The following is a 121,896-nucleotide window of genomic DNA, read 5'->3' as shown; positions in this document are numbered from 1 at the left end:
ATTTGTCGAGACATCCGGAATAGGGACGAGGTATGCTCGTAATCACGATCGTCATCAGAGTCTGGACAATACCCAAGTTTAAATATTGCCAATTTTTGGTACCGATCTAGCGCAGCCATAAAATAATCCGGCCTTTTCCGGCGACGATTGATGTCGCAGATAAGTTGCAGATGTCCTCTCCCATACCAGAGGTGCGACATCAATGTCTAACCTTAGATCGAACGGAGATTCACTGTCTGGTACCCAAAATGATAAATTCTCACTCACACCAACCTTCTCTCCAGTAAATCGACGGAAAATACCATCGCTAGAAGCTTGGTCGACGGGGAAAAGCTCATAGGACGATTTAGGGATTTCACCATGAAAAGAGCCACAGATCGGGCAGCGAGGAGAAGAATCCCGACTTAGGGAAGGGGTGCCGTGAGCTCGGGGGAGGAAGTGTCGTCGATCGGTGGACCGATGACATCGATCTAAGGTGACCGAAGCACATATCGAGAGAGAAAATGAGCGGAAATTAGAATTTCTCAAATCGGGGAGAGAGAAAGTTAATTGGGAAGATAAGGTGGAGGGGTAGGGGTGGGGGTGGGTATTTTTATCAGTGTATATTTAGATTAAAATAATTTTAGATTAAAATTTTTTTTGATTATGTTTAAAGTGTAAAATAATTTACCAAATATAATAAATGACATGGTATGCGGGATGTACCGAAACGGCAACGTAGATATGTAATGTGGAACAGATGAAGTATATACAATTAAGTGGGCCCACAAAAACATTAAGGCCGTGTTTTTTCTTTCTTTTTTCTTTTTGTTTTTCTTATACACAATTTTTTAAAGAAATTAATACTATATTACACATGATCATGATTTTTATATTACCTATACATTTTTATATACTTCACATATTCATTATTTTTATATTATCTATACAATTTTTTTTTATACTTTACATATTCATTATTTTTAGATTCCGTACATAATTTTTATATATCACATTAAAAAGTATTCTTCCAAAATATTTGACAAAACAAATACACCCCAAAAAAAAAACAAAAGAGAGGAGAAAAATTTATTAATGCTGTAAATATTAATATAGGAATAACAAATAGGAATGCTAATTATCTCTACTGTTAATCGCTATTATATATGTATTAATATAATACGCAATCGATATTTGTTATATATATATTGGTGTAATATATATTTATATATTGCATGTATGAAAATATGTATGCAGGTATATATATATTTATATAGAAGCAGACATTAGAGAGGAATCTTTAGAAAGGAAGGTGTAGTGCCTTTGCTTTATTATTGTTGTTTCTTACAAAATACAATACACACATCTATTTATAATATTATTAGTTGACCTAAGCCGACTTAAGTATATGGTTAAAAACACCATTCTATTCTCCAATTAGAATTGAATACGCAGTCAACATGCATGCATCCACGTTGTCATCTTGTGTATTACAATACTCTCTCTTGGATGCTTTTATATAAATAATGTGTCTCGTTAAAACTTTACTATGAAAAAAAAACACTATGGGAAAAAATCACAGAGAAGGAAAAAGAGTACATCATTTTTGTATTAATTTACTCCCCCTGATTTGAACTTTATTTAAGATCTTTAAGCTGACGCATTCCAATTCTTTTCACTAATCTGTTGAATGTTGTTGTCGGTAGGGCCTTGGTTAATAAATCTGAAAAATTTTTAGATAGTCGGATTTGTTGCACATCGATTTCACCATTCTTTTGCAGGTCATGAGTAAACAAAAATTTTGGTGAAATATATTTTATTCTATCTCCTTTAATATATCCACTATTTAACTGAGCAATGCAGGTTGCGTTGTCTTCATATAGGATTGTTGGGGATTTTTATTTTCAGACATTAATCCACAATTCTTTCGAATATGATAGGTCATTGACCTCAGCCAAATACATTCTCGGCTCGCTTCATGAATAGCCAATTGACATGGTATCGGGTGACCCGAACCCGAATATGGGCTGACCAATCGCGACCCGTACCCGATCAAAGACATTACTTTGTTTAGAGGTTGTGAGCAGTTGATTTTTAGATTAGATGTATGGCTCAGATTAGATTAGGCCTTCTTAGCATATATTTCTTATATTCAACTTGTAAAACATTCATTCCATACATTTTTAGAAAAAGTAAGTACCACTTTGAAGAAGTTTCCTTCTTTTCGGAGAGATTCCAACCATCCATTTGAGTGATTCCAATCAACCGAGAGGGTTAATTTTTGAGCCTTCGGAATGCAGCTTACGTGGGAGATGGAAGAAGCATTCACAAGCCTCAAACAGTTTGTGTGGATTCATGTAGGTGTTATCTCGAGAGGAGTATTCGTCGATTGATTCCAGATTATCCGCCGGTTCGTTTATTCGATTTCGTAGTTGATTCTTCTCTTGAATTGAGATTAGATATCATGGATTTGATCCTATCCATATCACCAATACTTCGGCATGATTTGATGATGTGAAAATTATTGTCTATTTTGTGGATCTCCAAGAAATCACAGTATCGCCATAGGTAATATATAGCCGATTTGCGATTTTGCTTTGTGCGGGTCAGACAAATACCCAGCATCGGCATAGCCTAATAACCCATGTCGAGAATCATTCCGGTAAAATAGGCCAAATTCACTTGTCCTTTGAAGATATCGCAAACATGCTTAACCTTATTCCATTATCGTTTTGTAGGAGATGAACTGAATATGACTAATAAATTTACTGCGAATGCAATATCTGGCCTACTACTATTTGCTAGACACATGAGTGCACCTATTGCACTGAGATATGGTACTTCAGGACCAAGTATCTCTTCATCATCTTCTTTTGGTCTAAATAGATCCTTGTTAGGATCAAGTGACCTGACGATCATTGGGGTACTCAATGAATGTGCTTTATCCATATAAAATCGTTTCAATACCTTCTGGGTATAGGCGGTTTGGTGGATGAATATTCCATTATCCACATACTCAATTTGCAGATCAAGGCAAAACTTTGTCTTTCCAAAGTCTTTGATCTCAAATTCCCTTTTCAGATATTCTACGGCTGATTGGAGCTCTTCAGGAGTTCCGATAATATTGAGATCGTCGACATATATTGCAATGATCACAAATTTTGACTTATTTTTCTTTATGAAAACACATGGCACATTAGGTCGTTAGTGTAACCTTATTTGGTTAAACACTCAGTGAGACGGTTATACTACATGCGTCCAGACTGTTTAAGTCCATACAAAGACTTTTGTACTTTGATGGAATAACATTATCTGAGATTTGATTTGCATGCTTCAGGCATGTCATATCCTTCAGGGATTTTTATGTAAATCTCATTCTTCAGTGAGCCATATAAGTAAGCAGTGACTACGTCCATGAGGCGCATGTCAAGTTTTTCATGCACTGCTAGGTTTACGAGATATCTAAATGTGATACCATCCATAACTGGGGAATATATCTCATCATAATTAATCACAGGTCTTTGTGAGAATCCTTGGGCTACAAGTCTCGTTTTGTATCTGACAATTTCATGTCTTTATTTCTTTTGCTCACAAATATCCTTTTGCACCCAACTGGCTTAACACATTATGGTGTTTGAATTATAGGTCCAAAGACATTTCTTTTGGCCAGTGAGTCTAGTTCAGAATGGATCACATCTTTCCATTTTGACCAATTGTTTCTTTTCCGACACTCATTAACTAATGTTGGTTCGGGATCCTCGTCATTTTTCATTATATCAAGTGCCACGTTATATGAAAATGCATTATCGATGACTATTTCATTGCGATTCCAACTTTTATTTGTATCGATGAAGTTAATTGAATTCTCGATAACTTTATTTTCTTTTGAAGTAGGTTCTTCAGGAGCATTCTCTTCAAGGATTTGTTCATTGTCACTACAAATTGTTTGAGGGATTGAATAATTAATAAATACTTGTTTCTTTCGGGGATTCTTATCCTTGGAACCTACAGGTCTACCACGCTTCAGACGCGTAGAGGATTTATTGGTACTTTTCATTTGTCCTTCTGGGATATTTAATTTTTCCGGAGCATTTGCTACAGAAATATATGACCTGGTAACTTTGCTAGAGTCATTAATTGTATTCGGTAACTGATTGGCAGTTTGTTGCAAATGTACAATTTGTTGTACATCTAACTCACACTGTTGTGAATGAGGATCCAGGAAATTCATAGGTATTTTCCAAGAAATTTTATTTTTCAATTGATTTTGTTCTCCCCCTAATGTCAAAATTTTTTTTCGTCAAAATAACAATCTGCGAATCGAGTAGTAAACAGATCGCCCGTCACCGGTTCAAGGTATTTAATTATCGAAGGTGATTCGTATCCAACATAAATTCCCAAACGACGTTGGGGGCCCATTTTTGTACGTTGAGGTGGTGCAATCTGTATGTAAACCGCGCATGAGAAAATCCTCAAATGAGAAATATTGAGCTCTTTTCAAAACACTAATTGTGTTGGGTAGTATTTCTGATAACTTGTCGGTCTAATTTGCACAAGTTTTGCTGCATATAATATTGCATGTCCCCAGACAGAGACGGTGAGTTTGGATTTCATCAATAATGATCTAGAAATTAATTGCAGTATTTTGATAAATGATTCTGCCAGACCATTTTAGGTGTGAATATGAGGAAGAGGATCTTTCAACAGTTATTCCCAAAGTCATGCAATAATCGTCAAATACTTGTGATGAATATTCACTAAAATTATTGAGATGATTTTTCTTTATTGGATAATCAGAAAATTGTACTCGCAATTTAATTATTTGTACAAGTAACCTTGCAAACGCAATATTACGCGTAGATAGCAAGCATACGTGTGACCATCTCGTTGATGCATTAATGAGCACCATGAAATATTTAAATGGCCTACATGGTGGATCTACAAGTCCACATATATTACCCTGAATTCTTTCTAGAAGTGATGTTGATTCAGTCCCAACTTTGATTGGTGACGGTCTGATTATCAATTTGCCTTGTGAGCATGCAACACACGCGAATTCATTCGAATTCAAGATCTTTCGATCTGTCAATGAATGAAAAATGGAGTTTTCGATTATTTGCCTCATTATGGTATTTCCAGGATGCCCGAGCCGATTATACCAAATCAAAAATTCATTTGATTACGTAGACTTCAGGTCTACTGCATATGTTTCAATTGTACTTATTTTGGCATAATACAAGCCAGAGGACAATGTGGGCAGTTTCGCAATTGCACATTTATTTATATTGATGATTTTTGTAATCACCAAATATTTATTATTTGTCTCGTCCATTGTTTCGATATGATATCCGTTTCTACGAATATCAGTGAAACTCAGCAAATTTTTTCGAGCTTTACTCGAGAACAGTGCATTTTGTATTTCAAGTTTGATTCTTTCAGAGAAACAAATAAGGGCCCTTCCAGAGCTTTCAATTGTCGGACTATCATTTATTGTGTTGACTTTTGATTTTCCTAACTTCATATGGGAGAAATACTTTTTGTATTTCAATATCGTGTGCGTGGTCGTACTATCGATTAGGCAAATATTGTCCTTTTTATAATATGTATTGTGACATGTGGCATTCATATTCTTTTCAGAATAAAACAAACAAAAAGACAATATATTAATATAGTCGATGAAATACAAAATGATACAAAAAGAGGGGCATTACATAAAGTAGAGCGGGTACAAAAAGTAATAAAACAGTAAAGTACATAGTCACTTGGCACCTTCAGGGTGCTCAAGGAAGTCTGCTGTATCATGATGCATAAGGTCACTGTTTAGGATATCATCATATATGTCATCATTATTCTGTTCAGCAAGGTTTATATCAGCGGATGTGTTCTTCAGGACATCATCATATGCATCATCATTATTCTGCTCAGAAAGATTTACGTCAGCGGACATATTTTTCCCTTTCAGCAAAGCCTGGTACAAATCAGCCAAATGCTTAGGCGTTCTGCAAACGCGCGACCAGTGTCCCTTTGTGCCGTACTTGTGACACTTATAGTCATGATTTCTTTTCTGCTCGTCATTCTGCCACTTCAGGGGCTTGTACGGTTTTTTTCCATTATTTCGACGAGGTTGGGGACGGTCGCATTTTTGGCCTATGTCATATCTCCGGCCTTTGTTGTTTCCACGACCTGGATATGCAGACTGTATCGCATTCGCTTCAGGGAATCAGTTAGAACCTGTTGGCCTGGATGCATGATTTTTCAACAAGAGTTGGTTGTTTTGTTCTGCCAACAAAAGACAAGCAATAAGATCTGAATATGTTCTAAAGCCCCTCTCTCGATATTGCTGTTGTAAAAGCAGGTTTGAGGCGTGGAATGTGGAGAATATTTTTTCCATCATGTCACTGTCATTAATATTCTCGCCGCATATCTTCAACTGTGAAGTGATTCTGAACAAGGGCGGAATTATATTCAGTGACTGATTTGAAGTCTTGCAACCTCAAATTGTGCCATTCGTTGTGGGCTTTCGGCAGTACGATCAACTTTAGGTTATCGTATCTTTCTTTTAGTTTATTCCACAAGTCAAGAGGATTCTCGACTGTGAGATATTCCATTTTCAGTCCTTCATCGATATGATGTCGGAGGAATATCATTGCTTTTGCTCGGCTTTGATTTGTGGCATTATTGCCTCTCGCAATCGTTTTACCCAAACCCATCGATTTCAAATGTATTTCAACATCCATGGCCCACGACAAATAGTTTTTTTCAGAAATGACAAGTGAAACGAATTCCTATTTTGCAATGTTAGTAGACATAATAATATTGAAATATACCTACCGTGTCGGAAAAACAAATCGTACTGATAACGTATTATAAATATTAATATAGAAATAACAAATAGGAATATTAATTATCCCTACCGTTAATCGCTATTATATATGTATTAATATAATACGTAATAGATATTTGTTATATATATATTGAGGTAATATATATTTATATATTGCATGTTGTACGCAGGTATATATATATATATATATATTTACATAGAAGCAGATATTACGGATGAATCTTTAGAGAGGAAGGTATAGCGCATTTGCTTTATTATTGTTGCTTTTTACAAAATACAATACACACCTCTATTTATAATATCATTAGTCGACCTAAGCCGACTTAAGTATATGATTGAAAATGCACCATTCGATTCTCCAATTAAAATTGAATGCACAGTCATACATCCACGTTGTCATCTTGTGTATTACAACAATTACGCCATATTAATATATTAGGAGTAAGTAAGTGAGTTATTATTTTATTATATATTTTTTAAGTTGGGGACTCCACATAATTATTTAAAAAAATAAAAATAAAAATTCATATGAAATTTCAGGTCGCTGAATATATATATATATACGATTTTCATATAATTTAAAATAGTTGGTAATTATTTATTATTTTTTTAACCTAAACTCATATTACCTATATATTTTATTTATATATAGAAGGAAAATTCAAACACTCTTTCTACTTCAATTATATATGTTGAATTATAGATTCAGTATATGTTACGCTGTTCACTAAGTTAATTTATTTATGTTAAATACTCAGTTTGTCCGGAGTCTCTTTTTTAATTATCCGTTTAATTTTTTTTTATTATTTGTTTAATTTATGTATAATTTATTTATAATAAATAATTTCATTTATTTAGAATTTTATTACTTATATTTTAATAATTAACAATTAATTTATTATTTTTATTATTTTACATCACTAATTTTCTTTATTAACTTTTTAAATAAATTTTTCGTAGTATCTTACTTCACTTTTTACTTATCTACTTTTTATATATTAAATCATTAGTTTTTAAATTTTTGTCCACAAAAGATGACATAAAAATTTGGATCGAATGGATAATATTTGTATTGAATTATTATTATTATTATTATTATATGAACCAATCCAGTTTCAGCACGGAATCTTCCTGCATATACTCTTCATGCAGATTTGCTTCCAACTAATTTTTATTTTTTTTTTCCTTTTTCTATTGCGGAGGCTTAGGTTATTTATTTATTTTTGTGTGTCCTTTTAAGTTATTTAACAGTACAATTTTTTATTTTTAATAAAAAAAATATATCAGTTTTATATAGAATATCACAAGATCAGAAAAAGAAAAAAAAAAAAAAAAAAAAAAAAAAAAAAAAGAGAAAATTAGCAACTGAATAGAAATTTTCTCATAAAAATTACACACTTTGTAATATTGTTTTTTGTCAGTGCCAAACTTTTTGTAATATTTTTAAAATAGAAGACAATTAAATATATTAAAGCTCTACTACATATCATCACTCAAATAAAAATTAAATATATATTTTTATTTCTTATTACATCATTTAATTTTTAAATTATCATATTTAATATTATCCACGGGTCAAACATTGCTTGATTTTTGGAAGAGAGGAAGTAGTAGTTTATTTTTAAAAAAAATGCTCTCTTCATCGTGAGTCAATGTATTTATTTTGATCGATTTATCAATATATTGTTTTCTTTTATTATAATTATAATTTTCACATATAATTTTCTTTAAAGAAACTTTACAATTTATATATTTGTTATCGCTGAAGTTCCTTAATGACAATACAACGAATTGAGGCGAGTCAAAATCGACGAGAATTGGTTCCCCTATCTACTTAAGAAAGTATCTGAACTTGGTCTCGCAACGAAAGTTAACGGTTGTAATTTTACGGGAAATTAAATTACTAAATTCAAATCAGAAGAAAGCAGTAGAAACAAAAAAGAATTAAATTATGAAAGGAATAATTGGAGAAATAACATGAATTTAGGGAAAAAAAAAAAAAAAAAAAAAAACAAGAAAGCAAAATAGAAAAAGCTGGATAGTGTGTATTATTTTTGGATAGATCGCTCTTCTCAAATCTTGGCTCCCCTTTAATAGCATTTTGATGAATCTTGTCCATAATATTCTCAATTCTGCTTTTTACTGGTTCTACTATTATGTCAATTATTCAAATTAAGCTTGTCCTTGTCTACACACAAATTTGGACTGAAATGATGCTGTTTGGGTCGGTCATGAACTCCTCTGAACTCAGTTGCTAATTACCTTCAAATATTTGAGAGTAACAATTTTATTACAAAATATCATAGTAACAATTTAATTAAACTCTTTTTTTTTTTTCTAGAGGTAAAATTATATTTTAAATTAAAAATAAAAAACTACGAAATACAAACAAAAAAGTTTAAACAACGGACGTGTTTTGGAAAGTTCCATAATATTACAAAAATTAAATAAAAAATAAATAGTATGTTATGTAAATAATTATTGTATGTCATATTTTGTAAATTAAATAAGTTACTAGTTTAATACTTGAACGAAAATTCTATATAATGAAGAACAATGTGGAAGCAGAGAAGTCACGAGAAGATTATTTCAGCCATGGCACCTTACGGCACGCCGGAAAATTCTCAAACGGCCGTCGTAATGGTGCCTCTGCCGGCGCAGGGCCACCTGAACCAGCTGCTCCACCTCTCCCGCCTCCTCGCCGCCGCGAATCTCTCCGTGTACTACATCGGCGCCGCCACCCACGTCCGCCAGGCCCGTCTCCGGGTACACGGCTGGAACGACTCAGGCACCGCCGCCGCCGCCGCCAGAATTCATTTCCAGGAATTCGAAACGGCGCCGTTCCAGACCCCGCCGCCGAACCCAAATTCATCGAACAAATTTCCGGACCAGCTGATTCCGGCGATCACGGCGGCGATGAGTCTCCGTGACCCCATCACCGCCTTCGTCGGCCGTCTGTCGGCGGACTTCCGCCGCGTGGTGGTCATCTTCGACTCCCTGATGTCGTACGTGGTCCAGGACCTCGACTCAGTGTCTAACGCCGAGGCGTACTGCTTCCGCAGCGTGTCGGCTTTCACCGCCTACGCCATCTACTGGGAGCGCCGCGGGATGCCGGCGGTGGCTCCGGGAGCAGAGATCCTGAGAGAAATACCCGGATCAGACGGGTGCTTTAGTCCCGAGTTTCTAGAATATACAAAGCACCAACAAGGGGCCAAAAAAATCTTCTGCGCAGATATTTACAATTCCTGCAATGAAATCGAAGGATTCTTCCTCGACTTACTCGAAAAGGAAAAGTCAACGGGGGCTGACAAAGTGTGGCCGCTAGGGCCATTCAACCCTGTGAGTAAATTAGAGCCGGCCGGTTCGGCGTGCTTGGAATGGCTGGACCGGCAGGAACCCGATTCGGTTATTTTTGTGTCGTTCGGGTCGACGACTTCCATGTCCGATGAGCAGATTCGAGAAATCGCCGCCGGCTTGGAAAGAAGCCGCCAGAAGTTTCTGTGGGTGCTTCGCGATGCTGATAAAGGCGACATTTTTACAGGCGATGTCAGGAAACCCGACTTGCCTCAAGGGTAATTTAATTACAAATATTATTGATATGTTTTATAACAAAATTCAATAATTGGCTTGTCTTCAAAAAAGCTGGGGTGTGTTGTTTTTTTTTTTTCACTCTGAAAAAAAATAAAAAATTATATGGATATTTATTATTTTTATATTATTTATATAATTTTTTTATATTATATAATAAAAAAATATCTTTTTAAACTATTTTACAAAACAAATGTACTATCGTATTACTTTTATTGATTTTGGACTAACAAAAGAAAAATAAATTAAATTTTAAGATATCTTTAAGCTAGCAAACACTTGTACATGACTAAAATAACGTGTTTACTTGTGCTATGTGATTATAATATATATCAGTATTATTTTCATAGGTTATATAATAATATTCCTAAAATAGTTTAATATTTATTTTAATTAATTATTGTATATAAATATTAGTTTTTATTAAGATTTTTTTTTAATTATATGATAAAATTAATATGAAATTATCAATTAATTAAAAAAGAATTGTCTTTTAATAATAATATTAATTTGTAAATTTTTTTTTATGTAATCTTATATGAACATGGAAACTAAAGAAGTTGATAGAAAAACAGTGTAAATCTTTTTGATTATTTGTTCAAATATTAACAATAAAATTGTGAATGAATAAATTTTTTATTATAATAAATTATAAATGAGTTTAGGAGAACTAAAATGAAAATTCTGATATAATTTTAGTGAATCGAAAGAGTATTATTAAATCTCACTTACAAGAGGATTAATAATTCTTATTTATACTATTATTATGCTAGATTTTATTTCATTCTACTATAATAACATAGAGTAATTATACGGTAGATAAAATAATGTTATCCATTCAAAGTAAATATATCCGTATTGTATGAATCATTATTTTGGTTTTGCTATGATTATTATTTTTAATAATTTCCAACATATAATTAATTTGAATAGGTTCGAAGAACGAACAAAGAAGCAAGGAATGATAGTTCGAGATTGGGCTCCTCAATTAAAAATATTGGGGCATCTGTCGACGGGTGGATTCATGAGTCATTGCGGCTGGAATTCGAGCATAGAGAGCATAAGCATGGGGGTGCCAATTGTGGCGTGGCCAATGCACTCGGACCAACCAAGGAATGCAGTGTTGTTGACAAAGGTGTTGAGAGTTGGGCTTGAGGTCCGAGATTGGTCAAGTCGGGACGATATTGTTGGGTCGGATACTGTGGAGAATGTTGTAATGAAATTGATGGCTTGCGAAGAAGGGAATAAGATTAGGAAAAGGGCTCGGGAATTGGGGATTAAGGTGAGAGAATCGACCATTGTAGGAGGAACTAGCCGCACCAAAATGGATGCATTTATTGCTCATATTACTCGATGAGATGAAATATTCATTTGGGCAGTGTCGAAAACAATCAATAAACCGAGTGATTGAAAAGAAAGGAAATTGATTCACAATAAACCATGTAGGATTCATGAAGCAAAAACACAAAATTGAGAAAAAAACAAACATGAATTTGATAGAATGAAATCTATGTGCTTGAAAATCAAATATTATAAAAAATTTTATTTCCTATATCTGTAAAGGGAATTTATAAAACAATTTATATAAGTTTAAGAGAAATCAAGAAGTTCCTAATCTATCCATAACTCATTAACAAAAGAGGTCCAATTAATAATAAATAATAATAATAAATTGATCATTATGAATTCAATATTATTAACAATAAATAATTGCAAATGTGTCGAGATGTCAAAAGTGATGAATTTCTTAGAGGTGTGGGTTTTTCAACAACATGCTAAAAGAATATCCATTTAAAACTCTTCATATACAAATAGAGTGATCAAGTGTTTATGCCATTATGAAAACACCATTAATCAAGACATCGTGTAAGTTTTTATTATAACTCAATCTGTCAAGTATGAACATACTTACAGGGAAAGATGAAAATTTCATACTAGTTGAAGTATGCAAAATGACAAAACCCCTTTTACATTTATTTTTGGCATATAAACAAGTCTTCATATATGTTGTTGCACATGCTAATCGACACCATTTCAGAAAACTTGCACACAAACAGTAGATAGACCGTGTACCTACTTTGAAGGTCTTACGGCATACTAATCCAATCTAAACCGTCCAAAGAAAATAGAATCACACAGTTGATATCCAATAGCCTAAAAAATAGAATCAAAGTTAGTTACAAAGTGAGGATCACTGAGATGGTGACACCAATCCACCTCATAGCCGTTGCATGCAATCCATAGACATTCCCTTACGTCTGTCTTGACACAAGCCTGAGGATACACTATAGGTTTGTTCGTTTGAAGAATTTTACCAAAATTCTACTATTCATCCAAAATTTTTCCCCCAAAAACATCAAATCAAACACCTATTTTTTATTTTTTATATTATATTAAAAATCAATTTTACATTCAAAACATCACATCAACACCTATTTATATCACATCATACAACTATTCAAATTCAAAATTTTTACTATTCAAATCCCAACTCAAAATCCAAACCCCCAAACAAACACACCCTATATTGATCTTCATCATTTGTCAACACCCAACCTCATCTACCCTCGTTGCAACTCCTCAAACCCCTCTCCACCTTATACCCCAAATATTCCCCAATCCTTGCAACCACCTCTTCGATCTATGTTGTCGCCATTGTGAATCTCATCTCCTTCCGTACTCTACTGCCACCATTGAAAATTTCCAAAAAATTTAAATCTGCGGACATCGAAATTATGTCGAAAGTCGTCACTTTGGGGACATAATTATTAAATCTTCAATTCTGATACTACCAGAAATTTGTTAATTAGCCTTGAAAATTATTTTAAAATCAATTCCGAGACGATAAAAATACATATAGAGTAATAAATATTGTTGCAATATAAAAATAATTAAAATAATAAATTTAATAAGTAACTAAATTAAATTTTTAAATGAAATAAATAAAAATAAATTATAAAAATATTGATATATTATATAATAAAACAATGAGTAAAATATATTTATGATTTCTTTTATTTACTAATGTGTAATTTTAGTCCCTCTATTTTTAAGATGACATTTTTTTATCACTTATTGTTAAATTAGTTCAATTTTAATTCTTAATCATAATTTTAATAAGAACTAAATTTTGACAAAAAACGTAGTTCACTCTACAATAATTTAAATTAAATACTATGAATACATAACAAATATTATAAAATTTAAAATATAAATATACAAAATAATATTATGTTATTATTATTTTATAGTATTAATAATTATTTATTTTTATTAATATCCATATGATTTTTATTTTTATAAAAATTTAATAATATATAAAATTTTAATTATAAATATATTATTACTATAAAAAAATATTAATTTTAATCCACTACACACCCGCCACAGGGCGCAGCTGCAGGAGGTTTTTCCATCTTTTTTTCCCAATTCCTTTTATTCCTTCTTATTTTTCCCTCAAATTCAAAATAATTTTTTCTCCCAAAAAAAACTCTTTTATCTTCCTCAATTTCTTCTTCTATCCCTAATTCTTTTTTTTCCTCCTTCTCCTCCTCCACCATCATCTTCTCTGGTGGCGTCACCATCGGTGGAGTCAGAGGGGCCTATGGCGTCCTCCCTTTCATTCTTCTTCTCCGGCGAAGATGGCAAATCCGGCGGCGGAAACAACAACGGCGGCGGTGGAAACGGCATCTTTCCCTCCTCCTTCTTCTCTGGCGGTGATGGCAGTGGCAATGACAGAGCCGGCGGTGGCAACAGCGTCTTCTCCTCATCCTCCTTCTCCGACGGCAACGGTGGCGATGGCAATGACGTCTTCACCACTTCCTCATTCTTCTCTGGTGGCGACGACAGCGGAGGGAACAACGGAATCAACGGTTGTAGGAAAAACTTTATCAGTGAATCTGAGATATGACGAAAATCAAATCAGCAAATCCAATAACGAGATTGAATATCATATTTAAATAAATTTGAACCTTGCGTAGCACATGATTTCCTTGAAGAGAATTCGGCCCTTCATCGATCGCATCTCAGAATAGAACAAATTATTAACAGAATAATATATTCCGCAAATCAAACTAGGTTTGGAAAGAAAAAAAAAATTGCATAGAATTTGGGAAGAAATTTTTTTCAGAGATTGTTTTGAGAATTGATTTTCATATATGAAAATGGAGGAAGAAAATTATTTTCATATTTCACATTTTTTGGGATTTAATTACGTGAAAAGAAAGATACAAGCCCATCACTTAGCGCCCACGCTGCATTAAGTTGCAACCGTAATTATTTATCTGATTATTTGAATTTTGCCAATCAAAATAAATCAATCAAATAAATATAAAATTAAAAATAATTAGATTTTAAACACTTGGGCTTGGCCCATGAGCTCTCACGGCCCAAGGCACAAAACTTGACATTTAGTATTGTCAAACCCAAGCCCAAATAAGGCTAGGCTCAATCCAATAATGCCCAATCTAATCCAATTTTTTGTTTTTACTCTTGATAGGGTGCAATATGATATAAGGAATGCTGATATTGTATAATTTTTTTATGTGGGACACAACCGCTCTTTTCTCTTACTTCTTTCTCTTTCACTTACATCAATAATATCCCAAATGAAAGAGGAAAACGATGACTCGATGAAAGAAAAATGAATTTCTCTTAGGATAAGTAAGTTTTCTTTTGAACTTTCTTTTAGCAGTTCGTAGTCTCTAATCGTTGTACAGTAGACATGTCCTTGAATTGTTCAATTTTCTAGTAAGTCGGCTACGTACCAGCTGAATCCATGTGCCTAGTTGGTTCTAATTGTTTAGTCTGTTTTGACCATGGAAATCGGTCTTTGTTCTACAAGAGTTTCTAAAGAATTGAGCATGAACAGTTCTTTTTTTAAGCGGACTCACTTCTCTCTCTCATAAGTGATCTTTCTAGGTTTCCGAGTAATACGATACTCACTTAGTGATCATTAAAGCAATTATTTGTTATCCTCCATACTCTGTCACATATTGTTCAAAGGAATGGGTCGAGGCTATTAGCCCCCACGGTGACACACATAAGTCTTATAGACAGGTTGTCCCATTGAACCTAGTTTTGGGATCTCCAATCTTTCTAGGTTGACTTTTTCTTTATTAAAAGTTTTCTCAACAGGCTTAAGTCTCAATCCTCTAGTCGGTTTATACACTGCATTACGATTTAACCCTTTGATTAGCGGATTTGCTAGGTTATCATTTGATGCAACATGATCTATCACAATAACCTTAGTTGTGATAAGTTGTCTTATGGAATTGTGTCGACGGCGAATGTATCGATTCTTTCTATCGTACATTGTACTTTTTGCTTTGCCAATAGCAGATTTACTATCGCAATAGAGGATTATGGCAGAGACAAGTTTGTTCCATTCCGGAATGCCCTCAAATAAAAGACGAATTCATTATGTATATTCTCCAACTTTATCCAAAATAGTGAACTCAAATTCCTTTGTGGATTTGACAATATTTGTTTGTTTTGAGAGTTTGCAAGAGATTGCTGCACCACCTAGTGTAAACACATATCCATTAGTTGATCTCGAATTAAAAGTATCAGATATCCAGTTTACGTCTGAATAGCCTTCTACAACTGGATGTCTGCTATAGTGCAGTCCGTAATCTCGAGTGTACCGTAAGTACCTAAGTACGCGAATGATGGCTTTCCAATGCTCGTGACTAGGATTACTCGTATATGTACTCAACTTGCTTATAGGATAAACTATGTAGGGTCTGGTACAACTCATCAGGTACATCAAGCTTCCAATATCTGGGCGTATTCGATTTGTGATACACCTTCTACACGATTTTTGGATAAATGGATACTTGTGTCCAATGGGGTTCTCGCTATTCTTGTATCATCCTTGCTGAATTTTTTGAGAATTTTGTCAAAATAATGAGTTTGACTCAAAATTAGATCATTTTTGGTTCGTTTGATCTTAATTCTTAAGATCATATCAGCGAGACCAATATCCTTCATGTCAAATTTAGAATTTAACATGTCTTTGGTGGATTTAACGATGTTATCGTTGCTACCAACAATAAGTGTATCATCAACATAAAGGCATATGATCACATAACCTGACTTAGTGGTTTTTACGTATATACGTTTATCACATTAATTGATTCTGAAACTACTGTTCATCTTGGTATGATCAAATTTCTCATCACATTTTTCTTTGGAGCTTGTTTAAGTCCGTACAGTGATTTCACAAGTCTACAGACCTTCTTTTCTTTTCCTGGAACTGTAAAGCCTTCCGGTTGTTCCATGTAGATCTTTTCATCAAGATCTCAATTTAAGAAGGTCATTTTCACATCCATTTGATGTACCTCAAAATTCCGCAGAGTGGCTATCGCAAGGATCGTTCTAATGGATGTTATTCTCGTGACAGGAGAATATTTGTCAAAGTAATCTAGGCCTTCTCGTTTCTTGTAGTCTTTGATTACAAATCTAGTATTGTATTTGTCTATTGTGTCATCTGGTTTTAATTCTCTCTTGAATATCCATTTTGATCCAAAAGATTTCGAACTAGGTGGGAGATCCATCAGTTTCCAAGTGTGATTCTGAAGAATAGAGCCAATTTCATTTTTTAAGACTTCATTTCAGAGATGCGCTTCAGGAGATCTCACCGCCTCAGCATATGTTTGAGGCTCGTTTTCAAGGAGATAAGTAAAATATTCATTTCTATATGAATTTTCAACTCGTACTCGTTTGCTTTTTTTGAGTTCAGGTTCCTGACTTGGTTCAAATTTAGATTCATACATTTTCATTCGACCTTTGTTCACAGTTTCTGGTTGTCGGTTGGCCGAACTAGATGCAGCGCCTACTTTGGCAGGGAACACATTTTCAAATAATGATGCATTTTTGTATTCTATTATCGTATTCTTTGGGATATCCAAAAAAATTTAATCGAATACCAAGAATCGATAGGCAGTATTTTTACGTGCATATCCTATGAAAATGTAGTCCACTGTCTTGGGACTGATTCTCACACGTTTGGAAGGTGACAATACTACCTTAGGTAGACAACCCCACATTCGAAGGTGTTTGTAAGATGGTTTTCGACCTTTCCAAAGCTCATAAGGGGTTTTCTCTATATTTTTCTAAGGTATTAAGTTAAGCAGATAATTACTGCTTAAAATTGTCTCTCCCCACATGTTTTGGGGTAGTCCACAACTTAACATCGCATTCATCATTTTTTTTAATGTGCGATTTTGTGTTCAACAACATTGTTTGATTGAGGTAAGGTGGGGTTACTTCGTGAATTATTCAATTTTCTTCGCGAATTATTCAATTTTGTTTACAAAATTCAACGATCGGAGTTTTATATTCTCCACCTCTATCACTTCGAATTTTTTTAATTCGTTTGTTAAGTTGATTTTCTATTTCATTTTTGTACAAAATGAATTTATTTAATGCCTCATCCTTGATTTTAAGTAAATACACATAACAATACTTTATACAATCGTCAATCAAAGTAATAAAATATTTATTACCACTATATGTTTGCAAATTTCAAATCGCATACGTCACTGTGAATTACTTCGAGTGTTTCAGTTTCATGGTGAATTATTTGGAAAGACGATCGAGTTTGTTTTGCTTCAACACAAATTTCACATTTATGTTTATTTAATTCAAATTTTGGAATGTGGTTCAAGTTAATTAATCGACGTATAGAACCATAATTAACATAACCCAATCGACTATGCCATAAGTAGAAGACTCAACAATACAAGCAACAGACTTATTATTATTATTATTATTATTATTATTATTATTATTATTATTATTATTATTATTATTATTATTATTTTCAATCATTGTCATAATACAACATTTCAATAAATCACCCTCTACATATCCCTTGCCCACATACACTCTTGATTTATACAAAACAAAATTATCACCATTCATGTTAATATTAAAGCCGCGTTTAATCAGGAGCATCCCTGAGACCAGGTTCTTTGTCATCGCTAGCATGTGCAGAACGTTGGTCAGTATCACAAATCTTCCAGACGTCATCTTCGGAAGCACCTTTCCTCTCCCCTTGACTTCAACATGAGTAATATTCCTCATGTACATTGTTTCTCATTCGACACGCTCGAACGAGGAGAACTGATTTCTATTCATACAGATATGGCGTGTTGTTCCCGTGTCGAGACACCACTATTCTTTGTTTGATCTTACCAAGTTTTCCTCAGAGACAATACATGTGAGGTCGAGTGGCTCTTCATCTTTAGTAACGACGTGTGCCTGGGTCATCTCTCTCTTTCTTTTCGGTGCCTTACAGTCTATCGAATGGTGTCCGAGCTTCCCACAATTGAAGCAAGTGTCTTTGAAGGTACTTTTTGCTTTTTCAACATTGTCAGATAGCTTCAGCTTCTGCTTTCCCTTGTTTGCAAGCTTTCTGTTCTTTCAAGACTACTCATTGTTACTCGGAGCAGTCTTGAAACGAGATCATAGGCCTTTGTGCTCAACTACATTCGCTTTACTGCCGAGCATCAGATGTCTCCTGCTTGCCAGATTTGATATATGCTCATCTTCAATTTGGAGATGATTGATTAGTCTCGCAATGTCCATTGTTTTCGTTTGTGTTTAAGCTAAATCTAAAAATCACCCTAGCTAGGCGGAAATTTTTCAATTATTGTCGCCACATGGAAGACTTCACTCAACTTCATCCCCCCAGCCTGGATTTTATGCATAATAAGCTGAAACGCATCAAGGTGATTCATAACGCTTTTCCGTCCACCATTTTGGAATCCAAAAACCGACCTACTATGAGTTTCTTGGCACCGACATCCTCAGTTATGTATTTATTCTCCAACGTACTCCATAACTATTTAGCCGTTAGCGCATGCCAGTAGACACCGTACAGGGAGTTGCTCAAGCCGTTCAGTACATAATTTTTGTACACAAAATCTGAGGGTTTATAGGCTTTCAGAACTTGTGCTTTCTATTCTTCCGAGGATTCTTCAGGCACAACATATGCATCATCCAAAAACCATTTTGTCAGGTTCAACGTGGTCAGATAAAACAACATCTTTTCCTGTCATGTTTTAAAATTTTGCTTGTTAAATTTCTCTTTTGTTTTGGTTGCCGCAGCAACAGGCTGCCTAAAGGTTGCAAAAATAGGTTGCATTACGTGGTCCGCAATAGCAACAGGTTGTATACCCTTCAAATCGTCTAGTTGTTGTCCAGCAGACGCAACGAGACCTTGCGCAAGTCCTGCAACCATATAGTGCAAAGAAGGCATAACAACAACAGTCTATCTCACACGGGTATTAATAGGAACCCATTTTTTCCTCCCAGCAACAGGTTGGTTGGAGGTTGCAGCAACAGACTGCGCTCCTTCCATCGCAGCCTTGAAGGTGTGATTGTACACTGCCTGCGCAGTCTTTTCAGTAGCAGCCCTCTTAGATGCCTCACTGTTTGGGCGGTGCGGCAAAGGTCGTGGAACAGAGAAAACAAGAATGTGAGACTCACTGGAGTTAGCGTCCCCGTTCTCCTCACCATCTGCCCCAATCTGAATATCATCATTTAGATTTCTATCGCCTCCATCGCGCACAACATCAATCATTCCTTCATCATCAGGTAGGTTCTGGGCAGCCGCGATTTGATTGTTGATCTGAGGAATTTCGTCAGCCATCTCATATTTTACTATAGGAATTCGCTTCAGGATTGTAGGATAACCTTTATTAGCGAATCCAAGATGTGACGAAAATCAAATCAATAAATCAAATAACAAAATTGAATATCAGGTTTAAATAAATCCAAGTCTCGTGTAGCGCGTGATTTTCTTGAAGCGAATTCAATCCTTCACCGATCGTCTCTCAAGATAGGACGAATTATTAACGGAATAACATATTTCACAAATCGAACTAGGTTTGGAAGGATTTTTCTTTTTTTTTTTTTTTTGCAGAGAATTTAGGAAAGAAAAATTTTCAGAGATAGTTTTGAGAATTGATTTTCGTATCTAAAAAGGGAGGAGGAAAATTATTTTTATATTTCACGTTTTTTGGGATTTAATTACGTGAAGAGGAAGATACAACCCCATCACTTCGCACCTATGTTGCATTTAGTTGCAATCGTAATTGTTTATCTGATTACTTGAATTTTTTTGTCAAAATAAATCAATCAAGATAATATAAAATGAAAAAATAACTGGATTTTAGACACTTGGGCTTGACCCACAAGCTCTCACGGCGCCAAGGCCCGAGGCCCAAATCTTGACATTTAATATTGTCAAATCCAAGCTCAAATAAGGCTAGGCCCAATCCCATCAAATAACTCAAATAAAAGAATTAATAAACATTTCTATTTCTTATTCATCACGTAATTCTCAAATTATCACATTTAATACTATCTACCTTATTGAGAGTGAATTGTATTTATTTTTGAGTTTTGGTTGATGTTGCTTGCAGATGACCTGATCAACGAACAAACATTGATGGACAGACGCGACCCAATTTATATCTAGCCTAATCAAACAAGAAGATGACCCAAACTTTATCAATCGAATGAAAACACAGAAAGAAGTAATCGAGATTGATAGAGTTATTGATCCCCATGTGAGGGAAACGAACTTCCGTTGTAACAAATTTTTGTGGAGGTGAGAAGAGATAGTGGTGCAAAAAAATTTCATTCTTGATTGAATTTGTTAGATGATTGTATATGTGAGTGAAAAAATATAATAGGCGGGTGGAGCATTCTGGTTATGTTGATTAAGAAAAAAAAAAGATTATTGAACATTGAGAGATTGAGGATAGGAGATAGCTTTTGGGTTGGGAGAAACAATCAAGAAATGTGTATGTTGATTTTGAGGTGTGTAAGTCGATTGTATCCAAATATCCTTGAGCTTCAATGATGGAACCTCTCAGATGTAGCCAAACTGGGTTATTAATTATTATATTTTTTTCAATTTTTGTCGTCATCAGTTTGCGCGTAGTCCTATCATACAACAAACAACCAGCCTCTCTCGTAGAAATTTACATTTTATGATCTTGGAGTTGTTCAATTAATGTTATGAGGATTTAATCGAAATTTGGAGCCAACATCTCGTGTTGAATTCAAATATTGCTTGGTTTTTTAAACGGAGGAATTACTAGTTTATTTTTAAAAATATTCTCTTAATTGTGAGTCGATGTATTTATTTATTATTTTATTTTATTTTGATCTATTTATCAATATGTTTGTTTTCTTTTATAATAATTATTTTTTACACATTTTTTTAAAGAAACTTTACAATTTATATTACATAATATCATTGTAACTATTTCATTAAATTACCTTTTTCTTGAGGTAGAATTATCTTAACTTAAAAATAAAATATAAAAAAGTTGAAACCATTTTGTAGTTTTGGAAAGTTCCATATAGTACAAAACTTAAATAATAAAAAAAAAAAAAAGAAAAAGACTTATGGGATGTAAATAATTGTTGTATGTCATTTTTTGTAAATATAATAAGTAACTAACTTAATATTTTGAACTAAAATTCTATATAAGAAAGAAGAATGGGAAGCAGAAAAGTCACGAGAAGATTATTTCAGCCATGGCGCCTTACGGCACGACGGAAAATTCTCAAACCGCCGTCGTAATGGTGCCTCTGCCGGCGCAGGGCCACCTAAACCAGCTCCTCCACCTCTCCCGCCTCCTCGCCGCCGCGAATCTCTCCGTGTACTACATCGGCGACACCACCCACGTCCGCCAGGCCCGTCTCCGGGTACACGGCTGGAACGACTCAGGCGCAGCCGCCAGAATTCATTTCCAGGAATTCGAACCGGCGCCGTTCCAGACCCCGCCGCCGAACCCAAATTCATCGAACAAATTTCCGGACCAGCTGATTCCGGCGATCACGGCGGCGATGAGTCTCCGTGACCCCATCACCGCCTTCGTCGGCCGTCTGTCGGCGGACTTCCGCCGCGTGGTGGTCATCTTCGACTCCCTGATGTCGTACGTGGTCCAGGACCTCGACTCAGTGTCTAACGCCGAGGCGTACTGCTTCCGCAGCGTGTCGGCGTTCACCGCCTATGCCATCTACTGGGAGCGCCGCGGGATGCCGGCGGTGGCTCCGGGAGCAGAGATCCTGAGAGAAGTCCCCGGATCAGACGGGTGCTTTAGTCCCGAGTTTCTAGAATATTCAAAGCACCAACAAGCGGCGAAGAAAATCTTCTGCGCAGATATTTACAATTCCTGCAATGAAATCGAGGGATTCTTCCTCGACTTACTCGAAAAGGAAAAGTCAACAGGGGCTGGGAAAGTGTGGGCACTAGGGCCATTCCACCCTGTGAGTAAATTAGAGCCGGCCGGTTCGGCGTGCTTGGAATGGCTGGACCGGCAGGAACCCGATTCGGTTATTTTTGTGTCGTTCGGGTCGACGACTTCCATGTCCGATGAGCAGATTCGAGAAATCGCCGCCGGCTTGGAAAGAAGCCGCCAGAAGTTTCTGTGGGTGCTTCGCGATGCTGATAAAGGCGACATTTTTACAGGCGATATCAGGAAACTTGATTTGCCTCAAGGGTAATTTAATTACAAATATTATTGATTTTCACTTTAATAATTAATAACTAAATTAATGTTTTTATTTATTATTATTCAACATACTCCATGATACCAGGGGTTTTATAACAAAATTCAATAATTGGCTTGTGCTTCTAAAAAACTATCTTATTGCTATTTATTGATTTTGAACTCAAGAAAAATAAATTAAATTTTAAGATATTTTGTAGGCTAGCAAACACTTGTACTTGGTTAAAAGGTTTTGTTTATTTATATGAGATTATATTATATAATATTATTTTAATAAATTATATAATAAGTTTATAAAATAATTTAATATTTATTTTAGTTAATTATTTTATATGAATATTAAATTTTATTAAGATATTTTTCATTATATGATAAAATTAGTTATTAATAAAAAAAATAAAATAATTTTTTAATATTAATATTATTTTCGTATTTCTTCTGTTCAAAAACTTTATATGTAGTTTTATATGATGACAGAAACTAAAATGTTGATAAAACAAATATGTTAATTTTTTATTATTTGTTAAAATATAAATAATAAATTTATGAGTGAATAAAATATTTTATTATAAACAAATTATGAATGAATTTAGCTGATAATTAGAATGAAAATTTGATATTATTTTGGTGGATCAAAAGAATATTATTTAATCCAACCGTACAAGAGGATTAATAATTCTTAATTATACTATATTTTATTTTATTATAATAATATAGAGTTAATATAGAGTAAATATAAGTAAGATAAAATAATATTATCCATCCAAAATAAATGTACCAGTATTGTACGAGGGTTGTATGAATTATTATATTCCTTTAGTTATGATTATTATCTTTAATAATTTCCAATATAAGATTAATTTGAATAGGTTTGAAGGACGAACGAAGAAGCAAGGTATAATACTTCGAGATTGGGCTCCTCAATTAGAAATATTGGGACATCCGTCGACGGGTGGATTCATGAGTCATTGCGGCTGGAATTCGAGCATAGAGAGCATAAGCATGGGGGTGCCAATTGCGGCATGGCCAATGCACTCGGACCAACCAAGAAATGCGGTGTTGTTGACGAAGCTGTTGAGAGTTGGGCTTGAGGTTCGAGATTGGGAAAGTCGGGACGAGATTGTGAGGTCGAATGTTGTGGAGAATGTTGTAATGAAATTGATGGCTTGGGAAGAAGGAAATGAGATTAGAAAAAGGGCTCGGGAATTGGGGATTAGGGTGAGAGAATCGGCCATTGTAGGAGGAACTAGCCGCACCAAAATGGAAGCATTTATTGCTCATATTACCCGATGAGATGAGATAAAATATTCACTTTGGCAGTGCCAATAATGTTGGGGACTTCCGTATGTTACAAAAATAATTAATGACGCATATTCCTAAAAATTGAAGCTTTTAGGTGAAACAGTCATTCCGATTATCTAGCAAATAATAATCAATAACCTGAGTGATTGAAAAGAAAAAAAAAATTGATTCACAATAAACCATGTAGGGTTCATGAATCAAAAACACAAAATTGAAAGAACAAATATGAATTTGATAGAATGAAATCTATGTACCTGAAAATAAAAAATTATAAAAAATTGGATAAATCGAATAGCATACACCTGTATTTTCATAAATTTGCATAAACTCTCCTATGTTAGATTAACCCCCAAAAAGCTCCGTATTATAAATTAACAGAGTTTAAAATAAAAATAAATTGAGAATGACTGTTTTACCCCTGGATAATATAGGGTTTTATTTTTACATTTTAATGGTCTTAACTCCGAAATTAAAATCTACCCCCGCACTCTCACTTGATCGATTAGGGCTTAGGAAGGATCGATTTTTTTCTTGAACGTTCGATTTATTCTCCATTCATCACGAAGGTAGCAATTTCGGAGCATTCTCGGAATCCTCCAGTGACGACATTCATTCTTGTTTGGCGACAAGTAATTCTTCGGCAGGTAAGAACAAATTCAGCTTCTTTTCGATGATTTCTTGTTCATCATGATTGAGGGTTCTCGTTTTCATTTCTATTTGGGAACTTGTACTAAATGATTTCAATATAACAACTTTTTAGTCACTGTATTGATATGGAGTATTGAAATTTTAATAATCCCTTGTCGCGACATGTTTTGTTTTTTGGGACCTATTAGTGTTTCTTGGGTTATGCATCTACAGTTTAAAATTAACATTTGTGTGGTTTAGTAGGCCATATGGGTTATGGTTGTTATGTGTTATTTTTTTTTCGGTGTTGCATTGAATGTTGTTGTCTTTATTCGTAGATGTAGTGTTTAGCTATTACCTTGATGATTTTTTTTGTTTTTAAAATGGTTGTGGGTCATGCAGGTATCAAATGACGGATTCTATGGATGTCGATTTATGGGTGGATGACTATTTAATTTGGTGTCCATTTGGTAAGTACATGGAAGGTATGAAGGTTAAGTTTGAAAATATTGATAAAGATACATTTGATTATTGGACATTAGTTGATATGCATGTTAAAACTGGTGGAGTGGGAAGTAATTTAGCATTTTATTCATCTCTGCCGGGTAAAACTTTTGAAAAGTAGCATGTTGTACATCAAATGTAGATATTCTTAACCTTTTGTGGGCATATAAGAATGAATTGGTGGTAAAAATTTTTGCAGAGGAGTTAAGGTTTATGAGTTTGGACAATGTTGGCAAGGAAATTAGTAAGTTCAATGAGGTTTTACTTCTCCCATCGAAAGACACAGAGGTTGTTGATGAGGGTAATGATGCATGAGGGGGTAATATAGAGAGAGATGAGATGCATCACTCTAATGAAGAGACACAATGACATCAGGTGGAAAATGACAAGGTCAGAGATGCTGTGTGGGAGAATTGGGAACGTGTAACAATATTGGATAACTATAGGGATAATAGAAAAGATGTCAATGACGAGATGGTTGAGGGAGTATTAGAGAGTGATGTCGTTCGTGGTGCTGAAGGGGTTATGGAGGGAGTTGAGGCTTGTGGAGTTGATGAACAAAGGGTTTATGATGATAATGCTTCACCAGAAAATGATATAGAAAATGATGGTGGTGTTGAGGGAGTGGCTTCTGTGTTGAGTAGTGGGGGTGCCTCTTATGTTGATACTGAAAAATCAAGTGCCGAATGGGGTGGTTTTGACTCGGATGATCCATCTTAGATGTACGATGGGTTTGATGGTCCATCGGATGATGATATTTTTATTGAAAGCCCGACAATGAGCGGGAGCAAATGAAAGAATTGTTGAAGGAGTTGTGATCATTAAGGAAGGAGAAACGAAAAAATAGACAGGACAATGTGAATAATGATAGAGTAGGAATAAAAGATAGGAATGTTGATTTGTACAGTGATGTGATTTAGAATAAGAGAATGATCTGGATGCATATTTGGTGTGTGATGAAGAAGCATAAGGGCCTTGTTATACCGAACGGTATGAAAACATGGATATAGGTACAAAAGATCTCGAGGTGGGCATTAAATTTTCAAATAGGGAGAAATTCAAGAAAGCTTTAAAGGAGTGGACTGATAGAAAAATGGTGGGACTTAAAGTATCCCGAGAAGGAAAAGTATGTTGTGGCAGCAACTTGCAAAAAAAGATGCGAATGGTTTATACGGGCTTTATCAATCATGCGATGGACCACATTTCAGATAAAAACACTTAAGAGCAAGGACACATGTGCACACATGACGACGAACTCACAAGCTAACTTTCATGAAGTATTTTAATATATTTTATAGTAATTATTTTTTAATCATGAATGCATATGATTTTGTTATAGTTCTAGCCTACTAGATATGCAGGGCTTCCATTCTTTGCTCCATAATGTCAATTTTATTTGAACTTTTTTTGTTTTTTTCGTAAGCCATCGAATCAGATCATAATCCCCAGATAGAGATATTTAACCAAATCATGCACCTGTTGTTTTGTTAATTTTGTTAATTTTTATTCCATCAGGTACCTGGGAAAAAAGATTAAGAATTATGTGAAAGACAATCCGGGAGTCTTTGGAGTCTTTGCGAAGGAAAATAAGAAGAGATGTTGAGGTTAATGTAAGCACACACAAGGTGTACCGAGCAAAACAACATGCTATAGAGCTGTTAAAAGGCGATATCAAATAGTAGTATAACAGGTTGTATGATTACTGTGTAAGAGTCTGCAAACACAATCCTGAAAGTTCGGTTATTTTGAAAGTTGATCAAGAACTAACTCTACCGGTGCTTCAAAGGATGTAAGTGTTTAAAACCACTATCGGATGGATTTCAGGAGAAATGTAGGCCAATTATTGGACTTGATGGTGTTTTTTTGAAGGGATTGCACAAGGGTCAGCTCCTGAAAGCGATCGAGATGGATGAGAATAACAATATTTACCCAATTGCTATGGCGCTTGTGGAGATCGAAAAATTTGATAGCTGGGATTGGTTCTTAAACTTGTTGTTTAGGGACATTAGAGATGCACAAGATGGCTGGTGGTCTTTCCTTTCCGATAAGAAAGGTTTTATTGACGTTGTTGCTAAGCATGCACCGAATGCCGAGCACCGGTTTTGTTTGCGTCATATGTAAAATAACTTTAAAACAAAGTTTTAGAGTTTGGAGTTGAAATAGTTGTTCTGGAAGGCTGCCTCAACCTACAACAAGAATGAACACAAGCATACAATGGAGAAAATCCTTAATTGTGATCCGAAGGTCAATGAATCAAAAAATGCCTTTGAGTGGTTGGCGGATATACCCAAGCATCAATGGGCTAGGTCCTACTTTCCTGCGAGGACTAAATGTGATGCATTTATTAATAACATCAGCGAGTCTTTTAACCATTATGTTATGCATGCTCAGGATTTTCCAATCATCGAGATGTTTGAATAGATAAGAAGAAAATGCATGACACAAATTCAGATTGAAAAGAAAAGAATTAGAAAGTTTGAAAGTCGTATCTGCTCAAATATTTTGAAGAAAATTGAGGCTCAGAGGAAAGAAAGCAGAAATATTTTCCCCAGTTGGGCAGAAGACGACAAGTTCGAAATAATACATTAGCAGGCTAATCATATAGTTAATTTGAATACCAGAAGCTGCACATGTGGGATTTTGCAGATGGTTGGATACCTTTGTTGTCATGCAATGCAGTTCTGGATATGGATAGGCAAGATCCGTTGGAGTTTTTAGATCGTACTTCAATAAGCAATTGTACAACAATCTATACAACCATATGGTCAGTCATGTACCAAGTATGCATGACTTTGAGAAGTCCCCATTTGGTATTTTTGATCCCTCCTGTTGTAAAAAAAAGAGCTAGAAGGCCCAAAAAAATATGTAGGCCTGATGCAAATGATACAAAAGATTCAAGTAAACAAAATCGCTTGTTTCCAGTAGAAACAAACTGTGTTTCCGCGAGCTCGCAGAAACAGAAACAACTTTTTTTTTTATTCTTTTATTTTAATCATTGCCTATTAAATTTGAACCAAAATGTATACAATGCATACATAATTTTGAACCAAAACATGTAGAATGCAATATAATTCATTTAAACAATATAAACACATAACATCACCACACATTTAAACAATATGGATACATAATTCAACAACATGAAAATTAATTAACCATAAACACAACACATATATGGATACATAATATAAATACATAACATATTGTCACCGAAGAGCGTCTACTTAGTCATAATTGCAACAACAATAACACAAAAATATAATATGAGCATCTACTTAGCCATTGCCATAATGGCAACAACAATAACACAAAGACACGTAATCCTATTGACAATTCTTTTTACACATCTGGTGTTCGATTCTATCGCTTTGCCAATTTTCTCTATTTCAAGTATCACCGTGGTATAGTGCATTTCATTGGCTTTGGAATCGGTTTTCAAAATTTCTTCATCTTCTTCATCAAAGGTACCAAACCTATATTTTGAGCAATTCTTTTCTTGTGCATTCAAAGGTTCTAACCAACAAAAAAAATCACATTGTCGATTTCTGCAATTACAAAACAACTTATCTTCGGTGTCTTCCGTAGGGCCAACAACTCCAATGGCAGCATATTTTCCATATTTACACATTGGATTTTTGTATCGCAAATCCAATAATTATGCTATCAAATTCTTCTTACTATTTGATGAAGCCGTCGATATTATCACCACCTATTCTTCACGAGCAAGGTCAATCGGTTCATTTAAAAAGAAAACAATTAACATTTACAAGAAACTCAACTAAATCAAGACATAAATATGTTGCACACGAAACTACACCAACAAACTACTGTTGTTGTATCAACTAATATTGTGAAAACAACAAATCAAAATTCCTACACTACAACACTAAACCAAACCAACAATTTCACTGCCGTTGTGTCAACTAATAATGTGAAACCAAAATTCAATACAAAATAACATACTTTTTTAACCTAAAAACATCCAGCTACATTATCCGCTTATTGTGAAAAATGATTAATCAATTAAAAATAACATCGATAATTTAACCATACACAACATTCTTACCACTCTTACAAAAAATAAAAACGTAAACACTTTGAAAATCAATTAAACATTTCTTACCACCCACTCAAAAATTCATTCATCATTTCGTCGAAAAAACCCCAATAGACACTTTGGAAATTGATTACTCAAACACTCACATCCCAGAAAAAGCTTTCAAGTGAAAATTCTTACCGGGATGGATGAGGAATTTCTAGAATCGTTCGTACATCCACAAATTTCTCTCCTTTCGTGTCTCTCTTCGACTTGGCTGTGAGAAAGTGAGAAATTGAAGATTATTCTAAATTTATTTCACGCAAAGGGCATAAAAGTATTTACATATAGTAATTGGGAGTTTTATTGAATTATAAACGCACAAACAACGCGTATGATCAACGTCAGTTAATTTCAAACGGAATGGGGAAATAGTGCATATTGTTATTATATAATGGTAAATCGCGTAATAAGCTAAACATAGGGTACTTCATACAAATATCCTATAACACAGAAGTGTGTATTGAAGTTTACCCTAAACAAATTTATTTTCTATATCTAAAGAGGGAATTTATAAAACAATTTATATAAGTTTAAGAGAAATAAAAAAAGTCCCCAATCTACCCATAACTCATTAATAAAAGAAGCTCAATTAACAATGAATAATTGTAAATTGACAATTATGTATTCAATATTATATCAACAATGAATAATGCATAGGTGTCGAGATATCAAAAGTGATGAAGTTCTTGGAGGCATGGGTTTTTCAACAACATGCTATAACAATATCCATTAAAAATTCTTCATATACGAAGAGTGATTAAGTGATCAAGTGTTCATGTTATTATGAAAGCACCATTAAGAAATAAAGACATTGGGTAAGATTTTATTTTAACTTAGTCTGTCAAGTATAAGCATACTTATAGGGAAGATGAAAGTTCCATACAGAATAAAAGGAGAAGTGCATATGCGACCAATTGACATGTGTTACACTACTGGAAAAGTTCCAAAAAGGATTTGTAATTAAAGTAGTTTGAATAACCACATAAGTCTAAACATCTGGCTTGTAAAATAAGGGCAAACCAAATTTTTACAAAATCTTATAAATACACAGATACAATATCGGGCAATCATGAATACTAGTATCCTCATGATGTTATATAAAATTCAGGAGGATCCTGAATTTATTTCAACAATTCGATCAATTTAATTGTTAATCGAACGGTGATTTTAATTGGGGTGTTTTAGGTATTTAAAAAAATAATTCAATGATATTTCATTAAAAAGAAATCATTTATTTTAACTAATTTCTGTATATTCAGAAAGTCAATCTTAATTAAAAATAGAAACGTTTACAAATTCAATGATCTTTCATCTCTTTGCCTCTGTTGACCATGCATTTCGCGACTACCGACGACAACATCTTTAGCCGTGCCCGCCGCCGTCAAACACGCTAACCGCCTCTGCCCTCGATTCCTCTTATATTTACACCTCCGTAGTTGACAACCACCGCGGCCGATATCTCTGGCTGTGCCCGATGCCATCAAACTGGCTAGTTGTCTCTGCCTTCGATTCCCCATTCTATTTACATCTTTGCAGTTGACAACCATCGCCAACAACATCTCTGGCCACGCTAGCCTCCGTCAAGCATGTTTATCGCCTCCGCTCTCGATTGCTGCCGTTTGAAGTAGGGGGAGGACGGAGGTAGAGTTGGTTGACGATGAACAAATTTGATGGTGATTGTGCGTAAATGTGGATTCTTGATTAGTCTCTTTTAGAAAAAAAAATATTCACACAGTTATTTCTAAAAACCTTTTTGTTGGTCTTCGGACATGTACAATCTATATTCAGGACACATATTTTTTAACTCAAGATAAATTGGGGATACTAAACCTTATTATGCACACTTTCATTTCATGTTATGGTTCCTATTTATGATTTATATTGCATAGTTAAAATATACTTATCAGGTTTAAATAATGGACTATATTAAATATATTTTTCACCATTATGCTTATAAGTATAATATATAACTTTAATAGACATGATATATACATTCATATATAAATTATGTAAGTTGCATATAAAGATGTTGCACATATAGTTATGATATATTTTATTTTATGATTTTTATTTATGATTTATATATTATATAGTTATGATATATTGTTCAGGTTTAAACGATGAACTATGTTAAATATATTTTTCACCATTATGTTTATACGTATGACAAAATGACAATATCCTCTGAACATGTTCGTTTATTATTGAGGTTAACTTCACTACCCATTTTTTTACCCATTTTATTGCAGCAATAGTAAATGTATTGCACATTATGATGATCACTTTTTGCCTTTTTTTGTATTTTTTCGCATGACAAATCTTCGTCTATTCGTGTATCTACAATATGACTTGCACACATTGTTGGAGCTTTAAAAAGATGTATTAGTCCAATAATCGTCACATGAAGAATCAAATGATATACACCGTTGTAAAATATGTTGTTTATTTGAATGTAATATGTTGTTTATTTGAATGTAATATGGTTTACGGAATATAGCACGAACATTGAGTAACTAAATTACTTGTCTTCCTTTTTTTTTACGAAATTATTAATTATATGAATCAAATTACATATCTTCCAATGTCTGCAATCTCATCCGTTTATTATAATTTTCATCGAACGACAATGATTTTTTCAAAATGGTCCTGAATATTGAATTTAGGAACATACCCAGATTGGACAATCACTTGCAAATATCAGCAAAACATATCATATTATTCTTAAGGTGAATCAAATGGTCAAACATACCTAAATGAAATCTAATTTTCTATTCAGTAGTACAATACAATTTAGGAATAATAATAATCATCATCATTATCTTGTAAGATTTTCAAAGTCCTGGAGATCATATGCTGATGTATAATTAGGTTCTGCATTTGCTGAGCTTAATCTCAGCCATAAATCCTTTATCAACAATTTTAAAATTAAAAATTATGATTAAAATTAATGGTTTTGATTGGATTCAATTGTGCTGAATTTATTGATTCAGCATAGAATCCGTATTGTTTTCAAAGTGGCTAGAATCATTCTGACTTTTAATTAACTAACCATAATAAAAAGGGGCATCAGGTAATAAAGAAAAAATCACACACGAAGAGAAAATTATGATTAAATGAAATGACTGTGCAAAATCAACAGCCACAAAAAAATAGCATATAACAACACAAAAAGAAAACAATATAAACAACATACAATTGTCCAAATGCACTATTGGTAAACATTCTAGGAGTCCTACCAAAGCCCCTTGAAGGAGCAAAAATTACAAGACATAACATTATCCTAATAAATGAAAATGATAAACGTTGGTAATATAAAACATGATATTATACGAAGTATGAGAAATTATGTCATTGTCACGTAAAAGTTTTTATAATGATAATTGATTAATAAAAATAAAATATTTTACATATTTTGACAATGTGGAATTTAAAATATTTGTAAAATATTTTGATTATATTTTACATATTACTTTCGGGGTGGTTACCCTGCTGATGCACAATACGTCAGTAAGATGTTGATTTATTTTTCACTTTGGATTGCAATAAAATTAGATTGCATGGTCTTTTTTTAATAAGATTAATTTAGTCAATTTGTATGTTCTAACTTATTAGAGTACGACCTAGTAATTTGCTTATTTTAGTTGTTATATTTGTTAATGTTTTGAGTAATATTTTGTTAATATACTTTTTTTTATTATTGTTTTTTATATATTATGAGGATGAGTTGATTAATTTGGTGGATATTGTTTATTCATTCATTTTATTTTGCTAATTTAATTTTTGAGACATCTAAGTAAAATAATTATTTGTACTGGAGTTACCGTATTTAACACTTTTTTGTTAACATATTAGTTATGTTACAGAGGACAAATACTTACACTATAATGAATAAAATTTACTACACAATAAGCACAACGGAGAATTAACATATTATTGTCCCGTAAGGGATGGCTTGATGGTGTAGGGGTTGGATTCAAATCCTCAGCGCCTCAGATCACACTTTTGGGTAGCGGCTGTGGGTTCTCACGTCATACATAAAAAAAAAAAAAAAAAAATTAAACATATTATTACATTTAAAATAACACATTTATATTTTTAACACATATTTACATTATAAAAAGTAAATGCTTACACTATAATGACATATTTCAAAATTAGTATGCTATTACATTTAAAATAATACATTTGTAGTTTAGCACATATTTATATTTATATTTATATAGTAAATACTTACACTATAATAAACACATTTCATCATACATCAAACAAATTGTTAAATTAGCGCATTGTTACATTTAAACTAGCACATTTATACTTTAGCACATATTTCTATTGAAATAACAAATACTTACACTATAATGAACATTTTTCACCACAAAGCAAGCACATTGCATAATTAGCTTGTAATTATAATAAAATAGCATATAAATAGCAAATAATTACAATATAATGAGCATATTTCAGTCCATTACAAAATTATCATATTATTACATTTAAAATAACACATTATTAGTTAGCATATATTCACATTATAAAAAGCCAATGCATATATTGTGAAAAACACATTTTTATTTATTCGTTTCTTTCATTTTGCCAATTTAATTTTTTACATATTTAATTAAAATAATCGAATGAGAATAAAAAGAAGAAAGAGAAATTAAAGGGCAGAATGAATTTATATTTTTTATTAGAAAATAAAATATAAATTATACCTTCATTATTAGGTTGTGTTTAGTACAGATAAATGAGGTCAGGGAAATGGAAATGGCCTCATTTCTATTGTTTGTTTGAGTCAGAGAAATGAAACTTAAAAAATAAATCATTTTCATTTCTCTATTTTTATTTATCTCTCAAATGCACGGAAATAGAGAGAAATGACGTTGCAGTATATTTTTTTATTTTTTTTTATCTTTTTTGTATTATTTAATTTTTTTAATTTTTTAAAAATTATATTATTTTAATTTTACAAAAATCAAATTTGATTTATTGTTAAAGTATTTAATTTTTACGATCTTTTAAGAAATTGTATTAAATATAATCTTAAAAAATATCGTGTATAATTTATAATTTTTTTTAAAAAAATAACCAAAAATATTTTTCATGAATTCTCATTCGTTAATTTTTTTTTATTTGGTTAATCATTTATTCTTGTTTGCTCCATTCATATAGCTGCTTCTTTTTTTTTTTTTTTTTTTATTTTTCAACTGAATTCTCTATTTGACCAAACAAGATAATTGATTCTTCTGCTCTATTCAATTTTTTTTTCTCCAATTTCATTCTCTACTCTCATTTCTCTGCAATTCCATTATCTGTACCAAACGCCTCCTTAGTTCCACCTTTTGGATTAATGGACAATCCAACCGATTAGGACGCATGCTAACAGAAGCCATTACTTCAGTTATAATTTTTGATATATTTATTTAATTTTAATTTTACTCAAATAATAAAATTATTATTCTAAAATATAAAAAGTCATGACATATATAAATTTTTTTGAATTTGAAACCCCATTTAATATAAATGAATTTAGGGTTTTGGATTTTAAATAAAATAAACTATTTTTTTTTAGTCATGTAATTGATTTTTTTTTTTTTTATTTTAGTAGTGTAATTGGAGCCTATATTAGAATGATTCCATAACTTTTTTTTTTCTTTGCACATGCAAGTTTTTTTGGGAGAAAATTATGTTGGGAGAAAATTATGAATTGTATATTAAACATTGAGGGTACACAAAATAGATGGTACAAGTAGACTTGGACTTAAAATTAAAATAAAAGATAAATAATACAAAAAAAAATATCTATAGCTGACACTTCTTTAAACTCAAGATGGGACGATAAAACCAATTTGAGTTTGCTTAAAAGAACAATCAGAAAAGATTATGAAGAAGATATTTGGTGAGATATCTGTTGTCTGATCTGCGGAGGAAACCAGAACAATATGGACAATACTATGGATGACATGATGGCGAATAAATTAGCAGTCAAACTCAATATACTTAATGCACTCATGAAAAGTATCATTATGTGCTATCTTCATATCACTCTAACTATCGCAGTGAAGAGCAGTAGAAGATGAATAAAGTACACCAAAATCAGTGAGTAATCGATGTAGCCATTCGAATGTAGAGTCAACAAAAACACGATATTTTGACTTAACACTTAATCAAGAAACTAGAGTTTGCTTCTTGCTACGCCAAGAGATTAGAGAATAACCAAGAAAGAAGCATAAACTAGTAGTCAAAAGATGATTGGTAAGGTCACCACCCAATCAGCATCAGAGTAACCGCTAAGTGTCAAAGAGAAACGGGATGAGAAGTCTAAACCATGTAGAATAGTACATTTCACATAATAAAGAATGTGCAAGACGGATGAGTTGTGAGATGTCCTCGGAGCAGTCATGAACTATCTCACTATATGAATTGCATGAGCAATGTAAGGCCGAATGATAGTCAAATAGATCAAACTCCTAATAAGTTAACGATATTGAGTAAAATCGTCAAGAAGAGAGCAATCTTAAGAAGTGAGTCGAACGTCATAGGCAAGTGGTGTGGAGACTATCTGACATAAATGAGATCAACCCGAAAGATAAGATTAGAGGTATATTTAGTCTGAGATAGATAGAAACTATCGGGACAATCAGAGACCTCAAGTCCCAAAACATAACAAATGAGACCTAAGCTCTTAATCTCAAACTGCTGACTGAGATATGCCTGTAGATAAAAAAATGCCATACACATCAACCCCCGTCATGATCATATTATCAATATAAATTAAGATGATAATTATCCCTAAGGAAGAAATACGAAGAAATAAACAAAATCGTAACCATACGTAGTAAAATCAAACTCCAATAGTGCAGACGTAAATATGGCATACTAGGCCCGAGGGGTCTGCTTCAACCCATATAAAGTGCAATGTAAACGACAAACCTTCCCAAAAAATAGAAAACCTAGAGAAGGAATCATGTAAACTTCCTTGGAAATAGCACTATGTAAGAATGCATTATTGATATCTAATTGAAGAAGAGACGAACAACTAACAACAACAACTGCAAGGAGACAACGAACAATAGTGAAACGAGCAACTAAAGCAAAAGTTTCTTCGACTTCATATTCATGGGAATAACCCTTAGCCACTGGATGAGCCTTGTAGAGCTCAATAGAATTATCGGAATTAGTTTTGATTTTGAAAATTTACTTGCACCCAATGAGTGTCTTGCCAGAAGAAAAATTCACCAAGTCCCAAGCGTGAGTCTTTTCCAAAGTCTACAGTTCTCAGTCATATTTTATTGCTACAATGGATCACCACTTGCCTTACGAAATGATCTAGGCTCATGGTGAGATAAAATGACAGTAACAATAATAATCAATAAGGTGAAATGAAGGTCTACTTACTTAGGTTGACGACATCGATCATGGAGAAACTCAAAATGAGGCATCGGCTGAGAAGAAGTAGATGGTTCAAATCCTAGAGATGGTGACAAGGCAAATTAATCAATAAATTGAGACATAGATGACGTAGGAGTGGCAACAAAGAGGCCAGGGGGAGAAAGATGAAAAAAAAACGGAGAAGATAAATTAAACAGTATTATCAAGCCATGTTAACACACATTTTACTTTCGATTAAGATAAAAAAAAATTAAAATTAAATTATGGAATTGAACTTTTCAGTAAAAAAATCAATATATAATAGCTTTAGGAACTTGTTAATATTATAATTATTATATAGTCTTAATTTAATTTTGATATTATTTAAAATTAATGTTAATAATATATTAGGAACCTGTTAATATTGACGTAAATTCATAAGATAATCAAATTCAAGAAGTTGATGGGCTATATATATGAATGGTATATGATAGGTTATGAAAGTATATTCCAAAACTATAAAAAAATATGCGAAAAAAGTCTGAATTTAGTGTTTTGAAGAGGGTATTAACAAATAAAAAATATGCGTACATGGCATGTGATAAATTATAAATACTCTCTACACAAAATATTTTTAAAAGAGTAGGATGTCCCGTCAATCTCAATGTCATAAAGAAAGAAGATGAATCATTGATTATTTTGAAAACAGTTACAACACACAATCATGATTTTGATCCAAATATGTCAATTTTAATGTCCGCTCATAGGAAAATTAGTGTACACACCGAGAAACAATTGAAGGCTAATGATATTGCGGGTATAAGGTCAAGTAAAAACATTCGATTGTGTGAAGTTCAAGATGGTGACCCTGAAAATATTGAATGTTTTCTAAACAATTGTAGAAATTTTATAGGGGTATTTACCATTTATATCCTCATATTTGAACCCTTTTTTTATTATTATTATGTCCCCCTAATATTAATTTCGTAAAAAATATCCCTAACTTTTACTAATCGACGCCAAATCTAATCTAGTGGCCAATTAGAAAATTGTTAATTATTATTTACGAGTGTTTTTTTTTCTCTCTTCATTAATGTTTTCTCCTTTTTTTATTATTATTATTATTATTATTATTATTATTATATTTAAGTTTATTATTATTATTATTATTATTATTAACTTTGTATGTTAAATAAAAAGTTATTATTTTATTTGTCCGATTAAATTAGTCCAATTTCTATTTTGCACTCAATTTAAAAAATTTTAGTTTATATAACTAATTAGTTTGATTAATTTGTATAATATTTATAATAATATATTATTTTAAATGTTCTTTATTTGATGAAAAATATTGAAATAAAAATTAAAATATTTTTTATTCTAATTTTTAATATTCTATATTTTATTTATTGAAATTATTTTATTTTAAAAAATTATTATATTGATTATAAATTCAAGATATGCAATTTGATGGGAACGAATGTGTAGTCCAATAGCGAAACTCTCATGCTATTTTACCATACCGAGATATTGTATCAATAGTTTGATAAACTAAATTTATGGATGAAATAAATAGCGAATTATTGAAATAGCACATATCTTACTAAAAAAATTACCGAAAATATCAAATTTGTACGACATCAATATATTTTTTATATATACCAAAAAATTCGGTATGGTATACATTATGATCCAGTATTGTTGGTATACCGCATCAAGCCATCTCTAATCGATTGCACGTATAGTATCAAAATATAATATTTTACCCCAAAATATCGAAATTAAATATAATTTTATAATTTTAAGATTGTATTAAAATTAATTATTTTAGTATCAATATACAAAATTATATATATACCGATATTTCGAATACTAAAATATAAAAAATGTATATGATATTTTCGATATATAATATAAAAAATGCTAAAAAGTATATACAGTTATTGTACCAACAAAATTGGATATGGTATCACACAATATAAAAATTTACAATATCAATCATTTTGAACAAGTTGATATTTTCACTATTACTTACTATAGTGATAAATAATTTTTTTTTTTGTTTAAAACATAGAAATTAAATTCAAGAATTAAATTTCAATATTAACTAATTTTTAATCATAAAATATTAAATCAAACAACAATTTTTTTTATATTATATAAAAGTTAATTTAAAATTTTAAACATCACATAAACACTTATTTATATAATATTTAATATTTATTATTTAAAATTTAACCCCCAAATTCTAAATTTACAATCAAATAAAATAATAAAAGTTAGGAGTATAGCGATTTAATAAGATATTGTTAAATTCTTAATTTTAATTATTATTTGTTAATTATTACTTATATTAAGAAATGCTACTAATTTTACGGAACGAGCTAAAAAAAGATGAACCATCTTTGTGAGTCAAAATAAATACTCCATCGATTCCGTCCGTCTCACATATTTTGTCTTTATTTTTTTTAAAATATAGTTATACACTTTAATTAAATTTTAAAATTTATAATTTATTTTTTTTATTTTAATTAAACAATTTAAAAATCTCAAATTTAATTTATAATTATTTTTATTAAATCAGAATTATTTTTACTAATACACTTTTTAATTTCTTACCACAAATACATAAACTTAAACTAAAGGCAATCATTTAAGTGAGGTAGATGGAGTATTATTTAAATTATTTTAAAAATTAATGATTTAATAACATGGAAGAAAAAAATTGTAAGTGAATTTATTTAATATAAATATAAAACTAAATGATTTTCAAAAAAATTTAAAAAAAAAAAGAAAAAGAGAGAGATAGAGAGAAAACCCATTAAGGGTGTGTTTGTTTGGATGATTGAATTGGATTTACATTATTCATCTAATTTTTTTCCCCAAAAATATCAAATTAAACATTTATTTTTCATTTTTTATATTATATTAAAAATCAATTTTACATTCAAAACATCACATCAACGCGCTATGTTTATATTACATTATATAACTATTCAAATTCAAAATTTTTTCTTTTAAATGACAGTTCAAAATCCAAATCCTCAAACAAGCACACCCTAATTTCATTGATGCGAATGCAATTACGTAATCAAAGTATTCTAGAACTTTGGCCAGACAGTCGAATTGGAAATACTATTAAAATTCTGACCAACAAGAATGGCCACTACTTTGTATTTTTATGGGCAGACAATTCTAGTAAAGCACCACGGAAGAGACGGACAAACCTACGCCAATGATCTGTCACGATGCAAGATTTTTCTTGCGCTTGAAAACCAAGTTTTGGAACTTTTCAGAAACACTTTTACCTAATGGATTCACAGCTAAATCTTTCCCCACTCTTTATAAAAAGCTTCAACGCACTGTTTCTTCACTATTCATTGCCCATATCCATTTCCATATTCATATCCATATTACTTCTTCCATGGACCCGAAATCAAAATCGAAATCGAAACCGAAACCGAAACCGAGAACAATCGTGGTGATGGTGCCACTGGTGGCGCAAGGGCATCTCAACCAGCTACTTCACCTTGCCCGCCGCATCGCCGCCCACGACATCCCAGTGCACTACGCCAGCACCGCCACCCATGTCCGACAGGCGAAGAATCGTGTCCACTGTTGGGACCCTGCAGCGTCGGCGAACTTATATTTCCACGACGTTCGATCCCCAGGCATCAGCAACATCCAACCTGACCCGAATTCCGGCAACAAATTCCCATCTCAGTTGATTCCGTTGTTCAAGTCCGCCATTAAGGATCTCCGCGAGCCCGTCTATGAGCTGGTGCAAGCGCTTTCGGAGGGAGCAGAACGCACGGTGGTTGTTTACGACTCGATGATGGCGTACACCGTGCAGGATGTTGCTGCTCTGCCTAATGTAGAGGCATATTGCTTCCAGAGTATATCGGCATTTTCGTTGTATGCGTTTTACTGGGAAGTCACCGGAAAACCGGATGTACCTGAAGAAGCAGCCGCGATCAAGTTGACGCCGTCGTCGGAAGGCGCTTTTGTACCTGAGTTTGCAGAGATATCAAGTTTGCTCATAGCAACACCAAAATTCCAAGCTGGAGAGATTTATAATACATCAAGAGTGATAGAAGGAACGTACCTCGACTTGCTGCATAAAGGAAAGATAACCGGAGCCGACAAACAGTGGGCTATGGGACCATTCCATCCCCTGCTATTGAAACAGAATACAGACAGCAAGAGTAATAACAAATGCTTACAGTGGCTGGACGAGCAAGGGGCCGACTCTGTCATCTACGTCTCGTTTGGAAGCACGGTCTCTTTATCAAACACGGAAATCGCAGAGCTGGCCGAAGGGCTGGCGAGGAGCGAACAGAAGTTCCTATGGGTGTTGAGGGATGCAGATAAAGCGGACATTTATGATGGGGAGGTCAGAAGAGTCCAACTGCCGGAAGGATTCGAGGAGAGGGTGGCTGGGAGAGGGTTTATCGTCCGAGATTGGGCGCCGCAGTTGGAAATCCTTGGACACGAATCAACAGGAGGATTTATGAGCCACTGCGGATGGAATTCGTGTATAGAGAGCATCAGTATGGGCGTGCCGATAGCAGCTTGGCCTATGCACTCTGACCAGCCAAGAAATTCAGTCCTCATAACTGAAGTGCTCAAGATAGGCCTGGAGGTGAGAGGTTGGGACCGTCGAGAAGAAGTGGTGTCGTCTGAGATGGTGGAACAGACGGTTAGAAGATTGATGGCATCGAAAGAAGGAGACATGCTCAGACAGAGAGCAGCAGACATCGGAAAAGCTGTGAGGAAATCGGTTATGGAAGATGGCGTCGGGCGCAAGGAGTTAGCTTCATTCATACAGCATATCACTCGATAGCTTTCAACCCTCAAAAACTGAATAAGAAGAGGAATTACCGAATTATTTTTGCGCTGTAGCAAACGAATCGATTGAAGAAGAAGAAGAAGATTAGGAATTTAGGTCAGGATTGATTGTATTCTAAATGATTCAGCAGCAAAGCTTGATTCAGAAAGTAATTGTAAGTGTGAAGTAACTTTGGTTGAAAGATATTTCAATTAGATATCAATAATGTATTTCTACATGGTGATTTGTGTGAGAGTGAGACTATCTACATGACACTCCCCTCCATCTACATGACACTCCCCTCCCTCAGGGTTATTTTGAGATGTTTAAAAAATAAGGTGTTCCTTCTAAAAAAAATAAAAAGAGTCCTTTTATAGGAATGAGAAGTTAAAATCAGTTCTACATATTTATTTTGAAACACCCCAGAGTAGAAATTGTCTCGAAATAAGTTTCGAAAAGTATTTCGAGAGTATGAATTGTCTCGAAACAAGTCTCAAAATATATTTCGAAATTTGAATTTTCTTTAAATAAATTGCAAAAATATCTCGGGAGTATAAATTGTCTAAAAAACAAGTCACGAAAGTAATCCGAGAATATATGTTATCTCGAAATGAGTTGCTAAATATGTTCCGAGAGTATAGATTGTCTCGAAATTAGTCATACAATATATTTCGAGATTTGAATTGTCTCAAAACTAAATTGTGAAAAATATTTTGAGTATAAATTGTCTTGGAAAGAGTCACAAAAATATTTCGAGAGAATCCATTGTCTCAAAACAAGTTGTAAAATATATTCCGAGAGTAAATATTATCTCGAAATAAATTACAACACATATTTCTATATTTTGAATTCTCTTGAAATAAATTGAGAAAAATAGTCCGAAAGTAAAATTTTTTTCTAAATATATTATAAAAAAATAATTTAGTTTGTATGCCTTGCGTACTGAATCTTGTTTAATCAAAATTTTGACCCTACTTTTTTTTAATTTTTCAATTTACTTGTTGTGGCGCCGATTTCAACATCTCAATATTATTATTATTATTATTATTACTATTATTATTATTATTATTATTATTATTTTGTTCCGAAAGTGGCATCAATTATTATTATTATTATTATTATTATTATTATTATTATTATTATTATCTGATTAAAATCACGACTAATTCCACGTCATTTTATTAAATAGTTGTGACTTTGGTGTGATTTTTTTGGCATTAATTTCTTTTATTTGTGTAGCATTAATTTTAATTTGTATACATATAGTATAAATTTAATTATAGATATTGTTTTATATTATATTCTAAATATAAAAATAGATCATATATATAATATTTTGAATACACTAATTTGTATTAAAATATACTCCTATGTTCATTAGTAATTTTAAAAGAAGGTAAATAAATTATATTCTATTTGATTTGTCAATATGATAAAATTTGATAAATCAAATCTAATTTAAATTTATAGAACTTAAATATATATTATTTATATTTCTATTGAAGTCAATTAAAATATAAATATTTTAATAATAAATTTTTTTTGGAAGACTAAATACTATGTATTTTTAAAATTAAATCTATCTTTCAATAAATAAAATTAAAATTACAATAGATAAATATTTTATCCAAATACAAAAAATAGAATATTGTTAAGAGGGATTTCTTCCACTCAATTATTTTTCACACTCCCATTATTTTCACCCACATTCACATTAACTCACCCCACTTGTAACACTTCCAGTTGGCACATACTGGAAATGCTACCGCCACCTTGCATCATGAGGTCGTCACCTCTTACTTCGGGCTCCACAATACAGTGTTAAGGCTAAAATTAACCATAAAAGCGCATTATTATATAACAAAATTTGATTTATGAATATTTACAAAACACACTCCTAAACAAGAGGTTTTTCCGGTTAAAAATTTATATATAATACAATAGATGTAAGTTCACTCACTCAGCCCGTCTTTCTATATCCCGAGACGTCCCCTGTCTCGGATGTGCTATGCATACCTGAAACAAATATTTTTCTTAAAAGCAGTCTAGAATTAAATCCATTTTAAGAACTAACGTGAAATATGTCATTTCATATCTTTTTAAAATAAAGTCTAATTCTCGTTAATTATAAAATACGTGTCATGTCATGCCAATAGTGAAATGATGCAATACAGATATCAAACTCGACAACAATGCACATCCACATATATACATATATACATCCGCCGAAGTGAGCAGCCGGAATAACCTCGGCTCTATAATCATAAGCTCACTACATATGTCTAAGTGAGCAGCCGGAATACTCTCGGCCCCGTAATAACAAGCTCACTAAACCATCATCAATAAATAGCCGGAAAATCCTCGGCTCAAGGAAGGACCTGATAAACCCATAATAATATAACGGTCATCCGGTCACTTCCATATACCCACCATACGACTCTCACAATCAATACATTGCCGAATGTTGTCGTCATTAACCACAAGACGCCCCATAGTCTGTGATAGCGAAGATAGGACCCCCACTGACTAGCTATATCCCGTGTAATGTAGTAGAATCCGTGCAACCTTAAATCACCCAAGGGAAACCCGGAAACTCTACTCCTCCTCGCGCGCCCTGACGGGATCACGTTTGGAGTTTGACATATGATCCTAAACTACCGGTAGACCTCACTAGTGATCAGTCCAATGAGTGGAACAACACCGAACACGAATAATTAGACCAAATACGTCTCAACTACAATGGGTCTAATCCCTGAATGACCATGCGACTAAGTCACCCAGTTGTCCGACTACTATCGTCCACTATAGCCAAAGTGTTACGGTACATCGGGGTTGAATATCCTAACCCCAGATGATGCCCTCGCCTAGCACTACCGCACACGGCGACTAGACGATAGATCCATAAAACATATCCGGTAAACCGTGCAATATGTGTGCAACATACCAAATTAGTGAATTTACCGAAAAGGGTTAGTGAGACAACTCACCTATTCTCCTTTTAATAAATTCACCAACGCAACATATCAAATATCATAAACCGTGAAGTCTCCCACATGCATACGCAAACATATATATATAAATATATACATGCACTGACAAAATGATTCACATAATATCACATTAACATATTACTCAAAATCACATACAACATGCATACCTAATTTCTTAAAATTAGATTTAATTCCTTACTGTTTACCTCTTATCGACACTCCCTATCTTTCGCAATTTCACCCAAATCTCTTCCAACGTACACCTGCTCCATTATTTACTCAAATCAGCTGACCTATATGATTATACATAGGAGCTACCTGCTTATTCAAAAGCTAATTTTTATAATTAGCTCGTTGGGTTTCAAACTTTTATATTTAGTAGACTATGATATTCTAGCTATAAAACTCTTATACCTCATAATATTTATATCACCCAATTATTAAATAAAAATACTTAAAAATATGAATAAACAGGCAGGTGCACAGTACACTGCCGTTTTCGATTCGGCTCGGATCGATACGAAATTTTCAGAATATAATGCTAGGACTACGAATAGGCTATTAGCTAAAGAAATTCGTCGATTAAATATCCAAATAGCCAGTTATGAATTTTTGAAGAATTTCTAATTTAATATTCCAAATATCGAAATTCATATTAAAATTCATAATTAAATTTTGCATATAACAAAGAATATAATACCGAAGTCGGAGTCGAAATCGAAAGACTAAATCTTTTTCTTTCTTGTTTCTTGTTTCTTTCTTTCTTCCTCCTCTGCTTTCGGTTCTTGTGTTGCCTTCCAACATGGGTTTGCTTGCTTGCTTTTATATATATATATATATAATTATATTATTATATATATTATAATATATTAATATTTTTATTAATGTTACTATTATTATTATTAACATTATTATTATTATCATCCTTATCTTTATATGTTCTTATATATATTATATATTATATTTTATATTCATCATTATTGATATTTATCTGTTTAACAGTCTTTTTAATCATAACTAATATATAAAATAGGAATAAAATTTATTCTAAAATATTAATTTTTTGATCTCAAAATATTATAAAAATATTTATTTGCTATAATAATATTATTTTATACACTCCGAAATCGGGGCATTACACCACTTATTTCACACACCCATTTATTTTACATGTAAGTTATTTTTCAATCTCATTAAAAGTTATTTCTCAACCTCATTAAACTATTACTTTGCTCTGGCCAAACAATTCCCACGGACCACTTTGTTCTTGCCGCCGTTGGATCCACCGCCGCGGCCATGGATCTTGGTAATAAATATTTTTTTTTTCCACGCTCATACGACACTGCCAGACAATTCTGCTGCAGCCACCGGACCTCTCTGTTGCTGCTGCGTCTTCGGATCCACCACCATCACCATCGAAATTTCTAGTATTGAATTTCTGGTCTTTTTTATATTCGATAATTTTTTATCTTTTTCTTTGTCTAACATCCTCTATTTCCATCTATCTTTTTTCATTATGCTGCTGATTTTGCAATATAACAAAAACATGAAGAAAAGAATATAATAATATAAATATTTTGCAAGATTTATATATAATTTTACTTTTTAAAATTATATTGTTGGGGATTTCATTTTTATTTATATGTTGCAGAATTTTTTTATTTAATTTGTATATATGCAAGTTTTTTTGTTTTTTCAATGTAGCGAGATTTATCTATATGTTGCAGAATATATATATGTATACTTGCTATTGGAATATTGGAATATGTTTCTAGGATTTTATTTTTTTTTTATTTTAAGAAAAATAAATTTAATAGAGAAATAGGAACGACAACCAAAGCTCCTGCATAGAAGGCTGGTGCTAGGTGCATTGAGCTCGTGCCTTTTGCGAAGAAGAAATAGAAGAGCCATTACAAGAAGCAACTGATCCGGTATGCCGATCAACTCTTTACTACTATATATTATTATTGGAAAACTTGGAGAGAGATAAATATATATATATATAATAGTTTCGACAAAATATGATTGTGTTGTTAGCATATTTTTTTGGAGTAAAAACTTCTCTTCAGGACTATAATCTTTGACTTATTAGATCAATGCCACTTGTTTTTTTTTTTTTTTTGAAAAAAAAGGTTAAGGTTATATGCTTAAAATAATTTATATGTCAAATGTATAATGTATATTTACTAAGTGTTGTTATTATAGTTATTACGTACAATTGATTTGAATACATCAATATATGAAGTAAGTGTCAATTGTAATTGATAATAGGAATTGCATTTAAGTTGAATAATTTCTGAGCTTGAAATTCACCAAAATTTATTGGTGCAAGCCAAATGACATGTATGCATCCAAATCTATTGTTGAAATTGAGGTAATTTATTCACTTTGTAATATTTTATACTGTATATATTTTTAATTTTTTATAATATTTTCTTCTATATATATAGGAAATTCTTATTAAGTCCACGCTCAAGATATCCAAAATAATTTTGTTCCAGCATCTCCAAAGAATCTTGTTGATCCATAATTGCATATGGGGGATTGATTTAGTCGTCAAGTCGAGCGTTCGAGTTAGGATCACGTGGAAAGTCAGCTAGAGTGATGTTTCATGGTTCTTGTTGTTTATGTGAAGTGCAGTATGAACATTTGAGATTGTAATTTTATTTTATGATATTGATATGCACTCATTTTGGTGGAAATGTAACGATGAATGAATTAACAAAGATAATTAATTTATTTTGGCATTAGATTGTATACATTTTTAATTTTGTATAGTTCTATACTTATTTGAAATTATTGCTACGGTTGTTCGATATAAGTTATAGTTTAGGATATTGTTTTAATTATTTTGTGATATAATATAATATACGGTCTCGATTATTGTCATAATTATTTAAGAAAAAATATCATCTCATTATGATTGTTCAAGACAACATATAGATTCGATTTGGAGATAAAATGTAGTCTCGGATATTGTCATGATTTTTCGCGACAATACAATCTCAAAAATTGTCATGTCCGTTTAATATAACATATTTTCAGAAATTATCACGGCAATTTGAGACAAAGTAGTCGCAAAATTTTTCACGGCCGTTCGAGACAAGATATAGTCTCGAAAATTATCACAACAATTGGATACAAAACATAGTCTTAGAAATTGTCACGATTGTTCGAGATAAAATATAATCTCAATGACGCTTGTGAGTATTTTCGAGACAATCTGTTGTCACGACATTTTTTCGGTCAATTTTGGCGAGATAATTTATCTCGCAATTCCGTGACTTCCCAGATTGTCACAATGAAATGGCCACGGCAAAGGTTTCGAGACAATTACCGTGAGTATTTAATTAATTGTCTCATATCTATCTAAATTTCGAGACAATTTTTCTGAGACAATTCTACATATTTCTGATAGTGAGAGGATGAATACCGAGCTATGGCGCCAACTTGTGCATAATTATTTGGATACTTGGTATATTTAGAGACCTAGAGTTTAATCATAATAACGTCATTGATATTTTTTATCATAATCTTCAAATTTTCACTAATCCTATTTTCCACGAGCAAACGAAGCATATTGAAATTGATTGTCCTATGGTAAGAGATTATATTGCAAAAGAGATAGTCACTACCAAAAATTTTTTCTTCTGAAAAATAATGTGCATATTTACTAATAGTTTAGACAGTAAGTCTATAACCCACTTATGGATTATTTGATCACTTCTAGTCTCTTGCATATTACTCTTTTCATTGAGGTTACTAGTTTGAAGTTGTGACATTTGTTCCAAAAGTACAAGTATTATGAAAGGCACTAGTAGTATTTATTTTGACTGCCAAAACTTGATATGGTTGTATTGGTTCAATTGGTTGCTTCTATTTGTTTGATTGCTTTTACCATGGTTGGTTTACTTTGTGTTCCTTATAACACTGTGTTTCCATGTGTTGAATCATGTAATGCTTTATTGCTATTTGTTTGATTAGAGTATAAATTTGTTTCAATTCTAATGAAATTGTGATTTTAGTATGTTAGTGTCTTGATTTTTAACACCAATGAAGGTACCAATGTAAAGGAAAGAGTTGTGCTACTATCTTAAAAGGTCAACTCAAGTGCATTGTATTATATTAAGATAAATTATGTGATATATACTTATGTTGTGTTGATGTGGGATATATATTGAGATTAATTGGGGCATGCGTTACATGGATTATTCTTATATGCTGTCAATTATGTATTATATTATATTAACATAAATTGTGTGATATTTGTTTATATTGTATTAACAATGATATATGTTGAGATTAACTGTTGCATGCATTGTGTAGATTATTGTCATATTTTATCGGTTCATAGACTATACATATATATATTATAAAAAAAGATTATGTTTTATGTACCTAATTGCCATGTAATATGTGTTGTTCGTGTATATATAATATTTTGTAGGTATATTAAAATGATGAGAATTTATTTATTATGTTTAATAAAAAAAATTCATATTTTTAAATAACAATATACTCCATCTGTTCGAGTCATATGTAACTATTTTGTTATTTTTCTTTGTCCAATTCTAATGTATCTATTTTTTTATAGCCTCCTAAGCTTTATATAATACTTCTTCCGTCCATTTTCTATTGTCCTAAAGTATATTTACACAGTTTTTTAGGTGATTGTCTTTTCGTTATGAATGGACAAATTTGTCCTTAAGTGTATGATAGAGATTAAAAGTAATAAATGAATGAAGGGTAAAAATATAAAATTTGTGTTTAAAAAATAAAATAGGACAATAGTTGTTGCACGTCCCAAATAAGAAAGTAGGACATTAGTTTGTGGACGGAAGGAGTATTACAAATAATGTCACTAAAAGTAAATAAATTTAAGGGTAATATTATCGTTTTATTTTTCTATATTACTATTACCTATAAAATGTAATATACTAAATATTTATATAAAAACAAAAAAAAAAAAAAACAACAAATGAATACATATGACCTAGACGAAGGAAGTATTATTTTTTATAAAATGGTTTTTTAAAAATTATATATACATACAAAAATTTATTTACTTATTTATTTATTTTTGTTCAGGAAGACAACATATGTGATGATAGGATAATTCGATTGGAACATTTTATTGGAAAATTTATTAGCGAAATTTGAGATATAACAAAATCTGAAAACACCAATCATATAGGATGCGAAATCAAAATTAAGTCTCACATGGCACGCGATTTCTTTGAAGCGAATTCGGCACTTCACCGATCGCCTCCCAGAATAGAACGAATTGTTAACGGAATAACATATTCCGCAAACCAAACTAGAAGGCCTTTTGGAAGAAAAATTTGCAGAGAATTTTCCTAAGGAATTTGAAGAGAGATTTTTCAAAGCGTTTTTTAGAATTGATTTTTTTTTTCCGTATTGAAAAAATTAAGAGGAAATATATAATATATTATATTTTTCATTAGATTATTTTGTATTTAATCACGTAAAGAGAAAAAACTGTCAAGTTCTGCACGTTGCATTCAGTTGCAACAAATTACTTTATCTGATTATTTAATTTTTTTCAAGTTAAAATAAATTAATCAGATAAAATATAGGACAAATCCATTTATTCGTCTTTCACATTTTTAATTAAATACCCAATAATTCCCCTCATGAAAGAGAAAAATAACAATTCACGAAAGAAAGATGAATTCTGCATAGGATAAGTAGGTTTTCTTTTTAACTTTCCTTTGAGCAGTACATAGTCTTTACTAATTGTCCAGTGGATACGTTGTCCTTGAAGTGTTCAATTTTCTAGTAAGTGGACTACATACCGACACAGAATTCATGTGCCTAGTTTGGTTCTCATTATTTGGTCTTTTTTGGCCATAAAACCCGTCCTAGTTCTGCGAGAGTTTCTAAAGAATTGGGCTGAGCAGTTCTCCTTTTAGGTGATATTTCTAAGTTTGGAGTGATACAACACTCATTTAATGATCATTAAAGCAATTATTTGCTATCCTCCCTACTTTGTCATTGTTAATTGATAGGAATGAGTTGAGACTATTAGCTTGCACAATGACACACATAAGTCTTCTAGGTAGGTTGTATCATTGAACTGGGATCTTCAATTTTTGTAGGTTGGGTTTCCTTTTATAAAATTTTTTCTTCAGCAGGCTTAAACCCCATTCCTCTAGTTAATTTATAAATTGCATCTCGATTTAATTATTTGGTTAGCATATCCGTTAGGTTATCCTTGATGCAATATGGTCTATCGCAAGAACCTTAGTTGTGATAAGTTCTCTTATGAAATTATGTCGACTACATTGGCTTTGCTGCCGAACATCAGATGTCCCATGCTTGCCAGGTTCGATCTATGCTCCTCTGCATTTTGGAGACGATTGATCAATCTCGCCATGTTCATTTCATTATGTTTGTGTTTCAAGTAAATCTTGAAATCACCCTAGCTAGGTAGAAAATCTTCAATTATCGTCGCCACTTGGAAGACTTCACTAAGCTCCATCCCATGGGTCTGTATTTCATGTAGAATCAGTTGAAACGCATCTAGTTGTTTCAGGACACTTTTTTCATCCACCACCTTGAAATTCAGAAACCATCCCACAATAAATTCCTTGGCACCAGCATCCTCGGTTATGTACTTTTTTTCCAACATCTCCCACAGCTGCTTAATTGTTTGCACATGTCAGTATACACCATACAAGGACTCGCTCAAGCCGTTAAATATATAATTTTGCACATAAAATTTGAGCGTTTCCAAGCTTTCAGAATTTGCGCTTTATGTTCTTCCAGAGGATTCTTCAGGCATAGCAGGTGCATTCAATCTTTCAGATTCAATGTTGTCAGATAAAACACCATCTTTTGCTACTATGTTTTAAAATTCTGCGTTGAATTTTTCTGGATTCTTGGTTGCTGCAACAACATGTTGCACTACATAGTCCGTAACAACAACATGTTGTATACCCTCTAAGTCATCTAGTTGTTGTCCGACAAACGCAATGGACCCTGCGTAAGTTATACAATCATATGTTGTGGACGATGCAGAACAACAACAGACTGTCTCACTCGGGTATCAATAAGATCTTGTTTTTTCCCAGCAACAAGCTGGTTGGAGGTCGCAGCAATAGGCTGCGGTACCTCCATTGCGGCCTTGAAGGCTTGTTCATGCACTGCCTTCGTAGCCTTTCTGCAGCAACCCTCTTGGCTGCCTCACCGGTTGGGCAGGGTGGCTAAGATCGTGGGACAAAGAAAACAGGAGTGTGAGAATCACTGGAATTAACCTCCTCATTCTCCTCCCCATCTGCAATCTAAATATCATCATTCAGATTTCTGTCGCCTCCATCATGCACAGCGTCGAGAAGGGGGACTTTTTTTTTTTTTTGCCATCTTATATTTCACAAAATCACTTCAAGATTGTTGGAAAATTTATTAACGAAATTTAAGATGTGAAAAATTCAAAAACACAAATCGTATAGGATGCGAAATCAAATCCGAGTCTCGCGTGGCACGCGATTTCCTTGAAGCAATTTCGGCCCTCCACCGATCACCTCCCAGGATAAAACAAATTGTTAATAAAATAACAAATTCCGCAAACCGATTAGAAGGTCCTTTTGGAAGGAAAATTTGTAGAGAATTTTTCTGAGAAATTTGAAGAGAAATTTTTCAAGGAGTTTTGATAATTGATTTTTTTTCCGTATTGAAAAAATGCAAAAATATAAAATATATATTATATTTCTCATTAGATTATTTTGTATTTAATCACATGAAGAGAAAAAATTGTTCACTTCCGTACGTTGCATTCAGTTGCAACAAATTACTTTATCTGATTATTTAAGTTTTTCAAAGTCAAAATAAATTAATCAGATAAATGTTGAACAAATCTATTTATTCGTCTTTTATCTTTTTAATTAAATACCCAACACACTTCTCCAATCAATATCAAAAATTTTAATTAGACTTAAAATTATTGATATTTAGGGAGTGTTTGGCAAATAGCTTTTTGAAGAGCTTTTAGTTGTTTGACCAATTAAAAAGCTAATTTAGGTGTTTGGTAAATTAGCTTTTTGGAATAGCTTTTTGGACCCAAAAAGCTAATTTCTGAAAAGCTAACTTACCCAGCGTTTTGAAATAGTTTTTTCTGAAAAAAAAATTTTATTCCTTATATGCCCTTAAAAATTTATTATGCATTTTACACAAATAAATATATTTTGATTATATTAGAATATTTTATTATAATATAGTTTTAATTTTATAAATTTAAAATAATTAATTTCTATATAAAAATTATTTTAATTGTAAAATATATAAATTTATTAAAATCAACATAAAATAGAAAATATAAATATAAGTAATTTATTTTTATATTAAAATCACATTATATAAATTTTATACTAAAAATAAATTAAATAAATTAAATTTATTGAAAATTATAAATATAATGAACTAACGATAACTAACATAATAAATATATACACGAAAAATTTATTATTTTATATTTTACATCATTTTCAATAGAAAAAACTATTTATATATTTTAATAAAAATATATTATTTTTTTAAATCTAACTGTAATAAAAATAAATACTTTTATAACACTTTTACAATTTTCAATAACTAATAACAAAAAATTTTAAACATTCTAAATTCAAAAGAACATAATTGAATATATTAGAAACAAAAATAAAATAGAAATGTCATCAATTGTCATTTTACGTATAAACAGCTAATATCAAACAGTTGTTTTACCAAACATTTTAATACAAACAGATAATCGAATCAGCTAGTCAAACCAGCTAATTCAATCAGCTAGTCAAACCAGCTAATTAATTGAATCAGCTAACAGCTATCAGCTAATTGTCAAACACACGCCCTTAGAATTTTTGAATTTGTTTATTGGGCTTAGCCCAACTAAAAGGTATACCCAAATTGAAAGCCAACTTTTTATTAATTTATATTTCCTCGTGTAAAATAAACATATTTGTCTTGTACATGAATTCTAATGCAGTGTATACTTTTGATTTCTTATAATAAAAATTTGAAAAATAGTTAAAGAATAATGAAAAGTAGTATTATTTTTACTAAAAAGAAATACATCTATTTTTTATTATAAACAAAAAAAAAAAAAGAGCGATTTTTTGTTTCTGATGACAGAAAGAGCATCGTTAATATGTCATATTATGCAAATTTCCATTTATTTTTCGTGATGTTGTAATAATAATAATAATAATAATAAGATAGACGGGTATCATGCATCTTGTGTGAATGATGAGCCACAACAAGGAACCTTAACTTCCACGCTTTGTAAGAATTAATAATTTCACTTATTTTATCATCATCATTAGTATTATTTGAATGATTGTTTTTTTTTTTTTTTTTCCTCAATTTCTCAAAAGCACAAAATAAAAAGAACTTTTTATCGCAAAAAATAAAAAAATAAAAAATTGTACACTCGCTTATGAAAAAATAAAACATTGCAAGAAACTCTTTCTGCTTCATTCTTATATACAGTTTATGTAAATACGGATACAATTATTATTCATAATCCATAAATCCAGGTTATAAGACTTAGTATATGTTAGTATAATGAGTAAAATCATTCAATCTAATTTATTTATTTAGAACATTAATTTAAAAAAAAAAAAACTGTTTTTCATTCTTAATTTTAATTAGAACACTTCGATTGGGAACTTTTCAAATTCTTAACCTTAATTGTTATTCTAATAAAATAAGTAAATTTAAATTCATATATTTAACAAAAATAATAATAATCAATATAAAATGCGTGAAGGACAAAAGTATGAGTGGATAGTGAGTCCAACCCATTCAATAAAGATGAAATAATTAAAAATTAAATTCAGCATGCATATGCTGTAAATATTTTAATAATAATTTATTCATTTTTTATTTGGTTAATATAATTCATGACGCAAAGGACAAAACTAATGTTCAGTTTTTTTTTTTTTATCCCCCTCTCTCTCTCTACTTTCACTTAATTCCAAATGAGAGAGTGAGAGAGATGTCATCCCACATGTCACACTATTGTTGCCAAGGTGTGCTTTTTTTTTCTTTTTTTTTTTTTTTGACAGAATTTGAAAAATTTTACTATGAATTTAGTACAGTATTAAAATAATATATGATAATTCAAATATATATATATTTTTTAAAAAAAGATATAATTTAAATAGTAAAAAAAATTGAGTTTTAAGTGTAAATAAACACATAGTTAATTGTGTATTAGTAATTTTCTAGTATGCTAGGGATAGTATTTATTTAATATAGAAAATTACATAAATTTTTTGAAAAAATTACATTTAGGTGAAGTAAATTTTTAAAATTTTCTATAAAAGATGGTATAATTCTATTGAGAAATATAAATAAATTTCTTTTTATTGAAATGTGTAATGTATAAAATAAATGTCAAAATTTTTGATTGAGCAAATTAATGTTGAAATTTTCATCACTCCATAATATGCAATCAAAAGAAAATAAATCACTCAATATCACTTTTTTTATTGGCCTAATTTATTCAAACGTATTCGAAGAGTAACTGCTGTGAATTTTTACATAAAAAATACATAAAATCATAAAAAATATACCATAGTTGTTTTATATTTAGATTAATTAAACACAACTTAACCTAACATAAATGACCTAAAAATCAAAGCATATTGCGATATCTAATCATTATTATTATTACTTAATAAAATACCTCATTCAAATTGATACCAAATCTATATTTTACTTGCATATTTTGGAATTTTTTTTCATTATCTATCAATAATAACTTAGTGTTTTTTTAAGTAACGACCATAATTTAAATAAAAAATTTAGAAGAAGATGATTGTGCTGTGGGATATCTTAAACCAAATTGAGGGGGGTAAATTTATAGAAAGACTTCACCCCCAATTTATAATCAAAATCAATATGGGATGGATGCATCTAACAAATGTTGACTATTCAACAAATCTCCATCTTGGCAACATCCAAATCTCATCTAAAGTAACTTACTCAAAACTCTTCTGTCAAAAAGTTTGGTAGGGCTTTCAAATGCGCTTTTTAGCGTTAACTTCAAGATTTTAACAAATTTATCAAGTTCAACCAATGTTCGAAGTTGATACACGTTACTTCTATTGTCAACATATCTGCATGATTCTCAGTGGTCTTAACCTTTTGCACCGCGACTATACCTTTTTCAATAATTTCCTGCATAAAATGGTACTGAACATCAATATGTTTTGTTTTGGGATGATATACCTAGTTCTTTGCTAGGTGAATAGCACTTTGGCTGTCACAAAATACTGTAATGTGTTTTTGACAGACTCTAAAGTCATCCAGTAATTCTTGTAACCAAATTGCCTCCTTAACAACCTCAGTTATAGCCATGCATTATGCCTCTATTGTTGACAGAGCAACGATAGACTATAAGATCGACTTTCAACTTACTAGTGCGTTTTCAAGAGTAAACACATAACCAGTAGTTGATCGTTGTTTATCTAAATCTTTTGCATAGTCTGAATCGCAGTACCCAACTATATGTTGATCAATATCGTTATTTATTTGAAACATTAATCCAAAATCTAAGGTTTTCAAGATATACCTTAGAATTTATTTTATGGCTTGTCATTGTTCTTTGCCCGGTTCATGCATATACCTGCTCACGATCCCAACTGCATATGAAATGTCAGGTCTCGTACACACCATCGCATACATCAAGCTACCAGCCCCATGTGAATAAAGAACCTTTGATATGTAATCACATTCCTCTCTCGTTTTCGGATACTGTGAAGCGCTAATTTTGAAATGAGAAGCAAGTGGTGTACTCACAGGTTTGGTTTTTTCAGTCATGCCAAATCGTTATAGTACTCTCTTCAAATATTGCTTTTGGGTCAAGCACAATGTGTCTTTCTTTCTATCTCTTGTTATTTCTATGCCGAGAATCTTCTTCGCTTCACCGAGATCTTTCATTTCAAACTTCTTGTTAAGCTTCGACTTCAACCTGTTTATCTCTCCTCTATCTTTCGAAACAATTAGCATGTCATCTATATAGAGAAGAAGATAAATAAACGATCCATCAGATAGCTTACAGAAATACACACAGTGATCGAAACTGCTCTTGGTGTACTTCTGGCTAGTCATGGATTGATCAAATCGTCTGTACCACTGCCTTGGAGATTGTTTCAATCCATACAACGATTTGCTTAACTTGCATACTCAATCTTCTTTCCCAACAACTTTAAATACTTCGGGTTGAATCATACATCCATTTGAACTAGTTCAAAATAGTAGTACGCTATCAAGGCCAATAAAATACGAATAGATGAATGTTTTACAACATGAGAAAATACATCATTGTAATCAATTCCCTCCTTTTGAGCATAGTCTTTAGCTACCAATCTTGTCTTGTAGCGGACGTCATTACAATTGAGAAATCCTTATTTCTTAACATAAATCCATTTGCAACCAATTGACTTCTTTTCCTTTGGTAGATCAGCTAGCTTCCATATATGATTTGCTTAAATGGAATGCATTTCCTCGTCGATGGCTTTTTTCCATGTTTCTTTGTCAAAACAATGCATTGAATCAAGAAACATTTTTGGTATACCTTCTTCAATAATAAGAAGTGCATAGGCCACCAAACTTTGGAATCGAGCAGGTTTCTGAACTTCTCTTCTTGGCCTTCTAACTGCAATTGGTAAATCTTGTTGTTGTTGAGGTTCTTGGGTTAAATCCTCTATTTCTCTGAACTCTTCTTCGGTACAAGAATCATCATCGTCATTTGGTTGATCATCTATAAGTTTGATCGTAGATACCTAGAACTTCACCTCTTTGAAAGAACACTCCACCTCTTTTTCGGTATTCTCTATCTGCTGCTTGGTTACTTTCTTTAGCTTTTCTGATTCGTTTAAAATAACATCCCTGCTAAAGATTTTTTTTTTTTTTCATTTTTGGGCACCATAAGCGATATCATTTTACGTCAGATGATATCCCTATAAAGATAGCTTTTCTAGCCATCGGATCCAACTTTGATTTTTTTTACGTGATAATATGCAATAGATCTAAATACACATAAAGAATCATAATTATTAGCAGATTTTCCAAACCATACCTCTAAAGGTGTCTTTCCCTTAAGCGCACCTGATGGAAGTCGATTGATCAAATGGCTTGCATATGTGACCGCTACAGTCCATAATTAATTGCCCTAATTAGCATTGGACATCATACACCGAACTTTCTCTAGCAAGGTCCGGTTCATACGCTCGGCCATCCCATTTTGTTGTGGCGTGTCCCGTACTGTAAAATGTCGGAAGGTGTCTTCATTTTTGCGAATATCGAAAAAAATGGTCATTTCAATATTATGTACCATTGTCAGATTGAAGAACTTTAATTTTCTTTTTGGTCTGGTTCTCCATCTTTTCTTCCAATCGAGGAATTTGCCGAAAGCTTCGTCTTTAATTCACATGCGATATACCCATATTTTCCTGGATAAATTATCAACAAACGTTATAAAATAATGGTTTCCTCCCAAAGAAGTTGTCTTGGTTGGTCCCCGCACATTTGAGTGAATGTAATCCATAATGTCTTTAGTGTTATGGATTGTTGTTCCAAATTTCACTCGTGTTTGCTTTCTCATAACACAATGCTCACAAAAATCAAGTTTGCATGTCTTTGCACCTTTTAATAATCTTTACTTTGCTAAAGTTTGTAAGGATTTTTCCCCAGCATGCCCAAGTCTCATGTGTCGGAGCTTGGTCATCTCATTTTCTTTATTTGATTTTGATACCACTGCTGCTACGCCAGCCACTATGTTTCCTTGAAAATTATACAAGTTATTTTTTCTTATATCTTTCATGAGAACAAGTGCTCTTGAGATCACTTCCAGAATTCCATTATGAATGCTGATATAATTGCGGTTAGATTCTAAAACTCCAAGTGATAAAAAATTTTTTACGAATTTTGGTATGTACCGAACTTATGTAAGCACTTTAATTGTTCCATTGTGGTTCTTCAAATAGATTGAACCAACTTCAGTTATCTGGAAAGGTTGGTTGTCAACTAGGTAGACAACTCGACTGTCCATGTTTTCAAAATTGATAAACCACTCCTTCCTGAAACACATGTGAAATGAGCATCATGAGTCCAACAACCAGTCATCACTGCAAATCACCAATGAGGTACAGGCTAATGAATAATCTGATTCATTATTATCAGCAAAACATTCTTCAGCTACTGCTTTCCTCTTTTTCTTTTGTAATTTAGGACAATATTTCTTCTAGTGTCATTTCTCGTGGCAAAAGACACATTTATCTTTTGTTATTCTGCCTCTTGACTGGGATCTGTTTTTTCTCGCCAACTTATGACTCCTGACATAATGGGCTTCACCAATCGAACTCCTGTGTTCTAACTTATCTTTCTTCCTAATTTCGTTAGAATACGAAAAAGTAGTAATTTCCTAAAGAAAATTGTTTCTTTTCCGATCAGCATGCTAACAATTATATGTTCATATTCATCAGGAAGTGAAGCTAGCAAAATCAATGCCTTATCAATATCATTTATCTTCTCATCCAGATTCAACAAATCAATAACTAGATAATCAAATCTAGTTATGTGTTCGTTCATGGTGGTACCTGGCAAATATTGGAAGCGATACAAGTTCATCTTCATGTAGAGCTTGTTTTTTGTGCTCTTTTTACGGTTTTTCCTCCATTTTCTTCCATAATTTTGCGCCATCGTCTCTCTCATAAATGGATACTTATGTTCCTTGTAGAGACATAGTCGGATTATACAACACGCTAGGCGGTTGATCATCGTCCAGTCTTTATCATCAACCTCATCCGGTTTGTTCTATGTGAATGCTTCATCCAACTCTTGTTGAAACAAGATGTTCAACACCTCGCATTGCCACATACCAAAATTATTAGTACCTTCAAGTTTTTCGACGTCAAATTTGGCATTTGTGACCATCGTTCTTGATGGCGACGTCATCAACGACTTCGAACCTGAAGTTGATGTTTCACCGAACTTTTCCGTCATTCCTACTCCATAGTTTGATTAAAAAAAAATACACAATAAACAAAGACAGCTTAACCGAGATGCTTTTATGATGTGAAAGATCAGATTAACTGCAACCACATAGCATACGAAGCAACCAAGACTCTGATACCAATTGTTGCGAAAAAAACACGTTAGCCCCACACGAGTGGCGAAATATCATACCCAACCTAATACCAAAGAAAATTGTCAGGTAATTGGAAGAGACATGAGGCTCACTTAAAATCCAATTTTCTTAGACACATTATAGTCTTTCTGACACAATTTCTCCAGCAAAATTAAAGTACTTTAAATAACTGCAAAATAAAATAAAACACCATAGCAAAAATAAAGAACACCAAATTTAACTAAGTTCGGTAAAATTATGCCTAATTCCTTGGACCTCAACCAAAATAATATTATAAAAAAGAGATAAAAAATACAACGCAATTAAAAAAAAAAAAATTGTATTGTAAGATACCTCAAACCAATTCCAGGAGGGTGAATTTATAGAAAGAATCCACCCATAATTTATAATCAAAACCTATGTGGGATAGATGGAGCCGACAAATGTTGACTATTCAATAGTATCCAACAACACAATTCCATTTTCAATTTTATTAGTTTTTTCTTTATTTTCTTATATTTTATTTCCTTTGTTATTTTTTTTGGCAAGTTTATTCGTTTTATATTGAATTCTGCATGTATTTTACAATATATTCTTTTTCAAATTTAATGAAGTTTTAATTTTAAGCTTTTTTTTTCCTTTTTGTTTCTTTTAGAATTTTTTCTATTAGTTCATTTTTCGACATTTTTCGACAGACACGAAACATTCACACAGAGACATTACGAAGTACCTTATAAGACTTTGATCTATTTTTCACTTATTTTTCTAGATTGTTATGAAATTAAATATATTTGAATTTTAAAATGCAATAAACTATTAGAAAAAACCGTAACATCTGTGATTTGAAAATTTTATACTATTCTCTATCTTTATTTACAAATTCCATAAAAGTTCCTCATATTTTAAAAAAATATTACATAAAATATCTTTTTAGAGGTTTTTGTTTAATATTTTTAAATTATGAAAAATTTATGTAATTTTTAGAAAATTATGTGTAATATTTTATAAAACATGAGGAACCCGTGTAATTTCTAATTAATGAGATGGATTGTGCAAACTTTTCAAACTACAAATCAGTTATAAATAATTTTTCCAAAATATTATAACAAATATTTGTTTTCTTTGATGAAATATTACATATATACATTTTATTCCTTCCCTTCCACACTAATATGTTTGTTTAATCATTTGAGACAAATAATCTCAAGACCATAAAATCATACCGATCATCTTAAAACTATTTTATTTTTTTTATTAAACAAATATTCATTTTTACATTTAAATTAAAATATATTTTATGTGACAAAAAAACCATTATATTTTACCATCATTTTCTTTTCTCAATATCATGTGCAAAAAAAAAAAAATAGAAAATCTTTTTTTTTTTTTTACGTTGAATGTAGTAATTTATAAAAAATTCATAAAATTCGAAAATAAAGAATCTTTTTATCTAAACAAAGCATATTTACTACCAGTCTACCACAATCATGCTATCACAAATTACATATAATCTCATTACTCACTTTCCATTGCACATCGAATACATACATATATATATATATGCTATATATATATACACACACCACCATAAGTTAGTGCACTCAAATCATCAGCACTCAAAACCCCACTTCATCTTCTACTTCAAAATTCCCACTTTCCAATATATATGTCCCAATAAAACAGCAGTAGTGGTAGAGGAGTTTAAGAGATGTCTGCAGTGAGACAATACTCAGATCAAATGATGATTCCGATTCCCAATTCAATAATTCTGCCAAGAAGCAGCAGCTGCAATAGCACCACTAAAATCATTCCGCCCAACTACGCCAGCTCTACGGCGTCGTTTCGTTCCCCTCAAGATCAATATCCGCCGGAGGACGACCACTTCCGCCGCCGCCGCCGCTCCATCGTCCCCAGCAGCGCCGCCAAAGATCGGATTAACGGTACATTCTCCAATTTCCTTCGATCGATCCTCTCCATCTTCACTTTTCCTTCCATTCTCCCCGCCTGCCGGTGGCTCGGCATTAATCCGGCGACGGCGCAGCTTTCTATCGGCGGCGGCGGCCGCTCCCTCGGCCGGAAAGTCACCGGCACTTTGTTCGGCCACCGCCGCGGCCATGTTAGCTTCGCCGTGCAGGATGACCCGAGATCCCCGCCGGTTTTCGTGATCGAGCTGGCGGTGTCGACGGCGGCGCTGGTGAAGGAGATGTCGTCCGGGCTGGTGAGGATAGCCCTGGAGTGCGAAAAGCCGGCGCCGCCGGGTCGCGGCGGAAGGGCGGCGGCGGCGGCGGTGAGGTTGTTCGGGGAGCCGGTTTGGTCGATGTACTGCAACGGCAGGAAGTGCGGGTACGCGCTGGCGAGAGCGTGCACCGGATCGGACTGGCACGTGCTGAGCACGTGCCAGAGCGTGTCCGTCGGGGCGGGGGTGATTCCGGTGGTGGACGACGGAGGGAAGGGCGGCGCGTGGGAGGGTGAGTTGCTTTATATGAGGGCCCGATTCGAGCGAGTCGTGGGGAATCGTGACTCGGAAGCTTTCTATATGCTCAACCCGGACGGCAATGGCGGACCCGACCTCAGTATTTTCTTGCTTAGAATTTAATTAATATATTTTTATTTTTTATTTTTTATTTTTATTAAAGGTAGAAAAGTGAATATTTTATTATGTTGCTTTTGGTTTTATATTTGTTGATTAAGCTTAGTGGCTTGTGAATGATCGATCATTTCAACTTTTGTATTTTTTTTGGTAGATGGTTAATGCAATTTGAATTTTTCGTTTTAAAGTTAGACTAAAATTAGATTACAAGAGTTTGAATAGCTGAATTTACATGATCACAAGTTTGAAATCGTATCAATGTCTTCTCATTTAAATTTGTCACCTCTCACAATACTCATTGGAAGAATAAAAGCAAACAACCAAAAAGCTTCTAACATGTTCAACCTTCCAAATTTGCTTCTATCATAATAACCATTCTCACTGTTCTATCTCTCAAATCCAATGGGATAACATCTTACAATTTGATCTAAAAGAGTTTGAAATTATTGTCACGTTTTTAAATAAATAAGCATATTTGAGTTTATATTTTTATTTAAAGAAGATTAGGAGGCATATAAAGGTTTTTAATTCCATATCCGTCCATTACTAAATTTTTTATTTAATTTTTGCAAGCGGGTTAAAATAAATTAGTATTTTATAAATATATAATATAATAAAATAATATAATATTCATTTTACTTTTGAAAAGTAAAAAATAAAAATATTTTGATATTTAGTTAAAAATTATTTTTTCAAAAAAGAAAAATTAAAAAAATTTCGTTTGAACAAACTAAAATGACAAATAAAAAATTTACCATGGATGAAATATATATACATAAACTCATGGTTATGAGTTTACTTCTACTACTAAATCATCTTGCAAAAGGATTCTTTTACATTTTTGAATGGATGATATAAAACAAATGCGGATACAAGATTTATTATTGAAATATACTCCTTCTATTTTAACTCAATATCCGTTTTTATTTCTTATAATGAATTTAAAAAAATAATATTTTATTGATCAGTAAAAGTATTTAAAATAATTTTTGATATTTTTTATATTGCAAATATAAAAGAAATGAATAGTTTTTTAAAATTTCTGAGTATTTTGAATTTTTTATATTAATTATTTTATTATAATAAAGAAATTGAGTCTTATGAGTAAGATCTAGACAAAAATAATAATTTTAATTGAGACGAGAAAATATGTCTAAAATTATAGACTTTCGTATACATAACAATTTTATAATTTGGGCATTATTTAATTTTCATAAAACACTACATTAAATACTATTTATTATACTTTTGTTTTAATTCCAAAAGTCCTAGGTGTGTGTTTGTTTATAGGATGATGGGTTTGAGTTTTACTATTTTAATTTTATTTTTTTATAAAATAATATCAAATTATACATCGATTTTTTATTTATGATATTAAATTAAAATTTAATTTTACATTAATTAAAAAAACATGGATCAACTATTTCGATTTAGAATTTTAGTATTTAGAACTCGAATTTAAGAAGCAAAACCCTACAGACAAACGAAGCCATAATCTTAGTTGGTGGGCACATTAAATTAAGACATTGGAAAAAGTGTCACGTATGAGACGACTAATTAATTGGACTGATCATTTCAATCATTAATATTCTTAACAACAAGTGAACAAAATTGACTAAGCAACATAATAATAATAATAATAATAATAATAATAATAATAATAATAATAATGTAAAATTGCTTATAATTTTCACGTGATTTTAAAATTCAGCTTAAAATCTCCTTATACTTTAAAAATTGCATGGTACCCTCTTATATTTTAAAAAAACGTTGAATGAAACCCCACCACCATGAAACCTCTCGTGTGATAAGAAGATGATTTCCTATTTATATGTTTTACATGGCATGAGGATTTTATACAATATTTTTTAAAATATAAGTGAGAACCATGCAATTTTTTAAAATAAAATGGGAATTTATACTGAGTTTCGAAACCAAAAAGTGGTTTCATACAATATTTTTTAAAGTATAAGGAGATGTCATGCAATTTTTAAAGTAGATGGAGAATTTACGCTGAGTTTCGAAACCACAAAGGAGTTATGAGCAATTTTGCCTAATAATAATAATAATAATAAGTAATATTGAGATGGGATATACTAAAATAATTGTACAATAATTGGGTGTAAGTGTGACAGACTTGTATTTATGTATGCAAATAATTTAGACTACTACAAAAATGTTAATTAATTAATTTTAGAGACAGAGAAGAGAAGACATGTATACGTGTGTGTGTTGGGCATGCATGTGTGTGTTGGTGATCAGATATTTTTGGATATTTTCAACACATCTTTTACTCCGAGTCATTATCTCTTGCAAATGACAGACAGATCGATCCATACCTATTATTAATTAAAATATAATATGTAAGATTAGTTACTAATTAATATATAATATTAGACAAACGCGGATCTAGAAATTTCTTTTACGGATGCCACAATAAATAAATTGTTAAAATAATAATATTAATATTAATAAAATTAAATTATTATTGATAATATATCAATTCAATACTTCCACTATCTCAAAAGAAACGTCTTAGGGTGTGTTTATATGGGGTTTTGGATTTTGAGTTGAGATTTGAATAGTAAAAATTTTGAATTTGAATAGTTGTATGATGTGATATAAATAAGTGTTGATGTGATGTTTTGAATGTAAAATGATTTTTAGTATAATATAAAAAATGAAAAATAAGTGTTTGATTTGATGTTTTTTTGGGAAAAAAATTGAATGAATAGTATAAATCCAATCCAATTCCCCAAACAAACACGTGAATTAAGAAATAATAGTCCTTACTTTTTGAAGGATTTAAAAATTATGTTAGAGTAATAATTAGAGATAGTTTGGAAAAGTAAGAATAATTTTATTATACAGTGAGGACCACAGTTACTAAATAAAGAAATAAGACAATTATTTTGAGACGGACGAAAATGAAAAAACAAGACAACTCTTTTGGAACGGAGGGATATTATTTTTGTATTTTTATTTTTGAAAATATAAATTGATCATTTTAATATTTTAAATTTCAAATAATCCACCTAAATTTTGAATTAGGATGCAATTCTAACGGTGTGTTTCTTTTTTATGAGTTTGGAAAAAATTTGGTTTGAATTTGGTATGAAAATAATGTTTGATGGGATGTTTTGTGAGAGGAAAAAAATATATTTTTTTTGAGAAACAAAAAGTCCAAATAGTAAAATTCAGGGGAACTATGGTAAAGAAACGAACCCTAAATTTTAAGTGAGACATTATAAATTTTTTTAATAATAGCACAATTATTAAATTATAAAATAAATATTTTATTTAATAAAATTACTGGTGGCACGTGTCACCACTAGTTTACGTATAAATCCGCACATGTGATAAGGATGTGTTTGTTTGGGAGTTTGGATTTTGAGTTAAAATTTGAATAATAAAAATTTTATATTTGAATAGTTGTATGATGTGATATAAATAGGTGTTGATGTGATGTTTTGAATATAAAATTGATTTTTAGTATAATATAAAAAATAAAAAATAATTGTTTAATTTGATTTTTTTTTAGGAAAAAATAGACTGAATAGTGTATTTAAAATCCAATCGCCAAACAAACACATCCTTACACAATGCATGTTAGTGTGTTAAATACAAAAAGGGTTTCAAATGGTAAACATGCACTACAAAAAAAATATCAATTTTGTAACAAGATTTTTTCGTTGTTAAATTAATTTTTTCCGTTACTAATGATATTAGAGACGGAATTAAAGATGAAATTACGTTAGCTATATGAACTTTATGACGAAATTTCGTTACAAATATACTATTTTTATTTTTATTTTTGTAGCGATGTTGGAAGCTTAGATCGGGTATATATATGATTAAGATATTTATTTATTATTATAAATAGTTAATATATTTATATGTATGTGTGTGTGACAGGTAATTAATCCCATCCTTATTGTTTAACATTTGATTTATTTAATTGTCTTAAAAATATCTAAAATACTTATATTAGTATTTTAGTAGTGGTAAGATATTTACAAGACGTGGCTCAATCGAGTTCAATAACTAACTAGGTTTACTATATTATATTAGACAATGCAACTTTAGGTGTACCTGGATTTTCTTGTCGGACACCAATAAACATTTTAATAATATGAATTATTCATGATATGGTAAAATAATAATAATAATAAAATAAAAATAAAAAATTAAGCTTTTTTTTTATATATAATATTTGTTTTTTATATAAATATATTCAATATATAGTTGAATACATATTTTTATGATTAACTCTATTTTATTCATCGATTAAGTTTCAAGATATGCACTACTTGATTTTATATACTTTATCAATTCGATTCTACGGGTTTCATTTATCTTTTGTGCTATTATATTTAATATTAATTTTTTTTTTGTTTGTATAATTTTTTTTTATATAAATATCACTACAATAGTATTATAAGACACCATGTACTACGTTTTTATATAATAATTAATATTCAAATATCAACACGCAAAAAATAAATGAGACATATTTAATACTATAATTCAAAGAATTTTAATTCAAGATGGCAGCATGTTGACAATTCGTGAAATATATATATTGACAATATATTAAATATAAATTAATAATACTACAATATTTATGTTAATAATATAAAATAAATGTAATGTATGAATTAATAAAATATGTCGATAGTTTACATATTAAATACCACCATTTAACCTAATAAAAATGTATATTCATACAAGTATATATAAATTGTAAACATAAAATTTTAGAAAATATTTAAAACTGCAACAATTTATTATAAAACATATTTGAATATGTAATATGTAATTAATTTGAAGGCAATTTTAAAATGTCAGTGTTGTCTAAATAAAAAAATGACCTAGTCTAGTCAATAGCTGAGGGAGAAGAGGTTGAAGGGTGGTGTACCCTCCAACTAATTTAATTTTTTTTCATAATATATATATATGATTTTAAAATTTTGAGTAACCTATTACTTTAATAAAAAAATTATTATTATAAATGCATTTAAATATATTATTTAACTTTGATCAAAATATTTAAAATATATATATTTTAAAAAAATTATATCAAAATATTATTTAAATTATAATTTAAATAAACAAATCAATCTCAAATAAAAATCAAACAAACATTCAACTCAGGACGCCATTGGCGGTCGACGTTCTTCATCCAACATCTTCCGGTGAATTATTGTTACATTTTTGCTTTTAGGTGCGTTTGCACTGCGGCATAGTTTATATATATATTATTCATTAGTTTTATATCGCAATCTACTATTCAAAACTTTAGGTACAATTTTCAACTTTCAAGGTTTGAAATATATATCTACATATTTTTTAAAATATCCAAATGGCGGATTTGAATAACAAACCGGTTGTTCAAATAGGAGATTTAGAATTTGCTAAAACTGAAACAAAATTAGAACTTTTAAAGATTTAAATTTTGATTTATATGTGAATTTAACAAGGTTGAAAATTGTGCACGTTTAAATTAATTTATTGCTTCTTATACATTATGAATAAGGAAAAAAAACCACTATTAAAGTATGCAAGAGTTGAACACGAAGAATCAAATATTTATGAATCAAAAGAGATGGAGGAGACGAGTCATGATTCTATAATGCGTGACCCGGGATTACGTCTTCAAATGTGGGAGTATCCAATTGCAAAGCAAGATTAAATAAGAAGAGCTTATATCAATCTTGGACCTTATCAGCCTTTGTTGGATTATCATCGCACCGGTCCAGAAGGACATCGTCGTAGTTTTCAAAGAGTATGGTTTAAGAATTTTCCTTGGCTTGAATACTCTCCATCAAAGGATGTTGCTTATTGTCTTCCTTGCTATCTTTTCTCTAAGAAACCATTTGGAAGGGTCGGATCAGATACATTTACAGTAAAGGGATTTAGAAATTGAAAAAATATGAATTCAGGTAAAGATTGTCCTTTCTTAATTCATAATGGTAGATCTTCTACTTTAACTCACAAGTTTTTTATTAGATGCTATGATGATTTGAAAATTCAGCTATGTCATTTACAGCAATTGATTGGGAAACAGAATTCTGAATAAGTCGAGAAAAATAGATTGCAGTTGAGAACTTTAATTGAAGTTGTTAGATGGTTTACACTTCAAGGTTGTGCATTCTGGGGTCATAATGAAAGGTTAGATTCAAGAAATCGAAGAAATTTTCTTGAAATGCTTTAACTATTATCATCTTTTAACAACGATGTTAAGGATGTTGTTTTAGATAATGCCCCTCAAAATGCTAAACATCCATATTCCGATATTCAGAAAGAAACTTTGCATATTTTTTCTATGAATGTGCAAAAACATATATGTGATGAAATTGGTGAATCAAAATTTTGTTTGATTGTTGATGGGGCTTGGGAAGAATCTAAAAGTAAACAAATGACTGTTGTTGTTAAGTTTGTTGATCAAAATGAATGTCAAAGAGAGATTTTTGAAATTGATACATGTCAAAGATACATCAGTATTGACTTTGAAACAAAAAATATCATTTTCATTATCTCATTATAATCTAAACATTCAAGATATTTGTGGTCAATGATATGATGGAGCTAGCAATATGCGTGCGGAGTTGAATGGTTTACAAGCTTTATTTTTTAAGGAATGTTCTTATGTATATATATTACATGCATTGTTTAGCACATCAATTGCAATTGGCTCTTGTTGCAGCATCTAAAGATGCCACTAAAGTGCACAATTTTTTCAAGAAGTTGAGTTTTATTATTAACATAGTTGGTTCTTCTTGCAAGCGTAATGATCAATTGCAAGCTGCTAAAATTACCGAAATTTCATACTTATTTGAAGTTGGGGAGCTTGAAACTGGAAGGGGTGCGAATCAAATTGAAACTCTACGGAGAGCATGTGACACGAGATAGAGTTCACATTTTAAATCAATTTGTAGTTTGATGATATTATTTGGTCCAACAAAAAGTATTGTAAGACATCGTTGTTGAAGGATCCACATCTTCTAAAAAATGTGATGTTACTTTTGCACTTCAACAATTGGTGCCATTTGATTTCGTTATTGTTATACATTTGATGAAAGAATTGATGGGAATTACTAAGAATTTTTGTCAAGCATTACAGAAAAAATCTCATGATATCATAAATGCATTAAGTTTGGTTTCTACTACAAAGGTTTTGATACAGAAATGAGAAATGAGAGAAGATTTTGAATGATTATGTGAAAATTATGACATTATGGTTCCAAATGTGAGTTCATCTTATTCTGATTTGATTCGATCTCATCATAAAAAGGACAGTATAACTGTGGAATATCATTATAGAGTTGATGTGTTTGTTGCTACTACTGATCATCAATTGCAAGAGTTGGAATCTAGATTTAATAAGCAGGTGACCGAGCTCTTAGCTCTTAGTGTCGCTTTTGATCCTAAGGATTTTTATAAGTTTTTTGATATTAGAGCCATATGTGAGCTAGTGGAAAGGCTTTATTCTTGTGATTTTACCGAACAAGAAAAAATTCACTTGAAACTTCAATTGCAACATTATAAGTTTGATGTGCCCCAACATTCGAAATTGAAGGATCTTTCTACAATTGTTGAATTATGTAGAGGACTAAGAGAGATAGGAAAGTATGAAATATATTCTTTAATTGATATATTGTTTCGCCTTGTATTAACTCTTCCGTTTTCTACTGCAACGACGAAGCGAGTTTTTTCTTCTATGAAGATTTTGAAAATAATGCTCTGAAATAGTATGGATGATGATTTTTTTGAAGAAATTTTTGAGTCTCTATATTGAAAGAGATATTGCTGACGGAAAAGATTATTGATGGTTTTGTTTGATTAAATAAAAGAAGAGTATAATTACAAATGTCAAAAGGTAATTTTTAATTTAAATTTATTTTAAATTTATTATTATAAATATTTTTTCTTTTGTAAGAAAATTTACGATGCAATTTGGCATTGAAATTTGATATTATTAGTTATCAAATGACGAGACTGTACTATATGTTGCTTGCAAATTTTTGTAAGTTTAATTATATTACTTAGTTTCTAAATTATTATATATTATATGTTGAAAAAATGAACGGTCCCCGCCAACTTAGAATCCTGTCTCCGCTACTGGACCTGGTGGCGTGGGGATGGACTCGTGACTATAAGGTCACACATTATTCGTCTAGTATGACTTATTTTTTCGGGCTTAGTTTGCCGGAAATAAGAAAAAAATAATGCATATTTTACTGTTTATTTGTCCAATGATTTTTTTACCTGCTCATAAAAAAAATAATAAAACAAAAAACCTCAAGCTAAAACACTAAACAAACAATGAATTTAAATAGTAAAAATTTTGAATTAAAATAGTTGTATGATGTGATAAATAAGCATTAATGTGATATTTTAAATGTAAAATTAATTTTTAATATAACATAAAAAATAAAAAAAAATATGTATTTAATTATAAATTTATGGGAGAAATTTTTTTTTGATGAATAACAAAAATCCGGAGAAATCCTCATAAATAACACACCTTTAGTTCATTCCTTATTCTTGGTTTGGCCATGCTGAAATATATATATATAATTTAATACTAATGACTTAACCACTTTCTAAAATGAGGTCAATTTTAGAATTTATAATTATATTTTGGATTTCTTTTTAAAGTGAATTAAAAAAGTTTATATGGTGTTGGAGTCTAAAGTTTGGATACTCTAAAATTGTTCGTCGATTCGCGGTGTGGGTTCTAAAAGTACTCTAACGAGCCAATCCGCCGTTGGGTCACTGAGATCTCATGCGATTGATCGAATTAAATTAAGATAATCTACGGAAAGCAAGTAAAACAAAATTAGAGAAATATACGAGTTGATCTTCTTGGTCGTTTGTGTGTTATGTGTTTTTCCTAGTTTTGATTCCAAAATAGAATAACCGTCTTTTCTGCTAAAAAGAGCAGGTCCAATTATTCCTTCCACCACTCTCAACCGCTTAGTAACCTCTTTTCATCAGCTCTCAACCACTTCCGTTGTCTCTGGACTGGATTCCATTCATTCTGAACATCTTCCATTGCCTATGGACCGAACTTGCAGCTTACCCTGATTTGCTTCCATCATACTCCTAGCCGGTCTATGGAAATGTGTCCCCAAACAGCTCGAGTTACATGGAATCATCATTCTTCTTTCTTTTGGCTTGACCCATGGAGCCTTCCACATAGAACGTGTATGTACCGAGGTCTTCCATTGATGTTATGAAGTTACCAACCCAGGGCCGATGGAGGTGGTTGTCTAAGGACCTGTGAAAACTACATTCTTTTGCTCTGTGGAAGCACCACAACCCAATGGAAGTTGTTGCCTTCAGTTTAATAGAAGGAACGACTTCTAAATGTATGGAAGCATCACCTTCGGATGAAACTTTGGAGGTTGAGTGTGTTCCGTATTTTAAGCCACTTGGAGTTTAGGTCCAACAATTGCCCTTTTAAAAAAAAAAAAAATATCATGTGAAACGTATAAAGCTCTACCCTTGTTTAGAATTTTCTTCTTGTGGAGCTTGAATTCGTGGGCCTTAATGTAAAAACCAGATGCACAGAACTCCCTTGATTTACTGCATTAGCTTTTCCCCCATTGATATGATGGCTAAGGTTTTCGATTCCCGCATTGCTTGAAAGAAAAGACAAGTAAGGGTTTGCATTAACACTTCTCTTCTCCACTACCATCCCCCTTGTTTTCCTTTTCTTTTTCCTTTCGAGTTTTACTGTTCTGGCTAGTGGGTGCGGGCGTCGATTTGTATGGCTTCTCTAGTGGCTCATCCTTCATCCCCTCCCGATTCCAGCGGTGTGAAAGAGCCCTCGTCGATTGTGGCGATCCCTGGCCCGAATTGCTACTCTACGTCTGCCGAAGGACCTGTGCGCCCATCCGCCTATGGGGAATCGTGGACTTTAACTCCGTCAGCCGAGACGGAACTCCAAAAGGAGGAACTCCGGTGAATTCTCACCGGCAATGGGGCATCTCCCCTGTTAATCGCAAAACCTTTCTACTCGTTTAACTCTTCGACAAGGTCAGGTTTTTTTGACCTTACTGTTCTGGCTAGTGGGTGCGGGCATCGATTTGTATGGCTTCTCTGGTGGCTCATCCTTCATCCCTCCCGATTCCGGCGGTGTGAAAGAGCCCTCGTCGACTGTGGCGATCCCTGGCCCAAATTGCTACTCTACGTCTGCCAAAGGACCTGTGCGCCCATCCGCCTATGGGGAATCTTGGACTTTAACTCCGTCAGCCGAGACGGAACTCCAAAAGGAGGAACTCCGGTGAATTCTCGCCGGCAATGGGGCGTCTCCCCTGTTAATCGCAAAACCTTTCTACTCGTTTAGCTCTTCGACAAGGTCAGGTTTTTTTGACCCGATATCTCGACAGTGCAACCGTCACGGAGTGGACGGCGACCCTCGGTGGCTCAGTCGACATGCAATGAAAAGCTTGAGGGATTGACGATATGGTCACCGTCAGCGTACAGGTTTCTCACCCGAACTCCGATCTCCTTTTTGTACTCTTAGGGTTTTGTTGTTCGGTGGTGAATGGATTTTGCTTTCATTTCGGCATGCTTTCCCCCACTTTACTTGATATTGTTGTGCTATTAGGTCTCCCCGTAACAAGGGATGATTATTCCTTACTCCCTGCACCGTCGAATACTGTTGATTTTAGTATAGACTACTCGAAGTCTAGTTTAAGTGCCTTACTATATGGGAAGTATGGGGCTCCGGGCTCGAAAGTTAGTTTGCTGGATAACCATAGGACCTTGATTCTTTGGGTGATCATTTTTTCGTAGGCTCGGGCGGTAGGAATCTAGTTAAGGAGTATGAACATCTAGTCTCTTCAATAATGGTAGGTGACTGCTTAACACTCGCTTAATTCTTTCTACGCCATTTGTATCGAACCTTTAATGATTTCTATGCTCACCTAGCTCGTGAGGAACACGTATCCACCCAAAGGGGACCTTTATGGTTTCTTCAAATCTCGGCCACTTACATATTTCCTGAGTTGTTTGATATACCGTGGTTGTTCCAAATTCCGGATGAGGAGCGTATCAACGTGTTTCTGGCTGGGTTTGAATATTCCCGCACTGCTTTTCAAATCACCAATTTCTTCCTATCGTTGCGTGATAGTAAGGATGTTTGGTTCTTTTCTTTGCCAGAGCGGTCTTGTGGGCCCGATTGGATCTCCAAACCCCCCGATAAAGGAAGATGGTTCCTCCGATTGGTCTTCCATCACTTCATCATGGAACCAAGTCTTGATTGCAAGGCCCTTGCTAGTGGGTCTAAGGCCTACCCGTTCTTTACCCGTTGGAGTAGAAGGATATTTTCCACAGTTTTATGCGCGTTAGTTTGGACTCCAACAAACGACTCCAATGTATAGTTTCCATTGCCATGGACCCTTTCCTCCGGGAGCAAAGAATCTATCCTCCGATGATCTCAAAATGTACCGGGGTTTGAACGCAGCAATTGAAGACTTGCCCCTTCATGTCTTCGAAGCCAAGCCCTCCACCGATTCGGTTTTCGTGGACTGATGGGAGTCCTTACGTAATGTTTTTTTTTTCTGTATCTCCAACTTCTCCGACTTCTCCGCGCTGAATCTTTAGGAGAAGGGGCCACCACTTCTTCCCTTACTTGGGATAGAGCGACACCCATTTTATTCGGCCCAATGAGGTGCTCTTCAGGCGCAAACGGGACCGTTTCCTGAGGTATGAAGATGAGTTAAGTTTTGAGGATTGAGTTGTAATGAATGAACAAGCTTACCGCATATGATTCCTTATCTGGAATCTCGCATTAGGTGGATTGGGGGTGCTCAGGAGCTTCTTCAGCTTTCATTTGCAATTTGTCTACTCCTGGCGGTCCTTACTTCTCAACCGGTGCTTCCGCAACTTTTTCGTCATTGGTTGGTTAACCATCCCCGACCCTTATTATGAAACTTCGACTATTTGAAAATTCGCCGTATAAGTACAACTCAATGAAGATGTCAATATTTATTGAAAACTGAAGGTTACTCGGACTGGGATCTAGCCTCTAACTTTGGCAAGCACTAAGGGTTCCGGCCTTGGAACATTGGCAGGTGAGGCTTGCCTTTCGACCAACGTCTCCACATTCTGGTCGGTTATCGGTAAATCCGTTAGAGGGTTTCCTTCCCTCCGAACGTCTGGAACCTGTGTTCAGTCGGATGTTATAACGTTGAAATACCATATATGGTTAAAATCTAAGGAATACCTCAGGCGCAGGAGTTCGTGTGGCTGGGTGGTTTGAAGTCGGCAGAGGAATTGAGCCAAGAGTTAGGTCCGTCGGCGCGATGGTCGGATTGGCAGTTGGACCAGCGGCAGCTGACGCATGGGGAAGGTGAGATCAAGATAAATATTTAAGATCAAGGATTTACTGGAGTAAGATTACCTATTAGGGGCTCGCTGCGCAGCAGGCGTTCGGAATTCGGGAAAAGGGCCATGTCTTCTGGTAGAGAGGCCAAGTAGTCTTCCCTTCCTTTGTGGTGCTCTTCCAAAATTGCCGGTGAGGCCATTGCGGGAGTCTTAGCCTTTTCTGAAAAGAGCTAGCCCCACCAGCCTACGTCCCTCATTGCCGTTTCAGTCGTGGAAGTCTCAAGGCAACCTACCCTGTTAAGGGTTGCGGCAGTAGAATCAACTGGGACCCCAATTGGACGGTCAGAGGAAAAAAAGGATCTTTATTCAATCATTAATGGGTCTCCCGATCACGGGCCAAACGATTTCCGACCATCATTCTAGAAAGACTAGGATTTTATCAAGACATTCATGGAAGGGAGTATAGGTGTGGTTGATAAGGTAGTTCATGAGTTGATTGGTGTATGGTTTGATGGCGTATTCGGCCATAACGTTTTTGGTATGGGTTCAGATGAGGTGAGGAGTAAAGGCTAAATCTACGATGCCTTGAGAGCAGCCGAATTGACGTGACAAGTAATGCGGATAGTAGGGGAATGCAACATATGTTTTTTTTTTCATTTTTTTGATATTTTTCCCAATGAAAAGAGATCGAGGCTTTAAAGACGCCTCCCAAAAATATTAGAAGTTTGGATGTGGCGATTCGGAGGGTGGCGGGTATAGAAAGGAAATTGAATGGGGAACGTAGAAAGGTGGTGTGGTGAATGAAGTAAGGTGGAAATAGGGATAATAGTTTGAGATGGTAAGGTCGGTTTCCAAAATAGCTTTGAGGGTGGTCTCAGGGTCTTTATGGTGTTTTTGGTCAGAGACAAAAAAAGAGGAAATATTGGGCGAATGATATATCCGAATCGAGAAGAATGGGTGGCTGCCTGAAAAAGAGATGATGAAAGTATAGACGGAACTAGAGTTCCAAAAACCAAACCGGACCAGAAACAACGATGTTAACTTTGGTAGAACTAGAAAGTTTTGGGCAGGTTTTGGAAAGACCCTAAAAAAAAGTTAAAAAGGAACAAGGTACCGACGGAGAAAAATCGGCCCTGAGCCAGATGAATGGCGATATCAGTATAGGTGTAGGTGGTGGATGTGGAAGAGAAGCAAATTACATATATGTCATGGCTAGAATATAGAAACATATAAGAAAGTTGTACAGTAAAAACAAAATGCGAGTTTGGAGATGACCACGTACTTGCAGAGCTAGTATAACAGAAAGGCAACGTGCTCTTCGTCAGTCACTGGGGTGTCTTTCGCCCCATAGTGCATTTTCACATAAGGCCCCCAGGCCACGACTTTGTTGTGCTGGAATGTCTTTATCTTCCATCCTGGGTGGTCGCTTGTTGGTTCTTGGCCAGTAAAGGTTCCCACTACTGGGTCCTCCCCTACAATCGGGAGGTGGGCGATCGTGGAGACATTTATCAAGGTCGGGCCAATTGGCCCTAAGGGTAGCAGGAACGCGCTGACCTCCGAGTCCCAGAAGGCAGTCACGGCTAGGATGATTGCGTCTTGAATGTTAAAGCTTTGGCAAGACAACAAAATAGCTTTGTCAAGCCCTTGTTGTTTCCATTTTTCCCGAAACTCTTCTCCATCCTTTCTTACTATGTGCAAAATTCATCCCTGGAATCCAGAAGATTGATTTTGATCCGTCCCAGAGACGGGATGCATTAAAGGCTCCGTCGTGAATGGCAAAGCGGAGGTTGTGTTGCAGAAAATTTAGTGTGGGGGCTCCCTCGGTGACGGTGGAGACGAAGGGGCGCCCAACCGGAGTGGTGGTGGAAGATGGGTTCATAGCAAGCTCCGGAGCGGATCTATCAAACGGAATAACAATTGTGGTCTCCATGGCAGTGTGCATAAAAAACTGAAGTGAAGTGGTGAGAAAGGTGCGTTGGATGTTCAACAAAAGTTTCAGAAGAGGTAGAAGGAAGAATGTTGGTAATGAAAGATTTTAATCTTTCCCTCCCCTTTTCGACCATTATAATGATGATTTTGCAGACCTGGGACAGAGGAAAAAAGTTGTCATGTCAACAATCTCCGTCCTTGAGATGTGACTCTTGACATTCTCTAGGAGACGGAAAATTGTTGAGTTACGAAAAAATGGAGTTTAGGGTTTCGCCCCCTCGGCTCACAATGACAAGTTGGGCCCGTAGAGTCAAATTGGGTATAAAGAGATCTGGCATTACAATTCGGTAAGACTAGAATACAGGTGCGATGGGCCAATGGATCGTTCTTTTTCGGGCCAATTGGTTGCAAAGTCAGGAAGCACCACTTAGATGGTTGGGGCATCCAAAGACTGAAGCGGCGCGCCCCGTGAAGTAATCGATTCGGGTGGTTTGAGGTTTAGGGGGTAACCGTCAGGCCCGTAACCACGTAACCGACTCTAACCACTCGGAAACGATCTGGGCAAATGGATATAAGCGAAGAGCAGGGGCTAAAAAAGATACACTGGACAACACAAGAAAATTGTGAACAACTTTAGATTTTAGTTTTCTCGTAATTCTAGTTTTCGTTTCCTGTTTATATTTTTGGGTTTTTGTATTAGAACTCTAGCGCTTAGGGATTCATATGTGATCTCATGCACAACTCATCAAGTTCGAAATTTACTTTCGAATTATACTTTGTTTTTTTTGGATTTCTCAAGCCGGTAATTATTTTATTGCTATGCATAGTAGATCTGACATATTATATTATATACTAACACCATTTTTTTTGCGTTTTTGTAGTTTTGCAAGCTTTTTCCACAAGCTAATAGATTCTATCAACAATGAGCAAGAGTTTGATCTAGAATGGTATTTAATGATATCGACATGCTTTCCAAATGGAGCTCATAAATGGATATATTCAATGCATACATTGAGCATAAATTGTTTTCTACATGGATGATACAACGATTCGCAACAGGAATGAGAACTATCCAACTTAGTGAATTAGTAAATGAGGTTATAATAAATTATTGGCAATTGGAACACAATTTATTACAATTTTTCAGTCATTTGAAAGGGTGGTTGATAGCCGAAGAAATGAAAAAGCACTGCATGACTTCTATGCTTGTGACTGTCAACATGCAACAAATTTTTCATGCAATAAGATAGTTTACATCAGTTGTTGTTTGTTACACACCATCACTGTTTAAGATCTTTAATAGAAGTGCATTTGTTGTTCTATTTTTGTCTTTATTTTTTGTTTATATATGTATACAATAATTATGTTTAACAGTTTGTTGATATTTTAATAGGTTTACATCTTCATAGGAGTGATGAGGAGATGCGAGATATTGTTGTTTCTATGTGACAGACATATTTGACTGACTGAATGAATGATTTTGATTCTAGAATACTTTGGTAACAAGTTATTATTACTTGTTTGTGATATGAGAGATATAAAGGTTTTTTTTTTTTTTTTTTTAAGAAGTTTTGTAACTTTTTTATTTATAGATGAAATTTTGTTTTTTGCTATTCAATATTTATTTATTGATTTTTTGTTATTTAGTTTAACTATGCCTTAATTATGTATTATTATGTGTTTGTTAGTTGATAATTTAAATATGCTAAATGGTTATAAAGGTTTGTTATTCGTGACTTGGATATAATCTATTTGCAAGACTATGAAGAAGTTGATGAGTCGGAGCAGTGGGAACCAATTTGATATTCACTCAAATAAGTATAAATGGAAGTGTATTTGATGTTTATGTTTATGTTTTTATTTTTCTTCTTTAATATATGAAAAAATAATTATGTTTAACAGTTTGATGTTGTTTTTTTTTAAGGATTGGACCTTCATATTTCTTGGATCTGATACCTACAATTGGTTTAGAATTTAGAAATTAATATATAGATCTTCTGATTGATTTTTATAAATTTGTTATGTATCTTTATGTTTTCTTTTTCGGTTCAATCTTATGGTTTTTCTTTAAAGTTTCGTAACCTTATTTGAGAATATGTTATTTGATTGTCCTTTCAGTTGTTGAATTTTGATGGGTGTAATATCACTGTGAAATTTTGCAAATGAGTAAGTTCTGGATGTTTTCTTTCCTAATTAAATATATGGTTAGTATTGGACTGTTGGTATTGGTCATGATCCAGTGCCATAGAACTTTTGTCTATCTGCTTGCCTTGCATGCCTGTAAGGGAAGATCATATAAGAAACAATCAATCTTAAATGAATAACCATTGAATTTCACAAGTTTTGATCTGCATCCGATCATATCAGTCCAAAGGCATACATGCATAATAATAATAATAATAATAATAATGTGCATGGTGAAAGGAAAGATGCAAAACACATTAATTAATTTGTTTGCGCTACAAACTCCTCATTGACCAAAAGTATTTCAATAGTTAAGTTAGCGAGCGGCCCTTGCTTGAGGCCTAGGTTCGATTCCGGTTGAATGCGTATATACTTGATTTAACATTATAAAAAAATTAACTATTCAACGAAATAAAAGTCAAAACTAATATATGGGTTTAGCTTGTTATTTTTTAATGAACAATATTGTAGTAGTCACAATTTGTTGTTCCTTTGGTCCTTCTATCCAAACATGTTATAGTATATAGATATGTAGTCATCAATCTGTTATGATTCCCACTGCAAAGGTAATATACTTATATGTATGCAAATCAAATGAACAATCAGCCAAGGGTCTCATATAAACATTGTTTTGAAACTACAACTATAGACAACAAACCATAAATAAGTATATAACATATTTGAAACTATCAACTAACAAAGTTATAATTATGAATAATAACGGTATAATCTCATAAATAACCAACAAAATTTTTCAATATAGCCAGTACAATTTTATGAATAATAACAATCAAGTCACTTTTACTTTCCAGTGTCATCACCACTTTCTCCCCTACTACTAACATAAGAAAATTACAAGCTACAAACCAGAACAAACACACAATAAGGTTTGAATTTCTTCGTGTGACTAATTCTCGGTAGTGAATGAGAGCTAAAGCAACGGTAACAAAACAACTAAAACATGAATGAAGTATACACCACAGGATCAGGGGTGGCGTCATCCTTGTACATGACCCATGGAACGCCGGTATCCAATCCGACAGCATTTTTGCCGCCCAATTCATGTAGGAATAGCCGGCTTGCCCAAGGACAATCCTCGGTGCCCAAAATTCATTTTCAACATGTCGAAGAAGAGTCAAATCATTGCACGATTTAATCTTGAGGTTGATCGAGACCGGAGCTCACAATTCACGAACCTGAGATATTATAATAGGCCCCCCTGTGAGGCAAACCAATTTTAACGTTTTAACATGCCGGCGATTTTATGCAAAAACTGCTGCATTGCCATTTATTCTCCATTAGCCCGAACACATTCAAGCAATCCTTCTTTGTTGACCATCATCAATCCCAATCTGATGAAAGACCGGTTGTTTTGTTGTTGCTGCCACTACTTTCTCGTAATCATCATGTGCTTTGTCAACAATTCTTTAATCAGTTGCAACTCCATCAGGCACATTCTCAGTTCCACACCATTCCAAATTACAATATATCCATTTTCAAAAATAATAATACAATATATCAGTAGTAGAAACAACTAATATAACTTGTCCATTCAAAAAACTAACTAATAGAAACTACAAACTATTTAGAAAATCACAATTTCTGTCTTGATCTTTATCTAAATATATTCTTTACAGTTCTGTTTCCTCACATGCTTATTTTGTTCATTGTAGATTATTAGCTTGTCAAACAAATCAGATTCCTTGTCATTAGCATCTTGGAAAAGTAACGCAACAAATACTTCTGTTCTTTTTGCATTCAAAATATTCACATCTTTGAAGTGCTCCAAGACACTATTCGCAATATGACCATTGAAGTAATCCATATATAAAGCTACCATTACACTGCAAGAACAGGTGTCTTGGCCGATGAAGGATTAGTCAAATATTTATTTACTTATTTCATTCAAAAGAAATTATTTAAAGTATTTTACATTTTTTATTTGTATAAAACTTGTGTATTTAGGTCTTTATTTAGAATCATACATCAGAGGGTGTTCGTACAAAATTTACATTAACACAAAGAAATTTCACCCAATAAATAAAACACAAGATATCTTGTGCATTTTTACGAATGAGGTGTTATATAATTTACCATTTCTACGTGTCATTAGTTGAATAATGTCAAACATTAGTCCTAAAATAATATCATAACATTTTCATTTTGATGTAATACAACTTCTTTGGGGTCGGGTGAATTGAAATACTCCCTCCATCCCATTGAAAGATTGTCATTTTCTATTTTCGTCTGTCCCAAAACAAAGTTACCATCTCCTAATTTAGTAATTGTACTATTTACTTAACATAATAAATACCCTTTCAACTTACGATATATTACACAAGTGTCATTACTTTTATATTACACCGTACTAATAGAGATATTTTTGTTTTTTTTATTATAATCCAATATAATACTAATATTCAAAAGTTTACGTGAAAAACCAAATGCCACCAATGAGACAGAGAAAGTACCAAATTTTATGTCTCTGACTTATCAATATACAAGAGAAATCAATATTCATGTCATGGGACATAAAAACTACAAAAATTAAAAATAAATAAAACTTTGACATTGTATTAAAGATTTTAATCAAATAATATATTTTAATTAGAAAATTAAAAAAAACAAAAAAAACAAATCAAAACAAAAGAAACGCACCCTAACGGGGGGTCAAGGAACGCATGCTGTTTTAGGATCAAATGGTTGGTGTACGAAATTCTTCTCTTGGGTTTTCTGAGTTTTTATATATTTTATGCTCCACATTTTAAAATCTAAAATTTGTCCCGCCGATTTCAAATAAGGGAGAAATGGTGGGGAAAACTGTGAAAGCTTCATTCCCTTCCAACCTCGAACGCACTGTTGCCTCCGCGCTTCTCCTCCTATCGTCTTCGGCTGCTTCCAAGTAAGTTTTTCCATCATTGAGCACCTTGTGATGATTGGTATGTATTTGACGCCGTTGTGATCGTATACTTTTTGTGTATGATTTTGAGTTTTGTTCTTTATTGTTTTAATTGGCGGCATGAGGAAGGAGCGAGGATTGCTGCAGCGCAGAGAGTCGTGAGAGTTCGGGATGTTCAGCTTCAAAATCTGAAGGCGGATCGTGGAGTGTGGAGGCGAGCGCAGGCGGAGAACCATCGCATGAGCAGCCGCTGAGGGTGGACGCGTTTGTGCCTGCATATCAGGAGCTGAAATTTAAGGTGCTTCGCTGATTGGCGCTCTTTGTTTTTTCTCGAGAAATCAGTTGCATAACTGCATAGATCTGTGCCTGTTTGCTTTGTAATTCAATTCATGATTCTGCTTTATGATGGAATTAATCAGTTACAAGTGCGTTTGCTGCGTTCACTTCCCTGGAAACCTTAGTTTCTACAATGTAATCGTAGGTAAGAGATTTCACACAACTAATGTTTGTTTGCGAAGCTGATCGAGATTCCAGAGTTGCTCTATCAACATATGTCCTAGCTGAATCCTGTTGTTTTCCCGTTTCATAAGCTTTTCTGTTTCCTCTATTTTTGTTGATTGTGAACTTGCTCTTATGGCGCCAGATGGTTATACAGTTTGCTATCGTCTGTGAATTCAAATTTGACTGTGAGACACTCATGGAATCTCAGCTATATAGCGATTGAACTGCAAATGAAGCTGTGTCTTGAAATATGCATATGAATTGATAATTGGATTTCTATGTTAATTGTAACCAGGAACTCCCCTGTTTTTCCATGATATGTTTCGTGATATTACTACGTTTCTCAGATAGTGCAGAAGAAACGCTCGAAGAGCGTCTGGATCTCCGACAGTAAGAAACTGAAGACCACAAACCCGGAGCCTATTTCTGCTCCCACATCAAGTGATAGTGTGTCTGAAATAACCACCACCCAAGCTTCATCCAGCTTTTCCAGCAGCTCCAGTGCGCAAAGTGCCAGTAGCAAAACTATTTCTGACAAGAAGTTCAACAAGTCCGCCATTCCCGGACACATGGGACGCAAAGCTGCAGCTATTCTCAGGATTCTATCTAATGGAAGTGCTTCTGAAGTGAGGATTCGGCAGTTGCTCGGCGACAGCCCTTCCACAAGCAAAGCCTTGAGAATGTAAGCACTCTTAATCGTTTTCTCTACTGTCTCTATATATCTCATGAACACACATTAGGCTGGACATTTGCCACAGCATATGATTCCATGATCTTATTTTGCTGCATCAACATGTTTTACAGAGGCAATGTGCTGTCATTCTTCGCATTGAACTTCAATTCATTAATGTGACACAGAATATTCTGAGCTACTGACAATAAATCTGGTAATGTGCAGGTTGTTGAAGCTACAAGAGGTGAAAAGATCAGGATCTGGAGGCCGTATTGATCCTTACACTTACATGGTAATGTTGCTTCCTAACTAAAATAATCAAATCAATTTCTTGCCCATCAAATATACTGCGAATCATTATCCGGTCATAAACAGTTGCAGATCGTGTCTCTAGATAGTCAATGAGACAATTTTTTTATTGAATTTACCTTGTTCATTTTACAGATAGCATAATAAGTTACATCCATGGAGTTTTAAATTCAGTCCAGGAAGGAGTTGGTTTTTTAACACGCCACAATTCTCTAACATACAGGTAAATACTGAACCCAATTATCCATCACTTTCTTTGCTTAGTTGTTACATAAATAGGCATCTTATGTTCTCTTAGTAGATTCAATATGTATAGTGCATTTGTACACTTGGGGAAATAATTGTGACACCCACTTTTTTTATGAAGTAGGTGCCCGTATGTTTTAAATGACAATCCATAGGTCAATTAAGAAAATATGTTCATGTTTTCAGTCCATATTCTTTAGAAATATGTAAGTCAGTTCCATTTCGATTCATTACTCTCTTGTTTTTCATTTGTTTTCTTCTTTGTGGGCCGGGCCACCTCAGTAGTAGTACCCGTTGGGCTATGAAATATACCTTAAGCCCAACTTAGTTGGCTGAATTGAGCTTTCTCTGATGATGAACAACTTGCCTCTCTAATTTAATTCTAGATGTCAGCATAAATGATGTCTAATAATACTAGAATATGTTGGTCACACACATAGTGTGTAAATAAGATGCCTCTAAAAATAGACTGGTGGGGGCCCAAAATGCCATAGACAAGAGGGACAATGCATGATACAATTGTCATGATGCATGTCCCTTAAAGGGCATACCCCATCTCAATCACTACCAGTGATTTCACACCCTAATTTCCACCTCTTCCCCCACCCCCCAACCCTTTTCCACCTTTCCCTTTTGTGGGCCCCACTCCTTATATATATATATATGTATGTATGTATTTGTATAGAGAGAGAGAGAGAGAGAGAGATGTGATGTTATTATACATTATTTATATTGATCACCTAAAGTGGACACCCACCCCCATCCCATCATGCACATGCCATTAGCCTTTTGGGGGGGAAAAGGGGCTCAGTGGAGTCAATTCCCATGAAAGAAATGAAGCTATAGTGATGAGATGGTGTGGGTTTGGATTGGACTGGATTAGAGAAGAGGTGGGATTTTTAGATTCTTGTTAGTGTTTGGTTGAAACAAGTAGAGACAGCCACAGGAATTTCTGTTTATTACTTGGGACGAAGCTTTCACTCATTTGAGATGTAAGAATATTGTATTATATATATATATATATGTACGTATGTTTGTATGTGTAGGTGCACTAGCTAGCTAGAATCTCATTTATTACTGAAATTAACAAAAGTGGTGAGTTTGAGGGAACATGTAGTAATGTTTACACATGAATGTGGTTACACATTTGTTGCTGCAGAAAAGTGGATTCCAACCATTTGTAATCCCTGTGTTTCTTCTTTTACTGCTCTTTTAACAGAGTTGAGCTTCAAGAGTGTGCACATATGTGTTTGGACAATTAAAAATAGTACTAGGATTGAAATCTTCTCTTCTCTTGAATAACTATATATACATATATATATATATATATAACATACTCATTTTATAAAACAAACATTACCTATGAACTTTACATTCAAAATTGCTATTATATTGTCCTATTAGTCACTGGCATGAGATGAACTTGTGACAGTAAGATACTCTTTCCGATCCCCCATTGGATGTCTGGGTCACTGTAAACATGAGAATTTAGAATAAATATAATAGTAGATAATTAAGAATGTATTAGTGAAAATAATTATTATATAATATAAATAATTATAAATTAAAGTTAAAGATGACTAATTAATTTAATTAAAATTAAAAAAAAAATAAAATTTAAGGATATCCTTTTATGGTAAAAGACAGGTTTTTTTTTTTTTTTTTTTTTTTTCTTGTATGTAATATGCTATAATATTCTTTTATGTGTGTATAAATTATAACATGATATGCTTTCTTTGTATCTTTAGTAATATATTATTCCAGAATATTTATGTCATTTTTTGGTAAGAATATTAAAAAATAATATTATTTGATATAGAAATGAGATGTATAAAAGAAAATAGAGATATTATGAAATTTTATTTAAAAGTTAATGAAACAAAATTAGTATGGCAAGCAAAAAAATTGTATAAAATGGTTATTATCAATTGAAGGATGTGTAATTATAGATTTGAGTGGATAAAATATTTGATTATAAATAGACTATGCATTACTCTAAATAAAAAATAAATTTACTACATAATCATCTCGGACTAATGTTTTTTTTTTCTCATGTACTATTTTATAGCAAATTGTATAAAATGAAATATTTTGAAATGAACTTATAAATCAATTAAAGTAAATTAAAAGAGATTTGGCATTTAATGTCTCTTTGACCCTTTTAGAATATATATATATATATATAAAATGAATCAATTATAGATATCTTTTTAATTGTCTATCTTTTTCTTTTCTCAAGTCCAACAAAAAATATACATAATGATTTAATTTAAGAGATCAAAATACAGAGGCTTCTTAAACGAGATTTGATGCGGGTGAGACATTACCGAAGTTTTAGTGAAAAAAAAGATAGAATCCAAGTGGATTTCTAGAAAGCTATTATATTGAAATGTACTTAGAAGACACATTATTAACACCTAAAATAATAGAAGTTTTTTTTTAAAAAAAAGTAACTATTGTATATGCTCTTATAATAACTGTATCTTTAAAAGAATTTCAATGAGGAGAGATGAATAAAGTTCAATTAAACTCAGATTATTATTATTATTATTATTATACTTATTTTTTTAATAAACTTTGAATTAGAGAAAATAAAATATGATTATCCACAGCAATAGCTAGTGAGATTAGATATATGTGTGACACTTTTGACTAGTGTTGTTAGTAATCTTATTATGAAAGGGAATTATGAAGAGTCTTGGATCATATATAGTATAGTATTAAAATTTTAGAGTGAAGGACAAAAGCTAAGGGAGATGTAATAAAATGATAGGATAGGTGTGTTTGAAGTTTGCATACACAACACAACACATAAAGAGCAATCATGAAATGCCCAAAGTTGTAGCCAAATTCCTTTATTCCTGCAACTAATCACTCTCCATTATATATATATATTGTTATTCTTTACAAAACCCATAAATAAACAAATATCACCCATCATTGCATTCTCAATATGCATGCATTTACAAGCCCAATCAAATGCTACTCCTGTCTATTTTCTAACGTCTTATTCCGTCTATTTTCTAACTTTTTATTTGATATTTACACGTATTTTTAGGCGATTATAATTTTTATTATAAAATGACAAATTTGTCCTTAATCTTGTGTATATAAAATGAAAGAGTAAATAAAGTAATGATAAAAGAGTAAATTTTGTGTATAAAAATAGAAAGAGGACAATAATTGTTGCACATTCCAAATAAAAAAGTAGAAAGTTAGTTTGTGGACGGAGGGAGTATTATACAAACAAAATTAATTAATTAATTGATTAATTATATATATTAACCAACACAAAATAAACTACTTTCTAGGAAAATATCCAAACATTTACAATTATAATAGTAATATTTTAAGAAATCAAAAGTAAAATACTAGTATATGATAATTGAGACGAGTATTTGTGAAGAGAAAATGGGCCCATTCCCATAATCACTTACACTGTTACACACACACACACAAACTCTCTCTCTATATCACTATATGTATATAATAATATTCACATCTCAAATTTAAATCATGATTCAATTCATCTATTTATGTGTTTGCCTTTTATTTATTATAATCTTTTTGAGGGCCAAAGTGGAACGAAGGCTTTCAATCATTCATGAAAAATAAAAATAAAAAGTGACAACAAAAGTGAGACCGGCGGAATGAAAGAAATATATATATATATCAATTATAAAAGGGGCACAGGGGCTAGTGAAACAGTTAAAACACGTGTCAACAGAAGAGAAATTAGTGGGCGGTTGAAAAGGCACGGGGGCTGGTGAAACAGTTAAAACACGTGGATGGGATTAGTGGGCGGTTGAAAGGAAATTTGGACAAAGGGCAAAATAGGTAATTCAAACACGTGTCAATGGAAGAGGAATTAGTGGACGGTTGAAAAAAATTTGGACAAAGACAAAATAGATAATTCCGGTGTCAAAACCCTACCATCAGCATATATTAGTAATAATATATCAATTATAAAAGGCATAGGCATATATATATAGGCATAGTTGCAGTATTTGTTCCCAATCATATCCGAAATTCCTCAACAAAAAAGTAGCCTCCTTTTGAATTTTGTTGAACCTTTCTCTAAACAAAATTTAAAGCAATTTTGTCAACATGAATCCTTAAATAAAAGGATAAACATTACCATGCTCATTGAATATAATTAACGTTAATTTTGTATTGAGATGTAATATAGTTGAAAGTATTTGTAAACGATTAAATTTATTCAAAATGAAATGTTTAATTGTATTTTTCTATAAAATTTTTATAATTTATTTTTAAATTTTATTAATTATATTTAAATATTTTAAATTAAAGTTTAAAAAATATATTTTTAAATTTTAATTTAAAAATAATATATAAATTATTAATTTTAAAATGAGATTAAAGTGTATAATTATATATTTTTTTTTAAAAAAATGATAATTTTTTCTGGGAAATATCTAAATGGAAAAAATTAACAATTTATGTGGGACAGGGTATAATATTTTTATGGGAAAAAAAATCAATTTTAGTCTCAATATAATCAAAATTTATCAATTTTGGTTCCAATATAAAACTCATCAATTTTAGTCATATTATAAATAATTTCAATCAATTTTGGTCCTATTATAAACAATTTCAATTAATTTTAGTACAACCGTTAAAAAAACTAACGGAAATTACCAGCGTAGACTTAACAAATGTGACGTGGCAGCTGACCTAGAAACTCCACGGCCATGTACAATTATACACGGTCATGTTGTTACACGATCATGTATATTTCAATGTATAATTATACATGACCATATTGTTACACGGTTGTGTACCTTTCTGTTTTAGTTTAAAATTTTATTTTTTTGTTATATATTTTTTTTTAAAAGTATATATTTTAAATTTAAAATGGTTGATATAGTTTAAATGAAAAAAAAAATCAATAATAATTATAATATAATTAAAATGTATCAATTTTAGTTTAAATATAAATATTTATAAAGTATGTTCTTTTGAAATATTTTCTAAAATTATACTATTTACCAAAAAAATTTCTCTTAAAAATATTCAATTGCAAACTATTTTTTATTTTTTTATAATATAGTAGTATTTAAAATTAATTTTACACTCCAATACAATTTCAAAAAATTTCAACATAGACATATATAATTGTATTGAAATAATAAATTAATTTTTAATACTACTATATTATACAAAACTAAAAAATAGTTGTGTAATTCGATATTTGTAAGAAGAATTTCTTCTTTTTTTTTTTAATGAATAATAGAATTTTAGACAAAACATTTCAAAAGAGATTGGATTTTAAATACACTATTCATTCCATTTTTTTCCCCAAAACATCAAATCAAATACCCATTTTTTATTTTTTATACTATACTAAAAATCAATTTTACATTCAAAACATCACATCAACACCTATTTATATCACATCATACAACTATTCAAATTCAAAATTTTTACTATTCAAATCATAACTCAAAATTCAAACCCCCAAACAAACACGTTATAAATTTTTATATTTGAATTATACATTTTAATTATATTATGATTATTATTGATTTTTTCCATTTTAACTATATCAACTATTCTAAATTCAATTTTTTTTTTTTTTAAAAACATAATAAAAAAAATTAAATTTTAGACCAAGATAGAAAAGTACACAGCCGTGTAAAATTATACATGGCCGTATAACAACATGGACATATATAATTACACACTAGAATATACATGGTCACGTGACAATATGACCGTGTATAATTGTATATGGTCGTGTAGTTTCCATGTCAGCTGCCACGTCACATCCATTACGTCCACGTCAGTAATTTCCGTTAGTTTTTTTTAACGGTGGGACCATAATTGATTGAAATTGTTTATAATGAGACCAAAATTGATTGAAATTATTTATAATATGACTAAAATTGATGAATTTTTTTATATTTGAATCAAAATTAATAAATTTTTGTTATATTAAAACTAAAATTAATTTTTTTTTTTTACCTATTTTTATATACTAATTGAAGCAGTTAATATGATGCTGATAAATCTATACTTAACACTCTAACCGAAGGAATATATTATATAATTCATAGCTAAGACTAAAAGTAAGATTTATTGTATGGCTTAATTCCCTCTATATGTATTTTGAATGTATAGTTTACATCAGAGTGCTTCTTTTGAAGAATTTTCAAATTTTTATTATTTAGAATTTGTATTTTTTAAAAAAAATATATTATTTTCTTTATCTCAATCAAAAAAATTATTTTATTTTTATTTTTGTCAGCCAAAAGTATTATTTTTATATTATCGAAGAAATAATAATAAATTAATATTAAAATATTTTTTTAATTTTTTACTAAAATTACAAATATCTAATTATATATCCAATTAATTTATATAAAATACAAAAATATTAAAACCATCTTATACATTATTTTAACTAATAAAATTTTATTATTATTTAATCTATTATAAAATCACATAAAAGACCAATCTAAATTGACATGGAGAGATTATTATTTTTTCTTTAAGACAACATATTATATAAATATAAAATTAAATTTTTAAATATTATACTCCCTTTATTTCCAAAGTAGAATATAAATGATTAAAATGCCCTTACTTGCTTTTTTTTTTAAAAGATTTTAAATAGTATGTTAGAGTAATAATCAGGGGTAGTATAGAAAAATAGGAGTAATTTTGTTATCAAGAAGGACCACGACTACTAAATAAGAAAATAAAATAATTATTTTGGAACCAACGGTAAATGAAAAAACAAAACAAATTTTTTTGGTAAGGTGGGAGTAATTAGTAGTGTCTACACTCTAACAGTAAATAATTAAAGTCCATTTATTGTCTGCATGAAACAATAAGGGAAAAATCAACAGGAATGGTAAGTGATTACTCAGATTAGAGGTGGAACCATTTCTTGAGAGAGAGAGCTCCCGGGACTCCAACAACAAACGCAACTACAAATTGGACCCACACTATAGACGGTCCAGATTTATCCAAAACCACAAGTCCCGGGATCTCTCAAAAATCAGTCAAGAATGTCTGTCTATGTTCCTACAGACAGCAATCACACTCTCATCTCATTGACTCAACACTGCTCATTTCTCGTGAAGCCTTCCTTCATCGATCCCTCATTACATTACATAAATCACAGTGGCAAAAGCACGAAACACCTGACCCCCTGAAATCAGTTTTCCTAAAACATTTTACACTTCGTCGTGTATTCAACCTGCACTGCATTTTCTTTCTTTCTTTTGTCCCAGGAAACCTACCTTTCTTGCAGGTCAGATCAGCCTTTTTCTCTCCACCATTTTTGAAACTGCTTCCCAGAATTGCAGCTTTTCTTGTTTCTCCTCCCCACATTTTGTGGCTGATTTTAAGTAGTACTACTGCATTTTGATCAAGAATGAATTTCTAATTAGATTAGCAGAAATGTATCTTAGGGCTGCATTTTGTGGGTCAAGAATTTCTTGAAAATGTATCTATGGAGCTTCCATAGTTTCCCCAAATCTCAAGAACTTTTCGGATGCCTTATTTTTATGGGAAAAAAGGTAAAAATTACTTTACTGAAAATGTCAAGTGTATTTATTACTATTCTTTGAGGTTACCTATGGAGGGAGGAGGGCTTTTTAGTTTCCCCTAAAGATGTATAGATGTTCTTGTTTTCTGAGCAAAAAAAAATTAAAAACCCTCTTTGATTCCCAAAATTGCTTTGCTTTCTTTGAACAGAAAATGCTGTTTTTGAGCTTGTTGAATATCATCCTTTTTGGGCTTCTGTCGACTTCTCAATCACAGCTCCTGAATGATGAACTGACATTGTTTGCAATTGGGCAAGAGTTGAAAATCACTGGGTGGAGTATGAACACTTCCCATTACTGCACTTGGCCAGGCATTTCTTGCTCCCCAAATTTTTCAGCTGTGCAAAAGCTTGATCTTTCCAATCAGAGGCTACAAGGTAATGTCACTGTCATTTCCCACCTCAAATCCCTCAAATGGCTCGATCTTTCTTCCAATTCCTTCCATGGCATCATCCCACCTGCATTTGGGAACTTATCTGAGCTTGAGTTTCTTGATTTGTCATTCAATCATTTTGAGGGCTCCATACCTCTGGAGCTCTCCAGGCTTAGAAATCTCAGGGCCTTGAATCTTTCCAACAATGAATTGGTTGGTTTGATCCCTGATGAGCTTCAGAGTTTACACAGTTTGCAGGATTTGCAGATTTATACCAACAGATTGAATGGTTCAATCCCTTCTTGGATTGCAAACTTAACCAATCTTAGAGTGTTCACTTCTTATGAAAATGAATTGAGTGGCGAAATCCCGAATACTTTAGGTTCAATTTCTGAGCTACAACTGTTGAATTTGCATTCAAATCGTTTGGAAGGATCAATCCCTGATAGCATTTTTCATATGGAAAAGCTTGAGACTTTAGTCCTGACTCAGAATCAGTTCAGTGGATACATTCCCGGATCGATCGGGAACTGTAAAGGGCTGTCGAGTATTAGGATTGGCAACAACAATTTGATCGGAGGAATCCCGGAGGAGATTGGAAATATCATTAGCCTCACTTACTTTGAAGCTAACAACAACAATCTGTCGGGCGAAATCACCCCCGAATTCTCCAAATGCTCGAATTTGACACTCTTGAATTTAGCCTCGAACGGATTCAATGGAACCATCCCCTCCGAGTTTGGCTTGCTAGGGAATCTGCAGGAGCTTATTGTTTCCGGGAATGCCCTGTCGGGCGACATCCCGACTTCTGTTTTCAGAGGAAAGAATCTCAACAAGCTCGATTTAAGCAGTAACAGATTCAATGGCAGCATTCCGGAGAGTATCTGCAGCAATTCGTCGAGGCTGCAGTATCTTTTGCTGAGTCGAAACACGATCAGAGGGCAGATACCGAGCGCGATCGGGAACTGCTTGAAACTGCTTGAATTGCAGCTGGGAAGTAATCTTTTGAGTGGAAGTATTCCTGCTGAGATTGGGAGAATCAAGAACTTGCAGATTGCTCTTAACTTGAGCTTCAATCGTCTGCACGGGCAGCTGCCGGAGGATCTTGGGAGGCTCGACAAGCTTGTGACTTTAGATGTATCGTATAATCAGATCAGCGGGAGCATTCCCGCCGCGCTCCGAGGGATGCTGAGTTTGATCGAGGTGAATTTTTCGAACAATCGTCTAACCGGGGCGATACCATCGTTTGCGCCATTCCAGAAGAGTTTGAATTCAAGCTTTCTCGGAAACAAAGGGCTCTGCGGCGAACCGCTGATCGTTTCGTGTCAGTCGAAGAACGGGAACGGTTATTACCACCACAGGGTGTCATACCGTCTCGTGCTGGCGGTGATTGGCTCGGGATTGGCCGTGTTTGCGTCTGTGACGGTCGTCGTTTGCCTGTTCATGATGCGGGAGAGGCAAGAAAAAGCGGCGAAAGACGCTGCCGAGGCCGGCGAGGGTGAAGATGGAATCGGCGACAGCTTGGTGATATTAGCAGGGAATGTGTTTGTCGAGAATCTTCGACAGGCTGTCGACTTCGAAGCTGTGGCGAAAGCGACGGTGAAGGAATCGAACAAGATCAGCGTTGGGACGTTCAGCGCTGTGTACAAAGCGGAGATGCCGTCGGGGATGAGTTTGTCGGTGAGGAAACTGAAATCGATGGATCGAACAATTATCAATCATCAGGGGAAGATGATCCGCGAAGTCGAAAAACTTAGCAAGCTCAGCCACGACAACTTGATGAGACCGATCGGGTTTGTTCTATTCGAAGACGTTGTCTTGCTGCTGCACAAGCATTTCGAGAACGGTACGTTGGCGGAGTATCTCCGGGACTCGACTAAGAAGCCTGACTGGCTATCGAGGCTCGCAATTGCGATCGGCGTCGCCGAAGGTCTCGCATTTCTACACCATGTGGCGATTCTCCATCTCGACATTTCGTCAGGGAACGTCGTTTTGGACACGGATTTGAACCCGTTGGTTGGCGAAGTTGAAATTTCGAAGCTCCTCGATCCATCCCGGGGCACGGCGAGCATCAGTGCTGTTGCGGGCTCGTTTGGTTACATTCCGCCAGGTCTGTATCTATAACGAAAATTTTCTTCGACTTTATGTATTATCGTTGATTTCTTATACGGTTGTCGACGTGATTACAGAGTATGCGTATACGATGCAAGTGACGGCGCCGGGGAACGTTTACAGCTACGGGGTGGTGTTGCTCGAGATTCTTACGAGTCGGCAGCCGGTGGAAGACGGGTTTGGGGAAGGGATTGATTTGGTGAAGTGGGTTCACGGGGCGCCGGCGAGGGGCGAGACGCCGGAGCAGATTTTGGACGCGCGGCTGAGCACGGTGTCGTTTGGGTGGAGGAAAGAAATGCTGGCGGCGCTTAAGGTGGCGCTGCAGTGCACGGACACAACGCCGGCGAAGAGGCCTAAGATGAAGAAAGTTGTGGAGATGTTACGAGAAATCGGGTCGGAATAATCGGTAACTATGATAAGACAAGGCAAGACGAGAAGACAACCTTAACCGATCAGAATGCTCTGAGTGATTCTTGTTTGCTTGATTATAACGGAGATGGAGATGCAAATGGGCGAAGTTATTTGTGATTTGTAGCGGTGAAGAAAGTAGGAAGGAGCGATTTATTGAATATATTTAGCTCGATCGAACGTTATGGTTGTCGTATATATATGTTGTACTTTTATTGTCGTTGAAAAATATGCTCGTTGATTCTTTGGTATTGTTACCTTATCATATCATAGTATTATTATTATTATTATTATTATTATTTATTATTAATAATTAGCAATAACAGTGACAATAGTGGTTTGGAGGCTTGTGTTCGAAAACTTTGCAGAAACCTCCTTTGCCGCAATTACTGTCCAAACATGTTTGGTTGCATTTCGCATTATCTTGCCGAGGATCACAACGACCGATATGATTGTCATAACAACATTGCACCTTCGCATTCACCATATTAACATTACCTGCGTCCATATACATGCAAAATCGTAAGCTTTGGTCTTTTATCTACAAAATTTCAAATATATTTTCTCCCAAAAGAATAATATATTACACACATTTATTATTTTTATATTATTTATACAATTTTTTTATAACTTACATAAAAATATTTTTTCAAACCAAAAACAAAACAAACACCCTCATATTAGTTACCGTCATACATTAATACAATATTTCGTAATTTGTGCTCTTTTTTTTTTTTTTCTCAATCATCTAAAGATATTTTTATTTTTTTTAGTGAAAAAACTATACAATTTTCGTCATATAAGAAGATGCCATTTGTTTTTTTTTTTGTCATTATATTTAATATTAAAAATATTTTAATATTTATATAATTTACTTTAGAAATATCATTGCATTTGTATTATAAGTATTTTTTATTGATTTATACTACGATATTAATATAATATTCCCCATGTCATTCAATTTTGTATTCATTTGACCGGGCTCTAATAGGTAAAAATAAAATTTTTTACTTTTTTGGATAAAAAAAAAGTAGAAAAAGTGATTTTTTACTAAAAAGATAAACGAGAATCAATTTTGATGAAAACCAAAAAAAAAATTGATAATAGATTTGGATGAGAAATTGAGTAATTAATATTTAAAATTTTACACATAAAAAACTCATCATACTTTTCTTATGGACGAAAATAGTATCACTTTTTTGTTATGTATCATAAAAAATAACCAAAAATACAACCTTAAATTAAAATATGTGACGAAAAATTGAGCATCTTTTTTTAAGTGACAAATAAAGCACAACAGAATACAATTATTCATATTTTTATATTTAAATTTAAAAAAATTGATTTATTTTAAATAAAGATAGAAATATCGATGATTTAATAGAATTTTTATAATTTTATTCAAATATATTTGTGTATATATAAGTTTTCAATAAATATATTATTTTATTTTATTTTTATTTTTGATATTTTTATTAAAATAAATTTATACTAAATATCCATAATTAATATACCATAATTAACATACGTAATAAAAACTATAATTAACACAATCAATAAATATTTTTTATATATAAAAGTTGATAAAATTATTAAAATATAATATACTATAATGTATATATAGAATACTTATTTATTCATTTTAAAATTGAATAGTTAATTTACATTTAAATTTAAAAAATAAATTCACTATTATACATATATATTAGTTGCATAACTGCTGATTACATAAATTTTAATTTTTAACTTTAAAAGAAAAGTTATAAATATATTTTTTTATATACAAATTTAACGGATGCATAAAAAATATATATAAAAAAATATTTTATGAAAAAAATATATATAAAAAAACACGAATTTCTCACTAGTATATATATATATATATACATATATTTTGACAAACTAACCTGTTGAGAAGCCGAAAAGAAGTGCAGCTGCAAGCACGAACAAAACCCTAATTTTAGCCATGCTTATTAAATTAATTGATGTATTTTTAATTCTTTAACTAATTCTTGCAATAAAACTAATTGAATATATGATTGATGCATTCTTAATTTTATTAGTAACTTGATGAAATTTTCTATATTTATATGTGGCCATTGATAATTATTATTTATACAATTTTTTTTCCATTCATATATAATAATATCTCCAATTATAATTTTATAATTTCATTACTTAATAATATTTACCCAAGCCAGCCGAAATCAATTTCTTTCCATTTATATTTTGTTCATATTACTTAATAATACTATTACCCAAACCAGCCGAATCAAATTATTTCCTTCCACATCTCCGGCGGCGGCTGGCAGTGACGGAATCAACATCCGAGCTCGGAGGGCAAAATGTTCGTTAAAAATTTTAATATTCAATTAATAAATAATATAATATTTTTAAATTTTTTTAAAAAAATCAACGTCATAAATTGAAAATATTAAAAAAAGGATAATTTATGTCTTTAAAATTCTATTTTAATATCGTTTCATAATGAAATTATTTTTAATTTTCACAATTTTTCTTCTAAGAAACTAAAATAAAAGAGAGAGAAAAAAAACTATAAAAATAGCTACATGAATATTATAAGATTTATTTTTTATTTTTTAAAATTAAAAATTAATACTCCCATATTATTATTATTAGTATTATTATATAAAAGAGATCGGTTGGGCTATTTTATCATATATATTTTTTTATTTTTTTAATAAAATAAAATTATATTAAATGATATTAAATATATCATAATTAATAAAATTGTAATTAATACATATTTAAAGATAATAAAATAATTTATTTAATTTTATGATTAAAGTAAATTATAATAAATTAAATTTAAATTAAATACGCACAATCAATAAAATTATAATTAACATACTTAATAATATTATAACTAATACAATTAATAAATATTTTGACAATTAAAAGAATTGATAATATTATTAAAACTATTGTATAATATTATATAATAATTCTTTATTTATTTTAAAATTAAATAATTTATGTTAGTTTAAAAATATTTTAACTTATTTTACAAATGTATTCTCTATTATACAAACATATTTATATAAAACTTATATAATTATTATTAAGTAATTTTTAATGTATAACTATTATATTATAATTATATATTAACTAGATAATGTTTAGAGAATTTTGATATTTTTAATATTTTTATTTTAATATTTTTAAATAAAAATAATTATTAATAATATATTTTACATAAAATATAATTAAAATGTTAATTTTGCAATATTATTTGAATAAATTTTTAATTATTACAATCAAATACTTGCTCCGTCCAAAATATCGTGCAATATTTGTGTTTGACACAGAAATTTAAGTGGGGAGTATTAAATATGATAATTTGAGATAATTTGGATATTAAGTGATGTAATTGGAGAAAGAAATGATTTATTTTTTTATTTTTATTTGAACCATGCGATGAGATAAAGTAAATTATATATTAATATATGTATATAAATATTATTAATTATTTCTAAATTTGAAAATATTGCAGTGAGTTTAAAATAAATAAAAATAAAATATTGCATAGTGTTTGGAACCAAGGGAGAACAAAATATAATAATTACTATTATTATATTAATTACTATAATTAATATAATACCATTAACATTATATAATTATAGTCGATATAATTAATGCAATCATAATTAATTAATATATTTATGAAAATTTAAAATACTTATAAATATTATATACTTGTCACATCACTCTATTTTATATTTTTAATTTATTTAATACAATTATTAAATATTCTTAAAAATAAAATTATGATATAATTATTAAATCTATAGTATAATATTTTTTTTTTCATTTTAAAATTGAATAATATGTATTTAATAAATAATAAAATTCGTTACAATTAAATAATAAAATTTATTTTAAATATAAATAAATTTTAATCATGATAAATGAAATAAATTTTAATATTTATAGAAGGAGGTTATCGAAGGTTAAAGATATGATTACACTTAATTAACATCGATATTAATAACGAATTTGATGACAATCTTTATTTCGATGTCTATAAAAAAGGCTTTATAGGCACCTATTTTATACGCACCACGAGCATTTTTTTCTCCCTCATATTCCTTTATTTTTTTTTCTCATTTTCCGGCATTATTTCCGGCGAGTCTCCGGTTGATATTCTGGCAACTCTCACTTCTTGCAATACAACTCTGTTGTTCCCATTTTAGTTCGTTTAAGTTCTAGAATATTGGAATATCATATAATTTGGAGACGATAAGTTAATATACTTTTGGGATCATTGCGCCACAAACTAGAGATATTACAAAGCATATTTGTTATATACATTTGGTGGTCTTGGATTGATACTAAGATGTTAATTTTTTATTAATAATAATTATATATTCTAAAATTCCATTTTATGTAAAATATACATGATCTTTTATTTTATTTCTAATAGGTTTTTGTCGATTATGGTATTTATCGTATTATCATTAATAGATTTATTTGATTTTGTGATTGCTTTCAAATAGGAACACATTTTTTTTCATATATATATTTTTATAGACTTCAATCTCATATTAATTTTATTTATTTCTCTGTAAATGTATTATTTGTGGACTGTAGTTGTATTGCAAAAATATCGATTAAAAAAGTCACAGTCTTAAGCTCTTATATTTGTGCAAGTTATGATTTTTTTATTATTTACCGACTTCTCCACCGAGTTAGAAGACTTATAAAAATATTTCATAGCAATCATTCATATATATATATTTATATACTTCATATATATATAAATTTATTTATATTTTTTGAATTATATATGATTAAGTTTATTCATATTTTTTATATTAAAGTTTTTAAAAAATATAATTATGGAATAATAATCGACTTAAATAGTAGATAAATAATATAAGATTAAGTTAAATATAATTATATATAAAATAATTGCTTAGTTAAAAAAGTTACATATTTAATTACATAAAAATTGTATTGGATGTTATATATATTAAATAAATTGTGATAAATCAACTAATAAATTCAATTGATGTACATTATGGAATAATAATTAAGATAAATAGTAGTAGATGATAATATAAATTTAAATTAAATATAATTATATAAAAATGGATTACTTAATAAAAATATATAAAAATATTTTAACACAATTTTATTACATTTATCGTATAAAAAGTGAAAAGTTTTATTTAAGATATGTAGCTCATTAGATAAAAATTGATGTCAACGATGACGATATTATTATTCCAAGTATATTTCGTAGTATATTTACAACGGAGATGCATAAAATAAATTATGTAAATGAAAGTACATTCAACCTTTAATAGAATATGTTTATATATTTAAACTACCAATAATCCATCCATGGCAACAAAAAAAAATAAAAAATCTTCATATAGTACATAATATATTGTCATCTATTAAATATTATTATTTTATTACACATTGATCGTTAATTCGTAAAAAAATAAAAAAATTAAAAAGAATATATTTATATAATATTTTGTAGTAATGATTGACTGATTCGAAATATATTTATATTTTTTTGATATTTTCTTTTATAATAAATTATTATATAATATAAATTTAATAATTTATAAAATCCGTGTATTATAATCTATGTAAAGCAGCACAATATTTAAATACAAAGAAACAATAGATGTATTTTAGGATTTGAATGAAATGAATTTGGAGAAATGAGGCAATTCAGTATATAATAAAAAAATAATTAAAAATTTTACATAAAAAAAAAAATTAAATAAATATAGGCTTGGTTGTCCCCAAGCCTCCTCAATGTGCCACCGTCTATGGCGTCGAGGGCAGTTTCCCCTTCTCCAGCGGCGGCGGCAATTCCTTCTTCTCCTACGGTTGCGGAAGCTCCTCCTATTATAAATAATTCTCAAATTTAATATGTTAAGGGAAGCGAATAACGAAATTTAAACAAACCTCCAGTCATTGCTAAAAATTAAAATTTTTTTTTGATGTTGCCAAACCCTGGCTCTCAAATAGCGATGATGTATTCTAATATTTTGAGAGTAGATTTAGTAACTCGTACGTGAGAGTATTTATAATTAAAAAGAAAAACCGTCAATCACGATTTTTTTGTCACTTCTCACGTATATTTTGAATGTGATGGACTTAATGGGAGAAAAGTGGGTCACAATTTGAGGTTAGTTTAATTATATAACATAATCTAAAAATAATCAAAATTCAAATATGAATAATTAATTAATTAACTAGCATTCTCTCACTTGGCCCACTCAAACCATCACAACATAATGAAAAACTTTACATACGAATCATGGCGGTAGGTCTTCTATAAACGAATGTTACCTTCCATGCATCATGATATGTCAAGCATCTCAAACTAAATTCACAACTTAATAAATAAATCTTATATTTATTCCGGGATAAACTTAAGCAAGTTTTCTCAATAATAAACAAAATGTGCACAATAACGTGAGAAAACATCAAACTGAATAAGAGTCTCAAATAACAATGTGCGCAAATAAACTATATTGTATAATCAAGTCTCATACTCGCTACGCGATCCCTGAAATTCTTTAGTGGCATGCCTTTAGTCAAGGGATCAACAAGCATCAACTCTGTACTAACGTGTTCAATAACCATTTTATTTTTCTTGACACGTTCTCTTAAGGCTAAGTACTTGATGTTGATGTGTTTACTTCGACTCTCACTCTTATTGTTTTTAGCCGTAAACACCATAACAGAGTTGTCACAGTACAATTTGATCGGTCTAAAAATAGAGTCAACGACTCTAAGCTTGGATATGAAACTCTTCAACCATACACCATGCAAGCTAGCCTCGAAATATGAAACAAACTCAGCCTCCATAGTGGAAGTAGCAATGATAGATTGTTTCACACTTCTCTAAGAGATAGCTCTACCAACCAACATGAAAACATAATCCGGTGTGGATTTCCGAGTGTTAATACAGCCAGCGTAGTCCGAATCGGAGTAGTTAATCACTTCCAAGACATCAGTTTGTCTATAGATGAGCATGAAGTCACCAACTTCCTTGACCTTCCGGCACTGGGCAGGCGTCAGCCCCCATACATGGTCTATCCTTTGTACCTTGAAGGTACCTTATCACTTTCTTTGCAGCTTTGCAGTGGTCAACATCTGGATTACTCTGATATCTCCCTAATACTTCAACAACATATGCTATGTCAGGCCTGGTGCAAACCTAAGCATAAATAAGACTTCCTACTACTGAAGCATAAGAGGTATTTCTCATGTGTTCCATTTCAAAGTCATTTTTTGGACATTGACTCAAATCGAGTCTGTCACCCTTCACAATGGGAGCTACACTCGGTAAACAATTTTTCATATTAAATCTTTCTAGAACTTTCTTGATATAGGCTTCTTGAGATAAACCCAAAATGCCTCGATTTCTATCTTTATGGTTCTTAATGCCAATGACATAAGATGTCTCTCCCATATCTTTCATATCAAAGTTCTTTTAGAGAAATTGTTTCACCTCATACAGCATCCCTTTATCATTAGTTTCAAGCAAAATATCATCCACGTACAATACAAGGAAGCAAATACGACTCCCACTAACCTTACGGTATATACAGTGATCCACGACGTTTTTTTCAAAGCCGAATGAAGAGATAACATCATGAAATTTCAAATACCATTGGCGGGGAGGCTTGCTTCAATCCACATATGGATTTATTAAGCTTACAGACAAAATTTTGTCATCATCTTCCATCAATAGTCTCTTCTTCTCTTGAACACACATGGTCATCAATTCATTGATTGACCATTTATCTTTATGTGTGTTGTAGGATATCTTAAATGGACCGTATTGATGAGGTAAAGTGCACAAAATATAATGGACAAGAAATGACTCAGACATGGTCACCTCTAAGCTTCTCAGCTGCACCGCAATGTCCCGCATGCGCATTATGTGCTTGTGCACACCCCTCACACCCGTGAATCTCATGGTGGAGAACTAAATGATCAGTGTAATGGCAAGAGCCTTATCAGATTTGACGAATTGTTCATCAATAGCCTTCAAAAGCTCTATGACATTATTATGCTGATTGACAGACACGGGGATACTAGCAGAGATCTTGGTCTTTATGAGCATCATGGAAAGACGGTTAGATATCTCCCATCGCTCGTAAAGATCCACCTTATCTGGCTCGCTGGTTTCAGTAATACCCGGCGGTTCGTCTTTTTGAATAGCATAATCAATGTCCATCCAACCTAAATGAAAAAGGATCCTCTCATTCCATAATTTGTAATTATCACCAGTCAATTCGGGAATATCACACTTAATGTCAGAGAAATTTATAGGATTAAATGCTGCAAAATTAAATATACATGCTCATCAATAAACGAGACAAATAAAGTACATGTTCTACTAATGTAAACATGTTAAGACATGAATCTAAAGACGTAAGACTTGTCTGTGACCTAAATTATTACTCAATTAGATTTAAACAAAACCTAACAATAAAACTATCAAATTGTGTTCTTTTTCTTAACTCATGTGGGTAAATTAAGAAATACAACTCGATATTTTATCCTAATTACGTATATAAATATAACAAGATTTTTGTGGGTAGATCTCATCACATTGTACATGATAATTACAACGATGTCCATTAATGTGATTTCAAATAAATTATAAATAAATTTTTAAATTAATCGAGAATGTTGTGGCTATTCCCCAATTAAATAAAATTTCAAATAAATTACAAACATCATGAATATATAATATGAAGTTCACATATATAAATGTATGTATGATCAACTGAGACTAGTGTAGCAACATTCCTCGATTAAAATAAAATTAATTAATCCAATTAGGACACCAGTGATATGATTCAATTAAATAATTAATTAATTTAAATGTGACGCTGTAATTAATACAAACATCACATGTAATCATCAAAGTGCGCAGAGCATCGTGTATATGATTCTGAATGTTGCATACATACACATATACAAATCACGATCTAATTTATGCAATATACATTTACGTGGCTGTATGGTCAAGCATTAATTGCAGATTCAATTAACTAATTACCCATTGCAGAGACATTAAAGTCTAATCAAAACATAGAAAAACAGCACCAAAATAAGACGAATAAAACATCAATTAATCTAATAAAATATCTCAATAATTCACACGAAACTGCATCCTCGAGGTAATTAATTGCGCATGCAGATTGACACAAATATGAAGTACACATAAGACATTACATAAGAATTTGAACACTCCATCGAAAAGCATGATAAATTCAGAAATTTAATATTTTGCATATATTAATTTCAAGATAAAATTCAAAATTTTCCTCAAAATAGATTTTTTTTTTTTTTTTTTCCCTCAAAATCCTAGGATCGGATTTTAATCAAGAAAATATCGCAAAACAATTGTTGAAAATAGAAACCAAAATATTTTCAAATAAAAAATTAAAGCGAATCTTGATCAAGAATTTGATGAAAAAAAAATTCAAAGCAAGGCGGAGGCAAAAATTGTTGTGATACCAAATGTTAGAAATAATTCTCAAATTGAATATGTTAGCTGAAGCAAATAACGAAATTTAAACAAATCTCCGCAATTGCTAAAAATTAAATTTGTTTTTGAGATCTTCAAACAAACAATAAGTTGGAACTGTGGGAAGATGATTTTGCCAAACTCTGGAATCCTTAGGTTGGAACTCGTACGTGAGAGTATTTATAATTAAAAAGAAAAATCGTCTATCACGATTTTTCTGTCACTTCTTACGTATATTTTGAATGTGATGGACTTAATGAGAGAAAATTTACCTAAATTAGGTTAATTATATAAGATAATTTTAAAATAATCAAAATTCAAATATGATTAATTAATTAATTAACTAACACCTCCTTCTTCATTTTTTTTTTCTGGCAGCTTCTTTTCCGGCGGCCGCAGGGCAGCAGGGGTGGGGGAGGCGGCATCGTCATTAGATATTTATCTTTTTTAATAAAAATTTAATATTTACTTCGAAAATTCCGAAGCAAATAAAAATGTATCACACACGCCTTTTGTTGGCTGTAACTTCTGATTGGACACCAGCGGTTTTGAAATTTTCGAGACCACTTAAATGACAACGAGTTTTACTCTTCGGGCATCTATCTAAGACAAATTTTGAAACTTTTAAAAAATAGCTTCAGATCTATTTTAAATTTTGAGTAATTTTTTGAGACTTATGTTGTTTATTTGGTAGTGTGCGTTCATAGTGTAATTGTGTGCTCAAATATTTAGATATAAATTTTTAAAAATAATAATTGTTACATTTTATTTTATTATAAAAACAAGTACAAAAATAAATATATTTTTTTGCTAAAATTAGAAGGAAACAAAAATATATTTTAGCGACAGATAAAAAAATATATATATATATTTAAATAAAAAAATATAATATATTTTATTTTATATTATTTTAGTATAATATTATAAAACCGTCCTATTTCAAATGGGCGATTTTCTTTAGTGAATTAATAAATAATATTTTTTTCATCCTAACTAATTTATCTACTTTAGGTGGAGTATGAAGTTTTAGATATTATATAATTAATAAATAATTAAAAAGTTATTAATAAAAATAATTATAATATAGTAAAAATAATTATAAATTAAAATTAAAATAATTAAATAATTTAATTAAATTAAAAATATTATGAATTATAAATTTTAAAATATAATTAATTGTATAATTATATTTAAAAAAAAAAAAAGACAATTTATGTAGGACACACATATAAGAAAAAAATGGACAAATTAAGTAAAATGTGGTGAGTAGTATTTTATTAATCAATGGTAATGCATAATATAATTTGAAATATTTGTCTTTAAAAATAAAAATAAAATAGTGATATTTTTGTAATTTTTGTAAAAGTATGGGTATTTTGATATTTATATATAAAGTTCTTTTATGATATTAAAAATGAATACTTTTGAATAAAATAAATAAAAGTGATAAAAAATGACACTTTAAAATAAGACGAAAAGGAATAAAAATTAAATATTATAATTATTTGATTTTTCTTCTCGTTATAGTTGATGTGTTGTGGGGTCTGGGGCAACCCCCATTTTGGGGTCCGAGGACGCAGCGTGGCCCTTGGCAGAGGCTTGGGGCAACACCTCTAAACCAGATGGCATGGGTTAGATCATAATCTATTTTTATTGTTAGATTTATTTTATTTTTTGTCCAACATACAGTTTGGGCTAAGTATTTATATATATTAAGGGTGTATTCTTCTGGGAATTTTTCGAGATTTTTACTATTCATCTAATTTTCTTTCCCAAAAAAATCAAATTAAACCCCTATTTTTTATTTTTTATATTATACTAAAAATTAATTTTACATTCAAAATATCAAATCAACACCTATTTATATCACATCATACAACTATTCAAATTCAAAATTTTTACTATTTAAATCTCAATTCAAAATCCAAATCCCCAAACAAACACACCCTAACGTATTCCTTCCTCTAATTAACATTTTCAAATTAATAGTGCAAATACCTGATTTCGCCGGCACCAGTCGTAGATTGTCATAATCAAGTTAGATCACCAAAATTTGTGGTCTTGTATGCTTTTATTGATTTCCTAATTTTACAATAATATTTATATATTTTTTTATATTTATGTATTTAATTTTAATTTGTTAAAACTACACAAAATTCATATATGATTTGACGAAATTGTATCAAATCTCATGTGCTTTTAAAATTGTATCAAACTTCCTCATAATTTCATCAAACAATGCGTCTAACCTCTTCGATCATCCTTATTTAACTTTATTTGACTTATATGTGCTCACACTACAAATATTTTTCAAAATCTCCTTTTATAATTTCATAAAATTATAAATATATTTATTTCTTTTATAATTTTAATTTGCCTTAAGAAATAGTAAAAAAAAATTTTAGCCAGACCCATAGGCCCCAGTAATATATATACTCTTATACTAATATATGGATATACCATTATTATTAATTTTTTTTATAGGATACATAAAAATTAATTTTGAAATTAAAATTTCTATTTTATTTTTATTTTTAAATAAATTATTTTTATTATTTATTTGCATATTTTAGGGTGTTATTTAATTGTATAATTCTATATATTTTTGTTGTGAATTATATAAAATTATAAAGATATGATGGAATGTAATATTTTGTTTGTTTTTATATTTATATTTTTATATTTAAATATGTATATTTTATTATATTTTTTGGTAATATTTGTAAAAAAATTTTGTATTATATAAACACTAGTGTGTTTGTTTTGGGGGATTGGATTTTCAATCCACTGTTCACCTTACTTTTTTCCCCCAAAACATCAAATCAAATACTTATTTTTATTTTTTATATTATACTAAAAATCAATTTTACATTCAAAATATCACATCAACCCCTATTTATATCACATCATACAACTATTCAAATTCAAAATTTTTACTATTCAAATCTCAACTCAAAATCTAAATTCCCAAACAAACACACCTACATTTTTGTTCGAAAAATTTCTTTGAAAATTTTTGACTCTTCATAAAAAAATTTCTTTAAAAAGTATTAAATCAAATATATTTTTTTAATTTTTTATATTATACTAAAAAATGACACATTAATTTTATATTTATATTTTGATGTTTTAATATATAAAAAAAATAATTTTATTTTTGCATTTATAATAAAAGATGTATATGTTGGGATGGAATAAGTGTTACTCCGATAAATTCTTGTACACTTTTCCAAATGGGCCAACTCCCGAAGCGTGGTAAAATCACAGTTGTAACATCATCTTGTCAACGGAATAAGGACAATATCCAAAGCAATAAAAGACAAGATATTTGGTAACCCGGTTCGGTTATAACCAACCTACATCCGGGGGATTCCAATCCAGGAGAAGTTCACTAATCAAGGTTGATTATGAACTAAACAGCCCAAAACTCCTTTATCCCATACTATAACGCAAACCACCTAGGAAAATCCCTCCACAGGTATAAGTTGTCACGAACTCGTACTGACAACTAGAAGATAGCAGGGTTGCTCAGACTTTGGACGAATCTCCTGATCGGATTTCCAATCTCTTCTTCCTCCGACGATGTCTCCGGCAAGTAAATGTGACAAGCACTCTTTCAATGCATGGAGAAGGGAAGGGTTGAGGTTGAGAGGATATATCTTACTTTCTCTCACAACAGTTCTCTCTCTCTCTATCTATACAACCACCACAACACTTCCCACATAACAAACCAAGAAGCAGCCAAACAAAGCATACAGGACAAACTAAATTAAAACCCTTTGCACGAAAGTGGAATGATGTATTCCTGCATGAACTCTGTCAAAGGTTGACCACCCAAAAATTCATTCTTTTTGTCTCTTCTAAGCTTCCCAAATCGTGAAGAGTAGACCAGCAGAGTTGCAGGCAGTCTGTTGAAATGACCTGAATGGAAACAAAGAAAGGCAGCAGGGGAAAAGCAAGAAGAACCATATGCCAAAAAAAGTTGGAGAAAAAAATATTGTTCCAACATTCTCCCCCTTTTTGGCATATGGGACTTCGCCCAATGTGCAGGAGAATCACTCCCACACCAAACCAATCAAACACAGCAGTAAGTTATCAATTTGTTACAGGCCAGCAGAAAACAAACACAGGCTACAGGCAGCCTGGCAAATGGAATGGAATAGTCAGTAACAGGAAACAGTAGCAAAGCAGCAAACACACAAACACCATGCACATCTCTTGCACATCTCTCCCCCTCGAGAGCAGATGCCAAAAAGGGAATGGACGAGCAGATCAGACAAGCGAAGGGTCCTCCCCTTCATCAGCAAGAACCGAACCAATCTTCGGCATAAGATTGACCGCACGGATGATTTTCTGACAATGCTCACCCAGAGTGATGCGGATGGCAGCTTGTTCTTGCACCACTTCTTGAAGAATCCGTCGGGCTTCAAGAAGCTGTTCGGTTGCATTTCGGGGGATGTCGTCGGTGATGTCGTTGTGCAGACTGAGAATATTCGGTTTGGGTTGAAATACTTCAAGGTTGATGACGTCTTCGGCAGGATCAGGAACAATGCCGTTCTTTTTCAACAACAGTGTGATCAAGGCAGGATACGGTAGGTTCGTACCTTCCGTCTTCTGGCCTCGTGAGAACTTGACCATTTTTTACATCACAATAAAACCAAAGTTAATGTTAGGACAAAAGCGATCAATGGAATACATTAGTTTACCCATTTCAGAACCAATAGTGGTTCCATTGCTGGTTGGAAGAATGTTTCTGGCGCAGAGACGGAAAAGACATTGAAATCTCAGTGAAAGCTCAGAGGCACTGAGTCCTTTTCTACCAAAGTCCACTGACTTGTGTGAGGACAGGAACAGGGCAACATCTTTCGTGGAGTCTTTCAGAAGATCAGAGGGTAGCTCCTCAGGATTGTCAAGAGGAAGTTTTAACAGCTTGTTTATGACGCGCGGGCTTAGCTCAAAAACCTTGCCACACACATAAGCTTTATGAAACCAGGGAGAGTCTTGATCTAAGACATGAGCAGAAAGGTTAGCGTAAAACTCCTTGACCAATTTTGGACAGTACTTCCGCAGTTTGACAGCCCAGTGAAACAGTCCTTTCCGGCGCAGGTAATCGGAAAAACCAACCTCCACATGCTCATTGCTTGTGAATTTCTTTTCAACCACAAATTTTCGGTCGACAAGAATGTCGTACTCAAACACTTCAGCAAGATCATCAAAGTGTGTAGCATCCATAGCTTGTTGTGCAGTAATGGAATGAGATCCGAGAGCCTTCTGACGAGTTTTGGACTTCTTTCCCTTTATGACTTTCTTTGAAAAAGATCGTTTGAGCCTTTTTCGAAATGGCCCGGGAACACCAGCAGACAACTTCCTCTTTTTGGAGGGTTGTCTCTTTGACGAGGATGGAGTAAACTCAGCCTCCATTGCCTGTTCTGCAGATGGTTGTTGTTCTGGTGTCGCAACAACCTCTTCACTACCTTCCACCATTTTTCCAAGTAACGGAGAATCAGGGACTGTGTCTGGTCCAGACGTTTCGGAAGATGACTCCTTATCTTGAGAAGGAAGCTGACTCACGACCTTGTCAATGAGAGCATCAAGATCTTCAGAGGAAGAACGAGGCTCAAGATTTGTACCTTCTGTGTCAACACCATGAACAACTGGTTCCGTAGGAACTTCTTCTTCAGCAACCACTTCATCGGTCTGTGTGTTAGGGACCTCATGTTCAGCGACGTGTTGTGGAACAACTTCCTCAGCATCACCAGCATTTTGAACTTCTTCAGTAACCAGGGGCTCCTCAGCAACCTTTTCGAGTTCTGCAATGGGGGCTTCGCCAGCGATGGTTGGAGGCTCTTCTTCAACAGCAACAACAACTTCATTTCCAGTGATGATACCTTCATTTGGACAGAAATTTTCCTCTAGAACCTTCGATTGTTCATTCAAGGACTGTAGGGTTTGTATAACAGTGTCGTCCTCTGCTTCCTTCAGATTTCCTTCGGCCAGAGGCGGAGGATTATTAATCGATTCAGAAACCTCCATGGGGTCGGGAGAGGGACTAACAGTTTCACTTCGTCGACCACGACCTCTGCCTCGAGTCCCAACACACCCACGTCTACCACCTTCGGCTCCGGCGCGACGAACATTCCCAAAACGGGTTCGAGCCATGATTTTTCACAAGAGAGAAAAGAATGAGGGAAAACCTTGTGACTGGAGGAGGTTATCTCCACAAACGACAACTGCCAAAGGAAATAGCCAGGGTAGAGAGACGATCAGAACACGCTTTTGAATATTCAATTACGAATTCTCCCCCTTAGTCAATCAATTCCCCAAAAAGCTGTCTTGACACAATAGCTGCAGCGTTACTGACAACTTTAAGTCACTTCAACTTCTGCAACTTAAATCCCTCTCTCTGGAATGATCCTTATCACCACGATTCCCAAAATCCAATTTTCAGAGTATTTAATTTCTCCCCTTACATATATAAATAAATATATATATATATATATATCTCCAATATTCATCGATGAAATCATAATAAATTGGAGATAAATAATTTTTCACTTATGCAGTGAAATTCAGAGAGGGCATGAACACATACCCAAGTTCCTCCTTAACTTCTCGAATCGGTCTCCATCCAGAGGCTTTGTGAGAATATCTGCTTTCTGTTCAATTGTTCCAATGTGTTGCAGATCACACACCCCATTTTCTACCAAGTCTCGAATGAAATGATATCGAATGTCGATATGCTTTGTCCTCCTATGCTGAACTGGATTCTTGGAGATATTAATAGCACTTGTGTTGTCACAGAATAGAGTGAATGAATCCTGAATAATTCCATAATCATGCAGCATCTGTCGAATCCACAACAATTGAGCACAACAGCTTCCTGCAGCAATGTACTCAGCCTCAGCAGTGGATAGAGCAATTGAATTTTGTTTCTTCGAACTCCAACTCACAATATTGTCCCCGATGTAGAAACATCCACCAGTTGTGCTCTTCCTATCATCGCAACATCCAGCCCAATCTGAGTCTGTGAATCCAATGAGATCAAGACTAGATCTGTTCGAATACCACAGCCCAAGTTCAGTCGTCCTTTTGACATATCTGAGAATTCTCTTTGCAGCCTTCAGATGAGATTCCTTAGGAGCTGATTGGAACCTTGCACATACGCCAACACTGAAAGAAATATCTGGGCGACTAGCAGTCAGATACAGCAAACTCCCGATTATACTTCTGTACAATTTCTGATCAACAATCTTCCCATCATCATCCTTGGATAGCTTATCCTGTTGTCCTAAAGGAGTCCGGACAACCTTTGAATCACGAAGGCCAAATTTCTCAATCATATTCTGAGCATACTTCGATTGACTCAAGAAAATTCCATCTGCTAACTGCTTAACTTGTAATCCCAGAAAGAAATTGAGCTGACCAATCATACTCATCTCAAATTCAGCTTCCATGAATCTCACAAATTCGTTCTTCAACGATTCAGCAGTTGATCCAAATACGATATCATCTACATATACTTGAGCAATCATAAGATCTTTTCCCTGCAGCTTGATAAACAGGGTCTTGTCTGTTGATCCTCGAACATACTTCTTTTCCAGCAGGAAATTGGACAGCCTCTCATACCAGGCTCTTGGTGCTTGCTTAAGACCATAAAGCGCTTTCCTCAATCTGTACACATGATCTGGATGAAAAGGATCCTCGAATCCTTTTGGTTGTTCAACATAAATTTCTTCTTTAATCCATCCATTCAAAAATGTTGTCTTGACGTCCATCTGGTAGAGAGTAAATCCCAAGGAACATGCAACAGATACCAGTAATCTCACTGCTTCAATACGTGCAACAGGAGCAAATGTTTCATCGTAGTCAATACCTTCAATCTGTGTGTACCCCTGTGCAACTAACCTTGCCTTATTTCTGGTAACATTCCCTTTTTCATCAGATTTGTTCTTGAAGATCCACTTAGTTCCAATGACATTCACATCAGTTGGTCTTTCAACCAGAAACCATACTCGGTTTCTTGTGAACTGATTCAGCTCATCTTGCATTGCATTAATCCAATATTCATCCTTGAGGGCATCGTCTACTATCTTTGGCTCAACTGTGGAAATAAAACAATTCATCCCAGACAAATTTTTAAAATCAATTTGTTTACCTCGAGTTAATCTTCCTCCTTTTGGATCACCAATGACTGCATCAATTGGATGGTTTTGTGGAACTCTGGAACCATATCTTCTTGTTTCAGTATCAGATTCACTCTCTGCAGGTTGTAAGTTGGTTGTGGTAATATCGGTTGAACACTCTGGTTCTGACCAATCAAATTTGACTGAGCTCTCTGCAGCACTGTCACCAGTCTGAGGTACATCATTCTGAGTCTGAGGAACATTCTGAACATCTGGATGACTCTGAATTACTTTGGTGGGAGTGGCTTCATCATCATCATCACTCGGATGTATGGATTTCTTTTCCGAGAGGGCATCATCAAATATCACATTCACAGATTCCATCACTTTCTTAGTTCGATTGTTAAAGACTCTGTAAGCTCTGGAATTCAGAGAGTATCCCAAGAATATACCTTCATCTGATCTAGCATCAAACTTATGTAGTTAATCTCTGTCCTTCATAATGTAGCACTTACACCCAAATGTATGAAAGTAGGAAACATTTGGTTTCTTTCCAGTCCAGATTTCATACGCCGTCTTTTCCGTGTGGGGTCTGAGATACACTCGATTAATCACATAGCAAGCTGTGTTAATAGCTTCAGCCCACAAATATTTGGCAACTCCCTTTGCATGCATAATTGACCTAGCCATTTCCTGTAGGGTTCGATTCTTTCTTTCCACCACTCCGTTTTGTTGTGGAGTCTTTGGTGCAGAAAATTCATGCTTAATTCCCAATCCGTTGCAGAATTCAGCAAACCTCCGATTCTCAAACTCCTTTCCATGATCAATTCTCAACCTGTCAATCTTTGATTTCTTCTCATTCATAAGCCTTGTACTCAATTTTTCAAAGGCATTAAAAGCATCGCTTTTCTCACGTAGGAAATCTACCCATGTATATCTTGAAAAGTCATCAACACAAACCAGGATATACTTCTTACCTCCAAGACTACAGACATCGACTGGACCCATGAGATCCATATGTAGCAGCTCCAGACAGTTGCTGCTGAAACGTTGTTCCAGTGAGGAATGTACAGCTCTCTTCTGTTTTCCTCTCGCACAGTCACCACTCGTAGTAATCGGGATCTTTGAAAATTTGGGTAATCCTCTGATAGCTCCAATTTTGCTAATCCTCAATAGATTCTGTGGATTGACATGACCCAATCTGGTGTGCCACAGCATAGATTCATCATCTTTCAATATCAATGCTTCCATTTGAGGATATTCCAGCAGGTAACAATTGTTCTTTGATCGAACTCCAGTCATCACACATTTTTGCTCAGTATCATATACTTCACATGAATTTTTCGTGAACTTCACATGTAAGTCATCATCACAAAGTTGACTAATGCTGATCAAGTTTGTACTCAGTCCTTCAACATAGTAGACTTTCGATAACTTTGGAATTCCTTCTTTTTCAAGAGCGTCATATCCACTGATTTTTCCTTTTGCACCATCACCAAAGATAACATCTCCACTTCGGTCTTCAACATAATTTTTCAGAAGTTCTTTTTGATTAGTCATATGTCGCGAGCAACCACTATCAAAGTACCATCGATCTGCCCTGGTAGACTCTTGACTTGACAGAATCACATTGCATTCCTCCTGTTTCAGACTTTCCTTAGGCATCCACACCAATTTGACTTTGATGTTATGTTTCAGACCTTCTGTAGGCCATCGAATGTGTTTCCCATTGATAACATCCTTTGCCAGTTTGAAACACTTCTCAGCTGAATGACCAGGATACAAGCAGTACTTGCAGTCAGTAGGCTGTAATAACGACGATCTGTCATTCTGAGTTCTTCTGCGATATCTGTTCCAATTTCTGTTTTTGCTCTTCTTTGGATTCTGTTTCCTTGCAGATACTGAATTCTTCTCTGGAAGTTTGACATCAGTTAACAAACCACCACACACAAATGTAGTTGGTTTACTTTGAGAAGATCCACAAAATCCCAATCCTTTGTGATCACCAAATGGTTTACCAATCGAAAGGACTTCATCTAATTTTTCTTTTCCTTTCCGAAGTCTATCATTTTCATCCTTCAACTTCAAATTCTCTGACTTCAACTTCTGTGATTCAGCAGATTTATCATCAGCAATCTTCCTCAGTTTTTCAAGTTCATCCTCAAGTTTTTCTTTTTGATCTTCCAAACAATAAATTGTTTCCAGCATCTCCTTGTTCTTCACCACAGCTTTCTTCTGTTCGATTACCATTTCCTCATAGGCTTCGATCAACTCTTCAGCATCAAGTTCCCTTGACTCATCCGCAGCTTTAGGGTTGGATTCCTCATTTCTTTTACTGCTTTCACCAGCATTTGCCATAAATGCCACCATTTCATCACTTTCTGTCTGTTCCTCACCTCCAGCAGATTCACCATCTTCATTGTCACTCCATGTGGCTTGATAAACTCTCTTTTCCCTCTTCTTTACTGTTGGACACTCTGATTTAATGTGTCCGACTCCACCACATCCATAACAGGTAGGTTCTTGAACCGTCTCTGGTTTTGCAGACACCACAAACTTCTTCTTAAATTCACCATCGAATCTTTCTTTTGGCTTGTTGTATGTAATTGGTTTCTGCTCAGGGTATTTTCATTGAGAACTGGATGTTCCTCCTCCCTGATAGCTATTTCTGTTCTGAAACTTTCCAAACTTCAGCTTGGCAGCTCGTTTCTCACTAATCATTCGTGAAAGTTTACGGCTCAGCAGTGCCATTTCTTCATCAGACTCTATCATCTTCAAGTCTTCAGCATTTAGAGCCATGCTTTTGGGTGCTTCATCTTCGATATAGTTCATTTCATAGCTCACCAACGTACCATACAGTTCATCCAATGTCATATTTCTCAGTTTTGGTGGTTCATCGAGCATAATCACTTTCGGTCTGAAATTTTTTGTGAGACTTTTAAGCATTTTCCTCACCAGTCTCTTTTCTTCGAAGTGCATTCCAAGAGCTTCAGCTTGATTCACAACATCCATGAATCGGTTATGATAATCAGCAATCGTTTCATCTTCATTCATCTTCAGTCCTTCAAACAAGGTTTCAACATGATCCAGCTTTGATTCTCGAACTTGTACAGACCCTTCGAATGCATTTTCCAGGATGTCCCATGCTTCCTTAGCAACTTTGCAGTTGGATATCAGCTTTGCTTGAGTTTCATCTACAGCATTAAAAATCGAAAAAAGGGCTTTCGAGTTGGCGATTGCAGCCGACTTTTCATTGAGAGTCCATTCTCTTTTCGGTTTCTTCACAAGAGAGATGTTATTATCTTCATCTTGGATGGTCTTCATGGGATGAGACCATGCAGACTCAACAGCTTCAGAAACATCTTCACCTTGTTGCATCAGAAAAGCTTCCATCTTGTTTTTCCAACTTCGATAACTTGTTCCATCAAACAATGGAGGTCTCGATGTAGATCGACCTTCCTTACTCATCTTTGCAACTGTGAAAGAATCTACTCAGCAACTTAGAGAACACCGCTCTGATACCAAATGTTGGGATGGAATAAGTGTTACTCCGATAAATTCTTGTACACTTTTCCAAATGGGCCAACTCCCGAAGCGTGGTAAAATCACAGTTGTAACATCATCTTGTCAACGGAATAAGGACAATATCCAAAGCAATAAAAGACAAGATATTTGGTAACCCGGTTCGGTTATAACCAACCTACATCCGGGGGATTCCAATCCAGGAGAAGTTCACTAATCAAGGTTGATTATGAACTAAACAGCCCAAAACTCCTTTATCCCATACTATAACGCAAACCACCTAGGAAAATCCCTCCACAGGTATAAGTTGTCACGAACTCGTACTGACAACTAAAAGATAGTAGGGTTGCTCAAACTTTGGACGAATCTCCTGATCGGATTTCCAATCTCTTCTTCCTCCGACGATGTCTCCGGCAAGTAAATGTGACAAGCACTCTTTCAATGCATGGAGAAGGGAAGGGTTGAGGTTGAGAGAATATATCTTACTTTCTCTCACAACAGTTCTCTCTCTCTCTATCTATACAACCACCACAACACTTCCCACATAACAAACCAAGAAGCAGCCAAACAAAGCATACAGGACAAACTAAATTAAAACCATTTGCACGAAAGTGGAATGATGTATTCCTGCATGAACTCTGTCAAAGGTTGACCACCCAAAAATTCATTCTTTTTGTCTCTTCTAAGCTTCCCAAATCGAGAAGAGTAGACCAGCAGAGTTGCAGGCAGTCTGTTGAAATGACCTGAATGGAAACAAAGAAAGGCAGCAGGGGAAAAGCAAGAAGAACCATATGCCAAAAAAAGTTGGAGAAAAAATATTGTTTCAACAGTATAAAATTATTTTTATTATTATACTAATATAAAAAAATATATTTAATGGTCCATTATTTCAATTTGCCACAGGCCTAAAGAAATTGAGGAACGGGCTTGGGCTAAATGTATATAAAAAAAAATAAGTATATTTGTGATTTCGAGTGTTAAAAATAAAAGATTTTGAAGATCATTCTTTGGGATACATGCAGGTCTAACACCATTGAAAAAAATGACGGTTGGAGGGTTAGTCACATACAGGGTCGTTCTTGACTTTCTGAAGGGCCCGGGGCAAAATAAAAGTTAAGGGCCCTTAAATATATATATAATATTTTTTACCTATAATAAAATATAAATTAAATAAAATATTCTAGCATAAATTTTAAAATTGCGTAAAACTCTTTTATATTTCAACACTAAAAATATATATAAATGAGTAAGTATAAGGAAGTTCATGTCATTTTTAAAGTATACAGAAGATTTACACTGAGTTTCGAAATCATAAATGAGTTATTAATAATTTTGTCTAATAATAATAATAATTTTCTCTAATATTTATTATCTTTTTAGTGAAAAAAAAATAATTAAAACAAAAATAAAAAATTCCTAAATATATATAAATGATCTACTTCATTTTTTTTTACATATAATAGAATATAAAAAAATTTTAGATAAAATATCAATAATAGTATTAATATTAATAATCTTAAAACAAAAATTAGGGCTCATAAATATGTATAAATAATATATTTTTTATTATAATAAAATATAAATAATTAAATAAAATAAATTTCCTAATATTTTTATATGCAAAATATCAATAATATTAACTTTATCTAATTCTTTTTTATGCATAAAAAAATATTTTTAACTTTTGAAGGTAGTTGGGTTTGAACCCGAAACTTCTAACATAATATTTATAGAACTTAACCACCAAATCATACTCTTGTACTAATATATTAATGTTAGAAGATTTTTATATATAAATAATGAGCCCCCAATTTAGATCCAGAACGGCCTGATCACACAGCTTATGAAATTATAAAGAAGTTTATATAAAAAATTTGACACAATTTCGTGAAACAACAAATATATTTTGTACAATTTTGCTTTTTAAATTTTAAATAAAATAACCATTAGATATGATAGTTTAATTATATGCACTATATATACACAAAATCATAGAATTGTATTTAAAAAAAAAAAAAAAATCAATAGCTTTTGTATTTTAATTTTTGTTATAAGTACCATTATGTTAAATCAATCTTATTTATATAAACTTCGGACCTCTATAATATTAGTCAATTCATAATACTTTTAAAATTATACGCTACCCGACCCGAAATAGTTAATACATTTGAGTTCAATGCGCAATTTAAGAAATAACAGTATTATGTGAAAGTGGTTATGAAACAAATATAAATGTCTAAAATATAGCAAATAATAAATGTGTAAAATATCATTGTGGGTGTATTGGTGTAAAAAGTAATAATTTTTTTTTGTAATAATACCAGTAATAAGTGAGAGTAGTTTTCTGATGATATAATTATTTATGAAAACAAACTAGAGAAGAAATGATATACTCTCCATTTTCATAAAAAAAATATTTTCACTTTTCTTATTTATCTGTAATTTAAAAAATAGTTTTTTTTTTTTTTCTTTTTAGTAAAATATCATATTACTCTTTACTGTTTGTAATCATTTTTTACTATAAAAAAATATACATTTTATTAAAACTTATATTCAAACCAAATAAATATAATTATACATGACAGATGAAATATATTTTAAACATAGTGTTTGATTACTATTTTGTATTCAAAATATTCAATAATAAATTGTATTATATATTATTTTATTTTACTAAGAATATATAAAATATGCATCATGCACTCTATTTATTATAAAGTTGAAGCCTTTTGTTTTGGCACGATAATTTATGTAATATAGATTAATTATTTCGATAGTAAAGATTAGTTATATAATGATTAAAAAAAATTAAAAATATATATTTAAATATTTTAAATATTATATTTTAATAAAATATATAAAATATGGATATTATTTTATAGAGAATAAAATTTTATGCTCCTATGATACAAATAAATAAAAAATATATATCATAAATTAATTTTATAAAAAAATTGAGAGTTGTAAAAGTATATAAAAGTAGAAGAAATATACAAATAAAAAAGTTTTGAATAGGTCCTGGACGTAAGAGGTTAAAATTTTTATTAGATTGATTTATATTTATTAAGGGTGTTTAAAATTGATAAATTTACTAAAAATATAAAAATGTCATATTTTGTGGAGATAAAAAATGAAAAAAAAGATCATATTTGATGAGAAGGATGGAGTACAATTTTTTTGTATTAACATAGGGTGGGTGTGTTTGGGGGTTTGAATTTTGGGTTATGATTTGAATAGTAAAAAAATTGAATTGAAATAGTTGTATGATATGATATAAATAAGTATTAATGTGATATATTGAATGTAAAATTGATTTTTAGTATAATATAAAAAATAATGTTTAATTTAATATTTTTAGGAGAAAAATTTGAATGAATAGTATAAATTTATTAAAATCTTTCAAACAAACACACTCAAAGTATATATGTACATTGTTCATAATTAATTACAACTATATAAACCTATTATAAATATGATTTTATATTAATATAAACAAAAGCATTACATGACTGGACTATAATATGGAGAGGTATTCTCTTCATCTCATCCAAGGTGTAATATTTTGATTTCGATATGAAATTTAGATGATAAAATAGAGTGAAAATTAGATGATGTGATAAGAGAGAAGTATATAGTTATTTTTTTATTTGAATGGTGCGATGAAATAAAATATAATTAATTATTTTATATTTTATAAATATTGTAGAGTATGTACGACATATCAAAATAAAAAATATTACATAATATATAGGACGGAAGGAATACTATATTAAATGGTAAAACAGTAAAAAAAACCCCATGGTTTACCAAATCTGCTGAAAACCCCCCGTAATCCTAAAACTCTAAAAAACCTACTTGTGGTTTGTAAAATGTTGCAAAAAATTCTCCCTCCGTTAGGATTTAACGGAGGTTGTATATCACGCACCTAAAATGCGATTTTTGGTCCATAGAGTGATATATTTCTGTATAAAATTAGTAAAATAACCTTATTGAATACTTTTTACAGCAACTTCTTTTTCTTCATTTTCTTCTTCCTCGTTCTTCTTCTTTCTTATTTTTCTTCTTTCTTCTTCTTCCTCATTCATTTTTTTTTTAAATCCGCTAAACACAACATAAATTTTACCAAATTTATCACAATTAATTGACCGGACATGGAGATGGAGATGAGAATGCATAAGTTATTATTCACCGTCGATTTCTTCTTCAGTTTTACCAAACCTAGAAATACTTCTTCTGTTTTACCAAACCCAGAAATTTAAAAATTCAATTTGACATCAAGATTTGAAATCAATCTAAGAAGAAATAAAGAACTTGCTGGTGGTTGCAACCGTGTACGAAAGAATTAGGAAGAAAAAATAAAGAAGAAAGAAAATTGGGGAAAAAGAGATAGAAAAAGAAAAATAAAATTGGAGGAAAAAAAAACTGATGTCCAGCCCTTTCTTTCTCTTCTTCTTTCCCTTCTCTTCTTTATTCTCTTTCTTTTCTTTCTTTCTTCTTCCCTGCTCCAGCTGTTTCTGCCCGTCATCTTCTTTCTCTTCTTATTATTTTGCAATTCTTCATTCTTTAAAGAACAATTGGAGATGAAGAAGAAAAAAAAATTGGGGGAAAAGAAAAAAATAAAGAAACGGGTAGAACTGCTATGGCCTGAAAAAGAATTGGAGAAGAATAAGAGAAAAATTGAGGAAAAAGAAGAAAAGAAAGAAGCGGGTGGAACTACTATGGCCTGAAAAAGAATTAGAGAAAAAGAAGAGAAAAATTGAGAAAAAAGATGTGTGAAGAAGAATTTGGGGAAGAAAAGAAGATGGAAGAAAGAAGCTGTGAAGAAGAATTTGGGGAAGAAAAGAAGATGGAAGAAAGAAGTTGTGGAGAAGAGAAGAAGAAAGAACAGAAGAGAGAGAAACTACAGGGGCATAACGGTCTGATAAGGATAAAATTTAACGGCGTCCGTGTGATTTAAAAAGGGGGGCGAATGTGCAACGTTTTACAAACCACGAGTAGGTTTTTTGGAGTTTTAAGACTACGGAGGATTTTAACTAGATTTGGTAAACCACTGGGTTTTTTTTTTTTTTTTTATCATATTCAATTAAATTAACTAAAAAATAATGTATATCTTTTTTTCCCATTTTTATTTAAGAAATTAAATGAAAATTAAATTATTTTTATGTAGATGATATTTTATAATTGAAATTAATATTATAAAATTTCTAATACCACTATCTACTAATAAAATAAAATAAAATAAATGATGTTGATAATTTATTTTTTCGATATTGTCTAAAATATTAAAGCACTTATTCATCTTTTTAGTGTCATCCGGATAAAAAGCATAATTTATAGTTGTTGTAAATTTTGGACAAATAGATATATATATTGACCCCCTTTACATAATATTTCTAACCATTTATCTTCTCGGATCCAATCTGGACATCCCTTATATCGGTTTTTCCTTGCAGTCGTGAAGACTTTTTTAATCATTGCTTGCACTTTTTCCATGAACAAGTCCCTAATAAGAAACTCGTGGCTAGGGTCCCATCGATAATAATGTTGTATTTTAAGAATATAAATTCAAGATGATAATACTCAAATTGAAAAAATATATTAATAACAAATATATATACCTGGAACATCCTAAACCATTCGTATCGTTTATATTGCGGAACTTGTGAGAAATAAATCCAATCTCCTGTAAATTTTCTCCTCCATATATTTGAGATGATTGAAATAATCTCATCATTGGAACTGCATATCCAAAACTACCTTGATATAAGCATAAATTAATATGTAGTAAGCACCAATTAAAACTTTTATTAACTTACTCGAAAGTATATAGAGTAATCCATTGACGGTTATCGGGTTGATTACTATTGAACCTTTGATTATTTTCGTTGGGGCCATCTCCATTGGGTGGCATAGGAAAAGGTGGAGGTTGATTATCCATTCACTAAAAACACAACTAAAATGAAAATGAGTATTTATAGCTCCGAAACAATAAAATTTTCACAATTCAAATGCTTTAGATTAAAATAGTGGAAATGGAAGTGGTAACAAAAATGGTGATTTAATAATAAATATGATCCCGAAAGAACATCCAAACATCCATCTCACTCACAGGATCTTTGTCCGCCATTATTTATAATGAATATATTTGATCTTCGACAGTTTTTTAAACTTGGTAAACAAAGTTTGTCATATTTTTGTATGGCCAGCATAAAAAAAAAGGTTATCACAAGATTTCACGATTATATATTGTATATATAAGTATGTGATGTGTATGCTTTGTACCTGTTGAGGAAGCACCGGGCACTTTCAACAAGATAGTGATACAATGGACGATCGCCTGCTACTAATTCTCCGAGCGTGGGGATGATTGAGAATGAGTAATAATCGTACCTAAAAATCATTATACATACTGCATAAATGTGACTATGATAAAAGATACAACAGGGCATGAAATATTGGGGCACTCAAAATCATATAAAACCCCAAGGAACATGCATAAAAATATATTATGCATCATATAGTCTAGAACCCATCAAAATCTTCCTACTAATATATTCAGTACAAATGGATATATTCTGTACAAAATTATGCTTAATTTTAAAGAAAATCATGCTTAATTTTAAAGGATATTAAAATTACCCGCCATGCAACACCCAATGTTTGCATTGCTACACTTGAGGCTGGCATGGATCTCTAATTGGCAAATGATAATTTAAAATAATGAATACTTCTGAAAATGAAAAATAATGATCTCACTTTC

At 32.3% G+C, this 121,896-nt stretch overlaps 8 protein-coding genes and 1 long non-coding RNA gene across 11 annotated transcripts; 6 read left to right on the top strand and 3 right to left on the bottom strand.

Annotated features, from left to right (window-relative positions):
• Positions 1-5,737: 5,737 nt before the first annotated feature.
• LOC127263611 (uncharacterized) lies at positions 5,738-6,716 on the bottom strand. Its single transcript, XM_051292717.1, has 2 exons — positions 6,411-6,716; positions 5,738-6,175 (listed from the first exon to the last, which is right to left on the bottom strand). Exons 1-2 carry the CDS (start codon positions 6,714-6,716, stop codon positions 5,738-5,740), a joined length of 744 nt encoding a protein of 247 aa, XP_051148674.1.
• A 2,696-nt stretch (positions 6,717-9,412) lies between these two features.
• LOC127263901 (zeatin O-xylosyltransferase-like) lies at positions 9,413-11,870 on the top strand. Its single transcript, XM_051293192.1, has 2 exons — positions 9,413-10,395; positions 11,345-11,870. Exons 1-2 carry the CDS (start codon positions 9,419-9,421, stop codon positions 11,766-11,768), a joined length of 1,401 nt encoding a protein of 466 aa, XP_051149149.1. The 5' UTR covers positions 9,413-9,418; the 3' UTR covers positions 11,769-11,870.
• A 10,001-nt stretch (positions 11,871-21,871) lies between these two features.
• On the top strand, positions 21,872-24,287 carry LOC127263880 (zeatin O-xylosyltransferase-like). 2 transcript variants are annotated; one of them, XM_051293163.1, is made up of 2 exons: positions 21,872-22,938; positions 23,817-24,287. In XM_051293163.1, exons 1-2 carry the CDS (start codon positions 21,971-21,973, stop codon positions 24,238-24,240), a joined length of 1,392 nt encoding a protein of 463 aa, XP_051149120.1. In that variant the 5' UTR covers positions 21,872-21,970; the 3' UTR covers positions 24,241-24,287. The 2 variants fall into 2 exon arrangements, with proteins under 2 accessions (XP_051149120.1, XP_051149121.1); XM_051293164.1 differs by having other exon boundaries at positions 23,825-24,154.
• A 15,793-nt stretch (positions 24,288-40,080) lies between these two features.
• LOC127263334 (zeatin O-xylosyltransferase-like) lies at positions 40,081-41,712 on the top strand. Its single transcript, XM_051292310.1, has one exon. The coding sequence runs from the start codon at positions 40,083-40,085 to the stop codon at positions 41,688-41,690; it is 1,608 nt and encodes a 535-aa protein (XP_051148267.1). The 5' UTR covers positions 40,081-40,082; the 3' UTR covers positions 41,691-41,712.
• Positions 41,713-43,338: 1,626 nt separating this feature from the next.
• Positions 43,339-45,462, bottom strand: LOC127263937 (uncharacterized). The gene is made up of 4 exons (XR_007841585.1): positions 45,366-45,462; positions 44,872-44,928; positions 43,636-43,691; positions 43,339-43,502 (listed from the first exon to the last, which is right to left on the bottom strand). It is a non-coding gene; the product is annotated as an uncharacterized LOC127263937 (long non-coding RNA).
• Positions 45,463-61,334: 15,872 nt separating this feature from the next.
• LOC127263849 (protein MIZU-KUSSEI 1-like) lies at positions 61,335-62,586 on the top strand. Its single transcript, XM_051293109.1, has one exon. It carries the CDS (start codon positions 61,525-61,527, stop codon positions 62,410-62,412), a length of 888 nt encoding a protein of 295 aa, XP_051149066.1. The 5' UTR covers positions 61,335-61,524; the 3' UTR covers positions 62,413-62,586.
• Positions 62,587-81,665: 19,079 nt separating this feature from the next.
• Positions 81,666-83,515, top strand: LOC127263610 (uncharacterized). Its single transcript, XM_051292716.1, has 5 exons — positions 81,666-81,760; positions 81,887-82,055; positions 82,606-82,940; positions 83,157-83,223; positions 83,376-83,515. The coding sequence occupies exons 1-5, from the start codon at positions 81,666-81,668 to the stop codon at positions 83,382-83,384; spliced, it is 675 nt and encodes a 224-aa protein (XP_051148673.1). The 3' UTR covers positions 83,385-83,515.
• A 7,068-nt stretch (positions 83,516-90,583) lies between these two features.
• On the top strand, positions 90,584-94,197 carry LOC127264108 (leucine-rich repeat receptor-like tyrosine-protein kinase PXC3). 2 transcript variants are annotated; one of them, XM_051293495.1, is made up of 3 exons: positions 90,584-91,033; positions 91,212-93,543; positions 93,623-94,197. In XM_051293495.1, exons 1-3 carry the CDS (start codon positions 90,959-90,961, stop codon positions 93,946-93,948), a joined length of 2,733 nt encoding a protein of 910 aa, XP_051149452.1. In that variant the 5' UTR covers positions 90,584-90,958; the 3' UTR covers positions 93,949-94,197. The 2 variants fall into 2 exon arrangements, with proteins under 2 accessions (XP_051149452.1, XP_051149451.1); XM_051293494.1 differs by lacking the exon at positions 90,584-91,033 and having other exon boundaries at positions 91,072-93,543.
• Positions 94,198-108,132: 13,935 nt separating this feature from the next.
• Positions 108,133-109,650, bottom strand: LOC127263608 (uncharacterized). The gene has a single exon (XM_051292715.1). It carries the CDS (start codon positions 109,648-109,650, stop codon positions 108,133-108,135), a length of 1,518 nt encoding a protein of 505 aa, XP_051148672.1.
• Positions 109,651-121,896: the final 12,246 nt, after the last annotated feature.

The sequence above is a fragment of the Andrographis paniculata genome, unplaced genomic scaffold (assembly GCF_009805555.1).
Source record: "Andrographis paniculata isolate CXL003 unplaced genomic scaffold, ASM980555v1 Contig69END, whole genome shotgun sequence".
NCBI lineage: Eukaryota > Viridiplantae > Streptophyta > Magnoliopsida > Lamiales > Acanthaceae > Andrographis > Andrographis paniculata.
This window is presented reverse-complemented; position numbering and strand designations above follow the sequence as displayed.

Bases quoted from the DNA above. Each gene is read 5' to 3' on its own strand.
- LOC127263611 (XM_051292717.1), bottom strand. From the start codon at position 6,716: ATGGATGTTGAAATACATTTGAAATCGATGGGTTTGGGTAAAACGATT. The intron at 6,176-6,410 runs GTTGAAGATATG...AATGCGATACAG, and splicing joins TTGTTCAGAATCACTTCACA to TCTGCATATCCAGGTCGTGG.
- LOC127263901 (XM_051293192.1), top strand. From the start codon at position 9,419: ATGGCACCTTACGGCACGCCGGAAAATTCTCAAACGGCCGTCGTAATG. The intron at 10,396-11,344 runs GTAATTTAATTA...TAATTTGAATAG, and splicing joins AAACCCGACTTGCCTCAAGG to GTTCGAAGAACGAACAAAGA.
- LOC127263880 (XM_051293163.1), top strand. From the start codon at position 21,971: ATGGCGCCTTACGGCACGACGGAAAATTCTCAAACCGCCGTCGTAATG. The intron at 22,939-23,816 runs GTAATTTAATTA...TAATTTGAATAG, and splicing joins AAACTTGATTTGCCTCAAGG to GTTTGAAGGACGAACGAAGA.
- LOC127263334 (XM_051292310.1), top strand. From the start codon at position 40,083: ATGATCTGTCACGATGCAAGATTTTTCTTGCGCTTGAAAACCAAGTTT.
- LOC127263849 (XM_051293109.1), top strand. From the start codon at position 61,525: ATGTCTGCAGTGAGACAATACTCAGATCAAATGATGATTCCGATTCCC.
- LOC127263610 (XM_051292716.1), top strand. From the start codon at position 81,666: ATGGTGGGGAAAACTGTGAAAGCTTCATTCCCTTCCAACCTCGAACGC. The intron at 81,761-81,886 runs GTAAGTTTTTCC...GGCATGAGGAAG, and splicing joins TCGTCTTCGGCTGCTTCCAA to GAGCGAGGATTGCTGCAGCG. The intron at 82,941-83,156 runs GTAAGCACTCTT...GGTAATGTGCAG, and splicing joins ACAAGCAAAGCCTTGAGAAT to GTTGTTGAAGCTACAAGAGG.
- LOC127264108 (XM_051293494.1), top strand. From the start codon at position 91,128: ATGTATAGATGTTCTTGTTTTCTGAGCAAAAAAAAATTAAAAACCCTC. The intron at 93,544-93,622 runs GTCTGTATCTAT...ACGTGATTACAG, and splicing joins GTTTGGTTACATTCCGCCAG to AGTATGCGTATACGATGCAA.
- LOC127263608 (XM_051292715.1), bottom strand. From the start codon at position 109,650: ATGGCTCGAACCCGTTTTGGGAATGTTCGTCGCGCCGGAGCCGAAGGT.